This window comes from Esox lucius, chromosome 6, assembly GCF_011004845.1.
Source record: "Esox lucius isolate fEsoLuc1 chromosome 6, fEsoLuc1.pri, whole genome shotgun sequence".
Taxonomy (NCBI): domain Eukaryota; kingdom Metazoa; phylum Chordata; class Actinopteri; order Esociformes; family Esocidae; genus Esox; species Esox lucius.
The window spans coordinates 30,525,534-30,647,429 of record NC_047574.1 but is presented as its reverse complement, the minus strand read 5'-3'; the positions used below and the strand labels follow the sequence as shown (position 1 = coordinate 30,647,429).

Below are 121,896 nucleotides of genomic sequence, written 5' to 3'. Positions count from 1 at the left end.
GTAATAGGTCAGTGAGGTAGTATATCTTTGATGATCCCTCATACCTACGATGGACCGGCCAAACTTGTGCAGGATACATATGGTGCGTGGACATGTGAACATTTGTCGCTCTGGGAGTTGTTAGGTTAGTTGTTAGATGGCGTTTCATCCAGTGACGGATGCATGGTCTACCAGGCAGATTGGAGGAATATGGATGAGGTAATGTATGGGAGTTGCAGAAGGTAAATAGAACGTTGTTTGGAAAGCGTAGGCTACGGTACAGTATGTGTTATGTGGTGACTGATGAAGGCTTTAGGGAAGTTTGCGTGGGGGTTTATTGATCTCTGTGTTGTGGTTCTTTTCACTCAATGTCAATCTAGATTGTCCCTCTGACTGCCTGTGCCCTCCTGCGGTGATCCGCCAGGCCTGGGAGATTTGCATCGTCCTACCCTGCCTAGCGACATCGGTGGAGTGGAGTACATTTCCCTACTATTAAGTAGCCAACCCTGCTGGTGACCGAGATAACCCTTGACACATTTTATTCTGTGGCCCGGACTTTGTTGTTGTTAACTAGTGATGCAGTAGGCCGCCCGAAGGCCGTTTTGCTCCACTTTGGACGTGTTGGGTGTGTCTACAAGGGTCAAGAAAAGGATAAAATGGGGGGAGAAGAAAACACCAGATACATAACTTCTGTTGGTCCAGTCAGTGTTTAGAGCAGCTAAGACCAAAGAAGACTACAGACCTGGGGTTGAGCAAGACACTATGCTCAACCCCAGGTCTATGTTTATGATGGCTTCCACTAGATATTCGACTGGACAATGGGTTTGGGAAGATACCCGTGGAAATCAAGATGATGGCTGTTTTAGATACTGTGTTCCCGCAAGTGGCATCGCCATGAACGACCCAGTGGGAACACGCAGGAATGCTAAACTGCCAGAGGGAGGGGTGCTGACGTTCAGGGGAGACGGGGCAGAGAACATCAACTGGTGAGATCATTCCTTACCACAACCCTGGTTTTTCTCTGACATATTTAGAGGATAAAGGATTTATAGCTTTTCATGAGATTGGTAAAATATGTGGTTGGTTTGAGTATGTCAGGATTGATGGATTTGGGAAAGTACGGTTTGTAGGAGTAATGTTTTTAGGGTATTTCAGTTATACTTACTGTAGTTCTGAAACTATGTATGGTCTTGTTCACCGAGATTGTTGTAAACCTGGATGTTTTTTTGAGAATTATCCAAGGTTTGCTTTGTTTAGTGTAGCCAAACAGTATTCATTGTCGTTAATGTGTTTCTCTGGCAAGTCCCACTCTGTCGGCCTTTGCCCAAGAGCCGACTCCACAGGATTGTCATTTGCTATCCCATATTGTGCTGTTAGCTGACAAATTAGGATTTTATACAATGTTCTAAATCTGGTAAAATATAGTCTCATGGTTTCTCGCTAAAGTTTAATATATTGTCTCTCCTTGTTTGGAGTGGTAGAATACAGACTCCACATGGTAAAGGTCTCTGTCGTTAAGGAAATACAGGAAACAATTTGTGACCAATATAGTCACGGCCTGCAAAAGACGGTAAAATAGCCAAAGCCTGTTTATTCCCCCCGATAAAATTACATGTCCTATTTTAAATGTTGAATTGGGTTTGGTTAAATAATGTAGTTTCTCTTTGTTTGTATTTTGAAACCAACTCCTGATACACGATAATGAAGTTTAAATTCTATAATGGTAAATTGAATAATGTCAACGTCACAATTTTTGGGAGTTTTCTAAATCTTCAGTTAACGTAGGATATCAGCTAAGTTGAAAGCGCAGCATCTCCTACTGTAGATAATTTGAGGAGCATGTCAGATGTGGAAACTTACGTTTCATGAACATTTTAAACAATCCATATGGCCTTTCTTTATGGCCTGCCTTACGTGGGTACAGCCGTGGGCTTCAGGAATGGGGGCAGACCCCCTGGGATGGCCCCTACCAACCTTCCCCATTAAAATACAGTGGCCTATTACTAAGGGTTACATTTGAGTGTCCATCTGTGGTAATTTCCCCAATGTGAGTATATTTAGTTTTGGGATAATCAAACATTGAGTGAAAGCTACAAATAGAGGCCTTAAGTCAACCCCATTGTTTTTGATAGGGCTATCTTGATGTCAATAGAACCACAGATGTGGTCAAAATATGCATGAAAGTTGTGATTTTGGGTTTGGCTGACCGCCACAATTTGTAATAAAAATTAATCAATGTTGGTGAATTTCCCTGACATTTAGGAGGTTAATAAAGACATTGTTTGTTGTCGTCACAAGGTAGTTTGGCCCCTTGCCTGTGAAAATGCTTATTTTGGGTACTGTTGATTCGCTACTTTGAGAATTGTTTCACTGTGTAAGACAACTTTGTCAATAGGTTATATGGGTTGTAATTCCTTCACCCAAGTGACTGTATGGCAAATTTTTTATTTTTTTATTTTGTTTGTAGATGTTGTGTTTTTCACATTTTCGCTTTTTTTTGCTGAATATTCAGTATGCAGCTCCGTATTGAATTAAGATTACATTTGTCCCTACTACCAATTTATGTTTTTTCATGTCCGTCCTGTAGTTCTACTTTCACTCATGGTGTCATGTTCTGTTGACTATGACGTGAAAGCTGGTGGGAACGTATGATATGATTAATTATGATGGAAAAGAGCTACTTAAAGAGTTGGGTTTTTCCTGTTTTGAATAGTTATGTCAGAAAATTAGCATCTGTTATGGCCCTTTAGGGTTTTTTTTGGAAATTGTTGGATGTGAAGTCTAACAAGGTTATGGTTGAGTAGACTACATCTTACCATTTTGATTTGGTTTAGCAAAGTAAAAACACATTTGTTGGGATGACTATGAGAATGTGACTGTTCAGATTGTTTGTTTGATATTTGATTAGAAGTAATTATGTTGATCCCATGTATGAGGGAATGAGTGGGTAAAAAGGTGCAGGGAGCACATTTTTGTTATTCCTTACATGGGTACTAAGTTTTGCTATATTTTAATTGAAACTGACAAAATAATTCTGCATCAAGTTCTATTCAAGTTGAAAAATGTAATTGGTCATAAATTGTAAAGACAAAGACCCCAAAAGCTCAGATCTCTTGAGTGCTCTACTCACTCACACAAACTCCAGTGTGGGGGGGTTGTGCAAACTGGGTTTTAGAAACATTTGAACTATTTAGAAAAAAAAAACAGATTTACTGGTGATTATCAAAATTGGTATTCTAATTCGGCTACACTGAATACTTTGTGTTCATCATTATGTTTTTTTTACTGGTTACAACCTTTAGTTTGCTCTCCAACACCAAATACTATTTGTTTAAAGGAGAGATTTTTAAGGCCAAATTGTAACTATTACTTTGAGAGTTGATCTAGTACAGACAGGAGTTGAAAAGTACAAATATAGGAATTGTATCTGGATTCTTTATTTTCCCATATAAAAAAAAAACATGTTTATAGATCAAGATTGGGTCCCTCACTTTCGATCAAGACCTTACAGAGTGTCTTTGATGCGCTAATATAAGTAAAAAATGGCTTGGGGAAATTCACACTGGGTTTCATCTTGTAGGGAAACTAGGATAAAGAACAGTATTTGAGCTTCAAGTTGGTGTGAAATATTTTGATTTGCAATAAGGTGCTTAATCATTTGTGTTAAACAAAAGTGAATTTGTTTGTAGTTCTGAGACAAAACAATCAGATGTAATTATATATCAACTGAGATCTGTTTTCTACTTAGAAATGTGGTTGCCTGTCTTTTACGATGTTCCCCTTGCCCCTACTTGGGTAAACATTATGGCTGGAAGGATAAGGAACAAATGTTGTCTTGAGAGAATGAATAAGCGGTGTCCTTAGTTCCTTGGGATAAGGTGGGGGGACAGCCCGCCCTTTGGGTAAAACCTATGTATTCTTGACATAAGACAGGTGTGCAGTATCTTACCACATCCCTTTTAACTGTAACATATACTGACTCTTCATGTATTTTCCTCAGAGTTTTCTCACAAGTTTATTCTGTAAGCTTTTGACGTGTCTCTCTTATTTGCAAATAAACTCTTGTTATAATAAAATTATAACAAGAGAATTTTGTCTCTGTACTTACTCTCAAAAAATGTGAATATCATGGAAAAGTTCATTGAACACACCTTCACATATTCTAGATTCAATACTTATAAAGTGAAATAGTTCAAGCCTTTTTTGTTTCAGTCTTTCCTCATGGAAATCAAAAATCTAGTCCCTCAAAATATTAGAACAAAATATATTCAATACAGAAATGTCGTCCTGAGATGAGTTCTAATCTGCTAATACACTCAACCACAATCATGGGGAACATTGCTGACAGAAGACACTCATCGACACCCACCACAAGGAGGGTAAGCCACAGAAGGTCATTCCTGAAAGTGCTGGCTGTTCGCAGAGTGCTGTATCAAAGCATATTTATGGAAAGTTAACTGGAAGGGAAAAGTGTAGTAGGAAAAGGTGCGCAAGGAATAGGGATGACTGCAGCCTTGAGAGGATTGTCAAGCAAAGCCGATTCAAGGACTTGTGGGAGCTTCACAGGGAGTGGACTGAGGCTAGAGTAAGTGCATCAAGAGCCACCACGCACAGACGTGTCCAGGAAATGTGCTACAAGTGTCGCATTCCTAGTGTCAAGCCACTCCTGAACGAGAGACAACGTCAGAAGTGTCTTACCTGGGTGAAAAAAAAATATGAAGGTGTCACTTTTTGATTTGATTTACATAATTTGAGATGCACCAGTACTGTAGCGCAAGTTACTGAAAAATGTAATGATGGTTATAGGAGCAATGTGTCACAACTAGGGCTGTCAAAGTTAACGCGTGTGATTAATAAATAAAAAATAAAAAATATTTTTGCGCCATTAGCGCATTTGTAATTTTTGAACCTCAGTGCCATCTATAGTTAGAGATCGACTTTAGCGGGAGCTTGTACTTATTGTTTACTCCGGTAACTTTATTGCCGATTGAGTTGACCCGAGTGCTTCACAGGCATTTTTTTTCAGTATATCATTGGAGAGTTGGCATTTGTGTTGTGAATTGTGTTTACTCTGCCCTAGTTTAACAACAACAGCCTGAAAATGCATTAGTAGGCTACAATGGTTGTGAGTAAATTGGAATATCTGTCCTTGCATCCCGCACCCCGTCTCACTACAAAAACCCATCAAATAAGAATGCCAAAGCATATTCTAATAGTGGAATTAACAAACAACATCTGCGCTCTGCATGAATTACGGATGTCTTCTGATTTAATGTTTGTATACAACATTTCTAGCCACCATGACTACCGTATGCCATTGACTATTCAAGTATCCTAATTTATGCATTTGGTTGAATTTGGGAATAATTCAATAGAGACACATGTATCTGGTAGTGGCTAACCATATTTCTGGAAATCTAACGTTTACAGGCTTCCATCTGAACCCAATTCTAAACACATCTCAGCCTAAACATCAAAGGACAATACATTGACAAGCTTAGGTGTGATTCAGTTGGGTAAATGCCTGCACACCCAGCAGGTGACAAGATAAGAGGGGCTGATATGTGTTTTATACAGTAAGCTATTGTAGCAGTAATTGTCCTTGGTGCGTTAATCAAGAGAACAACATGAGACAATAAAATTATGGGATCAATGACCACCAACCTTCTATTTACATTGGCTACATTTAGATGCAGTTTAGGGCTGCACAGCCACAGACCGGTCAGTGCCCATAATGACCCCTGTCCACCATCGAAAGCGCCTACAATGAGCATGTGAGCGTGGGAACTGGACTTTGGAGCAGTGAAAGGTTGTCTGGTCCAATAAGCCGTTTCCCTGGGGAAGTGATGGCATCAGGATGTACTTTGTGATGATGACAAGTGGAGGGAGTCTGGGTCTGATCCCCCTCTACCGACTGCAGATTTCTGCAGAGTATTTGTGCTTCAGTATCATCTGGCACTTTGAGAAAAGGACATGCAATGTCTGACACATTCAGATGCCAGATTTCAGTAGGACAAACTCAGGGTTAGTTGAATAAAACCCACTAGCAAGCAGGTTAGCTTCACAGAGTATGTTGCCGTAGTAACTGACTCGGAGAAATGCTGAAATGGCTCTTTGAAACCATAAACCCAGTTTCCATCAACTCTGAGTCAACTAACTAACTCTAAGTTTTCACTAAACCTGCTTTCTGAAATACCCCCACAGTGTATTGCAAGCAAAGTTTATTGAAAAAAATCAATTATAATTCATTCAATGTAAATGGGATTTTGGATATATTTAATCATTTCAAACCATTACCAATTTTAAACCATTACATTGATACCCACCCCCACTAATAACTCTGTGTCACAGTGACGGGGCAGGACAAGGCGCAGAGCAGGACGTAATTCCTTTTCTTATTTCCCAACAAACAATCAAAAACAACAAAAGGTGCGGTACACCGCGAACTGAAGCATAAACACAAACAATGAATCACAAAGCAAAAGACAAAAGGGGAAATTTCAGTAGGGTCCCCAATTAGAGGCATTGCAGTTCGGCTGCCTCTAATTGGGGAGAACATAAACAGCAGCACAGAGAAGCCTAGAGACACCTCTGTGGGGAGGCCCTGGCTGTGACCCCCAGGCACATAGAGATGCCTAGAGTAGTGATGAAAAACTATGTTTTCGAAAGACAGAGATAATCTAAACATTTGTGTCGAGGCTTTACGAAATGCTCTAAACATTCATTGGACAGTGAATGTGGTGGTTAGAAATAAAAATCTGATGTTCAGTGTTCATATAGACGTATTTTATGACCAAGATGGTGGTGCGTTTTTGCAAATTAGCAATAATTCACTTAATAATCTCTACTTTATTAACTCAGTACAGACTAAAATACAGTATATATAGCCGACAAGAACTCCCGGATATTGGAAAACAATGCAGAGATAGAGTTTCTGACAACTTCCAAATTCCACCCGAGATTGTGAAGACATCCCTGCATATGCCAAATATATCGCCGTAAACAAACAAAGACGAGGGAAGTGGGGTGGCCTCTGGAATAAGCTAATGCTAACCCCCCATCGGCCTTCAATACTTTTCCTCACTAACGTACATTATCTGATTAACAAAATGGACGAAATACAACTAAGAACCCCCTCACAAAAAAAGGATTATGGATTGCAGTGTCATGATTTTCTCAGAAACGTGGCTACACAACAACATACCCGACAATGTAATCGAGCTGAAGGGACACGCTGTCTTCAGATCTGAACAAATAGCGGTGGGTTCTGGTAAGACCAGAGGAGGTAGCGTGTGCATTTCTGTAAGCAAAACATGGTGTACAGACACTAGAATAGCTGTCACTACTCAACCAATCTGGAGGACCTGATGATTAATTGCAGGACTTTTTACAAAGGCCTGATATTAGCAAGTAGCAACCCGTCCAGCCGGATGGCAATTTCAATCACACCAATCTGAAAACTATTTTTCCAAAATTCAATCAAAATGTCTTCTGCCCCACCAGATCAGACAATACACTGGACCAGGTGTACACAAACATTCCAGAGGTCTACAAAGCCATTCCCCTCCCCCACATGGGTCAGTGTGATCACCTCTCGTTGTTCCTACTCCCCAAGGATTTACCCCTCATTAAACGGGTGAAACCATCAGTGAGGGCAATCAAAGTATGGCCAGAGGGAGCAGACTCACTATTACAACACCAGTTTCAACACACAGACTGGAGATTGTTTGCCCCTTAAGCCACCCTTGACTCCCATACAGACATTGACATATGCTTCCTCCAATCTGGATTACATCAACACCTGCACCAATGGCATCATCACCAATAAACTAATAAAGACCTTCCCCAACCCCAATCCAGAAGCCTTGGATAAACAGTGAGGATCAACGACTGCTAAAGGCATTTGACGCTGCGTTCTGATCCTGTGATGCGGAGGCCTACAGCTCATCCAGGGCCAACCTGAAAAGGGGCATCAAGATGGCTAAAAATGACCACAGACTGCGGATCGAGGAGAACTTCAACAACAAATCTGGTCCTCAACGCATGTGTCAGGGCATCCAAGCCATCACAGACTACCAGCCGAATAACCACACCCCCACAGCCAGCAATGACTCCATCACTGATGAGTTCTACGCTTGCTTCGACAGGGACAGCAAAGAGACAGCCACTAAAGCTGAACATCCCCCAGACGTCCCCACCCTCAGCCTATCCACTGCAGATGCATTGTCTACAATGAGCAGGGTGAATGCATGCAAGGTCACTGTTGTGGAAATTTTGAACTAAGGTACATTTGGGAAATGTCTGTCTGTAAGGTACATTATGTAAATCTTTACTTTGATTGTGACACACGTCTATATAATATCAGAGGATTATTAGGTACTTTGACCATGTTCTCCTGCCTAGACCAAGAAGGGTGTCAGTCTTTTTGTTCCTTAGGAATGTGGCCCTTGGAGGGAAGTAGGAGCAATTGGCTTGTTTAGGTGAACACAACAGTAAACATTATGGCAGGAAGGATAAGGTGGGGGGACAGCCCTGCCTTTAGATAAAACCTATGTGACTCAAGACAGATGGCCAGCAACTTACCACACCCCTTTTTCCTCTATAAATACAAACTGTTAATGTATTAAGTTAGTCTCCTCGGATGATTATGTTTGTAAGCTTTTGAAGCGTCTCTATTTGCAAATAAACTATTAAATTGTGCAAGATAGTTTTGTCTTTGTTCTTACTCCTTTAAGAGTGTTGATCGATGGAATTGCCATCAGACCACTGGTCGTGATGGCATCCCGAGGCGTGTGCTCAGAGTATGTGCTAGGGAGCTGGCAAAGGTTTTCACTGACATTTTCAACCTGTCACTGGCCCAGGCGGTGGTCCCCACGTGCTTCAAGACTGCAACCATTATGCCAGTGCCAAAGCAGTCATCTGTGTCTAGCCTGAATGACTTTGACCTGTCGCACTCTCCCCGATGTTCATGAGTGCTTCGAAAGACTAGTTCTGGCCCACCTCAAGTCCTGTTTCCCCCAAAACTGTATCCCTACCAGTTTGCCTACCAGTTGAACAGGTCTACAGAGGATGCCATCTCCACAGCTTTACACTCTTCCATTACCCATCTGGACAAAACAAACACATATGTGAGAGTACTGTTCATACTTTATCTCAGCATTCAAAACGATCATCCCCTGTAGCCTGGTCAACAAACTCCATGATCTAGGGATCAGCCCTTCTCTCCGTAACTGGACTTTGGACTTCCTAACCAACAAACCCCAGTCGTTCAGGTTAAGACAACTTCACCTCCTCCACCCTGATTCTGAACACTGGTGTTCCACAAGGCGGTTTGGTTGTTGTTTTCCGTAGGTGACCGGAAGTCCCTGCAATGGGTGATGAAAACCATCCAGCATATCACTGGTACCCAGCTCCTAGCCATTGTAGATCTCCAGCACAAGTGGTGTCTGCGCAGGGCGCGCAGCATTACCAGGGACACTTCACATCCATGCCACAAACTGTTTGCCCTCCTTCCATCAGGCAGGTGGTACAGGTCTCTCTTGCACTAGTAGGCTCAGGAACAATTTCATTTCATTTGTTGTAACCCTGCTGAACTCTGTGAATTTCCATTACTAACTATGCCACCATTTGTACTACTGGACTCTGTCACTGCCTTTGTGATGGAAATTCCAATGTATCGACACTCGGAGTAAGGAACACAGAGACAAAGTTCTCTGTGTTCATTCGAACAGTTTTATTAACTATTATGCACATATGAGAGACGCGTCAACCGCTTACACACACATAATCGTCTGAGGAGTCTCTGACTCAATATAGCTCATTCAACCGTATATATCACATAGAAAAAGGGGTGTGGTAAGAGGCTGCCATCGGTCTTGTCACAAGAGTTTACCCAAAGGGTGGGCTGTCCCCCCACCTTATCCTTCTCAACTCCTGAGGAGACACAATGTCTGGATAGTCAACAGAGACACTAAAGGGTTATACAGATTTACGAGTACCCCTCTAATCCACCTGTGCCGGTCAAGGATGTCTCCTATTCAAACACCAGACCCCTCTCGGTATCTTTAACTAGTAACTCATTCATACATGTATAGGACGACAAATAACACATCCTTCTTCTAGGCAGAAATACCTAATAATCCTCTGATATTATACAGACATGTATGTCACAATCAAAGTACAGATTTACATACCAGCCAATAGAAAGACAGACATTTCTCAAATGCACCTTAGTTCAAAATTTCCATAACACCTTACAAGTATAATAAGGTTTTAGTGTGTAGTCAGCAACACTCTAGGCCACTACTGAAGTAGTTCAAAATGAAACGTTTCTAGTTCAATTGCAAAATAGAGCTTGTTGTTTGAAGGTATTGACACCGATCAACATGGGCGCTCAGGGAAACCTGCGCTTTGCAACAAGAACTTTAAATCAAGTTCCTACTAATCAGGCTAATTTCAAACAATTAACTCTCACACAGCTAACTCTCACAATCTCTGTTGTTTGTCCCGATGCAGTGAGTGTCGAACAGATTGGAACAGTATCAAGTTTGAGTGCCGAGCAGCACATCACTAGCCTAGAGGCCCCCAGCCAGGATCTGACAACCTACGTATCCTTAACACATGGGATGTAAAGGTAAAACATACTTCAAAGCTTGTTCACAATGAGAGCACATTCGTCTGCTCTGTCATTGCTGACATATCAAATAACAATCAAATGTATTTTAGAAAGTCTTTTTTTACATCAGTAATTGTTACAAAGAGCTTATTTAGATACCCAGCCTAGAAAGCCCAAAGAGCAAGCAACAACAAGAAACTGAAGCACAGTGACTAGGAAAAACTCCCTAGTAAGATTGAAACCTAGGAATAAACCAAGAGAGTAGTCGACTACCAGGGGGTCATCTTCTAGTTGTGCTGGGTGAGACATGAGTGGATTACCTTTTAAGTCACATTAATATTTTTGCATGTTCAGAAGACCAGTGAGTGAATAAATATAGATGGCCTGTGTCCTTACTTTTGGCAGAATCCAGACAAGCTGCCCAACCAGGTGGACAAGGACAACCCAGTGGGCTGTGGACAGTAACATTTGACATGGTCAGCTAGTTGTTGTCAGGCCAGTTAGACATTGTTCAAGGACTTCAGAATCAATAGGACACTAGAGAAATAAGAGGGAGCATTTCTTAGATCTGGGGTAACCAATTTTTACACTATGTGGTCCGGAGCCTGCGTTTTTTCATTATTGTCACCCACCCATCTATCTAAATACACGTTCTGTTTCTAAACATGATTATTCTGATTATTTTCAAAACAGATTATGTAATTATTCACCTCTGAATAAAGTCATAAAACATTAATGGATTTTGCACATTATTGCAAGAGATTTCAAATTGCAATGTGCTTATCGTTTTATATTTTGAGAAGGTATGTTTATCAGCGTACATGGCTACAGCAGTTTTTTTTGTTTATCATTATCCACTGCAATGGATCTGTCTAGTACTGAAGTCTGTACATATAGAGTAGGCTGTTGAATAAGCCTGGCCTGAAAATGTTTGAGGCACTTGCAATACAAAATAATTTATTGATTTAAGAGATTCTTAATTAAAAAACTAAACGCAAATATTGTTTCTCAAATGGTATATGATTACTTGAGATAATAGGAGTGGTCACTTTTGCTGTACAATGATCAATGATTGATAATGTTACAGTAGGTATAAAAAGTCTACACACCCCTGTGAAAGTTCCAGGTTTTTGTGATGTAAAAGAATGAGACAAAGATAAATCATGTCAGAACATTTTCCACTTTTAATGTGACCTATAATGTAAACAATTCAATTGAAAAAAAAACTGAAATCTTCTAGGGGAAAAAATAAAAACCTTACAATACTGGTTGCATAAGTTTGCACACCCTCTTATCACTGTGTATGCTGGTGACTGACACTGCAATTATACGATAACCCATTAAATGTGTGCCTTCTGGGCATAAGTAACCAACATGTGAATATAGAATCAAACTTAAAGCCTTACTTTCTACAGCAAGTAATGTAACTAGTTACTAACTTTAATTAGTAACTTTTAATAGTAATGTTCCCCAACACTGGTCCCTAACAATAAAAACATTTACTACTAATAAGAGATATGAGAGTTCTAAAAACCATACCATACCATACCATACCATACCACCATTGCAATACTTTTACTTTCAAATCAAATCTCAGGGTAGAGATGGTCCTAGGGTTAATTAAAATAGGAGGATTGGGAAAAGGAGGATTGGGAAAAGTTTCCGCAATCAGACGTTTTACAAATAGGATATAAAAAATAAAATTATGGAGTTAACCTATGTAGAATTGATAACAATTATTAACATTTGAACACATGAACAGTTAAATGACATAATTATTTTTTTTCTCCTCAAAGAAAAAAAAGAAAAAAGGTGGGTGTAGACATATGGTAGATTAAGAAACGACAGATGCAAGATTGGGTTTTAATAACGTTCGTTAACAACTTTCTAGTTACAGTAAGTTTTAACTTTATGTTTTGTGAGATTCCATTTATGTTTCCCAGAAAGAGTCTTGAATCCTGCATCACTGATACACCTTGTCCAATGAAGAGGTACCCCGCATCTTTGCCCAGATCATACTAAGGCCAAACCAAGCCCAGACCTACAGTATGACAGACTGCCTTGGGCCCAAAGTTAATGTTTTGGACACTGATAGTTCCAGCTTCACCACAGCCAAGAAGAGGTGGGTGACAGACTGTCATGTAAAGAGCTAATGGGGGTCTGGCGGATGCACTCCTGTCTTTATGACAATTTAATTATATACAATTAAACCTAAAATAATTAACTGTTATGCTAACAACCGGAAAGTTTCTATTTGATAAATTGCGAAAACTTTTCTATGTCCCACACCTTTATAGAAAGTATTCTTGTGTGGAAGTCAGCTAGGCCACCAATCTTCTTTCCAGGAGTTCCTGGTCATTGTTATGCTTCTCCTTCAAATAAAATATACAAAATACACATTTTGGTGCCTTTGTTGTGCATACTATGAACCACTGTTTAATGCTTATGTAGCTTCACATGTCCATAAAATGTACACTAAATATTGGTAATTTACAACATACATTTACAACAAAGTTGTCAATATGGGATTGGGTGTGCCAATAAGTTTCAAGTTTCAAGGTTTATTTGTCAAACACACCGAACAACAGTGTCATCTTTCACAATGAAATGCTTATGACATGGCACCCGACAACTACGTAGTGAGAGTTTTGGAGAAGAATATATAACAAAAAAATTTGGCCAGACAAAAATTCTAATAATAAAGCAAAAACATACCTAACACTGCACATTAGCAGCAGTTTAATGGAGTACTGTAAACTAGCAGCAATCTGGGTCGTTTTATTGAACATTTAAATATGGCAAGTGTTGCAGTAATATACATTACAGTGTAAACTAGCAGCAATTGGTAGAGTTATTAAATGTTATAGATACATATGAGTGTAATAAGCTTATGAATGGTGGTAGCACAGCACACTACAACTATGTAGTGAGAATTTAAGGAGAAAAATCTATACACAGCTAAAATATAGCAATAAGATAAAGCAATATTATACATAACACTGTACATAGCAGCAGTTTAAAAAGAGTACTGTACACTAGCAGCTATATTGGGTAGGAATATTGAGTATTATAGATATGGCAAGTATGGCAGTAATATACACTGAGTGCACAATTATTAGGCAAGTGAGTAATCTGATTGTATCATTATTTCTATGCAAATTTTCCAACTCCAAACCATATAAACTTGAATGCTTATTGTATCGAATCATTTTCAGGTAAAATGTATTGGTGTAATGAGGGAGGGTGATGCAACAGTGAATAACACCTAATATCAAGGTGTGTATAATTATTAGGCACCTTCATGACCTCAGGTAAAATGGGTCAAAAAAGAGATTTAACTGACACTGAAAAGTCACACATTGTAAAATGCCTTTCAGATGGATGCAACACTCTTGAAATAGCTAAACAATTGAGGCGTGACCACCGGACAATCAAAGGTTTTGTTGCGAATAGTCAACTGGTGTGCAAAAAAAATAATGGAGAAGAAAATATGAAAATTAACTGCAAGAGACTTGAGAAGAATTAAACGTGAAGCTACCAGGAACACATTATCCTCCAGTGCCATCATATTCCAGAACTGCAACCTACCTGGAGTGTCCAGAATAACAAGATGTCAAGTATTCAGAGACATGGCCAAGGTCAAGATGGCTGAAACACAACCACCACTTAATAAGATATGAAATGTACTGTATAGATTGGGCAAAGAAATACCTGAAGACAGATTTTTCAAAGGTTTTATGGACAGATTAAATGAGAGTGACTCTTGATGGACCAGATGAATGGCCCCGTGGCTGGATCACTAATGGACACACTTAATGCTATCATTAAGGATGAGGTATTTGGAACTTTTCAGGTTGAAGATGGACTGAAACTCAACTCCCAAATCTATTGCCAGTTTCTGGAAGATAATTTCTTCAAACAGTGGTACAGGAAGAAGTCCTCAGTATTCAAGAAGGCCATGATCTTCATGCAGGACAAAGCTCCATCACATGCATCCAAGTACTCCACTGCTTGGCTAGCCAGCAAGGGCCACAAAGATTCCCAAATAATGCTTCAATGAAAGTTGATCTTGAACAGATCAGGAAACTGACAGACTCCATGGATGGAAGGCTCATGGCAGTTATTGAAAAGAAGGGTGGTTATATTTGTCACTGAATATTTTAGAAAGGACAAGAAATTTAATTAATTGGCATTTTGTGTTACTTATTTGTTACACTTACTTTAAAAATTGAGAATAAACACGAGTTGGGAGAAATTATTTTTGTAATTAGTTGCCTAATAATTCTGCACATCAATTATTGCCTAATAATTCTGCATTCTTATGTATTCCCCTGAGAAATTTCAGAACTAACTTTTGCTTTGTTTAACATTCAGGTTTGAGGTTCAATGTTATTTTGCATTGTGATTGTTCAACAATAAAATCAATCTTGAGAAATATGATTTGCCTTCTAATTGTGCACGCAGTGTACATAACATTTTTAACTAGCATCAGTTTTGAAAGAGTAGGAAGTGAGAAATATTAAAGCATTACAGTAGTCATTAAACAATAATCTTATCCAGAGCGCCGTAGCAACAATTAAAATGGACCAAACTAGGTTCACAATACACTGTAATTTTTTGTTGAACCTACTATATGTAATAATTAACCAGTGAATTCAAATTCTTTATCCTGTCAGTATTATGATAACTAGCTAACATGAACTACCAAGCCTAAAATAGGTACTGTAATTAGCAGCTACTGTATCATAATGGCTTATACACATGACTTTAGTTTCAGGCACAACAATGGGCCACAATGCTGTTCTTAGTTGCAATCCAGGTAATCTCTTTGTTTAAAAGGGAAAAACAACCACATCAGTAACCCAACCCAGCAACTTGAAATATATACCAAAGAAGTCAAATGAAGAGAGCAAGCTAGCTAGTATAATGTTTTGTCCAAATTATTGCAAACCTTCAAACCACCTGAACAACAGTAACTAGTTAAATGGGGAGGGACAGTGAATGGACACAGTGGGTGTGTTCAGGGCCATGGAGTTAATTTTATTAACAGAACTAGAAGGGTGAGGGGAGGAGGCGAGGGGTAAGTGGAGTGAGGGGGACACTATATTTTGTCACATTGTGGTAGTTGGAGATCATTAGAATGGTCGCTGGTGCTCTGGATGACCAGAGGGAATCACAGGCTTTTGGCATGTCAGAGAGAAACTGAGATAGTCTCTCTTTAATGAGCATGATATGTGTGTGTGCTTGCACAGGTGTGTGTGTGCGCGTGTGTGGGAGCTGGGTGAAAACACTGCTGTGCCCCAGTGAGCTAAGTAACCACCACCTACTGCTGCTCTGTAGTTTCCATGGATACAGTGCCCTCTCTCCCTCACCCTCCCCTCTTTCTCTCACCCCCCATGTCTTTCTCTCTCTCTGTGGGTATAGAATGAATGGGGTGGAGGAAAGGGAAGAAGTGACTCTGGCTGCTGCCTCTGCGTCATATTTATACCAGCAGAGAGCTAGCTGTCTCCCTTCCTCCTCCTCATCTCTGCCTGTTTGTTTGGCTCTCGCTCTCTTTTCTGCTGGCAGTTTTTTCGCCACTGTTGACCAGTAGATGTTAGAGTGAACAAGCTCCGGGGTTTGGAAAGCCAAGGACAGAGGAGGGGACAAGAAAAACTGTGGAAAAGGTAAGCGTGCATGCGTGTGAGCATGTGCATGGATTAGTGCGTTTGTGGGTGTCTACAATTTCATGATGTGTAATATTTACTTCCAGAGGGAAACATTTTCTTCACAAGAGGTTATGTGATGACCCTCATTCATATATATTTAGCAGTGTGTGGGTGTGTGGGTGTATGTTTGTGCAAGTACCTGACTCCTCTGTCATTGCTGTCAAGCTGTTGCTGCATCCCTTCTGACAGAGAAAGATACAGGGACACCATCTTTGTTTTCAGAAAAGCTGCTTCAGAGAGTGAGTCTCAGAGTGAAAGCGCAGCATGCGAGACACTGCCAAGCTGTGAAGTCATTGATGAAGTGTATATCTCTACACTCAAAGCCTCTCTGGAGCCAGACACACATACAAACACACAAACAAACACACAAACACACACATACCACATCTCCCTCCCCTTCTACCCCCCCCCCCACACACACCCCCCCACCCCCTCTGTCTCTCTCTGAAATGACTCATATCTCCCTTTGTTCTCAGTTCGCCATTTTAAAAGCAGAGTGTAACTGTCAGCTGAGATTATTCTGTTTGGGTCTGGACTGCGAGACAGAGACTGGCAGAAGAAGGAGTGAGGGGAGACAGCAGAACGATCTAAGAGAGAGATAGAGAGATGAGAGGACTAAGAGTGAAGGCCTTGGGGAGAATGTTGATAGTTCCCTGGCAATGTGAATTACACAGCAGGTAGAACATTCAGCTTTGATGTCTCTGTCAGCAACACTGCACTTGATAGCATGTAGGGAATGTTATGTCCCACTTGTGCTTTTTGTGTCAAATGGTTGTTGTGTTTCGTTAACATATTGATCCTGACTGATGGATGAGGAAGAGCTGAAGATTGTTAAGAGGACCCCCGCTCCTACTGCGTGTTTTTTACTGCAACGGTGTGGGTCCATGTGCACCTGCCTGACTGCCTGTCTGCATGTGTGTGTTTTTGTGGTTTCTCTGTCTATGTGTGTGTGTGTGTGTGTGTGTGTGTGTGGTGGACTGTAGAATCATTAGGTTCAAGAGCTGACACGCTTGATGTAGGGAGGTAAAGAGAGGAAGGGAGGGGGGCTAAGAAAGGCTCACATTCTGGATGGTGATGTGTGTGTGTTTTACGGGTATCCAGTGTTACGGGTCTCTCCTGGTGGGCTTTGCATTTTTAATCAGTGCAGTCCATACGGATTAACACTTCTGTTGCACACAAAATAGAGCAGGACAAGCCAGAGATTAAGAGAAAGAGACAGAGGTTTGAGATAATGCCAACTTTTTGATCAAAGGAGTGTCACAAAAGGATGCTGAAATCAATGAGCTGCACATTTAGGTCACCAGTTACATAGCACAGATAGATCAATGTGTGTGAATTGTATTCTCTGCTTGATTCCAAACCAAGTTTTACAACTTGACAATTGTCTGTTGAATGTACAATCCCATTTTGCTGTCACTGAGATGTCATTGTTCCACAATAAGCAATATCCATGGACCTGTGGTTTGTGTCATTCTCTCCACCTCCTCTCCATCATAGCTTTTTCCACCCACCCGTATCACAATTTGCATATTAATGAACCAAGCAGAGAGCTATTTCCTACTTCCTGATTCTGAGAAAAGGGAGATCGAGAGAGAAAAGAGCTCATATTTCCTTTTTGTTTTCTTCAGTATTTCTGCTCTGTTCTTCTACCACTTTTTTCGTACACTATCGCTCTGTCTTTGCGTGTGTCCAGTGTGTCCATGTGTACAGAGGGAGGACTGAAGGCAGCTGTTTCCAGCAGAGCAGAGATCTACAACATGTGAAAAGATGTCTGTTGGAGGCTGTGCTTGCCCCGGTGAGTTCCCTCATCTCTGTCTCCTCTCTTTCTGCTTTTTCTCACTTCATTAATCTATATATATATATATCTCTGACTCTCTCTCGGCTCTCAATAGAACATTTTGCTGCACTAATGACATCCATAGGTTTGATGCAGTGTTAATGAAGTCCAGCAACTTGTCTAATGTGTGTTCCTCATTTAATATCAGGGTACTTCATGACTCGGAAAGCCTGCACAACAGCTACTTACGTAAACTAGCAATTGCTAGCTCACATCTTTCACACACACACACACACACACACACACACACACAAACACACACATACACAAATACATACACACACAATTGAGTCTGGCCCCATGTTAACTGAATTAAAATGTATACAGAATTTCAGAGCAGAATGTTCTTGCTGGGCAAGTTTGGGCAAGTCGAGTGGTCCTTCAAAACAACACTGTTCCTTATGGAGGTGTGTGCTCTCTTCTCTGGCAACTCAACCTGTGAGCTAGTGCTCATACACACACAAAAACACTTGTTTCTAATCAGTCAGGTTAAAGTCAGTTTTAGAAGTTCAGTCATCATGGACTCTTCCACCAGTAGCTGACTCACAGATTTATTTTTGGGGAAAGGAGGATAGATTGAGCAAATGGGTGGAGAGATAAGGATGGTGAACGTATTCATTCACTAACACACTCTGACACTCACAACACACACACACACAGATATTTAGACACACAGATATCTATCAGTAGTCTGTGTTTCAAGGCTCCTCCCCCGAATGTGTGCATGCATGCCTTGTCTCTTTCTATCTGACTGACTGAATGAGTGTGAGCTGTGCTGTAGAACACTGATGTGACTACGACTTAGCAGTCTGTGAGCACCCATTACGATAGCTGTAGTCACAGACTCAGTCTTTTTTGAGACCAAATAGTAAAAATAGAATGCCTGTGTGCTAAATTATCCTCCCCTTGCAGGCCTTTCTCTCTCCCTCTCTCACACACGTGCTTGAACACACACATGCAAGCTGCTCTTTCCCTCTTCTGTTTTTCAATTGATCTCTCTCTCTCACTCCCTGCTGTCTCTCTCTCTGTCTCTGTCGTCAGCGATATTAGCAGCTCATGCAGAAAGTCACGTGGTATATTGATTGGAGGGAAATAGAACTAAGGCTGTGTTTAGACCGACAGACGGCCCGATTCCATATCTGTTTTCCCCACTATTTGGTTGTTTACCAATTACATCACATCTGTACACATTATGTTTGTCAGTGCCAATCTGATTCGTCCAAAGACCACAAATTAAAAAAGAATAAAATTGGACTGCCTGTCTACACGTAGCCTAAAAGATGGCAGACTGGGTGAGGTGAAGTACTGATTCACTTTTTTCCCTAATAAATCGGCACTGCCGCAGTTGAGTGATAGCACTTTCTTTTTCCAACCCTCTCTCAGTCCCTTCCAAACAAAAATAATGCAGTAAGTGAAGGGATGAAGAGAGGAGAGAGAGACAGTTAGTGAAGAGAGGGGGATACAAATGTTATTTTTTTATGTTACATGAGCCGCAGGCACAGGATATAGGGCATATGAAAATGGCATGGGGTGCAATCCAAGCAAAAAATTGTTCCATTAGACACAATCAATTTTGGGTTAAAAGAAAAAGCGAATGAATATGAGGAATATGTGAGTAGAAAAGCGTAAAAAGACATTGGCATCAAGCTAATACAGAATAGCTTCATGTAATAATTAATCAATGAGGTGGTTTTGACCACTCCTCACAGTGGTGAGCAAAAAGAGAACAAGCAATATTGGCTGTAATATTGGCTAAAACTTATAATTGGGGTTAGATCTAAGGTTTCTTTTAGGTTTATGCATTATCATTTGGGGTTAGACATTAGGGCTAGGTTAAGCTTAAGCGTACATGTTAGGGAACATGTTTGGTTTTCAGGTCTCCACAAGGATAGAAAGAGTAGTGTGCATGTGTGTGTGTGTGTGTGTGAGAGAGAGTGAGAGTGAGTGTGTTCCATCTCCTTCCATCCATCCCTGTTCCAACCCTTGTAATCTTACTTCACTGCCTGAACATTAACTCTTAATATACGGTATTCCCCCTGGTGATGGTTACCAGGTAAATCTATCACTGAGCCTTTCTCAACAACCCCTGCCATCCCACAGATCTTTTAGAATAAATTGTTTAGTACTTGTTTAGGCTAGTTACGTTACAAGTGGCCTAACATTTGCATCTCATTTGGTCATTATTGCTGGTATATCCTATTTATGAAACCAGCTGCTCCTTGTTGAAGATTTCTCTTCTTTCTACTTTCAGATCTGAAATGTTTTTAATTCAATAATATCTGGTCGTGTGGGTTTATTTTAGTGAGTCTCCAACTTTTTGGACATCTCATGGATGTATAGTGAAGCAGAGGGTCATTCGTTTGGACCCTGTATGGGCAGGCTGGCAGCCAATGGGGGAAGCTATTCTGTTAGCAGTAGCACATTGATGACAGTTTCATGAGGTAGCCATACATAAAAAGTTTTACTGTAGTTGTAATATTGTGAATGTATTTTATATTTATTTTAATTAATACCTTGAATTTGACAGCTACCCCCCTCAATAAACTCTTCAGTGCACATAAAACACAACACACACCAACTGGACTGTTTCCAGAGACCTAAAAACTTGTAGATCTAAGAGAATTTGTTTGCATGTGCATGTGTGATGGTGTAAGAGAAACATATGGCCTTTCTTTTTCAAGACTTTTTGTATAGTTTACCTTTTGTCAGTTTCAAAGATTTCTGAGCAAATACCAGCCTCTCTAAATCAATTTCTACCAGATTGCAGTCCTTTCAGAAAATGTATTTAATTTAATAAATTAACATTTATCACACAAATGTAAAATGTAGATTTACTTTTTGATGTTTAAGTAAGTTAAGAATACATTAACTGTACTGTTCTTTTTTAATAGGCTACTATGGTTATTTTGGCAGTATAGGCAATGTAACAGCTGTGGTTCTTTATTTTGCAATTTATGTTCTTGATGATAAAACCTGTTACTAACATTTTGATCAAGTTTCAAGTTTATTTGACAAATGTACCAAATCACACAGCATCATCCTGCACAATGAAATTCTTGCAAAATATATATATAGCATAATATATATATAGCATAAATGTAAATAAAGTGATAATATACATAACATTATATAACTAGCAGCAATTTAAAAAGAGTACTGAAAAACTAGCAGCAAAGGGGTAGTGTCACAATAGATGACTGGACTCAGGGAATAAGATGCAAGTGCACAAAGTTAATTCAAACAAAAGGTAAGAATAACTGAAAGGTACCAAGACTGGAAAACTGAAACAAAACAAAGGTGAGTACAAGACTGGAAATTGGGTAACAATCTAGATGAGCATACATCTTCCACACACAAACAATATTAACATCTGACAATGAGTGCTAGGTGACTGAGGCTATAAGTAGAGTGGATGATAACATCATTGGGAGCAGGTGCAGTCAATAAATAGGTGACAGTAAACATGGCAACATAGAAATAGGGTGACTAGAAGGTATGGGATGGTGAGGAATGGGAAACCGTGCTAGTGGCTGTGTGGACATCACAGGTAGTAGTATTAAATGTTATAGATATGGCAAGTATGGCAATAATATACAAGTATGGCAAGAATATCTATAATATACATAAAGTAAACTAGCAGCAATATAGAAGGAGTATGATTGGAAAAATGCACAATATGGGTAAAAGTATTGAATATATTATTGAATATTATACAGTGGGGAGTATTTAATACACTGCCGATTTTGCAGGTTTTCCTACTTACAAAGCATGTAGAGGTCTGTAGTTTTTATCATAGATAAACTTCAACTGTGAGAGACGGAATCTAAAAAACTAAAATCCAGAAAATCCCATTGTATGATTTTTAAATAATTAATTTGCATTTTATTGCATGACATAACTATTTGATCACCTACCAACCAGTAAGAATTCCTGCTCTCACAGACCTGTTAGTTTTTCTTTAAGAAGCCCTCCTGTTCTCCACTCATTACCTGTATTAACTGCACCTGTTTGAACTCGTTACCTGTATAAAAGACACCTGTCCACACAGTCAGTCAAACAGACTCCAACCTCTCCACAATGGCCAAGACCAGAGAGCTGTGTAAGGACATCAGGGATAAAATTGTAAACCTGCACAAGGCTGGAATGGGCTATAGGACAATAGACAAGCAGCTTGGTGATAAGGCAACAACTGTAGGCGCAATTATTAGAAAATGGAAGAAGTTCATCTCCCTTGGTCTGGGGCTCCATGCAAGAACTCACCTTGTGGGGCATCAATGATCATGAGGAAGGTGAGGGATCAGCCCAGAACTACACGGCAGGACCTGGTCAATGACCTAAAGAGAGCTGGGACCAGAGTCTCAAAGAAAACCATTAGTAACACACTAGGCCATCATGGATTAAAATCCTCCAGCGCATGCAAGGTCCCCCTGCTCAAGCCAGCGCATGTCCAGACCCGTCTGAAGTTTGCCAATTACCATCTGGATAATCCAGAGGAGGAATGGAAGAAGGTCATGTGGTCTGATGAGACAAAAATGTAGCTTTTTGGTCTAAACTCCACTCGCCGTGTTTGGAGGAAGAAGAAGGATGAGTACAACCCCAAGAACACCATCCCAACCGTGAAGCAGGGAGGTGGAAACATCATTCTTTGGGGATGCTTTTCTGCATAGGGGACAGGACGACTGCACCATATTGAGGGGAGGATGGATGGGGCCATGTATCGCAAGATCTTGGCCAACAACCTCCTTCCCTCAGTAAGAGCGTTGAAGATGGGTCATGGCTGGGTCTTCCGTCATGACAACGACCCGAAATACACAGCCACGGCAACTAAGGAGTGGCTCCGTAAGAAGCATCTCAAGGTCCTGAACCCAATAGAAAATCTTTGGAGGGAGCTGAAAGTCCATATTGCCCAGCGACAGCCCCGAAACCTGAATGATCTGGAGAAGGTCTGTATGGAGGAGTGGGCCAAAATCCTTGCTGCAGTGTGTACAAACCTGGTCAAGAACAATTTTGTAGGTTTTCCCACTTACAAAGCATGTAGAAGTCTAATTTTTATCATAGGTACTCTTCAAATTACAGACCTCTACATGCTTTGTAAGTAGGAAAACCTGCAAAACCGGCAGTGTATCAAATACTCCCCACTGTAGATACATATGAGGAAATATTCTATTGTACATTGAAATAGCCTGAAAAGACAGCATTTGGAATGTTCATGTGTGAATATTATGATCATGAATCAGTATTGTTGGTTGATGAGTCTTATGGCCTGAGGGAAAAAACTGTTTGTGAGTCTGGAGGTGCGTGCCCCAATGCTCCGGTGGCGTCTACCAGATGGCAGCAGTGTGAACAGAACAAAGCCTGGGTGGCTGGAGGGACTTGCGTTCCGCAGTGGAGCAGCTGCCGAACCAGGCAGTAATGCAGCCTGAGAGGATGCTTTCAATGATGCACCTGTAGAAGTTGGTGAGAGTTTTTACAGACATGCCAAACTTATTGAGTCTCCTCAGGAAGTAAAGGTATTTTTGGCCAATTTTCACTGCCGAGTTTGCTTGCCTGGACCAAGTGAGGTCATCTTTGATGAACACACAGAGGAACTTGAATTTGAAGACTGTCCACTTTAGCTCCATTGATATGTATGGGGGCATGAACCCCATGCTGCTTCCTGAAGTCCACAATCATCTCTTTATTCCTGCAGATGTTGAGAGAAAGGTTGTTCTCCTGGCACCATGTAGCCAGGCTCTTCACCTCCTCTCTATAAGCGGCCTCATCATTGTTGATGAGTCCCCAGATGGTTGTGTCGTTTGCGAATTTATGGGTGGTTTTGGAGCTGTGCGTGGCCAATCTGTCATGCGTGAATAGGGAGTACAGGAGGGGACGGAGTACACAGCCCTGCGTGTCTCCGTTGCACAGGGTCAGTGCAGAGGAGGTGAGGTTGCCCATTCACCTGGGGCCTGCCCGTAAGGAATTCCAGGATCCAACTGCAAAGGGAGGAGTTAAGTCCCAGGGTCCTGAGCTTAGGAACAAATTTAGCAGGCACAATGGAATTGAATGCAAAGATGTAGTCCATGAACAGCATCCTCACGTATATGTTGCCTTTTTCCAGGTTGGAAAGGGTGGTGTGTCATCAGGGCAATGGCATCTGTAGATCTATTGGGGCGGTATGCAAATTGAAAGGTGTCCAAGGTGTCTGGAACGGTGGAGCAGCTGTGAGTTCAGACCAGCTGCTCGAAGCATTTCATGATGATGTAGGTCAGTGCTACAGGGCGGTAGTGGTTTAGGCAGGTGATGGAAGGTCTCTTCAGTTTACGGATGATGTGGTCTATTTGAAGCAGGAAGAGTTTGAATATTGAGGTGAAAACCTCCACTAGCTGGTCGGCACACACCCTGAGGACACGGCCTGGAAAGCCATCTGGCCCTTCTCATGTCGGCCATGGTTAGGGAGTGACAGAGTGCAGTTGTCCTGGTCCTCACCAAGCCTCACCGATGGAATTGTGTTTTTACTGGGGTTGTGTAATTGTATTACTGGTTGTGTTTAGGGGGAGATTAGGGGGAGTTTTTTATTGGGGGCGTGTAATGGTATTTGTGGTTATATATTGCACTTTTCGGGGAAGTATTTTTATTAGGGATGTGAAATTGTATTAGTGGTTGTGTTTTGCACTTCTGGGCCAACGTAGGTATTGTCTAGTATTAGGCCAATTTCCAAAAATGTTCAGTCCAGCAGCTTAAATGACATTAAATGACAGTTTGAAATGTTAGAACAAGGGGAAAATAGTAGATTCAAAAATGTTTTGATTAACAAATTAGGGTATACCCACATCTCCAGGCCCCACACCACAATCTTTTCATGTGCATATTGGGCTGATCCACTTTCAGATGTCTTTTGATGACATGAAAGCGCATCATGAAAAAAAAACACTGAGAAAAAAAACCTCTGTTTCCAAAATTATTTTTGAGTATTGTCAAAGAATTTCATCTAGTCTTGTTTTTGGCAAACAAAATGAAACATATTTTCCATTTAGTTTTTTCTGTTTAGTCAGCTATCGTCTCGTCAACTGCCACTGAAAAATAGGTATTTTATTCATGTGCACCGTCATCTGTCAAAACGTAATGATTAGCAATTTTGAAAGCACGCAAGATACACAAAGGCCATTTTTGCCAGATTTAAGGAAACCATTTAGTCCCCTTTTTGATTGAAAGGGGGAGGAAGATCTGTTATGTAACCTACTTCACGGGCTTCCTTTCCCAGGCAGTCGAAACAAGCTGAGTTTTCTCTGCCTCAAAGTTTTTTTTGTTTTTTTTTTATATAGTTCTAGATAGTTTTTTGCTATGCACCTTGCGGTGGCTTCCCAGCTGCCAGTGATTAGAACGGATGCACAGTTGAAAAATGCTAGGTGGAAAGGCAAGAAGAATATGGGATACGAACCTCAGATTCTAATTCCCCAACACAAAGCACATGTCTAACCGCTGCACCATAAAGTATTGTGGGACATTATGGAAAATACGTCTTCATAAACATTAAAGGGACAGTTCATCCAAAAATCTTATTTTGGTGATAGTCCCCTTTACCCCGAGATTATCCTTCAGGCACATAGAGTCATTTTTTAAAACAATCCATTAATCAGCTCTATCTCAGTAATTAGCATTATTAGCGTCATACAAATTAATGAATGGAAACCATACATACCCCTATTGCAAAGCTGCATTGCAAGCTGAAAACTACTTTAAAACACTCCAACCTAATCAAGTGGTGTTTTTTACCTCAAAGAACATGAAAAAATAGTTTTTCTCAAAATAAAGTATTAATATCCGCAATATAGTTATTCATTTCGAATAAACGGGTTCTTCAAGTGTTTACTGGTCAGTTTTCTTCGCATTCGTTCAGGAAGAGTAAGCGTATACACAGTTAAGGAAAGTTAGTATTCACTAGCTAGAAAGCAATGTATCTATTTTGTATTTGATATTCACCCTGGACAGTCAAACTTTATTTGCTTGAGAGAGAAAGGAAAATACATACAGCTCTGGAAATAATTAAGAGACCACTCCTAATTTTTCTTAAATAAGCATCTCTACATTTACGGCAGCCATTCCATTCAAGTGTCTGTTAAAATCCAACACTGGCACACCTAATTTTACTTAATGAGGTACTTATTAGGTAATTACCAGAACCAAATATAATTTAACAAGGAAAAGTATAAAAACCACTGTTGTGGTCATCACTATCCTCTTGCAATAGGACCAACTTGATGGCAAAAACAGTGCAAACAGTACTTTGAAAAAAATAAACTATTCTGCATGACAAAAAATAATTGAAAAGAAAAGCTTTGAGTGAGGGGAAAAAAGGGTTCAATTCTGGCTTTACTGGCAGAGGGATACAGTGAGTGTCAGGTTGCTTCCATCCTGAAAATTTCAAAGACTGCAGTTCATAAGAACAAGGTCAAGAAACAGACATTGGGGACAACAAATCTGCAGTGGTCCAATTTTATCCGGAGTTGTAGATCTTTTTAAGTTCTTATGGAACATATACTATCGCTGCAATATGCAACCAAGAAACCTTCAGAATCAGCTGTTCATAAAGGAAATTCTTTATGAACAGCTGATTTGACTTTGTACATGATTAGGAATATGATTGGTGAAATCTGAACACAGTTACAAACCCCATTATGAAAGATATGCATGCTAATTAGTGATGGGCTGCTCGACACTCAGGCTTATTGAATGGAACCTGTGTAGTAACGTCACAAATAATTTACTGACTCAGGTTTTGATAACCAAGTGCAATACCAACACATTTAAATGAGTAGCTTCACTCTGTTGGAAATTAGCGTAGTTGGTAGTAACCATAGACATGTTCAATAGTAACCATAGAAATGTTCAACAGTAACTATTTCACTATTTTGGTTTTTACGGAACACCTTATTACCAATTTCAATAGGCTACACTGCCATTAGGGCAGCGGTGACTCAGTGGGTAGTGTCACAGACTATCCTGTGGAACTATACGAGTTCAATTCCTGGTTATTTAATCCCATAATGAAACTTTACTTATTATTGTTTTTAAATTATTAATTTCATTTAGAGCATCCTATGGCTCTGACTTTATCATCCAAATCATTATAATGGATGCATTGTTAAAAAAAAGCATGTTGAAAAGTAGTAGTGGGCTGTTCTGGTTCTTTTGACACTCGCTGCATCAGAACAATGTCTCCAGTAGTGGTGGGCTGCTATGCACTCTTCAGAGCTTTTCGACACACTACCGACACTCACTAAATCCGAACGATGTTCCGAAACATTTCTGTTCACCTTACGACAGGTGTCGAAACACTGTCACGTGATATTTAACCCTTGTGCCCTCCTCAAATTTACTACCCTCTGAACACCTTTGTGGACAAAAATTTACACATACAATAAACTGATATAAAATATTAATACATTCATATTTTTTCAGCTTTTTTTTCATAAATCTCTTAAAAAACTTTAAACCTGCTCAAAACAACCAAACATTCAATTTTTTCAGGATTTTAACCCTTTAAATGCCATTTGGATTGTTTCAATTAACTCATTATTTATTACAAAAAATCATTAAAAATTTTATATTTTCCGTATAATAAATAGTAGGGGCATGGGGCTTTGCTGGTGATTAGAGTCTTGGATATGTCAAAGATTAGCAACAAAATTGATTTTTGCATTAATATATTTTATGTAGTCCCTCTGGACACCTTCATGGACAAAAATGTCCCATTGACTTCCATTAATAAAAAACTTTTTTATCTCACTGCCATTAAAATATAAAACCATGCATTCGGTAATGTAAGCATTTCATTTTGAAGAAAAGTTGTGATATTTGAAATTCTGACTGTATTCCACCACACACACACACCCACACACCCACACACCAGACATTGGATTTCAAAAATGTAACTAAAAGGAATTCTGCCAAAAATCATGCCCCTAGCAGCAACGAAATGGACAAAAATTGACAAAAATGCCCAAAGGGGGCATAAGGGTTAACGAAACCACCAAGTGTCGATTGAGGGTCCGAGACCTAACTGCCTCAGGCTTTGAACTTAATGGCAATACCAACAACTTTGAATGAATTGTGTTAATTTGTTGCAAGAGAAAAATGTGTGAGATGAATGAGAGATTGTGAGAGTTAGGTGTGTGACAATTGTTCGAAATTAGTCTAGTTAGTAGAAAGTTGTTTTAAAGTGCTTGTTGCAAAGCAAAGGTTTCCACAATTTTGTTTGTGGAAACACCAAGCTTTATTTAGCAGTTGAAGTAGAAACATTTCCTATCAGACTGTTTCACTAGTTGTGTAGTAAGTAGTAGTGCTGTCTACTGAGCAAAGCCACCCTGGTTTGTATATCGTTGATCTTCATTTTTTTTTTTTAAATGTTTATTGTTGTTCAAATAATGTCTCATTTAAGCTACTGCAAAAGTAATAGGAATAGGAATGAAACTATTCTCACCCACACACCTTTATCATCCAAAACATTATGATGGAGGAATGGTTAAATGAAAAGCAAGATGGAAAGGCAAGATAAAAGCAGGATACGAAACCCATATTTTACTTTCACTTTTCAAATAGCACACGCACCAAACTGATGAGCCATGAAATACGTTCTGTTAATATGGGAAAATGTGTCTCTAGGCAGATGTCATTGTCAAGTAAATGTTTCGAGCTTTCGTAAAGCCTTGATACAATTGTTTCGGAAAGTGTTGTTCTGTCCATCACTAATGTTAATGCAACCAAGGCTTTTACTTTTTTTGTTGAAATTGTTCATATAAATGTTTACTTAAATACTGCTGTTTACAAGAGCTTAGTTAAAGAGAGGTCTAACATGATTTGTTTTGATTTTAGCCTTTACATAAACAAAAGCTGTAAGGGTGTGTGGACCTCCGCTATATAGGCACACTGTTAGTACCTACAGTGTTTAACTTAAGGTTTAGACTGGTGAATTTACATAGCCGATTGGATAGAGCAGTGGTTCCCAACCAGGGGTACTAGGACCCCTGGGGGTACTTGGCCTCTCCACAGGGGGTACTTGAAAACACTCATGACACCATAGACTTACTAGTGAAATTAACATGAGGGGGTACTACAGGGGTACTGAAAGCAGTGCAAAGGCATTTTGGGGGTACAGTAACTGAAAAAGGTTGGGAGACACTGGGATAGAGCAAGGCTGCCCAATCCTGTCCTGGGAAATCGACTGTGCTGTAGGTTCTCTCTAACACCATTTGTGACTAACATGTTTTTGCTTTTCATCCAGCTAATTATTAGAATTAGGAGTGCAAAATTGGAGTTGAAATTAAAACTAAAGGACAGTGGATATACAGTAGAACCTGGGTTGTGTTCACTAATCAATTCATTTCCTGTCAAATAAAACTAAATTATGTAAAGGACTCTTGATATGACCCAGATGGTTTGATGGAGCAATGTTGAGCAGAGCACTGTGATGTGATATTCTGAGGCATCACAAGAGGGCGCCAAACCACCTGCTTTCTGCATGACACAATATCTGAAACGTGTATTATGCCTCCTAAAGACATTGTTTAAACGACACCTAATGCCAAAGTGGAAGGATTTCTGGCTTTTGCAGAATGCGGTGACATATCAGTCCCACTTTTTTCCAAGAATTCTATCACACCAACACACACAGGCTTTCTCTGTGTGTTGTACTGAAAGTGATCACGGCAGCCCCAGCCCAGACCCATAGAAAGGCTGTGTGGTGTGTGTGAGAGAAACGGAAAGGGTTTACATCATTTTTTTCAGTAGACAGGGATGCTATTTAATGGATCTCTATCTCAAAGGCAACAGTGAGGTGTGACTGGTCACATACCTATCACATAAGACAAACATCAGGCCTGGAAGTAGACCGACAGTAGGATTCCCATAGGCTATCAACAAGTGTTTCTGGAAAATAATTATTGATTGTCTTGGGCCATAGAGATATTAAAGCTATTTCCCTGTGCATCATAGACATTCAATTTCTGGCAAGTTTGCAAAATGTCCATGTGGTAGCAATTGGTTTTAAATGTTTCAACCTCTGTGTTGAGAAAATCTGTAATTTTTTTCAAAGAGCACCAAACACCACATTAATGATAAACCTTAGTTCTACTAACGCACCAAATGGAAGCTGTTTAGTTTTGAACTTTTGGGTATGACAGTACCAACAACATTATTTTGTAAAGTTGATCAGGATTCAATCTCGTGTAGTGTTGCTTAGATTTCAGCAACGCTATGCGCTTAACCACTGCTGAAGTTAGTATAATTGAAAATGTTGGTACTTTAATTGCTTAATAAGGCATCTGGTAGATGATGGTGTTTAAAATCATCGACACATGCACTCAGGGATCAGAGAACTCTGGAACACTGTATTTTGCAACAACCACTTTAAAAAGAGTTACTACTAACAAGACTAACAAAACAAAAATTTCACTAACTCTCACAAACTTTCAGGTACCACGCAAATTTCTCTCTTGCAAAAAAGTTGTTGCTATTGCCACCTTGTTTTCAAATCATGAGCCAGTCAGGCATTTGACACTCACGGGTAACATTTGTTCCATATCACATGAGAAAGTGTTTCGACACCTGGGGTCACATGACCAGAAGTTTTTCGGAACACATCTCGGAATTGGTTCCGATCGGTTCAGATGGAGTAAGTGTCAAAAAGATCTAGGTCTGTATTCAAAAAACATATTAATGCTAAAAGTAGCCACCATCTTGCTGATTTAGGAGAAACTCTAAAAACAATGTGCATGTCAATTCAAAATGTAGGACTTCAAAATGTTTGGCCTAAGAGTATTTCAAAAAGCATTTTAGCACTAAAACCCGGTCCTAAAGACTAAATCACAAACAATCCTAAAAGGGCCGTTGCTGGCAATCCATCTCGTAATCAGGTCAACATTTTAGAAACATTTAATAATACTGAGCTTTTAAAAAGGTATCACCTTAATTGCAAGGACATAGTGATCACACAGGCAGAAATCACAGGGGGGACACGACCCTCTATCCAGGGGAAACCTATGATCTGTCCGCCCCAATATATTACTGTAAGCATAACTATGTAATTTTAATAGTATTAATATGACGCAATGAAAGCACCTGTGCTGATTATCGACACGTAATAGCACGTTTTTAAGTTCCAAAAGATTGCAACCCCCTGCCCTTTGCCTCACAATGGTTTGCTCCACTGGGCCCCCCAGCCCTCAGCAGTGGCACATTGTGCAGGGGTGTGGGAGTCTGACAGAGTACGTCGTTGGTGGCTGACTTACAGTAATTAATTCACACAAAGGATATGTTAGAATTTTTTTACTTCTACCACTCAGTACAATAGAATACATTTATAACCTTCACCAGCCTTCATTTTCGCTGCTTTGAATTACAGGTCACACTCTATATTAGCTAGCGGTTAGCTGACGTTTGCTAGCAGCTGTTTGAATTCGAGTCAATAAGAGCTTGCAATGCAATGTATGTATTGTTCCTTAGCTGGCAAGGTGACAGTATTTGTGTCTACCCTCTGATAGGCACTCAATGCATGTAGGTATTTTGAGGTTAATACAGTAAGTTTGTTTTATGTTGGTAGGGCTCACACTCAATAGCTGAATTTGCAGAGCTATAGTAGTCAGGGGTGTAAAAAGTACAAAGTAGAAGTACTCGGCTGTGTTCACCAATTTTGGAAAGTTCCTAAAGAAGGGTTAAATGACCATGTAAGAGTTCATAACTCATCAGTGTCCTTAATTGATAATGTACACCCTTCATTTTTATTTAATTGATCGCTAGTTAGTTTTGAACTCCCTTTACCTGGTTATTTAGATCTTAATTAGATACTTCCTAAAAGTGGTGAACACAGCAGAACCCAGTTAAGTACTTTTACTTTGTACTTTTTACACCTCTGATAGTAGTGAGCAAACCGATGGTGCAAACAAAAACAGTATTACAGCAGTACTTTTGGTGTCCCCCTCAATAATTGCTCTTGAGAAAATATAATGTAATTGTCTCATCCAAAGTTGATATCAGACACGTTGCAGTCCCTGTCCAAAGTCCTCCTGGTTGTGTTGCAGATTTTGACAATACCTGTCGATTTCAGCTGCCACTGTGCTGACACCTCCCCCCTCCCCCGTGTTGTCCCTGTCCTTGTCCAACTGGTCATGCTTCCGACCTGGACTAAATTTAAATAGACTCTGGACTCATGCATTTATTCATTATTACAATTTGTAATTTTGAAATGTTCACCTAGCACAGCCAGAAGAGGACTGGCTGAGCCTGGGTTCTTTCTAGGTTTCTTCAAAAATGTCGGCCTTCTTAGGGAGTTTTTCTTAGCCACTGAAAAACAACACTACTGTGGTTTGCTCCTTGCAGTTTAAGGTCGGGTGTTTTGTAAAAGCACTTTGCGACAACTGCTGATGTAAAAAGGCCTTTATAAATACATTTGATTGATTGAATGATCCATGTTTGTATAAATGTAGCAAAAAATCTGGTTTGTAGGAGATTTTTGTAATTCTTTGAGATGTTAATAACCGACAGGTAGAGGAATATATAAAATACTCATGATGTTTGTCTATCTTGCTGGGAAAGTGTGTTAAACAGCAGCTGTCTGGAAAATATTGCAAAAAATGGGTTACTGCAGTTGTAATATCTCAAGTTTGGTAAGAGAGATTTTCATAATCTCTTCTGATTCTTGTAGGTAAAAAGAGGTAAACTTAAGTTCCTCCACGTTGGTGGGTCTGATTCAGAAAATAGATGTATACAGTTGTGCACATAAGTTTGCATACCCTGGCAGAAATTGTGACATTTTGGCATTGATTTTGAAAATATGACTGATCATGCAAAAAAATAAAAATAAATTAAGGATAGCGATATGAAGCCATTTATTAACACATAGTTATTTGGCTCCCTTTTAAATCATGATGATAACAGAAATCACCCAAATGGCCCTGATTGGAAGTTTACATACCCTTGAATGTTTGGCCTTGTTACAGACACATAAGGTGACCCACATAGGTGAAAATGGCAATAAAAAGGTGAATTTCCCACACCTGTGGCTTTTTAAATTTTAATTAGTGTCTATGAATATGTAGTCAATGAGTTTATTAGCTCTCACGTGGATGCACTGAGCAGGCTAGATACTGAGCCATGGGGAGCAGAAAATAAATGTCAAAAGACCTGCGTAACAAGGTAATGGAATTGTATAAAGATGGAAAAGTATATAAAAAGATATCCAAAGCCTTACAAATGCCAGTCAGTGCTGTTCAATCACTTATTAAGAAGAGGAACTTTTGGGGATCTCAAGCCAAGGTCAGGTTGACCAAGAAAGATTCAGCCAAAACTGCCAGAATAATTGTTCAGGATACAAAGAAAAACACACAGGTAACCTCAGGAGAAATACAGGCTGCTCTGGAAAAAGACGGTGTGGTTGTTTCAAGGAGCACAATACGATGATACTTGAACAAAAAGGAACTGCATGATCGAGTTGCCAGGAAGGAGCATTTACTGCGCCAATGCCACAAAAAAGCGTGGTTACAATATGTCTGACAACAACTTGACACACCTCACAGCTTCTGGCCCACTGTAATTTAGAGTGACAAGACCAAAATAGAGCTTTATGGTCTCAACCATATGCGCTAAGTTTGGAGAGGGGTCAACAAGGCATATACAGTGGGGCAAAATAGTATTTAGTCAGCCACTAATTGTGCAAGTTCTCCCACTTAAAAAGATGAGAGGCCTGTCATTTTCATCATAGGTACACCTCAACTATGAGAGACAAAATGAGAAAAAAAATATCCAGAAAAATCCAAATTTTTAATGAATTTATTGGTAAATTATGGTGGAAAATAAGTATTTGGTCAATAACAAAAGTTAATCTCAGTACTTTGTTATATACCCTTTGTTGGCAATGACAGAGGTCAAATGTTTTCTGTAAGTCTTCACAAGGTTTTCACACACTGTTGGTGGTATTTTGGCCCATTCCTCCATGCAGATCTCCTCTAGAGCAGTGATGTTTTGGGGCTGTCGCTGGGCAACATGGACTTTCAACTCCCTCCAAAGATTTTCTATGGGATTGAGATCTGGTGACTGGCTACGCCACTCCAGGACCTTGAAATGCTTCTTACGAAGCCACTCCTTCGTTGCCTGGGCAGTGTGTTTGGGATCATTGTCAAGCTGAAAGACCCAGCCACGTTTCATCTTCAATGCCCTTGCTGATGGACAGAGGTTTTCACTCAAAATCTTACAATACAAGATCAGTTGTCCTGGTCCCTTTGCAGAAAAACAGCCCCAAAGCATGATGTTTCCACCCCCATGCTTCACAGTAGGTATGGTGTTCTTTGGATGCAACTCCGTATTCTTTCTCCTCCAAACACGACAAGTTGAGTTTTTACCCAAGAGTTATATTTTGGTTTAATCTGACCATATGACATTCTCCCAATCCTCTTCTGGACCATGCAAATGCTCTCTAGCAAACCTCAGATGGGCGTGGACTGCTTAAGCAGGGGGACACGCCTGGCACTGCAGGATTTGAGTCCCTGGCGGCGTAGTGTGTTACTGATGGTAGCCTTTGTTACTTTGGTCCCAGCTCTCTGCAGGTCATTCACTAGGTCCCCGTGTGTGATTCTGGGATTTCTGCTCACCATTCCTATGATCATTTTGACCCAATGGGGTGAGATCTTGCGTGGAGCCCCAGATCGAGGGAGATTATCAGTGGTCTTGTATGTCTTCCATTTTCTTATAATTGCTCCCACAGTTGATTTCTTCACACCAAGCTGCTAACCTATTGCAGATTCAGTCTTCGGAGCCTGGTGCATGTCTACAATTTTGTTTCTGGTGTCCTTTGACAGCTCTTTGGTCTTGGCCATAGTGGAGTTTGGAGTTGAAGTGTACCTATGATGAAAATTACATGCCTCTCTCACCTTTTTAAGTGGTAGAACTTGCACAATAGGCTCTGTGTACAAGCGAATGGACAAACTTCTGCTTTAGCCAGATGTCAGCATATCATTTTCCGGTTTACTTAAGGTGATCACCCGCGTCGCCCAAAATTTCAGTTTTTAGTAGATGTCTCCAAGACCTGCCTAAAATAAGCATTAGTGATGTCCATCAAATTGTTGATGCCTGGTCCCCTGCTCCAACAAGCAAGCGGAACAAGGGATTCAAACTCTACGTATCGAGTTATCTGCACAACTACGAGGGTATGTAGTTTACTGTGGTGTGCCGGCCGGCTATTGGCTAAGCTAGTTAGCGACCTGTTCTTTTTTAGTGTAGTATTAGGCAGGACAATAGAATGCATAAAAATTCACCCTAGCCTCAAAAACGGCAAAAGAATGCTGGCTGAGCTGGAACGCTAGCGCGTCCCCATAGCAAGTGAAATGAAACAAACCTTCGTTCAGCCTCTTCAACCTGAATGAAGCTTAAAATTCCATAGCCTCAAAAAAGCACCAAAACAGGTCTCCTCTTTTATTTTATTACTGTAACCTCATTTCACAACGAAACTGAAAAATAACAACTGGCATAGGAAGTAAACATCTGGTCCTATATGGTATTAAATGCGCTTAAACCTGTGTTACGTGGTAGTATATAAAAAATCGCCTTTTCTGACTATTTCTAGTCTAGCGTTTGAAGTCATTGAGTGGCGCAAGCCATATTTTATTAAAAAGAGGACATTCTCCTGATTAAAATGATGCCCCACTTGTACTTTGAAACTTAAATGAGTCACATACATTATATTTCTTTTTTTTCGTACAACAGCATCACTTATCTTGTTGTGAGTTTAGGTGTTTACTAATGCGGATGAGTATTAGTAAGTAAACCGGAAACTGCAATACCGACTTCTAGACAAAAGCGGAAGTTCCTCACTACGCTGGTGCACAGAGTCTATAGGTGGCTGACTAAATACTTTTTTGCCTGACTGTAATAAACAGAATACCATCCTCACTGTGAAGCATGGTGGTGGCTCACTGATGTTTTTTTGGGTGTGAGAGCTCTAAAGGCACGGGAATCTTGTGAAAAATGATGGCAAGATGAATGCAGCATGTTATCTGAAAATACCGGCAGATAATTTGCATTCTTCTGCACCAAAGCTGCGCATGGGACCCTTTTGGACTTTTCAGCAAGACAATGACCCTAAGCACAAGGCCAAGTTGACCCTCCAGTGGTTACAACAGAAAAAGGTGAAGATTCCGGAGTGGCCATCACATTCTCCTGACCTTAATATTATCGAGCCACTCTGGGTAAATCTCAAACGCGCAGTTCATGCAAGACGACCAAAGAACTGAAATCTTTGAGGGGAAAAATAAAAAATTCACAATAACCCGGTTGCATAAGTGTGCACACCCTTAAAGTAATACTTTGTTGAAACACCTTTTGATTTTATTACACCACTCAGTCTTTTTGGGTAGGAGTCTGTTAGCATGGCACATCTTCACGTGGCAATATTTGCCCACTCTTCTTTGCGAAAGCACTCCAAATCTGTCAGATTGCAAGGACACCTCCTGTGCACAGCAAGGTTATAATCGTTAACGAAAATGAACGAAAAAACGAAAACTAGGTGGGAAAAAACATTGTCGTTAACTGAAATGAATTTTTTTTGAAAAAAAACGATAACTAACTAAAACTGTAATGTGTGGTTGACAAAACTAACTAAAATAAAAAAATCATAGAGTAAATGTTCTTAGTTTTTGTCTTTGTCAATGTCTTTCCTTTTTTAACGCTATTTAAAACACGCAGTATATAAAACACGAGTATTCACTCAGCTGTGTTTCCTTTCCCTGCTCTCCCTCCGTCTCTCTGTCACATACACACACACACACACACACACACGGGACACAAGTTTATTTTTATTTGTCATGTTCTTTTCTCAGATTAAGCTCCCTGACATTCTGAAAGAAATTTCTTGTGGGACTCAAAAATTAGTTGAATATATGCGGTTCATCATGTATGTCTTCTTTAATTTGTTCACTTCCACATTTTGCATTTATTGCGGAGTATAGACTGTTTACATGTGCCCATATGTACATTTTATGTACTGGTTTTATTGTTGAATAAATATTTTCTAAAATTGTATGATGTTTTTGTTGAGTTATTATTACACAATACTTTTTCTGACCATTTTGAATCTTGCCCCTGACAAATAGCCCATATTACAGAAAAAGACTAAAACTAAGCATTTAAAAAAAATAAAAAATAAACTAAACTAGCAATCCCACTTTAAAAACTAATTAAAACTAAACTGAATTTGAAAACGAAATGAAAATAAAAACTAATAAAAAATGCAAAACTATAATAACCTTGGTGCACTGGCCTATTCAGATCACCCCACATATGTTTAATTGGACTCAGGTCTGGGCTCTGGCTGGGCCATTCCAAAACTTTACCCTTCTTCTGGTGAAGACATGCTTTGGTGAATTTGGATGTGTGCTTTGGGTCATTGTCGTGCTGAGAGGTGAACTTCCTCTTCATCTTCAGCTTTCTAACAGACGCTTGAAGGTTTTGTGCCAAAATTGCCTGGCATTGAACTGTTTATAATCCCCCCCACCCTGACTAAGGCCTTGATTCCAGCTGAAGAAAAACAGCTCTGAAGCATGATGCTGCCACCACCATGCTTCACTGTGGGTATGGTGTTCTTTGGGAGATGTGCAGTATTGTTTTTGCGCCAAACATACCTTTTGGAATTACGGCCAAAAGGTTCAACCTTGGTTTCATCAGACCATAACACATTTTCCCATGTGCTTTTGTTTGTTTTTGCAAACTTCAGCCGGGCAGTTTCTTTAATGTTGCTGTAGGCCTCTTGGAAGCCTCCCTGACCAGTTTTCTTCTCATCTTTTCATCAAATTTGGAGGGACATCCAATACTTGGTAATGTCTCTGTTGTGCCATATTTTCACAACTTGATGAAGACTGTCTTCACTGTTTTCCATGGTATATCTAATGCTCTGGAAATTATTTTGTACCCTTCTCCTGACTGATATCTTTCAACAATGAGATCCCTCTGATGCTTTGGAATCTCTCTGCGGACCAATGCATTTGCTCTGAGATGCAACTACGAAAATGTCAGGAAAATCCTACAAGAATAGCTGAACTTTATTTGTCATTAATCAGAGTCACTTCAGAGGGTGTGCACACGTACAGTGGGGAGAACAATTATTTGATTCACTGCAGATGTTGCAGGTTTTCCCACTTACAAAGCATGTAGAAGTCTGTAATTTTTATCATAGGTACTCCAGAAAATCACATTGTATGATTTTTAAGTAATTAATTAGCATTTTATTACATGACATAAGTATTTGATACATCAGAAAAGCAGAACTTAATATTTGGTACAGAAAACTTTGTTTGCATTTACAGAGATCATACGTTTCCTGTAGTTCTTGACCAGGTTTGGACACAATGCAGCAGGGATTTTGGCCCACTCCTCCATACAGACCTTCTCCAGATCATTCAGGTTTCGGGGCTGTCGCTGGGCTATACGGACTTGCAGCTCCCTCCAAAGATTTTCTATTGGGTTCAGGTCTGGAGACTGGCTAGGCCACTCCAGGACCTTGAGATGCTTCTTACGGAGCCACTCCTTAGTTGCCCTGGCAGTGTGTTTCGGGTCGTTGTCATGCCGGAAGACCCAGCCACGACCCATCTTCAATGCTCTTACTGAGGGAAGGAGGTTGTTGGCCAAGATCTTGCAATACATGGCCCCATCCATCCTCCCCTCAATACGGTGCAGTCGTCCTGTCCCCTTTGCAGAAAAGCATCCCCAAAGAATTATGTTTCCACCTCCATGCTTCACGGTTGGGATGGTGTTCTTGGGGTTGTACTCATCCTTCTTCCTCCAAACATGGCGAGTGGAGTTTAGACCAAAAAGCTCAATTTTTGTCTCATCAGACCACATGACCTTCTCCCATTCCTCCTCTGGATCATCCAGATGGTCATTGGCAAACTTCAGACGGGCCTGGACATGCGCTGGCTTGAGCAAGGGGACCTTGCGTGTGCTGCAGGATTTTAATCCATGACGGCGTAGTGTGTTACTAATGGTTTTCTTTGAGACTGTGGTCCCAGCTCTCTTCAGGTCATTGACCAGGTCCTGCCGTGTAGTTCTGGGCTGGTCCCTCACCTTCCTCATGATTATTGGTGCCCCACGAGGTGAGATCTTGCATGGAGCCCCTGACCGAGGGAGATTGACCGTCATCTTGAACTTCTTCCATTTTCTAATAATTGCACTAACAGTTGTTGCCTTCTCACCAAGCTGCTTGCCTATTGTCCTGTAGCCCATCCCAGCCTTGTGCAGGTCTACAATTTTATCCCTGATGTCCTTACACAGCTCTCTGGTCTTGGCCATTGTGGAGAGGTTGGAGTCTGTTTGATTGAGTGTGTGGACAGGTGTCTTTTATACAGGTAACGAGTTCAAACAGGTGCAGGTAATACAGGTAATGAGTGGAGAACAGGAGGGCTTCTTAAAGAAAACTTAACAGGTCTGTGAGAGCCGCAGTTCTTACTGGTTTGTAGGTGATCAAATACTTATGTCATGCAATAAAATGCAAATTAATAATTAAAAAAAATCATACAATGTGATTTTCTGGATTTTTGTTTTAGATTCCGTCTCTCACAGTTGAAGTGTACCTATGATAAAAATTACAGACCTCTACATGCTTTGTAAGTAGGAAACACTGCCGATTTTGCAGATTATCAAATGCTTGTTCTCCCCACTGTATACAACCAGGTTATTGTAAGGTTTTTATTAAAAAAAAATCCCCCTCAAAGATTTCAGTTTGTTTTTCAATTGAATTGTTCACTTTATAGGTCACATTAAAAGTGGAAAAAGTTCTGACATGTTTTATCTTTGTCTCATTCTTTTTCTGGCAGGGGTTTGTAGACTTTTTAGATCTGCTGTACATTTTCAAAGAAATAGAGATATAGTTCATGATCTAAATTCACAATTTCAGCTGGATTTGGTTGACATGAGTGCTTATAGTGTGGAAAACGATAACATTAAATATATATTAACATGCATGGATGTATTAAGCAAATACGCATGGATTTGTGTGCTGAGAAATAAAAGCGCTATCGAGTTAAAGCGAGCATTTGAAGACATTAAAAGAAAGAAGAACACCACAAAAAGTCCAAACGGACAAGCGGAAGGAGTTTTTTAATTCACGTTTTGAAATGTTCATGAAGTACAACATAAAACATTTTGCTACAGGAAATTATGTCAAAGTGAGTATCGTTGAGAGATTTATTAAAACAATGAAATAACGAATGTGGAGGTATCTCACAGCTGCCAACACTCATCGCTATGTTGAGGTTATTCAAGATTTAGTTCATGGTTACAACCATAGCTACCATCGTTCTATTAAGATGAAGCCTGCCGACGTTAATGAAGAAAATGTTAGACTAGTTCTCAAGAACCTGTATGGTGCAACAATGAGAAAGGGTCATCAAAGTTACAAGTTCCGGGTCAGAGTTGAGAGGAGCATTTACAAAAAGCTATGAAAAAGGGTACACAGATGAATATTTTACAATAACAGAATGCATTCCCTGGGTACTTTCTGTATATAGAATAAAAGATTACGATGGTGATGTGATAGTTGGGACCTTTTATGAACAGGAATTACTGAAAATAATCGTAGCTATGGATAAAACGTTTAAAGTGGAAGCAGTTCTGGATGAGAAAGTACAGAAAGGGGAGAAAATTAGTCTTGTGAAATGGCTTGGTTGGCCTGAGAAATTCAACCGCTGGATACCATCGGAACAAGTCCTTGACCAAGAAACTGGATAGAACTCCAGGATTTTCAGAATCACGTCATTTACATGAACTGCCACCTTAACGTGGTGGAGGGGTTTGAGTACCCGAGTGACCCTAGGAGCTATGTTGTCTGGGGCTATATGCCCCTGGTAGGGTCTCCCAAGGCAAACAGGTCCTAGGCGACGGGTCAGAGTAAGAGCGGTTCAAAACCCCCTTAATGACGAAAATCTTGAGTTCCGTGACGTCGCCCGGTATGGCGCAGCCGGGGCCCCACCCTGGAGCCAGGCCCGGGGTTGGGGCTCGTATGTGAGCGCCTGGTGTCCGGGCCTTTCCCCATGGGGCTCGGCCGGGCTCAGCCCAAAGGAGCGACATGGGGCCGCCTTCCCGTGGGCTCACCACCCACAGGAGGGATCATAAGGGGCCGGTGCGGAGAGGATCGGGCAGCTGTCGAAGGCGGGGGCCTAGACAACCCGATCCCTGGACACGGAAACTAGCTCTAGGGACGTGGAAAATCACCTTGCTGGCGGGGAAGGAGCCTGAGATCGTGCGTGAGGTTGAGAGGTTCTGACTAGAGGTAGTCGGGATTACATCTACGCACAGCTTGGGCTCTGGAACCAGACTCCTTGAGAGAGGATGGACTCTTCACCACTCTGGAGTTGCCCATGGTGAGAGGCGGCGGCTGGTGTGGGTTTGCTTATAGCTCCCCAGCTCTGCCGCCATGTGCTGGAGTTTACCCCGGTGAACGAGAGGGTTGTTTCCCTGTGCCTATGGGTCGGGGTTAGGTCTCTCACTGTTGTTTGTGCCTACGGGCCGAAACGGCAGTGCAGAGTACCCGACCTTCTTGGAGTCTCTGGGAGGGGTGCTGGAAAGTGCTCCGACTGGGGACTCTATCGTTCTACTGGGGGACTTCAACGCCCACGTGGGCAACGACAGTGACACTTGGAGGGGCGTGATTGGGAGGAACGGCCCCCCTGATCTGAACCCGAGCGGTGTTCAGTTATTGGACTTCTGTGCTAGTCACAGTTTGTCCATAACGAACACCATGTTCAAGCATAAGGGTGTCCATCAGTGCACGTGGCACCAGGACACCCTAGGCCGCAGGTCGATGATCGACTTTGTTGTCGTTTCATCTGACTTGCGGCCGTATGTCTTGGACACTCGGGTGAAGAGAGGGGCGGAGCTGTCAATTGATCACCACCTGGTGGTGAGTTGGATCCGATGGCGGGGGAGGAAGCTGGACAGACTCTGCAGGCCCAAGCGTACTGTAAGGGTCAGGTGAGAGTCTCCTGTCAGAGAGATCTTTAACTCCCACCTCCGGCAGAGCTTCCACTGGATCCCGAGGGAGGTTGGAGATATTGAGTCCGAGTGGACCATGTTCTCCACCGCCATTGTCGAAGCAGCCGCTCGGAGCTGTGGCCGTAAGGTCTCCGGTGCCTGTCGAGGCGGCAATCCCCAAACCCGGGGGTGGACACCGGAAGTAAGGGATGCCGTCATGCTGAAGAAGAAGTCCTATCAGGCCTGGTTGGCTTGTGGGATTCCTGAGGCAGCTGACGGGTACCGACAGGCCAAGCGGACTGCAGCCCGGGTGGTTGTGGAGGCAAAAACTCGGGCCTGGGAGGAGTTCGGTGAGGCCATGGAGAAGGACTATCGGCTGGCCTCAAAGAGATTCTTGCAAACCATCCGACGCCTCAGGAGAGGGAAACAGTGCCCTACCAACGCTGTTTACAGTAGAGGTGGGCAGCTGTTGACCTCAACTGGGGATGTCGTCGGGTGGTGGAAGGATTACTTCGAGGATCTCCTCAATCCTGCCGTCTCGTCTTCCATTGAGGAAGCAGAGGATGAGGGCTCAGAGGTGGACTCGTCCATCACCCGGGCTGAAGTCACAGAGGTGGTTAAGAAACTCCTCGGTGGCAAGGCACCGGGGGTGGATGAGATCCGCCCTGAGTACCTCAAGTCTCTGGATGTTGTGGGGCTGTCTTGGCTGACACGCCTGTGCAACATTGCGTGGCAGTCGGGGACAGTGCCTCTGGGATGGCAGACAGGGGTGGTGGTCCCTCTTTTTAAGAAGGGGGACCGGAGGGTGTGTTCCAACTATAGGGGGATCACACTTCTCAGCCTCCCCGGGAAAGTCTATGCCAGGGTTCTGGAGAGGAGAATAAGGCCGATAGTAGAACCTCGGATTCAGGAGGAACAGTGTCTGGGCCGTGGAACACTGGACCAGCTCTATACCCTCTACGGGGTGTTGGAGGGTTCATGGGAGTTTGCCCAACCAATCCACATGTGTTTTGTGGATTTGGAGAAGGCATTCGACTGTGTCCCTCGCGGCATCCTGTGGAGAGTGCTTCGGGAATATGGGGTCCTGGGTCCTTTGCTAAGGGCTGTCAGGTCCTTGTACGACCGAAGCAGGAGCTTGGTCCGCATTGCCGGCAGTAAGTCAGACTTGTTCCCAGTGCATGTTGGACTCCAGCAGGGCTGCCCTTTGTCGCCGGGTCTGTTCATAATTTTTATGGACCGAATTTCTAGGCGCAGCCAGGGGCCGGAGGGTGTCAGGTTTTGGGGACCACACGATTTCGTCTCAGTTTTTTGCAGATGATGTTGTTGTGTTGGCCCCTTAAAATCCAGGACCTTCAGCATGCACTGGGACGGTTTTCAGCTGAGTGTGAAGCGTTGGGGATGAGAATCAGTACCTCCAAATCCGAGGCCATGGTCCTCAGTCGGAAGAGGGTGGCTTGCCCACTTCAGGTTGGTGGAGAGTCCCTGCCTCAAGTGGAGGAGTTTAAGTATCTAGGGGTCTTGTTCACGAGTGAGGGAAGGATGGAACGGGAGATTGACAGACGGATCGGTGCAGCTTCTGTAGTAATGCGGTCGATGTATCGGTCTGTGGTGGTGAAGAAAGAGCTGAGCCGCAAGGCAAAGCTCTCGATTTACCGGTCAATCTACGTTCCTACTCTCACCTATGGTCATGAGTTTGGTTCATGACAGAAAGGACAAGATCTCGGATACAGGCGTGCCGAAATGAGCTTTCTCCGCAGGGTGGCTGGGCGATCCCTTAGAGATAGGGTGAGAAGCTTGGTCACCCGGGAGGAGCTCAGAGTAGAGCCGCTGCTCCTCCACATCAAGAGGGGTCAGCGGAGGTGGCTTGGGCATCTGTTTCGGATGCCTCTGCCTTTCTGGGAAGGCGTTCCGGAGGAGACCCGGGGAAGACCTAGGACATGCCGGGAGACATAGACCTAGGACTATGCCTCCCGGCTGGCCTTGGAACACCTCGGTGTCCCCCCGGAAGAGCTGGAGGAAGTGTCTGGGGAGAGGGAAGTCTGGGCATCTCAGCTTAGACTACTGCCCCCGCGACCCGATGGCGGTTTCTACATAACGCTGCCCAGTAACTAGTCGAGACATGTCTATCCAAACGATTAGAGTTCCAGCTATACCACAGAATCTGCCAAAGGTATAGATGTGAAAGGTGATTGGGAAGTATCTTTGATAGAATTGCTATACCCACATACGTGGAAGACTTTTATATGGGTTGAAAATGCATTTGAACTACATGACTCGAAACACGACAAAACCTGGAAGTATGAACTCAACACCAATTTTTACAACAGCATAGGAAAACTAGTGGCACAGATCAACATTTATATATAACCACATGGTGTATGGGCAGGGTATGATGAACTTAAAAATAGAATGTTTCTAAAAGGCGAGCCCCATTTTAGTTTGAAATTCAGTGCAAAACTGGAACATATTTTTGTCAAAGTGACGTACGACAAGCCACACTACGTACCTCTTAGTGAGAATCAGTTTGAAGAGATCTGTATGGAAGTAAAATCTGATCAGAATCAGCTGGTTTAATTTGAGTGGGGAAGGTGATTGCAAAATTACGCTTCAGACCCGTCAAACAATCTATTAGACTATAAGATGCAGCCGATGATCCTCAAAGGTATGTTGAATACTACACAACACAGGCTGGTAACGGTTTACCAGGTTATCATGGTAGTGCTTCAATGTATGGGGCTGGTCTAGGGGGCCTTTTCCAAGGACCTTTCCGGATGGCAATACCTTTGTTGAAGCGTGGGTTCTCAATAGCAAAACCACATCTGACAAATGCAGCGAGGAATATAGGTCACAATGTTGATTGAGAACATTTTAGGAAGATGGCACTCCTACACCGTATGTCTGGTGAATGTATGAAAACAGAGTTGGATTTATTCACAGTTCCTTTCACACAGATTGAGAAAATACCTACATTGAAATACCGACCCTATCAGCAATATCAGAAGCAGACCCTCTGCAGTTCTTTATTGCAGGAAATGGCGATGACTAGACTGATCTAAACAGTACTTTGTTGTACCTACAAATAAAAGTCACTAAACCGGACGGAACTAATATTGATGCCGGAGCACGTGTTGGGGTTATCAACTACCCATTAGCCGCCCTATTTTCACAAGTGGATGTCTCCTTGAGAGATTGTTTAAAAAGCCAGAGTAGCAACACATACAGAGCCATTATAGAGAGCATTCTGAATTATGGATGTGATACATTAAAGACACAGTTTCCAGCTGGTTTGTTTTACAAGGACGCACATGGATGTTACGGACCCTGCAGGTGAGAACGATGGACTCACGAAAAGGGCTGCCTATTCAGCGGATAGTACAACATCTGTAATGATACGCCCTTTTCATAGTGATATCTACTTTTAAGAGAAATCCATGTTAAACTGCGTTGACATAAAGGTTAGGATGGTCCGCGGTAAAGCCAAGTTCTGTCTTATGAGGGCAGGGGATGTGCATTATCATTTACATATATTATCTGCGTCACTATTTGTCAAGAATGTGACTGTTTCACCAGCTGTGAAACTTGGACACGCTTAAGCGCTACTCTCAACCACTGCCAAGTACCCAATTGAAGAAGTGTGTATGGAGACATTTAGTTTTCTGGCGGGGGGTCACGTTTGCAACCAGGAGAACCTATTTTTAGGACTTCTGCCAACATGTATTGTTGTTGGATTGGTGGACAATGACAGTTTTACAGGAAGTTACACAAAAAATCAATTTGATTTCAAACATAATACTTTGGAGTTTATGGCTATGTATGTAGACGGTCAACAATTTCCTAACAAACCATTCCAACCAAGTTACACAACGAGGTCAGCAGTGCGTGAATTTTACCAATTGGCCTTATAGCTTTGGGAAAACACCTAAAGGACCAAGCCTTAGCTATTGACAGGTCTGACTTCTTACACGGCTATGCTCTTTATGCATTCAACTGCGCACCGGATGAGGAATGCGGTCAGCACCTATCCTTGATCTAGTCAGGGAATGTATGACTTGAGATGAGGTGCAGACAACCACTGCCTCACACAATTAATTTGGTTGTTTATTCAATTTTTGACTGCATTATCGAAGTGTCAAACCGCCGACAAGTCATGGTTGACTACTATTAGGAAAACGGTGTGGAAATGAATACCACAGAGTTGACCGGTGTGGTGAACCAATTTTGATCTAGGACTCATTTCTATGGTGTGATGGCATGCGACCAACTACCTAGTGGACCAGTCCGAGATGTTGCATCAATGCTGATTGTTAATACACACCTGAGAATTCACCCCAAGGAGCACTGGCTGGCTATTTACAAAACAGACGATGGCGCTGGAGGGTTTTATGACAATTTTGGAAACCCCCCAGATTTTATGTATTTTCCCAAGTGCCTTTCGACAAACCTGTGAGAATGTGGAATACGGTTCAGCCACATGTGGACATTTTGTGTTCTTTATATAATGACCAGAGGTATGTAGTATAAAGATGCTGTCTTTTTATATTGATGATTTATGAAAAAATTATGTTTAATTGCATACAACATGCTCAATCTTGTGAATCGTTTAATTTGTGTTATGGTTGTTCAAAATCAATCAATCAATCAAAATGTATTTATAAAGCGCTTTTTACAACAGCAGTTGTCACAAAGTGCTTTACAGAGACACCCGGCCTTAAACCCCAAGGAGCAAACAACAGCAGTGTTGAAGTAATAGAAAGTAAGTCCTGTTTATGTCAGCTTTATTATTCAAAAACACAACCAATCATAAAACCACATAGCATTTTTCATACAACAATTATTCAAGGTAAAACATACACTTTGACATTGAATCACAAATGATAAAAAAGCATAAAATTAAAACACATTAAAATGTAAGACATTTTGTGGGGTCCATGGTAGGGGGTATAAAGAAAGCTTTGGTTGGTTGATAACCAGTTGCTGGGGGAGTGGCTAAATCATCCATTGTGTCGCCAGACATTTGTTTATAGAAATTGATTTTAAGCCTTACAAGCTCATTTGGAATAGTTTTAAAAGGCATGTTGAGACATGCCATGGCCACCCCCCAACTTAATGGCCTTCTAGTGTAAATTTTATTGGTTGCTGTCACACCAGATCCAACATGTGCGAACCCTTGATTATCTCTCCTTTGATTATCTATCCTACATCAGTCCCAGACCCGGGTAGACAAAGTCAGTGTATTCGTCTCAAGCCCCCCTGTCTCACTACAGTCAAAATCGTTGTAAAATGCAAATCGATGAGTCCGAATGAGTCAATTTTCAACAGATTTTCTTATATTGGTGCTAGTTGTTTTGGGTTCTCACAGTTTTTCTTACTGTTGTTGTGGCACCAGAAACATTTTCTGAGCTAGATCCATGTTGTTTAACCAGGCCTCAATGCAATTATACTGGTTAGGAACCGTACTGCAACGCTTAGTAACATTTGTGGAAAACCTCCAGATTGGTTGATGGTTTTTCCTTTTCTTTAAGACTGAAGGGTTCTCTCATGGACATGTATTTAATGTTGGCTTTTTGTCTCTAAACTTTTCGGAGCTGAGTTTCTGTTAAGGGTATATTTTCGCGCCTTAGATTAAGGGTTATTTCACAGAGTGATAGAATGAGGTCGGTGGAAGCTGATTCTAAAATAACTTTTCATTGACTTGCCGGTGCCTTCAATAGCATCTTCAAAAGTGGTACATTTCTACGAATGCGTTTAGACATGATCAAACATTTTTAGGAACGTACACAACAGGCCAATCCCCTGAAAATAATCAAGTTCTCAGATGGTAGTCTTCTGGTGTTGAAGCTTTAAAGTCAATATGGTAAATAATCAAAAGGCGGATGTGTTCTGTCTTTAAAACTCTCCATGAAGAACCGAGAAAGACCGGGGTATATCTGTCTGCCTAAAATGCTAATCTGTTGATGGTCACAAGGGTTTTTAAACAAGATGAGGTAGTTTATGTTCAAGTTAATAGTTCTACTAGATTTGCCTTTAACAAACATGGTTTGGACAAGGTAAATTGCACTCAGGTTACGGTGGTGTGAATATCCAAATATCTCCAAACTCTCTGATGCAATTTTCATTAAATCGTCAATAATTAAAAGGTTGTTTTTCTGAATTGTTTTTCATTTTAATCAGGAGAATGTCCTCTTTTTAATAAAATATCGCTTGCGCCATTCAATGACTTCAAACGCTAGACTAGAAATAGTCAAAAAAGGCGATTTTTCTTTATATACTTCCACGTAATGCAGGTTTAAGCGCAATTAATACCATATAGGACCAGATGTTTACTTCCTATGCCAGTTCTTTTTCAGTTTCGTTGTGAAATGAGGTTACAGTAATAAAATAAAAGAGACCTGTTTTGGTGCTTTTTTGAGGCTATGGAATTCAGGTTGAAGAGGCTGAACGAAGGTTCGTTTCAATTCACTTGCTATGGGGACGCGTTAGCGTTCCAGCTCAGGCAGCATTCTTTTGTCGTTTTTTTGTCTTTAGCATCATCGTCCACCAAAGATGGCAGGAAGCCGCTAGCTTCCTGCTTGTGCTTCAGGAATGTTCTCATGTTATCTGCAAAAAGATCATCTGATGTCCTGTTGAAATCCCAGACTTCGAATATTTTCAAATTTGCGATAACCTTTCTCAACAGCTTTAACCAGCTCAATAGAAACCCAGGTACCAGTTAAAGATCTTTCTGAATCAGTATGTGAACAATCAGTCACCTGGTTTTCAGACTCTGCACATAATCTACACAAGGGAAAGAACAACTTACCGCTGATCCTGTGCAGCCTTTTGGTGGACAAACTGTAGCCCTAACAATACCAAAGTAGGTGTCTAGCGGTCTTAATCTTGAAAGATTTTGTCTGGATGTCCAATCGGATAAGTCTTTGACTACAGACATCGTTACACGTCTCCCTTTCTCGAGCCGTAAACTTCAAATGAATTGCGTTGGTATGACTGCCAAAAAGAGCATCCCTAGGGTCAAGGCGCTCTGGAGCATCAAAGGTCTTCAAGAAAGTTTTGATATCTGTGGATGTGTTTTTAAGCTGATTCCACTCACACTTCCATATGTATTGAACATGTACGTTGAGTTGTTTTTTTAAAGCCTCAAGCTTTGTCAGCCATTGTTGGTGCATCAACCCGTACTGAATCTTCGTCACCGGATTGGTGCTTGCGGAACACTGACACTTTAAGTGGCCTTGCCTGAAACAGCCTAGGAATTCAGACTGTGCACAACCCATCACGTTCATTATATACATCAACGTAGTAGTCACTGATTTTCACTTCACCCCTGTTCAGGACATGCTGTATTGATATATTCTCATCGGAGGCCACATATTCAAGCCATTGGATTGAGCTGCTTGAAAATGTCTTCTGACAACGGTTATAGATGTCTGAGGGGACCAATGCAATGGTGTCCTTGGTGAGGAATATGTTGCAAAAGACTTTCATGGAAGTCGAAGCAATCGTAATTAACCGGAATGGGTCAACACCACCACACTCCAGGAACTCGAGTCTGTAGCACATACAACCCTCTCTCAAGATGATCACATTATTTAGGCAGTAAGCCTTTATTTCAACCTGCATGACAAAGGGGTCTGCGGAAACAGTTAAGCACCATTGCAAAAACTCTATGGTATTCACTCCATAGTAACGCGGTTCCGGGCGGGGGCCAACATAGGTCTCATTCTCCTTGAGATTAAACTTGTAAGGAAAGTAGCCTTTTTCCGAATCCTTAAAACCAATAGCGCGTGGCAAGGCCGCCAGCTTCCTCGGTAGGAAGCAATGACTATCAATGTATCTCTGATTTAATGTGCTGTCTGTAAAAATCATGAGCTTGCTACCATTAGCAATAAGTGTCGTGCCAATACCATTGTTAGCAAGGTACTACATCAAGATGTAACCATAAAAATCTTTAGAGTTGTGTGCTATAAATGTGTAGTCATTATATTTCAGTTGCCTAAACTTTTGGAAAAAAGCAGTGACCCAACCTTCCCCCGGCTGAACACCACATCTCGTTATCAAAGCTTATTGCACACACAAAATGTGTTGTGTGTACACCGTTCACCGGATTGGCAATTGTCTCAAAATCATAAAATATGTAGTGCTCACTGGGGTCCTGGATTAGAGGGTTTTATGATTCACTGATGATTCCTGTCAACCGCCAGATCCATGTTACAATTGGGACACATTAGCCGTGCACTTTATAGTTGGTTATACTAACGTTGTAATGACGGCACAGTATTTCTTCTGGTCACACCTGCTAACCCAATGACCCACACTTTTGTGGTGCGTCAAGTGTTTATGTTGTCTATAACAAAAGTCAGAATAACATATCCGCTTACAGTCTGGGCACTGCTTTGTGTTACGGTATTGTGTATGACAATCTTCATGAAGACTGACACTACAGCTATGTTTACAGCTATGATCACCCCAGGTATTAAAACCTACATAACACCACTCACAATCATATGACACACCCAGAAAACCCTTCAGATTCGTGATCCCATAGAAATGTTTATCGTGTAAGTACATAAAGACGTTTCTAGGGTGGGTGTCCTCGCTGTTTTGAAACTTGGTAAAGTGATCATCCCGTGTTCGGTGAAAGACCACAATTTTACACCCTGTAATTTCTTCAAACCGAACAGTATCTAACGCTAAACCAGCTCCCGTATGTACCTCACGACCACTAACCAGGGCCTCAGCGTATGTGTACTGTGGATTCAACATACCCATCAAACAAACGGAAAAACATGTAGAATCATTATTCACAGCCACCTATAAATGCCTTTTTGTATTGATAATCTATCAACCGTGTTTGAGCTTTACGTCGGGAGGCACCACCCTCACGGTTTTTGACAATTTGTACCACCAGCTCTAGTGATTCATCAATCATTAATCTCAGCATTACTCTGCATAACACTTTCAAGTAAATTACCAAAAGTGTGTTCATTATATTAATCTGCTCTCATTGTCACATGTACGGGGGATATCAGAGATTCACCAATCAACTCAATCTGCAGACGATCACCAGGCCCGTGATAAAATTCTCAAGCCATAATGATTGCATAGAATGTGCCAAAATTCCCAACTTCACCAGTATTTTGTAAATTTGTCACCTGTCGTAATTCAACATTGTCAATCGCATTATGATGTATAACTCTATTATCGCCATCATTGCAATGAGTTTGCATCAGAGAGCTCGGAGGAGAGTCAACTAGATCATGTGAAAAATGGGGCCTACTAAGCTCGGTAAACCAACCTTGCATCTGTGGATTAATGTATCACTGTGTAACAAATTAATGGCTGGTTCATATGTATTTTGGGGTGTGGTCTGTTGCTTATGTGTAGATGTTGTTGGTTGTTCCGTGTCTGGTCTGTTGTTCGCAATATCCTTCGCCATTTCTCTAGCTTAACGTGTAAATTACGATCCACCTACAGGTTAAAATATTATTCTAACTCAAACATACATTTACATACATCACAGTTTTGATGAGTTGATGGTAAAATATGTATTACCTTCAGCTTTCAAGCATAAAAGAAAACAATGAAACAAAAATCCACTGACGCTGTGCAGCCACAAGGTGGGGTGTCTGTAACTGAAGCCATTATAGTGATGTACTCTGTTTCATCACCGGGGGTCCTCAATCTGTTAGTTGGTAAATAGAGTACAAATGTTCAGCTGTATGAATATTGTCATAATGTTAATAACATTTTAGTACAAGACTGAAAATGTCTGCTCAGAATTATACTTGCACAAAAAGTATCTGTTCAGGTTGCGTCAAATCACAACTGCACAGTCCAACTGATGCTAGTCACTTGGTCTGAAATAAATACAAAGAGGGTTAACAAGTGCATACAGGTATTTAAAGCTAATTAACAATAAAGTTAAAAGTCTACTTACCAAGATTTGAATTCCCAAAAATGTGTTTCCACACAGCTGGGTTTAATTCCGCTCAACCTAAACCAGAGATATAAAACAGACAATATTAAAGACAGATTAAAGGGCATGGATTGCTCAATCGTAAAATGTATTTACACATTCTTAAAAAGTTCAGATGTGTTGTTTGTTAGCATTTGTAATTGCAACACAATTCAAATCAATTATTTCGAATAAATAACTTGTACTTACAATGTAAACGGCATACTCCGCGCTGGAAACAACAACTGTCTCATGTGGAATCCGCATATTTAATATTGTCTTTACATCGCAGCCGGGGCGCCTCCAGCAGGTCACGCCTCTTAACTTTGTCATTGGTTACACGTCATCGTTCTTCACGTTAGAACTATACCGGCTACAATGATTAAAATAGTGGAAAAGCTTAACTAATTAGTTCAGATTGTTGTTGACGTTTGACAACCAAATATATTGATACTTCCTGTCCCGTAGAAACGCTGTTCTCGTTAGTCATCGCGGCTCAGCTGTGACATCACGTCATTTAATTGTATCTATTAATGACACACAGACAGGTATTCTCAAACTCGCAAATACTAGTTTGTAACCATCATTGCCTGTTAAACATTTCTACCAATGTGAAGGAAACAATCTCGAGTTGATCCCTCAATTTCATAAGAGGCGTTTACGAAAGTTTTGTTTACCTGAAATAACTTCTTGACCTGTCAACGATTCACCATTGTTCATGCAAATTTATATGGTACATTCCGGGTAACTTTGTAACGTTTTGCCATATAATGCAACTTAAAAGTTAATGCTGACATAAAACAAACGTTTTTATTACAAAAATCACCATTGCACATACATACACAAATAATTGTTTTTATTTTAAACAATATTTTAAATCCAACCACTAATAAACCTAGTCATAATGGCCCTCATTTATCATTCTTGCGTAGAAACGGGCGTATATGTTGGCGTAAGATTTTGCTTACACTCCTCTCATCGCCTGATTTATGAAACTGTGCGTACCTTTAAAATCCAGGTGTACGCAATACCTTCCCTTGATAAATGCCGCGGATGAAAACGATCGTCATTAGAATAACACGCCCCTATATATTCAAGTCTCCGCTTCCCCCACGCCCTCATTTTACGCCATGGACACACGGAAGACGGCAAAAAAGAGAAACTTCTCTGACGTGGAGATTGAGACGATCACCAGGGAGGTAGAAAGAAATAAAAATGTTTCATTTGGCAGTTTAAAAAGCGGAATAAAAGATGATGATGTGATGTGGAGTACCATTCATTCACATTAATAACTGCATGACAATTTGTAATATTCGTCTTATTATTTCATGATATTTATCAATGACGTTTATTGTTATTTAGAAGAAGAATGTCGTTATTATTATTATTTCTATTATTGTCTAAAAGAAGAAGAATGTCATTTTTATTATTTTGTCAGTCTAAATTATATTTTGGTAATTCAAAGCCTTTTATTACTGAACCCAGTCCATGCGCAACTGCCGGGCCTAACCCTGAAACGTCATGTAAAGCGCACAGACTCGCATCTGAAGGAATACATATAAGTCAAATGCTTTGGTAAAGTCACACAAATGAAACCTTGAAGTCCATGTTGCACAAAAATAAACACTGAAGTTTGTAATTATGTTGTTGTTTTTTTTACAGTAGGTCATAATATATCACATCTTTTAGTTTGTCAGTGCGTTAGGATTTTCTTTTCTGCGCTGTTAAGGTTTCATTTCTCTCCGCCATGTCCATGTGCAATATTTTGTGGTCATCCATCCACCAAAGATCACTCCAAATATAACTATTAATACTGTTTTATTTTCAGTTTACATCTCTGCACTGGCATAACATCAGTGCACGAGGGAACTGCAGCAGGGGCTGAGTATACGGCTACACATTTTTTACTTGAGACAGGTCAAAATATAAGTCCCGTCTCTTCACACATGCGCACAATTAACTCTTGCACAATTTTGGGTATACAACAGTCAGTATCATAATTAAACAACATAATATAACATAAATGATGAGAACATATAACTCAACATGCGCATTTCCGCACTAACTCAAAACGTGCGTACACCACCTCCTGAGCTGGCGTAGGATTTGAGAGTGCCGTACGCCAACGTCAATATTGATAAATCTCAAAGTCACCGTGGTTTTGGGTGTACGCCAGGTGTACGCTGGAAATTTGGTGTACGCACTTTTGATAAATGAGGGCCATTGTGTGTTCGGCCCAGGCATTCTTCTTCTTACATTAATGGCCGATCGCATCCATTGAAGGTGCATATACCCCCACCTACTGTACTGGAGTGTGAGCCCTCTCACGGCCTGCCTTTCCTATATCCTCCCGCTCAGACCTCTAGCCCTGAGAAATCGACATACAGTCTTAGCTACCATCCCACTCCCCTTCCCGCCCCCCAGCAACCTCTCTATATCCCACTTCCTACCCTCCCCTATAACCTTCTTATACAACCTTCCCCTCTCAACATCATACTGCTCACTATATATCAACACATGTTCAACTGTTTCCTCCACTCAACACCCATCACACAGCTCTGTGTCATGCTTACCTATCACCTTTAATGACGCGTTCTGTCCTGTATGCCCTAACCATAGTCGACACCACATCACCTCTTCTCTCCTACACCCCATATTCCTCACCTTGACCCTCACTGTCCGTTGCACGCCATAATACCCTCTTCCCTTCCTGCTACCATCCCACTTCCTCTGCCCACAGTCAACATGTACCCCCTTTATCAATGTTTCCCCCCCGTCCTAATGGTACCTGTACACCCACTCTCTCCTTCCTACACACACTCCTAGCCAATATATCAGCCCCTTCGTTACCCTCCACACCAACATGAGCCGGTACCCACCAGAACCGAACCACCACACCCATCCTCTCCAATCCCAACAACAACACCATCATCTCCACGAACAAGTCACCTCTGTCTGATCTTCCAGTCTGTAAGCTGCTGAGTCGGAACACACCACCAATCTCAAGGGTCTCACCTCCTCCACCCACCTCAACCCAAGAATCATTGCTACCATCTCTGCTGTATATAAAAAACTCCAGCCTAGCCACCACCATCTTCTCCATCAGTTTACCCAAATTGGAATAGATGTTATAGGTCTATAACTCACCGCCTTCATAGGGTCCTTACCTGGTTCCAAAAATGGTAAAACCACTGCTCTTTTCCACCCAGCCGGAACAGTCCCAGACCTCCACACCTTATTATACAACTCCAGCACTGCTCGTCTCAAACAATCTGATGCTTTTTCAACCATCACATAGCATATCCGATCTTCTCCCGGGGCAGTCTTCCTACACCCCTCCAAGACTTTAACCAATTCATACATTGAGAACTCCACACTCTCACCGGTCTCCTTTTTCCTCACCATTACATCCCCATGTTCCCTGAGTACATCCGCTTGCCTTCTCATGCCCTCCTCCGACATATGATCACATCGATGCACACCCTTAAATGCCCCATCTATAACATTGGCTTTATCCAGATTTGTGACCGCAGGAACACCACCTTCCACCAACACTGAAATCCCCCCTGTATCCTTCCCCACCATCTTCTTAAACATCCTCCACACCCTACTCAGATCCGTCCCACTCCCAATAGTCGAACAATACTCACGCCACGCCTTCCTTTTAGCTGTTTTAATTGTCTTCCTCGCCACTGCTCGTTTCCTTTGATAATCCCTCAACTTATCTTCTGTCAGACCATTCTTCAGGACTCACCATGCAACATCCCTCTCCACCACTCCTTTTGTGCAGTCATCTGTCCACCCGGGCACCACCCTCCTTTGACCACCACTTTTTGACACCGGTATCACCAGCACTGCAGCCGCCAATATCCTAGCCGTCACCCTCTCGGCACACACATCCACAGCACCCCCCCACCCCAACACAACATTCCCCAATCCTCCACACACACACTTATACTCTTTCCAGTCTGTCTTCCTAAAACTCCATCTTTGAGTCACCACTTTACCTTGTCTACTTACCCCAAACCCTAATTTACAAACAACTGGGTAATGATCACTACCTACCGTAGTCTCCCGATGCACCTCCCACTCACACCTTCCCGCCAGCACTGCAGACACCAGTGTCAGATCCAGACACGATTCTGATTCTGAATCAATCCTGGTTCCCCTCCCATCATTCATGCACACCAGGCCACGACACCCTATAAAGTCCTCCACCGTTCTCCCATTGCCATTCGTCCACGCACTCCCCCACACTTCGTTATGTGCATTAAAATCCCCACACCACATCACCTTTCCCTCATTGAATCTCCTATCAACCTCTTCCAACATCCCCAACAGGGAATTTCTAGAATCCCGCTCACAGGGATTATAGAAATTCACTATTCCTATATTCTCTTTATGTCCTACAATTTCTATACATACACAATCTGACACCGTTACCTCCACCCTTCTGTACACCAATTTTAACAAATGTAGCACAGCCCCCACCCACACCCTCCACTCTGTCACACCTAACTGGCCTGAAGCCCAGGATCACAAAATCCGACATGGGCTTAAGCCACGTTTCTTGTACACACACCACATCAGGTACCACATCCATACTATACATACTATACCCCTGCACATTAGCCACCAAGCTCCTTGCATTCCATTAAAGCACCAACAACATCATCCTAGGCCTGCACTCTCACTCCCCCTTCATTTCTTGTCCCTTTCAACATCTCATGAATCATTGCCCCGGTAATTTCGAAAATACAAAGAAACTCCCTAGCAGCACGAATCACTAGCAAGCAAGCAAGTTTATTTATGTAGCACAATTCATACATCGAAGCAATTCAATGTGCTTTACAAAGAAAAATAACAAAATATATGAAAGTACAATAACATAAAAACAAATACTTAAATGAAAACATCAAAACAAATGAAAACATCATAATAATAATAAATACAATAAGACATAAAAACATATAAAGAAAAAATGGGATAAAAACATAGGAAGCTATAAGGCTAAATTGTGTGATTAAGTTTAAGTGTTCAGTCATAGGCACGTGAAAAGAGAAGTGTTTTTAATCTGGATGTAAAAATGTATATGTTTGGGGCACGTCTAAGATCTTCTGGTAGTTTATTCCAGTTGTGTACAGCATAAGTGGTAAATTCAGCTTCTCCATGTTTAGTTTGGACTCTGGGCTCTACTAGCAGAGCCCTGCTCGGTTTATATTCTTCAAACATTCAGAGATTTATAAACTAAAAGCACCACATTGAAATCTATTCTGTAACTGACTGGAAGCCAATGCAAAGATTAAAGAACCAGAGTGATTTGCTCTGTTCTCTTGGTCCTGGTTAACATTCTAGCAGCAGCATTCTGAATGAGCTGCAGCTGTTTTACAATCTTTTTCGCGAGTCCATTTATGAGGACATTTACAGTAGTCCACCCTATTAGAGATAAAAGCATGGATGAGCTTCTCTTGGTCTTTTTGGGACACAAAGCCTTTGATTTTGGCAATATTTCTTAGATGATAGAATGCTGTTTTGGTGACTGCTTTGTTTGCTTTGTTGCCTGTTAAATATGAGGTCTATCAGAACACCAAGATTATGCACTTGATCCCTGGTTTTAAGGGCCCGAGAATCCAGCTCTTTACTAATACTTGTTCTTTTATTTTTGTTGCCAAACACAATAATCTTGGTTTAAGTGTAGACAATTTTTGTTCATCCAGGTATTTATGTGCTCTATACAGTGACACAGAGAGTCTGTTGAGCTGTTATCATACGGTTAGAGAGCCATATATATTTGAGTATCATCGGCTTAGCTGTGGTAGTTAATGTTGTTGTTCTGTAGAATTTGGCCCAGAAGTAGCATATAGAGATTGAACAGAAGCCGTCCGAGAACTGATCCCAGTGGAACTCCACATGTCATAGCCACCCTATCAGATTCATGATTAACAATGGTGACAAAGTAGCTCCGGCCATCTAGATAAGATCTGAACCAATCAAGGACTGTAAGATCTATAAGTGTTCTATGATCTACAGTGTCAAATGCTGCACTGAGATCTAATAGAACCAGAACTGTTATGTTATCAGAATCAGTATTCAGCCGTATATCATTTAAAACTTGAATCAGGGCCATTTGTGTACTGAGGTCAGAAACCTGTCTGAAATTTGTGTGAGACCGCTTGAGGTCACAAAATTGCTGAGGTGACTGAAGACAACCTTCTCAATGATCTTGGCGATAAAAATGAGATTTGATACAGGTCTATAGTTCATTATAGATGCTTCCAGTGTTCTCTTTTTTTAATAGGGGCTTAATGGCAGCTTTTTTGGAGACGTTGTGAAAATGCCTGATTGCAGAGAGCTATTAACTATTTGCTGTAGGTCCATTGTTATAGAGTTAAAAAATATATATTTTTAAGTCTGATGGCATTGTGTCAAGACAGCAAGTGGAAGCTTTAAGATGTCAAACTGTTTCTTCTAGGGATTTTTGATCAATTCTATTAAAATGTGACATAATAACCAAGTTATGTCTTGGTGGTCATGGTGACGGTACAGAGTCCTTGCTAGATCTATTCGCGCAGACTTTTTCTTGACCTGCTCACTAACATTCATTACACTACAAATGAACGCCAAGAAGCCAATCCTGTCCACTACCAACGTATCTTTACTCACCACACACTCATGCTTACACGTCTCTCACAACACTACCTGACGCCTCTCTACTATAACTTCTGACACCAGCCCCCAACAGTGTTCCTTCTCCCCACTCTCACCTGACCCCATCCCACCCACTCTCCTGACCGCTTCAGCATATGACCTTGTTCATAACTCTTTACCGCTGAGCCTATGCTGCCTGCATCTGCACTCTACACCCACCACAGTTACAGCACTTCAACTTATCCCCTTCACACTTGCCATACTCATGCAGACCCCTGCATCTTGCACACCTACCTTTCCCTCTACACACAGCTGCTACATGTCCCATACGCTGACACTTGAAACACAGCATCGGCGGCGGCACATATTCCCTTACAAAGTACCTTATGAATCCCACCTGTACCCTACTTGGTAGCAGTCCTCCAAATTCCAACAACTTCGTCAGGCTCACCTTCTCGCTCCCCCCTCCTCTTCTGTTCATCTGCCTTGCATCCACCACTATACCTCCTGACACCACACTCTTAAGTTCTTCCATTTCTTCGGGCACTCCCGTAATCACCCCTCTCCTTTTTGATGTACTTCCTGGCACCTGACACTTCACTCGTCCACCATTTAACACATCCATTCTCAACAATATATCCCTTTGCGCTTTGTCAGCCACAACAATAAGTACCTTACCAAAACTTAAACACCTTGCATCTAACACCTGTCCAACCTCCGCCTTTAATCACTTTGGTCAAAGTTACAGGGTTCATCATCTTTCTGGTCAGTTCCGTAAACACTACCACCACTTCCCCCTCCCTCCCCTCTCACATCCTTACTTACCTCCGCACCTGAGTTGGAGTCTCCATCCTTCTTCCCCAGAACACGTTTCCTAATCTTTTTCCTGACACCCTTGGTATAAGACCATCCCTCCTTTCTCCCATCCACATCTGTGTTGTCTATTCCACTCCACGCCCCATTGGTACAGCTGCCCTATTTGAGTCCAGTGAGTCAAACTCACAACAGCTGGCCACACCGGCTAGAGGGTGAAATCTGTGTCAATCAGATTTTCTTCATCTTCCCTTTCATGTTAGCTAGCTACTCAACTTTGCAACCTTACTCTGATTCACTTTCAGACTGCTTCTGTTCCGGGCCATAGAATAATGCAGATACCAAGTTACCGGCCCAGGCATTGATTGTTCTTTCAAAATAATAGCATTGTTCATGCGATGTTTGTTTACTCTAATGCTTTGTTGGACTACAGACCTTGTGTAAAACACATGATGTTTTTCAACCTGCATATACTACAGTTTGTACAAGTGGTTATTTATGGAAGATCTTATCTTAAGGCCCATCTCTTGTTAAAATAAAAAATGGGCTGAAACTCTCCAAAATTGCAAATCCTGACCCCTTCTTTATATCTTACACAAAAAGCATGTTTCCCACATGTAATTCAGTGCTTGGGGAAAAACACCATGCTACACGCACATTATAAAACATGAAAGGTTAACACCCACCAGTTGTAGGACATCTGTTGTAGCACTTATCGGAACATAAAATGCCAGGGGTTATAGCATTGTTGAACCCTGGCGCCCTTTTGTTAAACACCAAACATCTTGCAGCTATTATAACATTTATTGCCTGGGAATTTAACATTCCGGAACCCTAATACCCCATTGTTAAACATCAAACATATTGCACCGGTTAAAACACTCGTCCAGGGTCCTTATCAGTCATTGTAAAACATCAAACATGGACACAACAATGGAATCATAAATTACAAAGTCTTTGGATATGCATACGTCATTCCAGAAGTTCCGCCCTAACACACGTCATACAGGAAGTCCACACGTCAAACCGGAAGTCCCACCCAGCAAACTGGATGTCCCGCCCACCTCTCAAATCAATCTGGAAGCCCCGCCCACCATGGTCATAAATCACCAAAGTGACACAATATACCCTACATTTAGCACTGAGATGACTTTGGACTTTAGGAGGAGCCCCCTGACTCTGCCCCTCATCACCATTCTCAATAGCCCTGTGTATGCAGTGGAATCCTTCAGGTTTCTTGGATCCACCATCTCTTAGGATCTAAAGTGGGAGCCCAACACAGACACCATCATCAAAAAGGCCCAGCAGAGGATGCACTTCCTGCGCCAGCTTAAGAAGCTTAACCTGTGCAAGGAGCTACTGATCCACTTTCACACAGCCATCATCCAGTCAGTTGTCTGCACATCCATCCCTGTTTGGTTTGGATCTGCCACGAAATAGGAAAGGAACAGACTACAACGGACAGTCAGAACTGCAGAAAATATCATTGGTGCCAACCTGCCCTCCATCCAGGACTTAGAGATATCCAGAGTCAGTAAAAGGGCAGGAAACATCACTGAAGATCCATCACACCCTGGATACAACCTGTTCCAGACCCTCCCCTCTGGTAGGTGCTACAGAGCACTGTACGCCAAAATGAACAGACACAGGATCACTCTGATGAACAGTCAACTTCAGACACTCAGTGCCAGGCACAATCCCGATATAACAACCAAGCAACTCTGACCCTAACATCCACCTGTTTACTGTCTACTACTTATTATTTATTTGTCATCCTGTAATTCAATGCTGTTCATATTGTATATATACTGTGTATATATAATATCCTTCCACCTCATGTACATAAAAATACTTATTTATGAATTCCATCATTGTTTGCACTCTGCCCCATTACACTATATATATCAGGGCTGGCCAACCCTGTTCCTGGAGAGACACAGTCCTGTAGTTTTTCTCTTCAGCCTCATTTGTGACTAACCTGAGTCTGCTTTTCATCCAACTACTAATTAGAATCAGGTGTGCTGAATAAGAGTTGGAGAGAAAACCTACAGGACTGTGGCTCTCCAGGAACAGGGTTGGCCAGCCCTGATATATATATATATATACAGTGGGGAGAACAAGTATTTGATACACTACTGATTTTCACTGAAGATGGATCTTCAGTGAAAAACTAACAGGTCTTTGAGAGATGGAATTCTTACTAGTTGGTAGGTGATCAAATACTTATGTCATACAATAAAATGCAAATTAATTACTTAAAAATCATACAATGTGATTTCCTGGATTTTTGTTTTAGATTCCGTCACTCACAGTTGAAGAGTACCTATGATAAAAATGACAGACCTCTACATGCTTTGTAAGTAGGAAAACCTGCAAAAACCTTGTTTTCCCCACTGTATGTCACCATTCATTAGCTTATTACACTCATATGTATCTATAATTCAATAATTCTACCAAATTGCTGCTAGTTTACATTGTTATGTATATAACTGTCTTACTTGCCATATATATAATAAATAATAGGCTAATACCCAGATTGCTGCTAGTTTACAGTATACATTTTTAAACTGCTGCTAGTGTTCAGTGTTATGTAAAGTGTTGATATTTTTTTTGGGTCTGGCTATATTTTTGCTTATATATTCTTCTAGAGGCATGTATGTAATATATTAGAATGTTTTGAACCAACACTGAATTGTAGGAGCAAATTAGTTATGTAGAAGCTGGACAGAAGAATGCTGCTTACCCGAGATGCCATCATCATACAGGTCAGATCACATGGGCTCAATTATAAGTTATGACTATTCCAAGTAGTGAGATACTAGTATTACTGGCTTGTAAGCAATTAAACGGCCAGTGGCAAAAGCCATAGAGTTCATAGATGCTATTTGTGGTAGAAGCAAATTTCATAAGAAATGTTGGTCAGTTTAACACAATGCTAAATTGTTTCTAGCTAAATATTCAAACATGGCATGATGTTAATTAATGCGCAACAAAACTATATTTTGTGACAAGGTAATATGTTCTAATCCATCCAAGTACTGGCAACTAGTTAACTATACTATACAATACGTACTTCATCACCTACGAAGTACGTAGGCTACTTGCAGTATGTACAGAATGTAGTATTAGATTGGAGATTTCTTCGAATGCAATTCTTCGAATGGACACTTGAGGCTGGCTGCAAAAGGGAGCAATCTCCATAGACCTCTATGGCAAAATGCCCAAATTTACTGCAGAAATAAACATGTTTATGGCCTGGGTAAAAAAATGTTTTTGGTGTATATTGCTTATTTTCCCATTATTGACAACTGTGGGGCGGGGGGGGGGGGGGTTAACTCATCCGTTTAAATTATATTAAGTCTTGTAATTAGGGGGTGCGACCTATTGAGTTGCAGGTGTGGTGCTGGCACTGTCACTCGTGTCACTCCTAGTGGTTTGTTCAGTCTGTTATCGCCTCAGCTAACTACTGTTGTTATAATCAAGTGACATCCAAATAAACGACTCGTAACCATACTAACGTTATGTGAAAATCTAATATATATAATCTGCAAGTCACTACCTATTTTTTTTTACAGTCTATCATCTCGACAAAATCTACAGTTGCAAAATAACCACATTTATATATTAAAAAACACTGAAGGATTCAAGCATTTAAGTTTTGTTGTATAGTTTTGGGTTAACTTGCCTCAAGTGTAAGCTGGTAACATTACAGTAACTGGCTACCAACCGCTAGGAACGCAGAGTAACATACTGGTAGCATTTAGCCTAGCTTCTTAGCCTTTGCTAACATGGTTATGTTGCGCAAGGTGGGCATTGTTGCAGCAACCATCTCCACCAAAAATGAGCTTCAAAACTGGTCTTCAGACAACTATGGGTGATGTTGCGGTTACTACGTCCATATTTTTTTACAGTCTGTGGTTTCAATCAAACACCAGTTCTTCGTTTCAAAAGCAAAAAAGAAGCACTGCAAGCAAACGTGGCTGTCTAGCCAAAATAGAGGGTGGTTGATAGCGAGTTTTGTTTTTAAATACGTTTTTTGATCTCAATATGTTTTGCCCTCTATTACTAAATATATTGCACTTTTTTTTACTTTGAATCCTAATTTTTGCTTGTTTATGATTGAAAATAAAAAAGTTTTGCTCTCGACAAAAGGACACAAATGTACCTCCATAGTAGCAGCCCCCAATCAGTTAGGATGGCATAACAGTAGCAGAGTTGGGGAGTAAGGGATTACAAAAAACTAACTGTCATCTGTTACGTTACCAACAAAAATATTGTAATCAGATTACAGATAATTTTGAAAAAATAAAGTATTACTTTTGGATTACTTCATTTGAAAATGAAAAGGTGCGTGAAATAATTATGACACGTTGTATGTTTGAGTTTATTCTTAAATTTTATAAAAACATAAAAACAACCAAAATATGAATTGTGCGCCTCAGTTGACTGTGTGATCATCATGCAAGCAAAGGTGAACGCTCATAACCAGTTTAGTAACGAAGGAAGCGCTAGTTAAAATGTATCCGGTTTTGGTTCGTTGGAGATAAAATTAGAGTATATCTTCGATAATATTAGTCGAGTCATATAAAATGTTATTTAGTTATTTACTCGACGCATAAATCTCAAAATAGTCTTAACTGGCGTTATATATAAGTTTCAAGGTTAATTTGTCAAATGCACCGAACAGCACAGCCAGGACGAGCGAATAACTTTTATAGGAATTGTTTAATAGATTAGGCAACTGTTTGTTAGATAGCTGTAACATTGTGCTGCCTTCAATTAAAACATATGGAATTTACCACGACATTTGAGGAGAAATGTGTGTTAGGAAGCACTCTGCCGATTATTTGCATTTGACTCTGTCCTTACAGGTAGACCATGTGATTCTGCTTGCTTTGCATCTCTGAATATTGGCGATCATTGGCTGCTGACCTCATTTACTTAAAGCTAAGAGTGCTGGTTTTTAATCACAGTTTATTTCTTTCATTTGCGTTTTTAAAAACCATCACTGGTGGCCATAATAATCGCAGGTGACGTTCCCGCGGGTAAATCTTATTTCTATGCTGGTGTTCATCTATTGCCATCTATTTTTCAACAATGTTTTGAATAACAGAACAGAATAAGCATCATCAACTTTTGGTTTATGTTCAGATAAAAAGTCTGATTCTGGAAGATCGAAGTTTATTGGATTAATTGGAATGACTGAATATCTGACATACAGAAGTAAAAATCATACTGAAGTAAAAAGCAATGGTTTAGAAACCAATTTCCAAAGGCATTGTAGCCAACACAACCCATAAAGTAAAATGCAAATTCCAGCCAGCTATGTAAGTCCTCAATTATTAAATGCCTCTTTCTAAGTTAACGTTTTTGATAACTCAGAACCTCATAAAGTACTTTCATTTTATAGTCTTGCATTGAGTAAATTCGCCTCGAATGTTATTATTGACAGAAGTTAAATAGGCTGGCTACATAAGGACTTAATTATTTAATACACCGACAATTCATAGCAAATGCTCAAAGCTTTCATTACATAGACCAGCTATTACACAGTGGTTATGAATTGAAAGGGGAGGGGCAGTTGGATTACGGTTCGTTTGAACATTGTTGAGGCAGCTCATTCTGCAGAGGGAATGCGAGCTGAGAGAAGAGCGAAGCGAGGGGTGAAGCAAATGCTGACGGGGGCCATTGTTCGCGTCTCGCTAGGAACAAAGGGTTTGGCCCACCGCTAGCTTGATTCATGTAGACTTTTCAACACGTGGGTTTCTATAAAAACGATACTTGACAAGAGTAAAAATAGAAACTCAGGGAAACTATTTTACTTTTAGTTAGTTCTTTTTTGTTTCGAAGAGGAAGACTGAAATAACGACTGTGGTTAAGGTGCTCCAAATTGGGACAGCTAGCACCCGCGCTAGCCTGAACACCGAGCGGCGGTGGTGGAAAAACCATTCCGAGCAGGTATGACGACTTGAAGGTTTAGTAATTAGCAGATAGTAACGAACTCCTTGCAAGATAATAAGCAATTAATAATATTTGTGCAGGCTTGAGCTTCTAACAGCGTTAGGGTCTCTGTAGCTAACGTTAGGTAGCTACATTATTAGCCGGTTTAGCTTGGCTAACGCCAGCTAGCAATTCACTACTGACACTCACTGGCCATAGACGGTCTTGCTGTAGTTTCAGTCAAATCTTTAAGCTTATTTCAGGCATTGTTTCAGTTAGATAAAATAACGAATATAGTATTTAGTAGCATTCACAGTACTGAACTAGCATTGCTTCTAAGCTGTGACTTCCACCACATAACCATACGGTTTATTTGTTGATCTTACGATATATATATATTATTATTTTTTTAGCAAATCAACTTATAGGTCTTCCATAGCAAAACGAACACTGTTAGAAGAGAGCCTACCAAAGGGTTCAATTAATACTTCTCGAATTCCATTGTGGGGTAACATTTCCAATTTTGATGCCACAGACAACTTGCACTGCTTTTGCAGAGGTTGAAGCCAGTCTGTGTCAAAAGGACAAGTGTTTTTATTGATTTCAGGATGATGTGTGCGGCATGATGTACCGGCCTAGCCTAGAGAAAGTCTCAATGAATACGGTGTGCTGTCTCTGTCTGGAAAGCTGGGGTTGCAGACAGGTTAGAGGTTATACCTCTGAAACAAATGTGAACCCTGGGGCCTGCCCGGTGTTGGGAAGGAGTGAGCTAGCCTCTCTTAGGGGTACAGTGAAACCAGAAGGATTTAGATTTTTTTGGAAGGGGTTGTATGTTAGAAATGTTGGCTGGATTTAATCGTGGTATTCATAGTTCTCCTCTGAATATTTGAGATATTGTGGATAGTCACTTGAGTTTTGGATTCCTGTTTATTCTATTTCTATGTATTTCACCTTATCTGATGCAGGTGGATACCTCTAGGAGATTAAAAACAACTGGCCCCTGGGCTGACTGAATTGTATATTGGAGTGGAAGGAGGACAAGCAGCTCGGGACTGTGTAGGCTACATAGCCCTAGCTCCGTCTCTCTTCCTCTCTCTGCCTCATCCCTCTCTAATCTTTTTCCATGTTTTTTCACAAAGCATGCCATACAGCCAGTATGTCTTACATATTCCATCTGTACCATTTCAAATGTTTCCTGTAATGCAATTGAATACAGCTCAAGACTAAGTGAGGTTTGGTGTCGATACAATTTTAATTGAGACGTGTGGTTGCCTAGATGGAGGTGTTTAGTTACAGCTGCATTTTAATGAAGGTGGTGTTTCAGCAAGCAACAATAATCTGGGTGAGAGAGGGTTAATGCGCAGCAGGCTAGAGGGAGGGAGAGTGGGGGATGGGTAGGACACAACAGGACTGGGACCACGATTTCAGAGGAGTTGGTTGGGAACAAAGACAGATTTAGGCTAGACGATAGATTTTGCAACGTGCTGTAGTTCATTAGCTGATGGTTGGCAGCCATAACTGAAAGACAACCCAGTTACCCGCAATTGTGTGGTACTTAAATGAAATAAAATACTTCTGTTTGTCTAATAGGATTTCTGGATTTTAAAGGACATGTACTTCACCTGGCATAGTCAGAGGAGCTGTTTCCTAGATTCCTAGCTTTCCATGGTGTTTGTCCTAGCCACTGCACTTTTATGTGTTATTGCTTGCCCTTTGGGGTTTTAGGCTGATGTCAGAAAGGGGTGTCTGTCTCCTGACGCTGTGTTTGACTATATGGTGCCACGGGTTGATAACTATTATCCAGGTTAATAAAGCTCCCTATTCCTTTCTCTTTTCCTTTCTAGGCTGTTCGTCTAAATCGTTCAAGCTGTACTCCCCCAAGGAGCCCGGCCCTAACGGCAGTGCCTTCCCCCCTTTCCACCCCGGCACCATGCTGGACAGAGACGTTGGGTAGGGGACACACCATTAATATTTTAGTCATTTAGCAGAAGTGCTTCTACATAGACTTGTAGTGCAGTCCTCATAAGATACACTTTTACTTGGTTGGTCGCATCAAGCTATTTTATTTGTTTTTAAACTGGGTGGTTTGAATCCAGACTGCTGATATCCATTGTATATGACACTAGGTATACCACAGGTATACATGTATTTTATTTTTTACTGTTCTAAATTGCTTGGTTACCGGTGTATATCTGCAAAAAGGCATCTCAGGAGTTTATGGTATGCTGCCAATATTTGCGGTGAAATTATGCAGTGCATTGGGCCTATGAACAGCTCTTAGTTGTGGTATGTTGGTCATAAAACACACCCGCTCATACCTTATTACTTAAATGTACAGTATCAGTAAACATTTTGGACACCTACTCATGCAAGGTTATTTTACGTCTTTTTATTTTTTACTGTTTTACACATTGTACAATAATAGTGAAGACATTAAAACTATGAAATAACACAGAATCATGTAGCATCCAAAAAAAGGGCGCTTGTTGGGTGCTTTTCCTTTACTTTGCAGTTCATTATCATCCCATCCCATACCATCTCTACTGGGGTTGGTTGATTGCGGGCACTAGGTCATTGCGGCACCATCACTCTCATTCTTCATCAGATAGCCCTCACACAGCTTGGGGGTGCGTTGGTTGTTTTCCTCTTGAAGAACGAATTATAATGCCACTAAGCTCTACCCAGATGGGATATCTGAGGCCTATATTACAAAGCAGGATTTGGGATTAGCAAGCTAACTTCAGGTTGAACCCTGGTTTGTCAGTGTCACAAAGTTGGGTCATTTGTTATCAGGTTACATCACCCTTGGTAACTTATGCCTCACATCTAACCTGCTCCGGAGGAGGTTAAATTTGAGATAACAGATCAACTTGTATAAAAGCACCACCTTCTGACCAATCAGTTCTCGATGGAAGATCCTGTTGAGCTCAGTGTGTGGAGAGTGAGTGGGTCTCTTAGAAAAGCAAGAACATTTAGAGACCAACAAAACCTGTTGACTTTCTCTGAGTATCTTTATGAAAGATATAGCTTCTCAGTGAATGGAATTACGTATCTTTGTCAGCCTGAGCCATATGTTGCCAGTGCAACACATCGAAGTTGGGCCAATATATACCGTTCCACAGACCCTGCACAGCGTTGCATTTTTTTGATATAGGTATTTATATGTATGTTGTGGGTGATGTGGGCAACATAAGCAAAAATTGTCTGCTGTGCAATTCGCAAGGTGGTTCTTGCTCTTACTGAGCTACTTGATACATTTCTTGTGTTCCCAGGCCACTTGCCCACGCAGTCTATTAAAGAGGGCTTTTATGAAATAGCAGGTAGACAATAACATACATTGACTACATCTATAAATAATGTAGACCCAATGATGTGTACTGTTGTATATTAAATGTAGAATAGTAAGCATACTCCGGGTTCCCCAGGGTGATCGGTGCCATAGATTGCACCCGTATTCTGATAACAGCATTGCTGGGTGAGAATTAAGGCAATTTTTTTAATCGCAAGTCATTCCACAGCATCAACGTTCAGGTAAAGGAAAAATTGTTTGGTCTTACTGGTACATTGCCTACATGGAAACCAAGGATTTTCAGAAAAAGCAGTAGGCTGGACCATTCAAGTTAATTATTTTTTAGCACATACAGAAATTCACACAGCACAGGTGTCGCAGTTGGGCTCTCTTTCTCCCCGCCGTGGAGCCCTTTCAAATGCACATTGATGATTCACTTTTTCACTTGTTTTTTTTTTATTTACTCCCAAGACTGCTTAACACTGTCAGGGTTGTAACTGAAAGAATATGGCATAAATGTTCTTACACGCTATAAGAATTCATCTAGCAACACATTCATTTAATGGAGTGTATAGTTGTAATTATAGTCAGATCTAGTTGTGCCTTTATGGTATATACCGATCAGCCATAACATTATGACCACCTGCCTAATATTGTGTAGGTCCCACTTTTGCCGCCAAAACAGCCCTGACCCGTTGAGGCATGGACTCTACTAGACCTCTGAAGGTATGCTGTGGTATCTGGCACCAATACGTCAGCAGCAGATCTTTTAAGTCCTGTAAGTTGTGAGGTTGGGCCTCCATAGATGGGACTTGTTTTTCTAGCACATCCCACAGATGCTCGATTGGATTGAGATCTGGGGAATTTGGAGGCCAAGTCAACTCATGGTTGTGTTCCTCAAACCATTCCTGAATCATTTTGGCTTTGAAGCAGGGCACTTTATCCTGCTGAAAGAGGCCAATGCCCTGAGGGAATACTGTTTCCATGAATGGGTGCACATGGTCTGCAACAATGCTTAGGTAGGTGGCACATGTCAAAGTAACATCCACATAAATGTCAGGACCCAAGGTTTCCCAGCAGAACATTGCCCAAAGCATCACACTCTTTGCCTCCTTCCCATAGTGCATTCTGGTGCCATGTGTTCTCCATGTAAGCAATGCACGTGCACCCAGCTATCCACGTGATGTAAAAGAAAACATGGTTCATCAGACCATGCCACATTCTTCCATTGCTCCGTGGTCCAGTTCTGGTGCTTACGTGCCCATTGTATGCGCCTTTGGCAGTGTACCGGGGTCAGTGTGGGTACCCCTGACTGGTCTGTGGCTACGCAGCCCCATACGCAACAAACTGTAATACACAGTTTGTTCTGACATCTTTCTATCAGTACCCACGTTAACTTTTTCAGCAATCTGAGCTACAGTCGCTTGTCTGTTGGATCGGACCCCACAGGCCAACCTTTACTCTCCACGTGCATCAATGTGCCATGACCCTGCTGTTGATTAACCACTTTTTCTTCCTTGGACCCGTGTTGATACTGACCACTGCAGACTGAGCATACCCCACAAGGGCTGCCATTTTGGAGATGCTCTGACTCAGTCGTCTAGCCATCACTATTTGGCCCTTGTCAAAGTCGCTCAGATACTTACTCTTGCCCATTTTGCTGCCTAATATATCCCACCCTCTGACAGGTGCCATGATAACGGGATTATCAGTGTTGCTCACTTCACCTGTCAGTGGTCAAAATGTTATGGCTGATTGGTGTATATTCTTCATTTTCCTCTAAAATGAGGGTTTGCTCCTTGAATGAAAAATGCAGCTCTGGTAGTTTTTATGTGAACACACTAGTCGCTAGATTAGGAAAACCTGGGTTGATTTAACAAATTGGTAACCATCATTGTGACACCGCTTATGTGGGACTGCGATTGTTAGGCTTAGTGAAGCCAGCTTTCAAAAATAAATCCTGGGCATGTTGAACTTGTTTTGTAGTATAGGCCTCTGGTAGCAATATTGGTAATGTGCCTTCAATTCTTAATAGAGCCGTTACCAGCAAATCACCATCACACCTTCTCCATGCTTCATGGTGGGTACCACACACATGCAGAGATCATCAGTTTTCCTCTCACAAAGACATGGCAATAGGAACCAAGAATCTCAAATTTGGACTACTCAGATTTCCACTGGTCTAATGTCCATTTCTTGGCCCAAGCAAGTCTCTTGTTATTGGTAACCTTCAGTAGTAGGGTTGCAAAATTAACCAAGATATAATTGAAATTGCGATACTTACGTGCAATATCAGAATCTCCAACTTATGTGATTTTCAGCTCTATAAAAGCTCCTCACGCAAGGCATTGGGCATGCATCGTACGTCCGTTTTCTTGCTGTAGGTATTTTTGTAGATTACTTAAATTCCTGGACTAATTTTGTTTAAATACTTGATGATATTTCAATCTTAGTTTGAGTTAACACTGCAACTGCTAGCGAAGATGTCCACTTCAAGTTAGCGAGTGGCACCAAAATATATTGTCCCACATACACAACAGAATGGTTATTAAAAATGTCGGTGCCTGCAAACGTAATATGGGAGAAAATGTACCTCAAGGGTTGGGAAATGTTGCCTAACCAGCTATGGCAACGGCACAAACATAGCAAACACCAATGCATTAAATGAGCGGTTAAACAAATAGTTCAACACAGGCTGCACTTTCAAATTGGTAATAAATGTTAAATATAAAACACTGAACTTTTACTCAATTGTTTTTAAATATTCAGTTTAATAACACATTCTTTAGGCTGTTATCGTTATTTTTAAGTGTGATTATCTACGCTGTTTACACCCATGTTTGAAAATCACTAATCAACTGTAATTGCAATATATGTCAAAGAAATCGCAATTGAATATGTTATCCAAATCGTGCAGCCCTATTCAGTAGTAGATTCTTTACTGCGTTTAGACCATGAAGGTCTTATTGACACCTCTGAATGGGTTGATGTTAAAGGTGTCCTATGCAACTTAACGACACCTATCGGCAGTGAGTTGTTTATCGGTTCTATAGCTCCATAAGGTTCTGACATTGTCATTGCTAATTATGAGCATACTGACCTGTTTGAAGCAGTGTCACTTCCAACCATTGATGCTGGAACAATGAACGCACTTTTTCAAATGGGGTTAAAATTTACTATGGACACCGAATAAACAAAGTAAACAACTAAACCAATCAAAACATAATCTGGGCTATCTATTCTGTTGGATGCATCGCCATAATTCTGAGACTCTGATGGCTATTTAGCAAACATGAAACCGTAATCGTGCAATAATATGCGCACTTCAACCAGTTTGCACAAGCCTAAATCTCGCTAAAAGGCAATATAATTGCTTCTTCCGAGCAATATTCGCTTATGCATAAGGTTTAGTCAAACCTTATATATTTTTTAACATTTTGCAGAGAAGACACTATTTTCCCAAAAAAAATTTAATCGGGTGTCTGCACAGACACAACTTAGCTCGTTAACTTATTGTCTCAACCATAGACTTTGGAGAAACCTTCCTAAAACGTGACTGTGCTCATACAAATAGAATAAAGAAGAACATTTTATGATTTTCTACACAGTATAATTGTTTCTTCGTCACCGTCTGTCTAGTAACTTAGAAATAGATTTCCTAGGAGGCGATGTAACCTACTTGTCAAGTAGAAAGGTAGCCAACTCTGTATCACTGTTCGCACAAACTTTAGCTCTTGCCATCAAATGCAAAATCTACCCTCTTTTGTCTTATGCTTGCATTGCTTCCGTATATTTTTGTTTTTGGAGCGTTCAGTGTAGAACCCAAACAAAGCTTGTCATTTGCCTTCACCCCACACACCTTCAAGGAAGTACAGGTGCTGGTCATATAATTAGAATATCATAGAAAAGTTGATTTATTTCAGTAATTCCATTCAAAAAGTGAAACTTGTATAATGTATACATTCATTCCACACAGACTGATATATTTCAAGTGTTTATTTATTTTAATTGTGATGATTATAACTGACAACAACTAATGAAAACCCCAAATTCAGTATTTCAGAAAATTTGAATATTGTGAAAAAGTTAAATATTGAAGATACCTGGTGCCACACTCTAATCAGCTAATTAACCCAAAACACATGCAAAGCCCTTTAAATGGTCTCTCAGTCTAGTTCTGTAGGCTACACAATCATGGGGAAGACTGCTGACTTGACAGCTGTCCAAAAGACGACCATTGACACCTTGCACAAGGAGGGCAAGACACAAAAGGTCATTGCTAAAGAGGCTGGCTGTTCACAGAGCTCATTAATTAAGCACATTAATAGAGAGGCGAAGGGAAGGAAAAGATGTGGTAGAAAAAAGCAATAGGGATACATGCACCCTGGAGAGGATTGTGAAACAAAACCCATTCAAAAATGTGGGGGAGATTCACAAAGAGTGGACTGCAGCTGGAGTCAGTGCTTCAAGAACCACCACGCACAGACGTATGCAAGACATGGGTTTCAGCTGTCGCATTCCTTGTGTCAAGCCACTCTTGAACAAGACACAGCGTCAGAAGCGTCTCGCCTGGGCTAAAGACAAAAAGGACTGGACTGCTGCTGAGTTATGTTCTCTGATGAAAGTACATTTAGCATTTCCTTTGGAAATCAAGGTCAATCAATCAATCAAAATTTATTTATAAAGCGCTTTTTACAACAGCAGTTGTCACAAAGTGCTTTACAGAGACACCCGGCCTTAAACCCCAAGGAGCAAACAACAGTAGTGTTGAATTTCAGTGGCTAGGAAAAACTCCCTAAGAAGGTCGAATTTTAGGAAGAAACCTAGAGAGGACCCAGGCTCAGAGGGGTGACCAGTCCTCTTCTGGCTGTGCCGGGTGAGATATTAAGAGTCCAATTGGAATAATAAATACATTTCTCTGGGCTAAATCCAGAGTATATTTGATTTTAGACTAGGTCAGAAGTATGACCAGGTGGACAAGGACAGGAACAGCAACGGTCCCCCCAAACCAGGTAATCCGCAGGTGTGGACCAGGACCTCATCTCCTTCTAAAATTTTAAATTGGAGGAAACTGAGAAAAGTTAGTAGTACATCCCTCATGTCCCCCAGCACAATAATATAGCAGCGTAACACCTTGGAAACTGAGACAGTATCAAGCCTACTGGTCACCTTCACGCCCCCGGGCCAGGCTACACTTAATTATAAACCGTGCTGTAAAGATGAGTTTTTAGTAGACACTTGAAAGTTTCTAGTTTCTAGCATTTCTAACCTTAATTGGCAGATCATTCCACAGGAGTGGAGCTCTATGAGAAAAGGCCCTGCCGCCAACTGTTTGTTTAGAAATTCTAGGTACAATTAAAAGGCATCATTAGAAAACATCTTGCGATCTAAGGTTACGTGTAGGTATGTATGGCTGGATCATTTCAGCAAGGTAAGTAGGAGCAAGTCCATGTATTGATTTATAGGTTAAGAGTAAAACCTTAAAATCAGCCCTAACCCTAACAGGCAGCCAATGTAAGGATGCCAGGACAGGAGTAATGTGTTCAAATGTTTTTGTTCTAGTTAGGATTCTAGCAGCTGTGTGCAGCACTAATTGAAGTTTATTTATTAATTTGTCTGGATAACCAGAGAGAAGAGCATTGCAGTAATCTAATCTAGTAGTAACGAAAGCATGGATGAATTTTTCTGCATCAGTTTTTGATAGAAAGTTTCTAATTTTTGCGATGTTTCGAAGATGAAAATAAGCAACTCTTGAGATATACTTTATATGTTCTTCAAAGGAGAGGTCAGGGTCAAGGGTAACGCCAAGGTTTTTTACAGTTTTTTGGGATACGACCATGCAGCCGTCGAGGTTCACAGTGAGATCTGCTAACAACGATCTTTGTTTTTTGGGTCCTAAAAGGAGCATTTCTGTTTTATTTGAGTTTAAGAGCAAGAAATTCTCTGTCATCCACTTCCTAATATCTGAAACGCATGCTTCCAAAATAGCTAATTTAGGGGCTTCTCCATGCTTCATTGAAATATATAACTGTGTGTCATCAGCATAACAGTGAAAGTTAATATTGTGATTTCGGATTACATCGCCCAGAGGGAGCATGTATAGTGAGAAAAGTAATGGGCCCAGAACCGAGCCTTGAGGAACTCCAAAGCATACCTTTGACTTGTCAGAGGATATGCCATCCACACTAACGAACTGATATCTTTCAGATAAATAAGATTTAAACCAGGCTAGAACATGTCCACGTAGCCCAATATTGGTTTCCAGTCTCTCTAAGAGAAGGGAGTGATCAATAGTGTCAAAAGCAGCACTAAGATCAAGAAGCAACAGGACGGATGCGGAACCTTTGTCTGAGGCCATTAGAAGGTCATTTGTTACCTTCACGAGTGCAGTCTCAGTACTATGATGGGATCTAAAACCGGACTGGAATATTTCATAAATGTTTTTTGTCTTTAGGAACGTGAGGTTCGATATTGGCCTATAATTGTTTAATATGTCAGGATCTAGATTAGATTTTTTTAGAAGAGGCTTAATTTCCGCAATTTTTAGTGAGTTTGGTACGCATCCGGAGGAAAGGGAGCAATTTATTATGTTCAGCATTTGCTGACCTAGCACAGGAAATAACTCCTTAAGTAATTTTGTAGGAATCGGGTCTAGCTGAGAGTTTGTGGGTTTAGAACTCATTACAAATTTTGTAAATGTGTCGAGCGATACGGTATCAAAAAATTCAAGTGTCCCCATTGACACCTGATCAGGGAGGTTCCGGAAATTTTTTGGACAACTGAGAATTTTAGGACCATAACTATTTAAGGATTCAGTTATTTGTTTTCTAATGGTGATGATCTTTTCATCAAAGTAGTTCATGTATTCATTACAACTAAAGTGAAGACCCACTTCACTTGCTAAGCTTTGCTTTTTTGTTAACTTTGCAACTGTATCAAAGAGACATTTTGGATTGTTTTTGTTCGCCTCAATCAGGTTGGAGAAATAAGCTGATCGAGCAGACGTGAGTGATTTTCGGTATTGTACTGTACTGTCTATCCAGGCTAGTCTAAATACTTCCAACTTGGTGGAGCGCCACTTTCGCTCCAATTTTCTGGAGGCTTGCTTAAGTGCTCTAGTATTGTCGGTGTACCAAGGAGCAAGTTTCTTGTTGCGTATTTCTTTAGTTTTTAGTGGTGCAACTATGTCTAATGTATTTCGCAATATTGAGTTTAGATCCTCGATTTGATCGTTTACAGATTTATTTACTCTGTCATTTATGAGCGAACTAGTAAGAATATCAAGGAATTTATTTGTAATCCGAGAATTTATAGTACGGCTTTTGAAACTCATTGTTTGGGGGGCAAGTGGATTTCTTGTTTTAACGGTAAAAGTAATAAGACAGTGATCCGATAATCCAGGATTTTGGGGGTAAATTATTAGATCTACAATATCTATTTCTCGTGACAGGACTAAATCTAAGGTATGATTGTGGCAATGTGTTGGACCTGAGACATGTTGGATGAAACCCATTGAGTCAATTATGGCTTGAAAGGCTTTTTGAAGAGGATCATTGGGGTTTTCCATATGGATATTGAAATCGCCAAAAATTAGAATACTATCTGCCATGACTACTAAGGTTAGACAAGAATTCTGGAAACTCATTGAGGAACAATGTGTATGGCCCGGGGGGCCTATAAATAGTAGCTATGTAAAATGATTTATCGGCCTGGTTAACTTTCATGAGTAAAACTTCGAAAGAATGAAACTCTGTGATATGTTTGAGAGTAAGTTTATATTTACTGTCATAAATATTAGCGACACCCCCTCCTTTTCGGGACGCACGAGGGATATGATCACTAGTATAGCCAGGAGGAGAGGCCTCATTTAAGGCAGTGAATTCATTAGGCTTTAGCCACGTTTCACATAAACCAATAGCATCTAGTTTATGATCAGAGATTAATTCATTTACTGCAACTGCCTTTGGAGCAAGAGATCTAATATTTAGGAGTCCCATTTTGAGATGCGAAGTGATACAATTATTTTTATTTTTGACCGAGGTGGAGGAAGACTTTATCTTAATAAGGTTGTTTTTGTTAGCACTACCTTGTTTAACTTTTCTCAGCCTGGAACAAGTCACAGTGACAATAGGTAAAGCTGTACTAACTACTCTGGCTATGCTATTGACAGACTCCACTATGCTAGCAGGCTGGCTAACAGCCTGCAGCCTGACCTGCACCCTATCTCATGTTAAAGCTATAGGAGTGAGACTCCTGTCAATGTTCCTAGACAAAAGAAGAGCACCACTCCAGCTAGGATGGAGTCCGTCGCTCCTCAGCAGATCAGGCCTGGCCCTATTTCTGAGAGAGTCCCAAAAAGAAGGCCAGTTATCTACAAACTCTACCTCCTGCGACGGGCAGAACTCCGTTTTCAGCCAGCGATTGAGTTGCGCAAGTCTGCTGTAGAGCTCGTCACCACCCCTAGCTGGGAGGGGGCCAGAGACAATTACTCGATGCCGACACATCTTTCTAGCTAATTTACACGCTGATGCTATGTTCTGCTTCGTAACCTCTGACTGTTTCATCCTAACATCGTTGGTGCCAACGTGGATAACAATATCTCTGTACTCTCTATACTTGCCAGTTTTAGACTTCGCTAGCACCAACCCCAGATTTGCGGCTACGTCGGTGGCTCTGCCCCCCGGTAAACAATGTACGATCGCCGGCTGATTCTTTAGTCTAATACTGCGTGTGATGGAATCGCCAATGACTAAAGTTTTCAGTTTTTCAAGTCCACCGGTAGAACATGCCTGCCGACCATTCCCCTCCGAAGACGGCTCGGGCCTTGACTCCGACTCCAGTGGGGAAAACCTGTTCAAAGTCTCAGTTGGTTTTAGCAACGATTCAGGTTTAAGTGGTCGACGGCATTTCTTCCCAGTGACCAAGAGAAAGTTATTGCCCGGCTGCAGGAGCTGTGCCGTGGGGCTAACAAAACTATCGTTTCTACCTGGTGGCACTGACGCAGATTTTTCTATTTCTACACTAGCATAATCCTTGCCTGGCATTTGCGTCAGAAGCCGAGCCTCTAACTCTGCTATCTTTAACTTAAGACGAACATTCTCCTCCGTGTTGTTGCTACAACAATTACAGTGAAAAGGCATTGTAATGATACTTAGCCTCGGGTGTTCAGGGGTGAGTAGTTCTGTTAATTATGTCCAAAAAGAGTCCCGGTGTAGAAATTTGGGTAAGAGGTCAACAGATAAATATTGCGTTGGTAAAACTCTAAAATAGAATTTTGACCAATTAGTTTATATCGAGTAAATTCGAAAAAGTTTGGCAGGTAGCCAGGTAGGTAACAGCAGGCAGAGTACAGCACGTCAACAATCCCACAATGCAGTTCGTCTCGACAAGACCAGTGTTGAACCAGGTCCCAGAGTATGGAGGAAGAGAGGAGAGGCACAGAATCCACGTTGCTTGAAGTCCAGTGTAAAGTTTCCACAGTCAGTGATGGTTTGGGGTGCCATGTCATCTGCTGGTGTTGGTCGCCTGTGTTTTCTGAGGTCCAAGGTCAACGCAGTTTAGAGCACTTGATGCTTCCTGCTGTTGACCAACTTTATGGAGATGCAGATTTCATTTTCCAACAGGACTTGGCACCTGCACACAGTGCCAAAGCTACCAGTACCTGGTTTAAGGACCATGGTATCCCTGTTCTTAATTGGCCAGCAAACTCGCCTGACCTTAACCCCATAGAAAATCTATTGGGTATTGTGAATAGGAAGATGCGATATGCCAGACACAACAATGCAGAAGAGCTGAAGGCTCTCATAACACCTGCTCAGTGCCACAGACTGATCGACTCCAAGCCATGCCGCATTGCTGCAGTAATTCAGGCAAAAGGAGCCCCAACTAAAGTATTGAGTGCTGTACATGCTCATACTTTTCATGTTCATACTTTTCAGTTGGCCAACATCTCTAAAAATAATTTTCTTGTATTGGTCTTAAGTAATATAAAATTTTTCTGAGATACTGAATTTGGGATTTTCATTAGTTTTCAGTTATAATCATCACAATTAAAGGAAATAAACATTTGAAATATATCAGTATGTGTGTAATGAATGAATATAATATATGTTTCACTTTTTGAATGGAATTACTGATATAAATCATCTTTTTGATGATATTCTAATTATATGACCAGCACCTGTACACTCCTACAAATGTCCCGGCCATCTACGTTTTACTTGCAGCCATGGCACTCGGGATAGTGTCAGTCCTAACACTCTTTTTAACGTTAACTGATGGTGTGTTAGGGTTATCGGATATTTTAAATGTTAAATGCTGCATAAGGCACCTTTTAAGATGTCTGTTACTATGTGAAGCATTTATTTGGGCTGCAAACTGAAGTGCCCGTAAATCCTGATTGATGAACTCATCCTCTGACGCACTGTTAACTATGTCTTCCTTTCCTGTGGCAGTCTGTATCAGAGCCAGTTATTATAGTGCTTGATGATTTTTGCGACTGCACTTGAAGAAATGTCTTCAAGAATGTTCTTTAATTTTTTCTGGTTTGAATAACGTTCTTGTCGTAAGGTGATGATGGACTGTTTTTTTTTTTTTTTCTCTGTGCTTATTTGAGCTGTTCCTGCCATAATATAGATTTCTACATTAGGGACACAAGGGTCTTCTGTATGCTAACTATACCTTATCACAACGCTACTGATTGTCTCAAACATTTTAAGTTATCTTTTAACAATGCACACCTGTTTAATCTAAATGCATTCCTGGGGGCTACCTCACAAATCTGGTTGAAAGAATGCAAAGAGTTTGCAAAGCTGTTATCAAGCAAAAGATTGCTGCTTTGACGAATCCCCAATATGAAATGTATTTTGAGCTATTTAGCACTTCTTTGGTTACTACATTATTCCATACAGATGTCGCTCATTTAATTCCAGCGCCAAGTGGGTGGTCCGCGATGAGGCATGTATATGCAAGTTATTTATTACTTATATGCCACTTTTCTGCAGAAATATTTCCTGAAGACTGCATCTGTTTTTATCAATAGAAATGTATTAAAATTTATTTTCCCACCAGATTTCTTTGATGAACTACAATATGCCATGGTAGACCCAAGCGAAAATATAATTCATGCGTTTAACATTGCGTGTTTACATGAAGGCCGTTTAGTTTGTTGAACAGGCAATTGGTTACACGTTATACCCATAAAAGTTTCATTAATATTTTCAGTAGTAAATAACAATATATTTTTTTCAAAAAATTCTAATAAAATGGCATTTGAGCAGAAAATGGCATTCATTTACTGTACAATGGCCTAAAGTCGCCAAATTACTGTTAATTACTCCGCCTCAACCCAAAGAGAGAGACTGGTGAGACAAAGCGCCTAATCAGTTAAGTAGGAATACAATGTACAACAAACGGTAATTAGTCTCAAAATTGTTTTCAGTTGGTTCCGTTGTCAGCATATACTCTATACTCACAATGTAATATATACTACACCTATTTAGGAAAAGTAATTGAATGATGTTGTTCAAAATGGATATTCCAAATCAATTGCATTGACAAATAAAAAAAAGTTGCATCTAAATTTCAGTGTTTAAATCAAGTTTAGAATCGTTTTTCAGTGCCGCAATGTAGCCAAATTCCGCATCATTATTTAATAGACAAGCGCAGTCTCTTTGTCTTATCAAATCGACCAGTATGCTGTTAAAATTCCAGAATTCCATACAGATGAGCTCTCAGACATATGTTTTAAATAGCCGTGCTGTATAATAGCCTACAGTTAAACAGCAATAACACACTGTGATCCAACAAATGTTTTTTAAGGTCAGACACTCAACCACACTCTAATTGGTTAATTTATTTTCCTTTACTCTTATCAGACTGAAACCTTACAAGTTGCAAGTATTCAGAATTACAAGAGATTTACAAGTTTTATTTAACTATTAAAATATGCAAATGATGCTAAACGTCCGTAAATATTAACTTATTTACATATCACGAGAATACGTTTTTCAACACATTACTTCAAACTAGAATGTTTTTTCTTTTTCTATTTTGATAAGACACCCAAATCGTCAGATTTTTACAGAACAATTTATCAAAATATTATTTCATGAAATTGTAGATAAGCTTATGCAATTAGAATATACTTTCCAGCAATAAGAATGATGCATCTTTCAACACTAAACACCGGATCTACAAAGGATGTAGATGTAGACATGTATGGACTAGCTAATGATATGCTCTGGTAAACAAGCTTTTGAATGATATATGATTCAACATGGAAAGTTTTAAAGTTAATGGTTGAATGTCTACATAAAACTATGCTAACTAACATTTTTGCTAGGTTTAGGTGATGGAGGTGGGATAAAATGATATAAATCAAGTATTTATATCAATTTTCTTCAAGTTATTTGTACATTTCATGAAAGTATGGAAGTTCTAGTTGAAGAATATCCCAAAATCTGAAAATGTACAGATGGAGGCAAAACCACTATTTTTAACTGTGGTGTCTGGCCTTAAATTAGTTGTAAACCCTTGTGCACGACGTAAACCCTTGTGCACAGTTTTCCTTAGCTGTAGGCCTAGTCATGAGGATTTGGTGTGCATAATGATAGGTCCTGTGATGTGATCAGGTACAGGTGTGCTTAATAGTGGAGACCATGAATGCGGCATGGTGAATGCGGTGCCAGCAGCCAGAGGCTGGCTTGATCACAGGTGGCACTGTAATTGTAAATCATCCTTTCCTGTATTTATCTATCAAATTTGTGTTTCTCAAGCAACCGTGCTTTAGGCCTTTGTGAGGCTGTTCATGCCAATATCCTTTATTGTAGCAAACTGGTCGACAGTGTCTCTTATTTTACCTTGTACATCAATATGAGATGGAAATGAGAACTTAATTCTAATGGAATAATTTAGAATAATTTAAGAGTTGTATAATTTTCATTTAGTACATTTGAAGGGCCTAATAAACAAATGAATTATTTTCGAATTATTTCGATCAGGCAATGTAATAATTGCGACAGCCAGTTGGCCAGAGTACCAAGGGAGACGCAAATCACTCTTAATGGGCGATACTCCCAGATAAAGGATGAAGCTCCCTGTGAATTAACTTAACAATGAGAATGAAGTGTAATGTTGATGACAGTTGATCACATGCAGCGCGACAAAATCTGTTTTACTTCAAAACGTAGAATTGCAATCTTATTCATGAAATTCATTTTGTTAGGAGATAAACAAACAAAATATGAATCTGTCTGAATAAGAAATTTCGCTAATTATTTTATAGAACAATGAAGATGATCCAGCTTCCTATGGAATTCATAAAATTTTTCGCAGTAATTAATTTTTTGTGAAACAAAATGAAAACGACACCCTTGACCAGAGGTGTTGCTAGGATCACAGTACATTCCGGGCTTAACACCTGCCCAACCCCTGGGGGAGACTTCTTTGCCGCACATTTCATCATCTTCCTCTCCTTAACAGCAAGCCCTACTCCGCCCTATTCTTTCGCGGTTGGATTGTTGTCTGACAGCCTATTCGCCAACTGTCATTTGTTTTTCTACCATGCCGTACTTCAGAACTATGATCGTAACATAGTTCTGTTTTGTGTTTTATTTCTTAAGGTTATTCAAATGTTTAGTCTTTATTTCTGTGTAGGCTACTGGTGTATTTCTTTGTTGAAACATTTCATAATTATATCAATGATGGGGTTGCAATTAGAAACATTTTGCTTTTAAATTCATTATAACCTGTTATTTTAGGAAAATATTGTGGACATTTTCTAGATGGAATAGCATGTTCGGTGTTCTAGTTCCCCCATGTGTTTGGAATAGTGCAAACACTGTTTGACGCAGTCTACCGTATGTTGACGCAATTAACCTGCTGTAAGAAAACTAATTAAATGAGCGACATCTGTGTTTTGTTTCACTATTGTTGTGGTTGTTGTCTTGACTATTATACACTATTCTACAGTAATAGAATAGTGGAAAACAGAAAATGCCCTTGAATGAGTGTCCACTTCTGATTTGTACTGTATACACATACATTTTTCTGTCCTTTTGGGGACCTGGAATTAATGTTTCCTTAACCTAACCTAATAAACCAACTTTTTGCCTAAACATCACGTAGCCCTAGAGCCTACACCTAACATGTAATGCCGGCATCTACACTGAAGTGCCAGAAAAACTTGTAAACCAGTCTAATACTTGGCATCCCAGATGTGTTCGATAATGTTGAGATCTGGTGACTTAAGTGGGAATGGCAAGGCCCCAAACTCAGATGTGTTCCTCTAACCATAATTTGGTGTCTAGACTTGTATGGCGGATGCACACATAGCATTCCCCTGTCAGAGACGTTTGTGGATGTACCAGTGGTCCCATTGAATGCCAGCTAAACAAACCCCCTACCATTATGGAGCCACCACCAGCCTGTACAATGGCCTGTTGACATGCGGGATTCATGGCTTCATGGGGTTTTCTCCACACACTGATCCTTCCATCTCCCAAAATAATTGGAAACGTGGCTCGTCAGACCAGGCTACTCGTTTCCGGTCATCAAGTGTCCAGGGGCAGTGTTCCCAAGCCAAGCGAGGCGTACAGCTGTGTGTCGAGTATTCATCAGGGGTACTTGAGTTGGGCGTTGACTCCTAAAGCCCATATCCCAGAGGGAACGTTGCACAGTTCTCACGCTGATATTGCTTTAGGGCCCAGCATTGAATGCAGATGTTGTATGAGGCAGTCTTGCACGCCAACGCTGGTCACATTCTCCCACAGTCTTTTTACGGCCACACTGCTGTCGTAAGTTAGATGTTTTGCCAGAATTCTTGTATTAATGGTACAACCTTAAAATGGTAGAATGTGAAAATCCTTACTTCTCCATTACCTCCAAAATGCTCCGACTATTAAACTGCATTGAAAATCCCTTAAATTGTGCTAACTTGGCATTCTCACATCGGGGACAGATCTAGAGGCTTCTACAGATGTCTAGCGCTTTATATATGCAATGGCAGACGCAACCAATCATGTCCATGGGTGGTGTTGCTATGTAATTTGAATTGGCTCGTCAGTACCAGTTTTTCTGGCACTTCAGTGTAAATTCTATCAATATGCCCAATTAAGTTTTACCCTAAGCTGAAAATAGCATTTTCCTTATGGGAATGGGCATAAATCCTTTTGTGGAACGATTAGTCAGGTTTTACTGACTAATCGGTGTAGACATGATCCCCAAATGCATGCGACTGGGTGACACCTGCTTCTCTTGGATTAGTACTATCAGTGCCTATTTAATGATGGGCTTCTCATCTTGACTCTTGTGCTTGTCTTTTTGCAGGCCAACACCAATGTTTCCTCCGTCTTATCTAGAGCCCGGCATGGGGTGAGTACATGGACTTAAAACCACAGCGTTGTTCCTCAAATCTTCAACATGGGTTGGAGCAAAATGTTTAACCAGGAACCAGTATTGTGTTTTTTGTACTCACCCTCCCCCCTTTCCTGTGGCAGGAGACCCACACCATATGGCAACCAGACAGACTACAGGATATTTGAGCTCAACAAGCGGCTTCAGAACTGGACAGAGGTGAGTGCGTCCATACATCGACAGCCCTGTCAGGACAATACTCCACATTGCTTTTTAACATCCCATGGTGGTGTATTTGTTTGCTTGATTTTGGTTGTGTGTTTTGTAGGACTGTGATAATCTCTGGTGGGATGCCTTCACCACAGAGTTCTTTGAGGATGATGCCATGCTCACCATCACCTTCTGCCTGGAAGATGGGCCCAAACGATATAGTAAGACTCATTCAGATTTTCAGAGAATGCTTTTGTGGAACAAATCAGTGTCAGTGGAAACCTGCCTGTTAAAAAGTATATTTTAACTTTTTCTAGCAATCGGCCGGACATTGATCCCCCGTTACTTCCGGAGCATCTTCGAAGGGGGCGCCACTGAGCTGTTCTATACATTGAAACACCCCAAAGAGTCCTTTCACAGTAATTTTGTGTCCCTAGACTGTGACCAGTGCACCATGGTCACACAGAATGGCAAGCCCATGTTCACGCAGGTATGCAAGCATGTGTTTTGGTCTGACTGAGAAAGTGGATTCCATCCTGCATTTGCATACACTTTGTATTATCCATTTGCAAATTCACTTGTGTATGCATTGGAAATATGTTCCATTTTGCATTAGCAGGTCGTCAAATGTCCCTATTTCACATGCTGGCCAGCCAGCCACAGTGGGCTTTTGGTTTTTCCTTTAGAAGTCGGATCTCTTAACTTTTTCCTCGTCACTTTAGGTGTGTGTAGAGGGGCGTCTGTACCTGGAGTTCATGTTTGATGACATGATGAGGATCAAGACATGGCACTTCAGCATCCGGCAGCACCGTGAGGTCCTGCCCCGCAGTATACTGGCAATGCACGTGAGTAATGCCTTTTTATGCATTGTTTCAAGTGCGTGCGCGCACAGTTGGTTGACAGCCAGGGAAATTGACCATCTGTCGATGGTTGCCTTTCCACTCACCTAATCCTATTCCAAGGTGCAGGATCCCCAGATGCTGGAGCAGCTGGCTAAAAACATTACACGCTGCGGACTATCCAATTCCACGCTCAACTATCTCCGGGTAAGACATGGCGGTTGTTCTAATCTGACCCAGCTGGCATTCTGGTAGAGAAGCTAGTCCTCGAGCAGCGTCTATAGTCTGTCCAACCCGACTGACCACATCCTCTGTCCAACAGTTGTGTGTCATCTTGGAGCCCATGCAGGAGCTGATGTCCAGACACAAGACTTACAGTCTGAGTCCCAGAGACTGTCTCAAGACATGTCTCTTCCAAAAGTGGCAACGCATGGTGGCCCCACCAGGTAAAGGCCTATGTCTTAACCAGAGCCAGAGTATTCTGAAATATTTAATTGATTTCCTTCCATTTCCCTTGATATAAAACATTTGTCTTAGTGCTGTCAAACAATTAAATTAATTGTGATTAATCGCACATTTTTGTTGTTAATTGCAATTAATCAAGATTTTAGCATGTATTCAAATTTGGCTCTATATAAACTATTTTCTGTTTAGAAACCAGTGCATTATGTTAAACACATTGTTTTGTTGTAAACTATGGATTGTGCTTGATTTTAAATTAAATAAGGGCGGGAGATTTTTCCAATTTATCTATTAGAACAGGATATGTCATGGCCCTTAAATATCTCCCCCTCTAATTTCCGCAATAACTGTGCGAATCTAATTGTAGTCCATGTAAACCTAAATAATTGCTGGTCTCTGATCCAATAGTTGTACCATCAACTGCCATTGTGCTGTTGGTCAAGGCACCAAATACACCAACGGCTTAATAACCATGCTTAATTCAAGATTAACAGGAGAATTCGCACATACAGCATCTCGGGACCAGAAAAGAGTCCACGGCAGATCTCCTCGTAGATATTCCTATTTTCCGACAACTGGTAACAGCATGAACTGTGTTCAAACTAGGGATGCAACGTTAGTGTGCTCACGGTTCGGTACGCACCACGTTTTGGTATACTGTTTAGCTTCGTTATGAATGTCGTCAAGTTAGAATTGTTTCCACTCGAGTAGCCAACAGTGGCAAAGCAATGCTTGCAGACTGTGCGTTGTTTACGTTTTCTTACCCTTGTCATCTTATTGAACCTGTTTTATTTTTGTAAACAAAAATAGTCACGAAAAAAAAGTAGTTCCAGAAAAAACTAACTCAACAATTTTTTTCATTTTGGTTTAAAAAAACGAGACGAGACAAAATTATCTTTGTGACAAATGTCTTATAACTACCATCATTGGATAGCAGTGTTTATTTTTTGTTCATTCAAAAGCATACAGTCCCCTCCAAAAGTATTGGAAGGGTAAGGCAAATTCCTTTGTTTTTGTCGCTCACTGAAGACATTTAGGTTTAAGATCAAAAGATGATTATTTCAGCTTTTATTTCCTGGTATTCACATCTAGATGTGATAAACAACTCAGGACATACCACCTTTTGTTAGAACCCACCCATTTTTCAAGTGAGCAAAAGTATTGGAACATGGTGTTGCCCAGGTGTTGCCTTTTAGTTTGATTGTTCAAACATTAAACAGCGCTGAATGAATAGTATACATTTTCATCTTTGGTTTAAACCTGTAAAGACTGCATTTCTTGTTAAAGAGGATAAACCAACATGAAGACCAGAGAGCTGTTTATGGGAGAAAAGCAAGCCGAGAAAAGAAGGAAAATCGACCAGAGCCACTGGACAAACATTGGGCATAGCAAGCACGACAATTTGTAATGTCCTGAAAAAGAAACTGCTGTTGAACTGAGCAATAGACGTCGAACAAGTCTGCCTAGGAAAACAACAGTAGTTGATGACAGAAATATTGTGAGAGCTGTGAAGACAACCCCCAAAACATCAGTAATTGACCACCAACGACCTCCACAGTGCAGGGGTGAAGGTACTGTTCGAAGAAGACTCATAGAGCAGAAATATAGAGGACACACCACACGATGCAAACCACTCATCAGCATTAAGAATCGGAAGGCCGGATTTCAATTTGCAAAGTAGTACAGAGATGAGCCGCAAAAGTTCTGGAACACAATCTTATGGACTGTTGAGACCAAGATGAATCTCTACCAAAGTGATGGAAAGGCCAAATGTGGTGAAAGAAAGGAACTGCTTATGATCTGAAGCATACAAGCCAATCTGTGAAGCATGGTGGAGGTAATGTCATGGCTTGGGCGTGTATGGCTGCTTCTGGAACAGGCTCATTAATATTTATTGATCATGTAACTGATAATGGTAGCAGCACAATGAATTCAGAAATGTACAGAAACATTTTGTCTGCCAATTTATGGAGAAATGCATTGAAACTAATTGAGAGGAAGTTTATCATGCAGCAGGACAATGACCCAAACCACATTGCGGACAAAACAAAGGACTTCATCAGGGGAAGGTTTTAGACTGGCCAAGTCAATCACCTGACCGTAACCCTATAGAGCAGTGGTTCTCAACCGGTGGGGCCCGATTAAAGATCGTGCCTTAGTCCTGACTGATTGGCCGCCAATACTAGTCTCTCAACATAGCCACGCACATATCTTTACATCATAGCCTAAACTTTATTGAAAACACAACCAATCCACCTCCAAATTTTTTCAAAACCAAACAAAAATGGAGAGATTTCTAGTGAGGACCAACAAGGCAACCGACACACCACCAGCTGCAAAAAACTTTCGAAGGTACGATGAAGCATATCTGCAGTTTGGGTTTACAGTCATGGCTGATCTGAGACCTCAGTGTGTCGTGTGTGCCGAGGTGCTGGCAAACGACAGCATGAAGACCTGCAAACTAAAAAGGCACCTCGAAACAAAGCATGCTGGCATTAAGGATAAACCGGCTGAATATTTTAAAAGAGAGCTTGATGGCCTCCATCAGCAACAGGCAACAATTTCAGTTCACAGCACTGTGTCTAAACAGTGTTTGGAGGCATCGTATGTAGTGGCCAAAAGAATAGTTAAACTGGGTAAACCGCATACAATTGCAAAGACTCATTTTGCCGGCCGCGCAAGACGTGCAGAATAATCATAGGAGAAAGTGCAGCAGCCAGGCTCGGTGCAGTACGACCAATGACACAGTCGCTAGGAGAATTTCTAATGATATCGGAGAGCAACTGATAGAGTTCATAAAAAAGAGTCCTTACTACGCGCTGCAGCTGGACGAATCCACTGATATTGCTAGGCAGGCACAGCTCCTCACCTATGTCAGGTATTTGCGGGACAAGGCGATTTAGGAGGATGTTCTGTTTTGCCTGCCTCTTCAGTCGCACACTACAGGAGAAGCCATCTTCAATGTCCTTGATATTTTTCTCAGTGAAAATGGTTTGACTTGGGACCAATGCGTTGGCTTATGCACGGATGGTGCGCGGGCAATCACGGGCCATGAGCGTGGCCTAGCTGCTCGCGTTTAGCAAGTAGCTCCACTTGTGAAATAGACACATTGCATGGTCCATCGCGAAGCACTAGCTGCTAACAAAATGCCAGTTCTCTTTGACTCTGTGCTGAACCAATCTGTGAAAATGATAAATCTCATCAAATCACGGCCGCTAAACTCTCGCTTGGGGCGTCTCTGTCCTATTTAATCGATATATTTGACCGCTTGAATGGCCTCAACCTGTCTTTGCAAGGCCGTGAAACTCATATTTTGCTCCTTGCAGACAGAGTGGACGCCTTCACACAAAAACTTGACCTCTGGCATGGCTGCATCAGTCGAGGGAACTGCGACATGTTCCCCAGCCTTGCAGACTTTATCACTGATGCAGGCACGTCACACAATTTGTCCTCTCTATTTCAGTCAGCGTCTGAGCATCTGTCAGCAATGAGAGAAGAATTTGCGACATACTTTAAAGAGGATTATCGCTCTTTTGCGTGGGTTCGAGATCCATTTGTGCGCACAGCAAACGAGCTGTCAATTGATATGCAGGAACAGCTTATTGAGCTGAAGAGTGACCGTAGGCTGAAGGAACTCTTTACCTCCCGGGAAGGGGGGCCCCAATTGCAATGAACCAGCTTTGGGGGGGCCCAGCTTGCAAAAGGTTGAGAACCCCTGCTATAGAGCATGCATTTCACCTCCTTAAGAGGAGACTGAAGGGAGAAACACCCTGAAACAAACAAAAACTGAAAGAAGCTGTGGTAAAAGCCTGGAATAGCATCACAAATGTAGAATGCAACAGTTTGATGTCGTTGGGTCGCAGGCTTGGGGCAGTTATTGCAAGCAAGGGTTATGCCACCAAATATTAAACGTTATTTACTTTAAGATTATTTGTTCCAATACTTTTGCTCACCTAAAAATGCTGTGGTCTAATACAAACAGTGATATGTCCTAAGTTGTTTAACACATCTAGATGTGAATACAGAAAATTAAAGCTGAGATTCTGAACTCTTGTCTCAAACTCATCTTTTGATCTTAAACCCAAATATCTTCAGTGAACAACAAAAACAAAGGAATTTGCCTTGCTGTTCCAATACCTTTGGAGGGGACTGTACATGGGCATTAGCAGAATTGTTTTTCTTTTTCATTCTGCTGCTATGCTGTTGGTGGGAAAGAAATGTCATGCCCAGGTCATTCCAGAATCACCATTTTTTTCTTATCTGGTGTCAACAGATTGACTGGGTTCCACCGGCACTTTAAATATCACGTACTGTAGTGTAGACTCAAACAAGACGGAATGCAAGTTTCCACTGTCGAACACAGGGGCTGAATACTACAAACATCAAAACACATCTGAAAGCGCATCCCAAATTCCTAATATATATGCACAGGTAAAATCTGTGGTGTGGTGACTGGAGAAGTGGGTATACCCTAACTTGTCAACTAGTTTCTAAATGTTTTTGAATCTTCTGTTTTCCTTGTTCTTGCGTTTCTAACTGATATTTCCATCCATGTCAATTAAACAACTCGTACGTTAACGTGTGTGCAAGTACGTATTTCGTACTTGCTAATTAGGCTACATTTATGAAATTTCATGTGCTTAAAATTGTAATAAATATTAGCAGGCTATACCGCTGTAATATGTTCCATCAGCCTTACTTGATAGTGTATAGCTCTCAAACTATTGTATCAGTATGGAATTAAGGAGTATATACGCAATACTTAAGTGCATAGCCCCACTACAAGATTAATAATGATGCTAGCTTGCTCTGATATGTTTTTTGAATTGTTATATGTGACAGAATTCAGGAACTGGGTCCTATCGCAAAATTAGAGTTTGGCTTTTTATTTTTTTTATTTTATAAATGTCCAGATTCAGAGCTTTGTAATGGTGTATATAATACAGATTAACACCTATAATACTGTTTAAAAGTTATAGGAAAGATATACTGCTTTAAAAGCTGATAATCTGCTATACTTATTTCTGAGAAAAAAGGGTTAAAGGGGAACTGAAACAATTTATGAAGTACGGCCCTTATTATTAATGTATTACGATCTTAAAACTTAATCTGACAACTAAAAAAGCAAAATTTTGCATTTGTAAATAAAAACGTTTGAAACTTTATTACTTAACTATTGGGCGCAGCCATCTTGGAATCACCACGTCAATGATGTAACGAAATGTGGTTACTTCTCACTGACCGCTAGTAGGCAATACTAAATACAAGATTAACTGATTGATAACCGGTAGTTAAAAATGGCTTCAAACGAATCGGATAAAAAGAGATGCAGAAGGGGATCATATTGTATAGCCCAAGGTTGTACAAGTGAATTTTACAGGACAGAAGGTGTACATTACAATGTCCTACCGCTCAAGCGGCAACCAGTGTTGCAAAAATTGCTTGTAGCTTTGAAGCGCCAAAGCCTACCTGTTACCCCCGGATTCAGGGTTTGCAGTGATCACCTCATAGTGGAAGATTGTTTATAAACCTGTGTTCAATGCCTCAGGGCAACTGCTTAATGCAAGATGCTTTACCTTCAGTCTTCAACTTCTCAGGATACAGCTAGCTAGGTACCTACATCGTAGTTAATGTTTAACCTAGTGAACAAGTTATCGGCTGGACCAGTAAGCTTGTAATGTTGTACACGACTTGAAAGTAGCTGCTATTTATAGGGCGCTCCAAACTTTCTGCCTGAACATCCTTCAGAGAAAGCATGGCCACCTCTAAAATGTCTGTCTTCACAGAGCATGGGGAAGAGCCCTGTGGTCAGTGTTGCACGAAAATTCTCCTGAACCGCCAACACCCAGGTCGTGCAGGTCTGCCTCTTTGCAGCTGATCGGTTCAGTCGTTGTTGGCATTGCCGTGCAGTTACCACAAGAGCATTGCTCGGTGTTGTTCAGCCTGTTATCTATACTGTCTTCTGACACAACCTGAATGATCTGCCTCATATGAAACCACTACGGGAACACACGTATTGGTTCAAAAGCATATGCCAAGGGATGAACAGGGGCAGGTATGATGGGTTGGTCTTGTTCGGTTTTGCGGGGTTGAGATTAGAGCGCTACCATTCTCATGATGTCATTTAATTCCAACATGGCGACGCCCCATACATTTTAAGTACACAATGTACACTAAATATTTCTATTATTTATAGTATATGGCATACATTTTTATATTGTATTATTTTTGTTATTAAATATACCCAATTATGATATTAATGTGTGTAATCACGATTTAGTTCCACTTTAAAAGATTCACACTTCCCGAGGGCTGGTCTGTTTATGCCCATTCAGTGTAGTTTACACCCTCTTAGGCCTTAACCCCACCCAGCTATTTAAGTATTTAAATGGGGACACTGGCCTTGTGCTAAACTGGTCTAGCTGGTCTCTAATAAACACATACTATATAAAACCAAATAAAAGAAAATAGTTTTTTTCACATGCACTTGATGATCAGGTATAAACAGTAGTGAAAGGTAAAGTGGTTGAGCAGCAGCATTCATAATAAATAGGATCAGCAATTTAATTGCAGACAGCCACTGAGTTCTTTTCCAGTCTTACTATACTGATGGCCTGGGTTGTCCACATCACGCATCAGAATCATTGCCAGGTAAGTTTCACAATAAACAGAAGTGGCTTGCTCACTTTTGTGAAGACAATGCAAATATAATAGCTAGGCATAATCACACACCTGGGTGATTGACTGGTCAATCGGGTAGCTTTTTATCAAACTTGCTCGCTTTTGTGAAGAAATGCTTGCTACCCAACAAACAGGACCAGGAAATGTTAGCTAGCATCGTTACCTAGCTAGCTAACGTTAACAGTAACGCCAGTAGCTATTACTAGATAACTCCTTTTCAGAAAGTTGTTCAAGTCCTTAGCCTTGCTAGTTATCTGTACCTTGGAAGCAAACGTTAAACTTACCCGTATACATGTGAATGTTTCGTGGCAGATGGAATATCTCTGATTACAAAGTTCCATGTTGTTTGCCCTTTGCTTGTAAATGTAATCCATGGACAGTTATTTTATACTAGACGAGCCAGCTTTTTCCTTTCGTTCCCCTGGCATTGCAATGAAATGCCTCAATTTTGCCTGAAAGTTTAAAACCGTATCCATGTCAGGGATTTCCTCATCATTGTCCTCCAACAAGTAATATCTCACAACTAGTTCCCACTGAGATTTGTTGATAATACCAGCTAAATTCAGGGCAGCAATTGGGTTCACGGCTGTAGCAACACGATTGCATTTGTCTGATTTTGAAAAACCCCGGGTAGCAATACTGAACAACTACGGGTGTAATGACAGAAACCAGTGATTCAGCAGACCAATTAGAACTCATTATGTCAGCTTGTCCAGTCCCTTCATTATCGCTGCCAGTCATGTCTAGCTGGACAAGTCCTGTATTTTCCTGGTTAAACAAGGGTTTGCGTTTTAAATTGTATTCGCATTTACACGTTGCATACTAGTTTAAGTCATATTAAAGTTCACATCTTCAAGAAGGTAATTCTTCAAAAAAGACTATGTCCCAGAACATGTTTCTCTTCTTACAAACGTCTCTCCTGAAAATTAGTGACATGCAACATAAGCCTAGTTTCCAGAAATTCTGTCACATATTCACTAGATGAGACTATTTGTTTTTAGCTTCCATTCTCTTCATGGGGCACCTTTAGGGAGGTTTCCTACTGAAATGTCATTGCAAATCATCCATTTGTTGTTTAAGGGGGAAGGGGTTGTGGTCACAGCAATTGCCACATTTTGTAACGTTTGTCAGCCCTCAGGAGCCCCCTAACAGACTGGGGCCCCAAGCAGTTGCCTGCCTTACCTGTTCACAAGCTAAGTGTTTGGTTCTGTGGATCTGAATCTACAACGTGCATGTAGTCTGCAGCGCAATAAGCATGTTTTGGAAATTACAGGAAAACGACGGCATACGACGTGTGCGTATTGAACCGTAGGAGGCATACTGAATGGTTTGATAACACTGTGTACCATCGCATCCCTAGGTCTAACGCATGAGTACTAACACGCTGTTAGGCAGGATTCACAGACAAGTGGCGAGTAAACACTGTTCACAACATCAATGCATAGGCTACTCTCCATTGTACATGTAAAGCACCCAGGACGACTCTAGGACATGCCAGGTGCCAATAAGGTTACTCGTACACTTCTGCAAATCAGTAAGTGACCGCTCAAGTCAAGCACTCAGTGTAAATAGTGAGGCTCAAAATGCATTTAAGCATTTTTAATTAATTGCACGCTTTCACTTTAACAGCCCTAGTTTGTCTATAAAGGTTTCCTGTGTTGAAATGGTGTGGATGGACCACAAAATTGAACAGCGTCTGTGTATTCTGGACGCATAAATTATTGAGTTGACTGACCCACCTTCATTTTCGCACTTGCACACAGTTTTTCTTAATTTTCCCCCCCTCCAAGCTGAGCCAGCCAGACAAGCACCCAACAAACGGAGGAAAAGGAAGATGTCTGGAGGCAGCAACATGAGTGCTGGAGGAGGGAACAACAATAACAACAGCAAGAAGAAGAGTCCTGCTAACAACTTCCCCCTCTCCACACAGGTACCTGTAAGCATCCCATTTACATGACTTCTAAGGGGCAGGGCTGGGGAGAGATGGTTGGGGGACAGGGGTCTGTTTGGGAGAGATTACAAAGGGGGGAATTGCCAGCCAGATGGGGGTTAATGGGAAGGGACTGACAAAGAATTCAGGGAGTATGGATGGCCTGAAACTGGTATGATGTTAGTTCAAGTCATTGTTGGTGATGGGGACATGGGTAGGATAGGGATTATTGGAGGCGGGGCTCTTGTGATCAGATTGGAAGTAAGATACAGGTCTCAGGGATGGTGGGAGAGTATGTTACACGGCCGAAGACTCTGATGTGAGCGTCTCTGGGGGACGCCGGCCTACGGGTCATACACTTAGACAAAACCTAGACATGACCCCCCCCCCCCCCCAATCACTGGTCCAGGATCAGCTACCACAACGCCCCCTCTTAACTTCTGAAGTAAGCAGCGGAGATGACGCCAATCTGATCTGTGGCTAGGGGTTGACTACTGGGAGCGGGTGAGATATTTCCACAACCATGAAAACCCTACTACTATAACTTAGCCTTATTAAAAATGTAGAGATCAGAGGCAACTGAGCAGCTGTTGATAGTGAGCCAATGAGACCCGAGGTGGAATGAACCCCCCCATGATGCAGCACTAAATGATCAGGGCTGCCCGCCACTGACCAGTAGCGATTCCCGCACCCAAATCCCCGGAACGAAGCCATCGTTGGCCCTGTTTGTAGATGCCGTCGAGTATTTGGGCCGGGTGCTTGAGAACCCCTGAGCTGTGTTTGGTTTTGAGTGGGGTGAGCATGGAGGGACCGAATATTATCGCAGACTCCGAAACTTACTCATTCACTGTGTCAGAGGTTCGGAAAGGCTTTACTTTTAATGTCCATATCATTTTTGGCCTTGAATGAGTCATTAAAGACATTATCCTGTAAGTCTCATTTTAGCCCAGAATCCACCATTACCAGCAACCACGGTTGTCTCAGCCCCATTCATCCCATTCTCTAAATCCTCTGGGATGGTCCATACTCGGCTCACCCCCGTGGTTGTGGGGATAATGTTCCGGCCCTTGCTGTCCCTCTTTAGGACGTGATGATGGTGGGTGAGCCCACCCTGATGGGAGGGGAGTTTGGAGACGAGGATGAGCGTCTGATCACGCGGCTGGAGAACGGCCAGTTCGACACGGTCAACGGCGGGGGGGGGCTGGAGGACGAGGACAGTTTCGGCAGCTCCCCCGCCCTAGGGGGCGCGCACTCCCCCTGGAACAACAAGAACCCTAACAGCCAAGATAGCAAGAACAACGACTCCCAGTCCTCACAGTAGAGCCTAAACCCTAACTCACCACCCAGATACGCTACTTCTCTACTTTCAGATTGAATCCCACTTATTCTCTCTCTCTGTCGCAAATGCTCAGTGGTGCTGAACGTCGGCCCTCCTCTCCTGGCTCCCCTTGCTCTTCCACGCTAGTCATGACTCGGCTCTGTTTAGTTTATGCGTGTTCTTTCAGTGTTTTGAGTCAGTGTTTTCGGCCTCCCGTGGTCAGTGCCAGCTGTGGTGGCCATTTTGCTGGCGGCCAATATTGGCGGGTTCTTGTTCCAACCTCGGGTCTCTGGGTGTGTTACCTTGACAACATGCCCGTTTCTGTTATGCTCACCTCACAGGGAAGGAATTATCTAGCGTTATTTATGATCTCTTAGACTTTAGCAGAGTTTAAAAAATAAAGTATTGTGTGCACTTCGGCATAAGTCCAACGTTCAGTTTTTAAAAACTAAATTATTTGTTTTGTAGGACCTGGTTGGAACAAAAACCTGTACACTGCCGGAGCTTGAGGACCGGAGTTGAGAACCACTACGCTAAACCTAAAACAAACACACCAGATACACACAACACACACACGCACACAATGAGGTACTGAAGAGAGCTCCTCCCCCCCCCCTGGACCAGAGCGCCAGGCCATACAGAAGTGGGTTTTGATTTTTCTATGTTTTTAATTTGATTTCAATTTTTTTTATTTTTATATCAATTTCTAATAATGAAACAGTCAAACAAAAAACACCCCAGAATATTCTTTGCACTGTTTTCCAATGTAATTTTAATCTATTTTTCCTATGAATTGTTGGCGTATTTTGTTTATTATGGCTTCTATAAAGAAATTGTAAAGCATTAGAAACCTGTGACAGGAGAAGAGAGAGTACGGTATATAACTGTATAAATATAACTGTTAGATCATTTGTATAATTGTTATTATGATTACTACTTCTGTGTAATATTGTATTGTCTATGGCTGATAGTATCAGACATGGTTATGACGTTAAAAACAAAACCCAGCAATTCTGAAGTGAAAAGCCACCTCTTAAATGTCCAAAGCTGTGCCCTTAATGGAATCCTATTCCCTGTGTAATGAACTACTTTTGACAAAGACCGACAGGGCAATAATGTAAAGTACACTACATGGATATGGTAACACTTGGAAAGCATCCTATTCATGTGCTCAGTACCTCACATCCACACTTCAGACAGTGCAGACAATATTAGTTTTTCTCAGATTTCCTACTCAAAAAATTGGAAGAAAATTTTGACACCTCATTGTAAGATATATTAAAACATTTTGTATTGTGTTTCCCAATAACTTGTAATCACAATTTTTTGAAAGCTACAGACCAAGAAGCTACTTTGCAAGACCCTTTTTAATATTTGTCCCCGGAAATGCTATTTGTTAGTATTAAGAATACTTTTATGTGGGCTTTTCTCCCTCATGTTTTCTTTTGTCTTCGTGCTTGTATATTTAAGGTAGTTTCTGTATAATTGTTAATCAATGTATTTTTCCTTAAATCAACACCCTAAAGTATATTTCATGTAAAGTAACAATCTCATTTTGGAACTATTTAGAAAACATATTCAAGATCTTGACTATGAATTTGGTTTCAACATACAACGTATTTATTTTTTATGTTGATGTCAATGAGTTCACAAGTTTCTGTACAATATGTCTTTTCCCCAAATCGGTTTGTAGAGCTCGGTGGGCCGCTCTGTCATCTCAACTACTATTTTGCTTGTCAGTAGCTCACCCCAGTGTCTCTGGTTTAAAATGTAGATTTAAACACAAATAAGGACGTTCATTTCACATGGTGTAGCATACTGTTCCTATAGTAAATCCACATGTTTCAGTTAATTCATTTGTGTTGAATGTTTTGGTTTCTATGTACATGCATTGGTGTAGATACTTAGTTTACCCCCAGGGGTCTCCTGAGCTTTGTGACAAGTTGACCAGCCTGTAACAAGTCCATGCAATCAATCCTCACACTCTTTCACAAATGGTCTATAAATCTACTCTGACATCAGTAGACTAACTTTTAATATTTTCAATATCCAATCATGTTCTCTTCAAATGCCCTGTTTTCTCTGTTCTGGTCCAGCACTTCAGCAGACTGACTTTGAACAGGAACTGAGGGCACAACACAAATCACACTGTTTTCCCTAAATAGGACACTACCATCTATGGCATTGGTCAGAAGGAAGTGCACTGTATACGGAGCGGGGTGTGATTTGAGTGGTGTGAAGTACCCCTAACTGCCCCCGATAGCACCTCTTTTCATAGGGGTGTTTTGATAAACAGTATATATTATATTTTGCCTAGTTTCTGCCATTGAGGATCTATGTTATGGTATCAATAAAGATGAATTTTCACTTAAATACAATTGACTGGAATTTGTCATCTTAACATGGAAAGTTAAAACATACTGATAATGCCATTTCTGAGAATGTAGTTTCCCAAAAGGTCATTTTTGCCATTGGAGCAGATGTAAATTGGGAAGTTATGAGTAGGCTTGATGATAATTGTTACTTTGAATTTCTACCAATGGCAGAGTTGAGTGTATTTGCTTCCGCACTCTGTGCATGATTTAGATTGCTGAAAAATACCCATCGCATCAGCAAGCCACTTTTGGCCTGTACTTTTAGTACAGTTTTAAAAAGTGTTATAAAGGAGATGGTGTTATAGTTCAGGCCTTTCAAAAATATTGTGAGGCTCTAGATTAATAAGTTGTCTCATTCATAATCCCTTATCTATTGAAAGCTTTGGCCTTTGTCTTAACACCCTAACGGTGACTTTTGACTGGGTGAAGATGCGCTAACCTGGAAAATGGGATGACCTTGCTTTTCAGATCCATTGGGCTTAGGTGTTCGGTGGTAGGGCCTAAACAGGGCAATTAGAAATTCATTGTGCTAGGGAGGTTGTGTTTTGAGGCTTATGGTTCGAAGGTCAATGTGAGAACAGTGGCTGATGGCCAGTAGTGACAAGTTTGATTAAAGGAATTGGTATAACAGGAGTATCAGGGTTGGTTGAGTGATTAACAATCAACCAATCAAATGTATTTGTTAAAGCCTTGCAGTTGAGTGGTGTCCCCATGAGTGGTGAACTTCGAAGAATAACAGGTGGAGATTGCATTAAGAGGATTGGTCTGTGTTTTTCTGTCCTCACAAGGAAGTAGCAAGCTACAATTCCATTTAAACCTATTTTAAAAGTGGTTACATGAACTTGATCTTGATATGTAGAAACTGATCAGTGCCAGCAATCTGATCGACCTAGAATCAGCTAACAACATCCCAAGGATTGGAGACTTAGGACAACCACACGGTAAGTGTTGTGTTTATAGGGTTACATGCATTTAAAAAAAGACTCGTTGGCCATACAGGTGAGTATAGACACAATTAAGACATTTCTATTCTACATGAGTGCATCAAGGAAAATATATAAATCTGTTAGAAAGAATGCTATGTGTAGTAAATCATGAAACAAATTTTCTTGTCCGAACTTAAAATGTCTTTGTTCAAACACACTTTTTTTCCACGTTCGCTTCTTCTTGCGATTACAATTTCTTTCCACATTCGTTCAAGTCATGTTTTCTCAAAACCCAAGTTTTGAGCCAGTGTTGCCAACTCCTCAGTAAGGAAAGTCGCTATTGGCTGTCCTAGAAGTCGCTAAATGACATCATTGCCTAATTTGCATAATTTCCAATTAGCATAATTAATTAATTTTTTTTCTTCTTCTTGAACATACAAAACTCGTTGGAGAAAAGAATATACATGCGTATTTACAAATGTTGTCCATGTACAAGAAATAATTGCCTGAGAAAAAAAACTAAGAACAAATCAAAAAAGGGGGCGCTATTTAAGTCAAAATCAAAAGGCTAGAAAACAAATGAACATTTAGAGCGACACACAAGGGGAGATATCATCATGGTCATGGATTAAGAGAACTGCACCAACTGCACGTGATGGACGCTGCCTGTAGGAGAGGAATAACGTTGTAGGAGAGACAAAAAGTGAGTAAAAACACCCTAAATATGTTTAGAACTACAAATTAACTTTGTTCTGTCGATTCTTTAAAAAAAAAATTTAAACCAACCCTCCTCCTTTATCCGGGCTTGGGACCGACAAAAGTTACCCAAAAGAGACACTGGCGGAGCGCATGCGCGATTCATTTTCAGTCTGGATGCGGAGAAGTTAACATCTCCTGCTCTGACTGCAGCTCGGAGGAACTGCTGTACGAGGACTGGACCGCCTGTGAGTGCTTTCAGATGGGGGAGGGGCCCACGGCGGCACCTGCTGCTCGTTGAGAAGAGTAAGAACAAGTCTCTAATAACACCACAAAAAGTCGCTAGATTTGTCGCTAGTCGCTTTTTTGAAAAAAAGTCGCTAAGGGGGTCAGAAAAGTCCCTAAATCTAGCGACAAAGTCGCTAAGTTGGCAACACTTTTGAGCCTCTATTGGCATGGGGGCGGGGCTTTATCTGGGCATTGAATTCTCGCACCCGATTAGCCATGAATCACACTATTATAAGGTGAAAATCATCGCCTTTCCATGCTCTGCTATCCGAGAGAAGTTGAACAGTTGTATAAACAAGGCTAAATGTGTACATTTAAAAATAATAAAAAACAGGTATTCACAGTTGCATTGAGTTCACAGTTGCCATGGTCACAGATATTGATGAAAGTTTGTGTTCTGGAGGCACTGTGTACCTCAACGTAATCTCCCCCCGAATGAAGGGTGACAGGAGCAGATAAAACAAGGCAATCTCACGGATTTGTATAACTAACTATCGATGTTCATTTAATATACTGTTGTTCTTAATGTAAAAAAAGAAAAGGTCCGTTATTGGGGTGGCAAAAAAAACGAAATTCAAATGCGGTAAACGTTTATACTTAACTCATTAACTGGATTTTTTTGCTGTGATGTTTCCAAACAATTAGGCTTATGGAACTAATGGTAATTAGCCCCTGTCTAACTTCAGTCACTTGAGCATCTCACTTTCATCAATATCTGTGTGTGACCAGTGAGGTCGATGCAACCTGGGAATAACAGTTTATTAGTCTGTTTAAATGTACACATTTAGCCTAGTTTATACAATTCTTAAAATTCTCTCCACAGGTTGCATTGGGAAAGCAGTGCATGGAAAGGCTAATACAATGCCTAGATAAAGCCCGGCCTCCACACCAATAGAGGCTCAAAACGTTTTGAGAAAAGATGAGTCGAACGAAGGTGGGAAGAAATTGTAATCGTAAGAAGCGAACGTGAAAAAACAGCTATCCGCAGAAGAGAGGGCGTGCGATGTGAAAATGTTGCCATTTTCTTCCAGCAGAGACGCTTTTGTACCCCTTTTATTCTTGTACTGATTATTTGATTTATTTTAATATTGTTAAATCTTAGTGTACAGAATTCTGGTCAACATTGGTAGACCAAAATTACATTCAAATCCTTTAGTCTGGTAGCTGAACGCAAGTTCTGAACCATTGGCGGGAAAACAAGTTATAGAAACTGAGCTTGAAAAAAACTGCGTTGGCCTGAAATTAAATACCTACAGTAACCCTTGTTTATTCGTGTGCCCACAAGTTTGGTTGCTTACTATTTTTTGTTTCTTCGTTTATCCTCATGTTTGGATGTTTTGTGCTTCTTCGCATATCAGCAGTTGAACAGGTATGGTAACATCGTTAGCTAACTTGTCTAAATCTTGTTTTTTATGGTATCAACAAGTTAGAATGTTATAATATGTGCTTACTCCTTGTAACTTTATCAGCTGATACGTAACGTTAGCTAAATCGTGTTTCTTTGTGTAACGTTATCCACATCATGTGGATAACGTTACTCTTGGCAGTAAATTTAGATAGACTAGCTAAACCTGGACTTGTTACAATTCCGTTACTGAGGTGTCTTTGTGTATCCACATTGTTCTTAGCTATACTGTGTGTCTTATGCTGCCGGTTTTTTAAACCTGTTTTTCTGGGTGATGACGTTTTCTGTAGTTTTGTTCCCGGAGGAGGATGACTGTGTGGCAGTAGTTCCATGCATGTGGCTCAAAGGAGGACTTTGTTACTGGCCACCAAACAGCATCACCAGCAGGAAGTCCTTCAGCTCCTACCACCACAAGGATGCACATCTACACTACAACACCCAGTGGATTGCAGCCCTGGAGGTATGTGAATTACAAGTTGATCTCATAATTGCTGCAATGTTTACTTGGTTTCACCATATTTACCTGTTCACCAACTTTTATGTTTATTTTTAGAGCAAGCACAGTACTCCAAGGCAGCAGACAATTACTCCAAGCCACCATGTAGAGGATTGCTACATAGGTAAGTGTGGGTTCATTCACTTAACCCAGATGCTTAACTTGTTAATAAAGTATGTTGCTTCCAATTTTATTTGTCAATTACATGAAGGTAAGAATGAACATTTTGGCGGACACTGTGATTTGAGTTCTGATTGTAAAATAACCCGATATTTAGGACTGAATAATTAACTGTCTTTACTTTCAGAACATTTGGAGAAGATCAAGCGGCTGACTGAAGAGAAGGTTGAGCTGAGGGCACAGCTGGCTCTACAATCCGGTAAAAACAAGACTATAGTTACGCTAGAATTTTGTCTTAATAAAACTGCATTTGTCTAAACGTGTGCCCTTTACTAAAATGCAATACTGTACAGCCTTTCTGAAATTACATGTATATGGCAGTTTTGTTTATTTGACTATTAAGCTATTGACATTTCATTGTGCTTTTTAGCTTCTGATAAATCATGACATAAATCATGTCAGACCATTCAAGTAGAATATCTGATTACTATATTACAGGAGCCATAAGGAAGAATCCTTCCAACCGGGATGCCACTGACGAGGCTGTCCATAACCAGGTGCAGGTGGGAGAAGATGTTGCTTTGGTACAAGGGACCTGCCGTGAATATGAATGACATCTCCAGCACAACCAATATTGCTGCTAAGCTGCATTACTGTATTTATTAAAAAAAAAACTATTCTGCTATGTACAGTGTTATATATAATATTGCATTATCCTCTTAATATACACTCACCTAAAGGATTATTAGGAACACCTGTTCAATTTCTCATTAATGCAATTATCAAATCAACCAATCACATGGCAGTTGCGTCAATGCATTTAGGGGTGTGGTCCTGGTCAAGACAATCTCCTGAACTCCAAACTGAATGTCAGAATGGGAAAGAAAGGTGATTTAAGCAATTTTGAGCGTGGCATGGTTGTTGGTGCCAGACGGGCCGGTCTGAGTATTTCACAATCTGCTCAGTTACTGGGATTTTCACGCACAACCATTTCTAGGGTTTACAAAGAATGGTGTGAAAAGGGAAAAACATCCAGTATGCGGCAGTCCTGTGGGCGAAAATGCCTTGTTGATGCTAGAGGTCAGAGGACAATGGGCCGACTGATTCAAGCTGATAGAAGAGCAACTTTGACTGAAATAACCACTTGTTACAACCAAGGTATGCAGCAAAGCAATTGTGAAGCTACAACACGCACAACCTTGAGGCGGATGGGCTACAACAGCAGAAGACCCCACCGGGTACCACTCATCTCCACTGCAAATAGGAAGAAGAGGCTGCAATTTGCACGAGCTCACCAAAATTGGAAAGTTGAAGACTGGAAGAATGTTGCCTGGTCTGATGAGTCTCGATTTCTGTTGAGACATTCAGATGGTAGAGTCAGAATTTGGTAAACAGAATGAGAACATGGATCCATCATGCCTTGTTACCACTGTGCAGGCTGGTGGTGGTGGTGTAATGGTGTGGGGGATGTTTTCTTGGCACACTTTAGGCCCCTTAGTGCCAATTGGGCATCGTTGAAATGCCACAGCCTACCTGAGCATTGTTTCTGACCATGTCCATCCCTTTATGACCACCATGTACCCATCCTCTGATGGCTACTTCCAGCAGGATAATGCACCATGTCACAAAGCTTGAATCATTTCAAATTGGTTTCTTGAACATGACAATGAGTTCATTGTACTGAAATGGCCCCCACAGTCACCAGATCTCAACCCAATAGAGCATCTTTGGGATGTGGTGGAACGGGAGCTTCGTGCCCTGGATGTGCATCCCACAAATCTCCATCAACTGCAAGATGCTATCCTATCAATATGGGCCAACATTTCTAAAGAATGCTTTCAGCACCTTGTTGAATCAATGCCACGTAGAATTAAGGCAGTTCTGAAGGCGAAAGGGGGTCAAACACAGTATTAGTATGGTGTTCCTAATAATCCTTTAGGTGAGTGTATTTATAGCTCTGTGTGAATGTTCTTAATTCTGACTGTAGTTGTAGTGTTATATCACCATTCATAAGCTTATTGCACTGATGTATCTATGATACATTGTTGTCTCTGACAAACACAAGGGGAAGAAAGCCATGCAGAAAAGTACCTCTTTCCCACTGTGAAGTATAGTGGTGGATCTTTTCGTGTATAGTGGTGGATCTCAGGTGGTCATTATGACCACCTGCCTAATATTGTGTAGGTCCCACTTTTGCTGCTAAAACAGCCCTGACCTATCAAGGCATGGACTCCACTAGACCTCTGAAAGTGTGCTGCGGTATCTGGCACCAAGAAGCAGATCCTTTAAGTCCTGTAATTTGCGAGGTGGGTCCCCTATGGATCGGATTTCTTTGTGCAGCATATCCCACAGACGCTCGATTGGATTGAGAACTTTGGAGGCCAAATCAACACCTTGAACTCGTTGTTGTGTTCCTCAAACCATTCCTGAAACCTTTTGCTTTGTGGAAGGGCACATTATCTTGCTGAAGAAGGCCAATGCCATCAGGGAAAACCGTTGCCATGAAAGGGAGCACATGGTCTGCAAAAATGCTTAGGTAGGTGGTAAGGGTCAAAGTAACATCCACATGAATGGCAGGACCCAAGGTCTCCCAGCAGAACATTGCTGCCTCCACCAGCTTGCCTCTTTCCCATGGTGCATCCTGGTGCCATGTGTTCTCCAGGTAAGTGATGCACCCGGCCATCCATGTGATGTAAAAGGAAATGTGATTCATCAGACCAGGCCACCTTCTTCCATTGCTCCGTAGTCCAGTTCTCGTGCTCACGTGCCCATTGTAGGCGCTTTCGGCAGTGGATAAGTGTTAGCATGGGTACCCTGACTAGTCTGTGGCTTGTGATGGTAATTCCATCTATAGGAACTCTTAAAGGAGTAAGTACAGAGACAAAATTATCTTGGCACAATTAACAGTTTATTTGCAATTTAGAGAGACACATCAAAACTTACAAAATATCATGCAGACGTGTGTCACAAACAAAGACCAGAGTTACATACCAGGTAATAGAAAACCATACATTTCTCAAATGTACATTAGTTTCAAGAATTTCCATAACAGGCTACACAGCCCCATATGCAACAAACAGCAATACAATGTGTGTTCTGACACCTTTCTATCTGTACCAGCATTAACTTTTTCAGCAGTGTGAGCTACAGTAGCCCATCTGTTGGATCGAACCACACAGGCCAGCCTTCGCTCCCCATGTGCATCAAGGAGCCTTGACGATGACCTTGTCACCAGTTCACCACTTTTCCTTCCTTGGAACACTTTTGATAGGTGCTGACCACTGCAGACCGGGAATACCCCACAAGGGCTGTAGTTTTGGAGATGCTCTGACCCAGTCGTTTAGCCATCACAAAATGGCCCTTGAACTGCCACCTTAACGTGGTGGAGGGGTTTGAGTACCCGAGTGACCCTAGGAGCTATGTTGTCTGGGGCTATATGCCCCTGGTAGGTTCTCCCAAGGCAAACAGGTCCTAGGCGACGGGTCAGACTAAGAGCGGTTCAAAACACCCCTTAATGATGAAAATTTTCTTGAGTTCCGTGATGTTGCCCGGTATGGCGCAGCCGGGGCCCCACCCTGGAGCCAGGCCCGGGGTTGGGGCTCGTACGCGAGCGCCTGGTGGCCGGGCCTTTCCCCATGGGGCTCGGCCGGGCTCAGCCCAAACGAGCGACGTGGGGCCGCTTTCCCGTGGGCTCACCACCCACAGGAGGGACCATAAGGGGTCGGTGCAGAGAGGATCGGGCGGCAGTCAAAGGCGGGGGCCTAGACAACCTGATCCCTGGACACGGAAACTAGCTCTAGGGACGTGGAACGTCACCCCGCTGGCGGGGAAGGAGCCTGAGATTGTGCGTGAGGTTGAGAGGTTCCGACTAGAGGTAGTCGGGATCACCTCTATGCACGGCTTGGGCTCTGGAACCAGACTCCTTGAGAGAGGATGGACTCTTCACCACTCTGGAGTTGCCCATGGTGAGAGGCGGCAGGCTGGTGCGGGTTTGCTTATAGCTCCCCAGCTCTGCCGCCATGTGTTGGAGTTTACCCCGGTGAACGAGAGGGTCGTTTCCCTGTGCCTACGGTTCGGGGATAGGTCTCTCACTGTTGTTTGTGCCTACGGGCCGAACGGCAGTGCAGAGTAGCCGACCTTCTTGGAGTCTCTGGGAGGGGTGCTGGAAAGTGCTCCGACTGGGAACTCTATCGTTCTACTGGGGGACTTCAACGCCCACGTGGGCAACGACAGTGACACCTGGAGGGGTGTGATTGGGAGGAACGGCCCCCCTGATCTGAACCCGAGCGGTGTTCAGTTATTGGACTTCTGTGCTAGTCACACTTTGACGAACACTATGTTCAAGCATAAGGGTGTCCATCAGTGCACTTGGCACCAGGACACCCTAGGCCGCAGGTCGATGATCGACTTTGTTGTCGTTTCATCTGACCTGCGGCCGTATGTCTTGGACACTCGGGTGAAGAGAGCTGGGCGGAGCTGTTAACTTATCACCACCTGGTGGTGAGTTGGATCTGATGGCGGGGGAGGAAGCTGGACAGACTCGGCAGGCCCAAGCATAGGGTCTGCTGGGAACGTCTGGCCGAGTCTCCTGTCAGAGAGATCTTTAACTCCCACCTCCAGCAGAGCTTCGACTGGATCCCAAGGGAGGCTGGAGATATTGAGTCCGAGTGGACCATGTTCTCCACCGCCATTGTGGAAGCGGCCGCTCTGAGCTGTGGCTGTAAGGTCTCCGGTGCCTGTCGAGGCGGCAATCCCCGAACCCGGTGGTGGACACCGGAAGTAAGGGATGCCGTCAAGCTGAAGAAGGAGTCCTATCAGGCCTGGTTGGCTTGTGGGACTCCTGAGGTGAAGGGTACCGACAGGCCAAGCGGACTGCAGCCCGGGTGGTTGTGGAGGCAAAAACTCGGGCCTGGGAGGAGTTCGGTGAAGCCATGGAGAAGGACTATCGGCTGGCCTTGAAGAGATTCTGGCAAACCGTCCGGCGCCTCAGGAGAGGGAAACAGTGCCCTACCAACGCTGTTTACAGTAGAGGTGGGCAGCTGTTGACCTCAACTGGGGATGTCGTCGGGCGGTGGAAGGAGTACTTCGAGGATCTCCTCAATCCCGCCGTCACGTCTTCCAATGAGGAAGCAGAGGATGAGGGCTTAGAGGTGGACTCGTCCATCACCCGGGCTGAAGTCACTGAGGTGGTCACGAAACTCCTCGGTGGCAAGGCACCGGGGGTGGATAAGATCCGCCCTGAGTACCTCAAGTCTCTGGATGTTGTGGGGCTGTCTTGGTTGACACGCCTGTGCAACATCACTTGGCGGTCGGGGACAGTGCCATTGGGATGGCAGACCGGGGTGGTGGTCCCTCTTTTTAAGAAGGGGGACCGGAGGGTGTGTTCCAACTATAAGGGGATCACACTTCTCAGCCTCCCCGGGAAAGTCTATGCCAGGGTTCTGGAGAGGAGAATACGGCCGATAGTAGAACCTCGGATTCAGGAGGAACAGTGTGGTTTTCGTCCGGGCCGTGGAACACTGGACCAGCTCTATACCCTCTACGGGGTGTTGGAGGGTTCATGGGAGTTTGCCCAACCAGTCCACATGTGTTTTGTGGATTTGGAGAAGGCATTCGACTGTGTCCCTCGCGGCGTCCTGTGGAGGGTGCTTCGGGAATATGGGGTCCTGGGTCCTTTGCTAAGGGCTGTCAGGTCCCTATACGACCGAAGCAGGAGCTTGGTCCGCATTGCCGGCAGTAAGTCAGACTTGTTCCCAGTGCATGTTGGACTCCGGCAGGGCTGCCCTTTGTCGCCGGTTCTGTTCATAATTTTTATGGACAGAATTTCTAGGCGCAGCCAGGGGTCGGAGGGTGTCAGGTTTGGGGACCACACGATTTCGTCTTTGCTCTTTGCGGATGATGTTGTCGTGTTGGCCCCTTCAAACCAGGACCTTCAGCATGCGCTGGGACGGTTTGCAGCCGAGTGTTAAGTGGTGGGGATGAGAGTCAGTACCTCCAAATCCGAGGCCATGGTCCTCAGTCGGAAAAGGGTGGCTTGCCCACTTCAGGTTGGTGGAGAGTGTTTGCCTCAAGTGGAGGAGTTTAAGTATCTAGGGGTCTTGTTCACGAGTGAGGGAAGGATGGAACGGGAGATTGACAGACGGATCGGTGCAGCTTCTGCAGTAATGCGGTCGACGTATCGGTCTGTCGTGGTGAAGAAAGAGCTGAGCCGCAAGGCGAAGCTCTCGATTTACCGGTCAATCTACGTTCCTACTCTCACCTATGGTCATGAGCTTTGGGTCATGACCGAAACGACAAGATCCCGGATGTCTGGGGAGAGGGAAGTCTGGGCATCTCTGCTTAGACTGCTGCCCCGCTGCCCCCGCGACCCGGCCCCGGATGAAGCGGAAGAAGATGAATGAATGAATGAATATGGCCCTTGTCAAAGTCGCTCAGATCCTTACGGTTGCCCATTTTTCCTGCTTCTAACACATCAACTTTGAGAGCAAAATGTTCACTTGCTGCCTAATATATCCCACCCACTGACAGGTGCCATGATAATGAGATCATCAGTGTTATTCACGTTACCTGTCAGTGGTCATAATGTTATGGCTGATCGGGGTATATTTAAACTAGAAAAAGGAAAAGGCATGCCTAGTTCAGCCAGCCAACGATTAGACATGATGAACATTGTTGCCCTCACTGGATTTGAAACAGGGTCTCTCACGTGAGAGGCTACATCTTTAACCACTACCCCATGGAACTAAATATTTACTATGTGTCGATATAGCAAATGTTTCGCTAGACACCACTAAGCATTGTGTTAAACTGACTAATGTTTCTTATTAAGTTTACCTCCAACACAAATAGCATCTATGAACTGTATTGATTTTGCCGCTGGCCATTTTCACAGCCTATTAGCCAGTAATAGGCTTACTAGTATCTACTAACTTACTACTTGCAATAGAATTGAGAAACACTCACTCACATTCGCCAACTCCGCTTACGCTTTCTGGCAAAAACAACATTTGCTTTATGATAAAAACTAATATTTTTCCATTATTAAAGTATAACATTTTGTTCATATTTTCAATTAAAGATTAAGAGGATAAACAACACAATGTTTTTTCACATACAGTTTCGGTACATTTTACCATGGGTGCCAGTATTTGTGGAGGGCACTGTATTTTCTTCTTTCCCCATTCTGGCTTCAGGTGGGATCTTGGTTGACAACTCCATGGTGTCCCCATTTCAGAGTGTAAAGATCCTTGGAGGGGCCTGAGACAACATCCTAACATTCTCTGCAATCATAAATGCAGTGACTTAATGCATGTAGGTTCATTCTCTACAACAGGGCTGTCCAAACTATGGCCCGCGGGCCAACTGCTGTCCAGTTTTTATGGGCGCACAGCAAATTCTGAAAATATAATTGAATATGGGCCGCACAAGAAGATTGAGCTCAACTCTGTTGCACTTCTCAGTTTCAACACTTGATGGAGCCAGCCACGGAAACGGTGCTTCTCCACTAAACAAAATTAAGCAAAGAAAAACTTTTTCCGCGAGTCACCAGAAATGGCAGCACCTAAGATATGCAAAATAGCAAGTGAGTGTAGAAGATTTCAAACACGGTGGGAAAATGAATATTTCTTCAAAGAAATCAATGGAAAGTGTGTCTGTTTGATTTGCAATGAAGATGTTGCTGTGATGAAAGAGTATAATGTCCATCGGTACTATGAGACCAACCATTAGAGCTACACATCGTACACTTGTGCCGAACGAATGCAGAAAGTCAAGCAAATGGCAGCTAGCCTGCAAGCTCAACAACAGTTTTTTTTTTTTGTGCTAAAAAAACATAGGAAAACGCCACAACAGCAAGCTATGAAATCGCTAAACTTATTGCCCAGCACGGCAAACCGTTCTCAGACGGTGGTTTCATAAAGCAGTGCCTCATCAAATTCACAGAAATAATGTGCCCGGTAAAGTGCAGGATTTCAACAACATGAGCTTATCCAGAAATACAGTGGTGCGGACTTGTCAGCTAACTTGAAACTTCAGCTGAGAGACAAAGCTTGTGCTTTTGATTTTTACTCAATAGCATGCGATGAGAGCACAGATGCCACAGACACCGCGCAGCTGTTAATGTTTTTGCGGGGAGTAGATTATAATTTTTGCTGTACGAAGGAGCTGCTTGATATGATGAGCCTAAAAGGCACAACGACGGGTAGAGATATTTTTGAAGCTGTGTCAGAGGCAGTTGAAAAGATGGAGCTTAAATGGGACAAGCTCTGTGGAGTAACAACGGATGGAGCTCCGGCCATGACGGGCGAGCGCAAAGGAATGGCATCGATGGTGTGCGCCAAGGTAAAAGAGAGCGGAGGTGAAGCTGTTAGGATGCACTGTATAATCCACCAACAAGCACTGTGCACCAAGACTGTCCAGCTGGGCGATGTGATGAACACTATTGTAAAGACTGTCAACATAATTGGAGCTAGAGGACTATACCACAGAGAATTTCAAGCTTTCCTAGCTGAATACGGGGATGTACTCCACCACTCTGATGTGCGCTGGCTCAGCCGCGGCTCTGTGCTGCAGCGGTTTTATTTGCTGAGATCAGAAATCGACCAGTTTTTGAAAGAGAAGGGCCGACCTCTTCATGAACTGAGTGACCCTCTGTGGCTGGCAGACCTGGCATTTTTAGTTGATCTTACTCATCATCTGAATACACTGAACAATAACCTACAAGGCAAAGAACAGCTGGTGCCACACCTGTATGCGCACTTTAAATCCTTCTGTGTAAAGCTCCGCCTGTTTGAGACACAACTACGAAGCTTTAATGCTGCACACTTCCCTGCGCTGTCTGAAATCAAGTCTGCTTTTCCAAAGGCCGACCTTTCTGCTAAAAAGGAGAAATATGTGTCTGTGATTACATCTCTCGTGACAGAATTCAACCAGTGTTTCCAAAAAAATTCTGTTATGGAAAAACAAATCAAGCAGTTCTCAACTCCCTTCCTGGTGAATGCAGAAGAAGTGGAAGAGAGTCTGCAGTTAGAACTGATTGAAATGCAATGTGATGATTCTCTGAAGAGTCAACATCAGTTCTCTCTCCCTGACTTCTTTCAGAGTTTGGATAATGCCAAGTTTCCTCTGATGAAACGTCACGCAAAAAGAATGATGAGCCTGTTCGGCTCAACATACATATGTGAACAAACATTTTCTCTGTTAAATCAGAACAAAAGCAGACTGAGAACCAGAATGACTGATAGCCATCTCTGTAAAGTCCTTTGTGTCTCAACCATCAAACTGGTCAGCCATCCTTAAATCCAAAGGACAGCATCACTGCTCCCGCTGAGTGCAGTGTTCTTCACTTTATAGGTGAGTTAGAAATACACACAGTATTCATGTGTCAATATGTCACCTCTAGTGTGTGGCCCGGCCCTTTGTCTATTTTTCTGTATTTGGCACTCACTAAAAAAACTTTGGATGCCCCTGCTCTACAACATTTGTAGAGTACTACTTTACCTAACACAGAACATGGCACAGGAGCAAGAGGACAAATACATTAGTGTCTAGTTTAAGAAACAGACGCCTCACATGCCTTCAACTGGCAGCTTCATTAAATTGTACCCGCAAAACACCAGTCTCAACATCAATAGTGAAGATGTGACCCTGTGATGCTGGCCTTCTAGGTAAATGCAAAGAAAAAGTAATATCTCAGACTGGCCAATAAAAGAAAATGTTAAGATGGGCAATAAAACACAGACACTAGACAGAGGAAGATTTGAAAGTGTTATAGAAAGACAATATTATGTTTGAGGTGTTCGGATCAGAAAGAAAGAAATGGACCAGAGGAATATAAAAGTCTAAAACTAGAGATTTTCTTAGTGCTATGACGGAGTCTGTTAGTGATCCCTCTAAATTCGGGAAAACCATTAACTCACTTTAACCTGGTAACTCCTTGACAACCCTACCGAAGCAAATTATATTGGATTCCTGGATCATCAGTGACTGAACTGAAATGTGTGATGCCTTTAATAAGCACTTTATTTCTAATGGTTTTGTTTTTGAAAGAAAAAATTGCCAATATAATCCTGACCGGTCTATTGCTTCAGCCCCTCGGCCCTCAGGGAAACAGGAAAACAATAAGCTGTTTTTTTATTTCCAAACATTCACAGAAAGTGAGGTCTTATCTGTATGTAGATTCTAAGAAATTGGTAGGCGCTGACAATCTGGATTAATATTTACTGTATGCTGCTCCTATTTTTAGGAAAGATTCCTTAAGCTTGGAAAACAGCTTTTGTTTTATCACTCCTCAAGGGAGGTGATTGTAGTGAATTGGCTAATTATCGGCCCATCCCTAAGCTTGCCTTTTTGGCCATTCTAGAGTCATTGGTGAATAAGGAGCAAAAATATTTTTTTATGATCAACCACACTCTTTCCAGCATTGAATCTGGTTTTAGACCTAATCACATTTCCGCTAAGTCTACAGTAAGTGCAATGCTACCATGTTTGTAGATTTGTCTAAAGCCTTTGACACTGTAGATCATGCAATACTTTTGAGTAAGCTGTCGTCAATAGGACTAGGTCAGAATGCCTGTCGTTGGTTTGATGACTATCTTAAGGAAAGTCAGGCTGTTAGAGAGTCCTGGCCCATTTTGGTACGAACCTCTCAGTACCACTTAGCTACTGGTAATATGGCATCTATAAAGGTGATCTATTCTAATAGTGGCTTTTGACATTAATGGCTTATATGTGTAATATCAAGATAGCATGATAAAATAGTTGAAAAGAAAAGCTTTGAGTGAGGAAATGAAGGGTTCAATTCTGGCTTTACTGGCAGAGGGATACAGTCAGCATCAGCATCCATCCTCAACATTTCTAAGACAGAAGTTCATAAGAACAAGGTCAAGCAACAGACATTGGGGACAACAAAGCTACAGACTGGCAGAGGGCGAAAACAACTGTCCACAGACCGAGATGACCGTCAACTCATTCAAATATCACTCAACAACCTTAGGATGACATCAAGTGACCTACAAAAAGAATGGCAAACAGCTGCTGGGGTGAAGTGCACAGCAAGGACGGATCGAAACAGGCTCCCAGGCAGTGTTGCCAATTCCTCAGTAAGGAAAGTTGCTATTGGCTGTCCCAAAAGTCACTAGAAGTCGCTAAATGACATCATCCCCTAATTTGCATAATTTCCCATTAGCATCATGAATTTATTTTGTTTTTCTTTTTTATCATACAAAACTCTCATTGAGGAAAATAATATACATGCGTATTTACAAATGTTGTCCATGTACAAGAAATAATCACCTGAGCAAAAAAAATAAAAAAAAATAAAAAAAGGGGGCGCTATTTAAGTCAAAATCAAAAGGCTAGAAAACAAATGAACATTTAGAGCGACACACAAGGGGAGATATCATGGTCATGGATTAAGAGAACTGCACCAACTGCACGTGATGGATGCTGCCTGTAGGAGAGGAATAATGTAGGAGAGACAAAAAGTGAGTAAAAACACCCTAAATATGTTTAGAACTACAAATTAGTAGTTCTGTCGATTATTTTTTTTTTTTTTAAACCAACACTCCTCCTTTATCCGGGCTTGGGACCGGCAAAAGTTACCCAAAAGAGACACTCTGGCGGAGTTGCTTAGTTGTATTTTCTTTGAATGTTATTATTTTGTAAATATATTTTGTTTAGTTTTCTTTAGGAGCCTACAACAAGACACAGTATATATAAACATTGTTAAAACAATATTGAAAAAGATGTTTGCAGACTGAACAATGGTAAAATAAATATGAACGTTACGTGACTTTGTCAGTAGCTAGCTAGTTAGCCAAGGGCAAGGCCTACTGTTTGCTAACGTTAACTAGCTAGCTAGCTAGCTAACAGTTTTATGTGTTGCTAGGAGACGCTCCAGCACACAAAATGCGAGCATCACACAAAAAAGCACACAGGTACACCGGAGCAGCGGACAGACCCACGGCAATGGTGCTGTCCCAGCACCTCAACGGACCCAACTCACACCCCAGACTCAGCCACACTGAGCACAGAGTGAGCCAACGTGCCTGTGGCCATGTCACGCAAGTAAAACCGGACAAACGGCGATGGCGTCCCCCAAGACGCGGCAGCACAAATGTCCTCCACCCTCACTCCCCTATACTGTGTGGCTAAGGCCGCCACCCCACGCGTGGAGAGGGCCCCGAACCCACTAGGTGTACGAATACCATGTGACTTGTAGGCAAGATCAATAGCCTCACACAACCCACCTTGGGGCCACCATGACACACAAAGAGCTGGGGCGCGGCCCGCATCACGGCCGTGCGCTGCACATACTGTGCCAAAGCGCAGACCGGACACAAACGATGCAACCTCTCCTCCCTCGCACCCGCATGGGGAGGTGGAGAAAACGCCCACAACACCATCTTCATGGAACGAAAAGACGCCTTGATCGTCTTGGGCAGAAAAGCCGGGTTAGGGAGCAACACGGCCCTGCTGCCATCACCATTAATGGTGAGACAGCCAGGCTGCGTCGACAGCGCACACAGGTCACTGACCCTCTTAGCAGAGATCAGAGCCAACAAATCGCAGTTTTAAGGGACAGCATCCGCAACGGTATCTAATCAAGAGGTTTGAACGGACCAAAGCCAAATCCCACTGAGGCAACATCTGCCTGGCCACCAGCCGCAAACGGCGGGACCCGGCCAGAAACCGTTTTACCAAGGGGTAGCTAAACACAGACACTCCATTGAAACCCTCATGACATGCCGAGATTGCACATGCATACACCTTGAGTGTGCCAGGGGTCCTTTGCTGCTCAAAAAGACTCTGCAGGAACAACAGGACACTGCCCACGTTGCAACAGGGGGGGTCAACCCCTGCGTCCTCACACCAGCGGGCAAAGATACCCCAGCGGCTAGAATAGCTAGCTGACGTCGAGGCTGCCCTCGCGCCCTGAATGGTCGCGACCACCTCCGCAGTCAGTCCCTGACGCCGCAGCCTGGCCCTCTTAGGAGCCCGCAGCGGCAGACCCAGTACATGGAAGGCCCCGATTGAGCCGTTCGCCTGCGACAACGCCCCGTGGCGGTAAGGGATCGGCCACGGTGTCCCCACCCCCATCTGGGGCGCCTCCGCAAACCACAGGGCACCCAGGCAAAAGGAGGTGATCAGTATGAGCGACAACCCCTCTGACCCCACCCGAGACATGACAGGGAGAATGAACAGTTGAGGGGGAAATGCGTACAACAGTACTCTCGGCCACGGCCGGTGAGCCAACGCTTGGCATCCTAGATCCACCGTGACTGGCCTAGAGAGGTGCGATTTGCATATTTAAATTTTCAGTGCCTGCCTATTGGCAGAGAGGGTAAACCAATAGGAGCGAAGCCCCTATGGGCTGTAGATGTAGTGATTGTATGAGTTAGTGAACTGTTGTAAGCTGTTGTAACCAATGTAGATGTATTGATTGTATAAGTTAGTGAACTGTTATAAGCTGTTGTAACCAATGAAACAAAATATTAATTGTTTGTAATATGAGCTGAAACTGAAGGAGCAAGTAGGAGAATAGGAAACCCTGTTCTAGCGGTTGCCGGGGAGAGAAAGATTTAGTATGTCTGTCTTTTGAGAAACAGGACACAGGTTAGAGACACACACACACATAGTCTGACAGGCCAGACAGAAACCAGGAGGGGACAAGAAGATGTTTGTGTTTATCCTTATAAGGAATAGAACTGGAACTGGACCAATAGCACACTTTTTTTATGAATTTAACGACTCTATCTTTTGGGCGTAGTAGAAGTATAAAAATGATGTTTTGACTGTTGACCCTTAGACATTGTGCGGCGACACCTTGTCTCCAAAAGCTTTTGTAATAAACGGAATATGCGGTACGGTAATTGACCTGACTCCTGGTGTTTTATTCTCCTTTCCAACAAACCAACTCGGGGAAGTGTTAGACTTCATAAATTTTGGGGGCTCGTCCGGGATTGGAAAGAGGAGAAGGAATTCGATCTGGTCCAGACAACCTACGCGAGATTCACAGGTTCCGAGCCGGCTCATGATAAAGGTAAGCAGAGCCTGTTATATCTAAATCTGCATATTGGCTGTGAACTAAATTGTGGACCTGTGAAAAACGTAGTGGGACTGGTTTAAATTCAGGGGGTCAGAGGAACGGTCTGTGAGTTAGAGTGTCACTATAAGTCGGGTTAGAGGCCCGTTACCGGTGTGTGAGTTAGAGTCTCACTGTAAGTCGGGTTAGATGCCCGTTAATGGTGTGTGAGTTAGAGTCTCACTGTAAGTCGGGTTAGAGGCCCGTTAATCGTTCTAGGGTTGACTACCCTACGCCACTTCCCGATGGGGACGGTGGAGAGTTGAGAGTTAGAGTCTTGGCAACCAGTCGGGTTAGAGGCCCGAGGACTTAGGGGCACCTCGAAATACTTATTGTGTGTAAAGGTTCAGCTGGGTTAGAGGCCCAGGGAGTTCGGAACTCCCCGAATTTTTATAAGAGAACTGGGTTTAAGCCCCAAAAAGTGTTGGGTCAGGGACCCGTTAATCATTTGTTAATAATTCTGAGTCTGGTACTCACAGTAACGTAAGTCAGGTTGAAATGGACGGGGAGTTTGAGAGAGAAGTTGATGACGATGGGTGGGGTCCAGGCACGGGAAAGTGGAAACAATTGGGGATATAGGTGGCAAATGTAATGACTGTTGTAGGCAGGATGGACCCAATTCAGAAAGAAAAAGAAGGGATAGAAGAGAAATTGCGACAAGTGGTGAGTGAGGCAGGATTAAGGATGGAGGAAAGGAGACCATTACATGTTATTTTGTGGAATAAGGAGAAGGAGTGTTCCAAAAATTGAGATAGAGTTAGAGACAAGAAGGAAACAGCAAATTTGGTCAAGAGAGGGAGATATAGAGAAAAGGAGAAGGAATGGGAAAAGCACAGAAAAGAATGGTGTAAATTAGCAGTGTGGTGTCAGGGCATAGACCATTTGAACAAAGAGAAAAAGGGACAGAAAATTAAGGAGGAGAAAAAGGGAGGAGAGATAGAACCCCCAGCATATGAAGATGACTTGGGGCTTGGTACAGACCGGGCACCATTATATCCAGTGTTACGTTTAGAGAGTGGTATATTGTCTTTAGACACACAGAATAGCAAGCCCATAACTCAAGTCACAGGAAAGCAAGATAAGAGAAAGTTGAGTAGGAAGGCGGAGTCAGAGAGCTTAACAGACACTGAGGGGGAGGTGAAACCGTTCAAGGCAAGGGCAGTGCGAGAGTACGGGATATACGATGAGAGGAGACGACTAGGAACGAATAAACAGGATGAGATTACAGGGGCCATAAAGAGAAGGTCAGGCTGTACTAAAGGCAGGTTAGGTGAGGACTCAAGGTCGGGGTCGGACGATAGTGACACAGTGAGAAGGACCAGAACTAGGCAGAACAAAGGGAATTCACATAGAGGACGGGTGGTACTCACGGGCAATGCAGTAGGGAGATGGACTGACTCAGACGAAGACCCCGATGCAGACAGTAGTGGAGACGGGAGTAAGGGAGACGTAGACGTATACCCTCTGCCGCGTACGCCCCCACCAGAACATAAACTACAATAAGACGCAGTAGAATCAATTCAAAAGACTCAAAATAAAATGTATACGCGGTCACAAGCAGGGGAAGCTGGGTGTGCTGGGTTTCAGCTGCCTCTCTTTAGAGTGGGAGGCGGCGAACCGCGATATAAACCATTGGGGCTGGGAGACATACAGGCATTGGTAGATAAATTAACCCCGATGGGAGAGGGAGGTGGACTATGGTTGTCACAATTTGATAAACTCACAGCTGGTCAAATGTTGGCACTGGGGGACTGGAGGGCAGTAGCCGCCCGAGCCGTGTCCGCCCAGGCTATGACTGAGATAGAAAAAGGGGCCGCCACTAGGCGGAGCCCTGACGACACCCCTTTCAGTCAGGTGGTCGGGCGCATAGCCACGGCCCTGAGGGAACGATTTCCCTTGTCCGTTGGGGCCCCGATGCCCAAGTTACCTTGGGAAAAAGAGCAACACCCTAGACAGTATCTAGAAGTATGTAAAGAAACATGGGCCAAACACACAGGGCACCACCCGGGGAAGGGGGGTCTGCAGCAGGAGTGGTTTAGAAGGGCGGTCTTAGAGGGACTTCCAGAGAAAATAAAAGAGGCAATGATGGCAAATCCTGACTTGCCGGGTAGTGAATCACATGTATGGGAAAGACACATAGTGTATCATTTACAGAGGGCTAAAGATGAGGAGACTGAGAAAGACAAACAGATACAGGGACTGAAAGAGAACCTGTTGCGCTTACAGCTGGGTGAAGCCAAAGGGAGGTTCAATGAAGGGAAAAAGAAACACAGACAGATGGCAGCCCTAGGCTCAGGAGAACCTGACACACCCGATTTATACCCTGTTCCCACATGGGCACCCCAACCTCACAGTGGCCGGGGGGCATTCACTGCGCCCTATCAATCAGGGAGGGGAGGTTATGGTAGGGGAAGGGGGCGGGGTAGAGGCAGAGGGGCTCCAGGAGCCCAAGTCCCATACGGAGCCTGCTTTACGTGTGGTGACCCGAACCACTGGTCCAGAGAGTGCCCACAGAACACTGCAAGGGGCAGAGGATACCCAAACCAAGGGGCAGCTCCAGTTCCCAACCCACACGCCGTCACACCACCTAGTGCACCTGGACAATACCCACTCTCTTACGAGGGAGGGTGGGACCAGGCATGACGGTCTACAGGGAGGGGAGGGGACAGCGGGGGAAGGGCAGACCCTATGCTGTCCCTGAATGTCAACGGGAAGAACTTCCCCTTTCTGGTTGACACAGGTGCCACTTTTTCCACCATCACCGCCCCTCCCGTCACAGGACTACTATCCTCCAAGACAGTGGAAGTTGTGGGGTTTGAAGGAGTGGGACAGACTTTGCCAGTGACACATCCTCTTAAAACGATACTGGGTAAACAGGCCCTCAGCCATCCGTATGTGGTGTCGGCAAACACACCAGTGAACTTATTGGGGAGAGACTTGTTGATAAAACTGGGGGCTAATATCTTGTGTTCTCCAGATGGACTAACTGTCACGTTACCAGACGGGACATTGGCGGTGTGCGGACCTGAAACCACACGCAAAGGGCAGTACCTGGTACAACCGGTGAAGGGTGAAATAGCAGAGATATACTGGGGACTATTGACACCGGAAAGGCTGGATAAACAGGGTATTTTGTCCCAGTACTTCAAATGGAGGCCGTGGATCTCCCTCCTCGAGCCGTACTTTCCTCCGCCAGACCCCCCACATGTAACCCTATTTTATGATCGGCAGGGCGATGAGGTGTATAGAGAGGGGTTTGGGGATGTAGTGTGTGGGGACACGTGGCAGGTCGGGTCTAAATTCATATATGTAGGCCCTGAAGGGGTAGCGGCAGATGTACAGTTGACAGAGGAGCAGGATCAGTGGTACATGATGGCGGAGGAGTCCGTCCCACATGTGTAACTTGCCCTGCATCCTAAACACCAAGCAAAAGACCTGGGGCCCATGGTTAAAAGGGCGGTCGAATGTACTGATTGGACACTCACTCAGGCGCCAAACGTATTGTACTCACACAGCTGTAAGACGTAAAAATGGTTAATCTGCATTGACCTGGCTAACGCTTTTTTCTGTCTCCCACTAGCTGAGAAACTTCGTGAAATTTTTTCTTTCACACATAGGGGTCGGCAATGGCGGTGCACAAGACTACCACAGGGGTTCGCGCTTTCCCCTGGTATATTCAACCAGGTACTGAGAGAAGCGCTGCAGGGATGCTGCCTGCCAACAGGGGTAACTTTGGTCCAGTACGTAGATGACCTGCTGCAGGCGGCCCCGACGGTGGCCGCCTGCATCCAAGCTACAATGACGGTCCTCACCAGACTGGCAGAGAAAGGGTTCAAGGTGTCAAAAGAAAAGCTACAGCTGGTAAGGACGCAGGTCTCCTTTCTGGGCAGAGTAATCTCGCAGAAGGGCGCGGGGCTTTCCCCAGCTCACCGCACAACCATCCTCCACCATCCTAAACCCACTACTGTTCAGGAAATGCTATCATTCCTGGGGCTCACGGGGTACAGCCGCAATTACATCCCTAACTATTCAGGGCTCACAGAGCCACTTAGAGCGCTAGTTAAGGAGCAGGGAATGCGTAAACTTAAAGCCACTCTCAATTGGACTTGCCCGGCCGACCAGGCCTTCATTTTGCTGAAACAACAACTAGCCACCGCAGCTGATCTGGCCATACCTGACTACACAAAACCCTTTTTTCTAGATGTTTCTGAAACAGGACAAGTCATGAACGGGGTCCTGTTTCAGAAAAAAAGGGGGAGATAGGAACATCCTTATGTACATAAGTGTAAGATTTGACAAAACCGAAAAAAGGCACCCCATCTGCACACAGCATGCAGCGGGGGTAGCGAGACTCATTCAAAAATGCGCACACATAGTGATGGGGCATCACCTTCAGATACTCACAACACACAGTGTAGTGGCGTATGTAAATTCACAGATGTTCACTATGACTTCCCTCAGGCAACAACACCTAAGCAAAATTCTCGGGGCTCCAAATGTGATTTTCACACATGAAGGGATAAATATTGCAGACCGAATGGGGACGGGGCTACCACATGAGTGCGCGCAAGAGGTAGTGAGGGAGAGTAAGACCCGAACCGATCTGGAGGCAGAACCCCTCCCAGGGGCAGAGGACCTCTTCACTGATGGGTGCTGTTTCAGACACGAACAAGACGGGCTGAGGGCGGCCTTTGCGGTAGTGAAACTAATACCAGAGGGTTTAGTCACGCTGAAAGCAGAGAGGCTCCAGGGGATGCAATCAGCCCAGAGAGCAGAAGTTAGAGCACTAATTGAGGCCCTCAGACTGGCCCAGGGAACAAGAGTAAACATTTACACAGATTCGGCATACGCAGTAGGCGCAGCGCACGTGGAGCTAGGACAGTAGTTAAAAGCGGGGTTTAGAACAGCAGGAGACAAACCGATTAAACACGAGGCAGAGATAAGAGAACTAGCTGAGGCCCTAGACCTGCCCGAAAAGGTAGCCATCATAAAATGCAAAGGACACGATAATTCAAATAGTGTAGTAGCTCAGGGAAACCAAGCGGCAGACCCAGCAGCAAAACAGGCAGCAGGGTACACTCCGCGAGTGATGGTGGTAAGAGCAGAAGAGGAAGTGGGGTGGGGAGAAGGCCCTGAGAGAGACGAGCTAGTGAGACATCAAAAGGGGGCTTCCCCACAAGAGAAAACAATTTGGTAACAGAGAGGAGCAACAGAGACGAGCGGGCTCTGGAGAGGGCCAGACGGTAGAGTAATACTTCCACCAGCCATGCGGGGAGATAAATTCGCAGAAGCCCACGGGTTGGGCCATGTAGGGCCAGCACAGATGTTGAGGAACTTGTGCCATTGGTGGCACCCGTTTATGGTAGACATGGTACGTAACTACACTAGGACATGCACCATCTGCACACACCACAACCCAAAACCGACGATCAAACCTGAGATCCCCATGACGTTCCCCATGACGACGAGACCTGGACAAGAGATAGTGATAGACTACACGGACATGGGGGAAACTATACGGGGGTGCCGTTACATGTTAGTGTGTGTGGACATGTTCAAAGGGTGGCCAGAAGCCTGGCCGGCAAGAAGGGAAGACAGTCAGACAGTGATCAAGTGTTTAGTGAACCAGTACATTCCCAGACACGGCTTCCCAGAGAAAATTAGGTCAGACAATGGGACTTACTTTAAGAACAGTAATTTACAGAAGGTAGAGAGCTTATTGGGCCTAAAACATGCTTTTGGCACTGTGTACCATCCACAGTCCCAGGGAAAGGTAGAAAGGATGAACCAAAACTTAAAAAAACAAGTTGGCTAAGATATGTGCACAGAGCTGTGCGAGCTCTCGTTTCAGAATTCACTAATAGAGTCGGAGAGGTTTGATAATGTCTGTTCTTTTATCGCTTGCTACATTTGGTGCTATAATGGTCACTTGTGGGTGTTGTTGTATCCC

At 42.1% G+C, this 121,896-nt stretch overlaps 1 protein-coding gene and 1 long non-coding RNA gene across 17 annotated transcripts; both read left to right on the top strand.

Annotated features, from left to right (window-relative positions):
* Positions 1-437: 437 nt before the first annotated feature.
* LOC105010735 lies at positions 438-11,238 on the top strand. The gene is made up of 3 exons (XR_828028.3): positions 438-965; positions 10,495-10,612; positions 11,000-11,238. It is a non-coding gene; the product is annotated as an uncharacterized LOC105010735 (long non-coding RNA).
* A 4,761-nt stretch (positions 11,239-15,999) lies between these two features.
* Positions 16,000-97,930, top strand: ldb1a (LIM domain binding 1a). 16 transcript variants are annotated; one of them, XM_013134288.4, is made up of 12 exons: positions 16,000-16,260; positions 17,996-18,097; positions 67,319-67,424; positions 84,091-84,135; positions 84,261-84,336; positions 84,446-84,548; positions 84,645-84,817; positions 85,050-85,172; positions 85,290-85,373; positions 85,489-85,612; positions 94,073-94,245; positions 95,324-97,930. In XM_013134288.4, exons 2-12 carry the CDS (start codon positions 18,070-18,072, stop codon positions 95,558-95,560), a joined length of 1,272 nt encoding a protein of 423 aa, XP_012989742.1. In that variant the 5' UTR covers positions 16,000-16,260; positions 17,996-18,069; the 3' UTR covers positions 95,561-97,930. The 16 variants fall into 16 exon arrangements, with proteins under 16 accessions (XP_012989742.1, XP_012989743.1, XP_012989752.1 ...); XM_013134289.4 differs by lacking the exon at positions 16,000-16,260 and adding an exon at positions 16,820-16,979; XM_013134297.4 differs by lacking the exons at positions 16,000-16,260; positions 17,996-18,097 and adding exons at positions 65,061-65,492; positions 66,440-66,530.
* Positions 97,931-121,896: the final 23,966 nt, after the last annotated feature.

Bases quoted from the DNA above. Each gene is read 5' to 3' on its own strand.
- ldb1a (XM_013134287.3), top strand. From the start codon at position 66,598: ATGTTTTTTCACAAAGCATGCCATACAGCCA. The intron at 66,629-67,318 runs GTATGTCTTACA...TTTCCTTTCTAG, and splicing joins CAAAGCATGCCATACAGCCA to GCTGTTCGTCTAAATCGTTC. The intron at 94,246-95,323 runs GTAAGCATCCCA...GTCCCTCTTTAG, and splicing joins CCCTCTCCACACAGGTACCT to GACGTGATGATGGTGGGTGA.